General features: G+C 34.6%; 9 protein-coding genes and 2 long non-coding RNA genes across 17 annotated transcripts; 6 read left to right on the top strand and 5 right to left on the bottom strand.

Moving 5' to 3' along the window:
* Positions 1 to 4,018: 4,018 nt before the first annotated feature.
* Positions 4,019 to 11,336, top strand: LOC132032664 (uncharacterized). Of its 2 annotated transcripts, XR_009408572.1 has the most exons (3): positions 4,019 to 4,783; positions 10,749 to 10,946; positions 11,083 to 11,336. It is a non-coding gene; the product is annotated as an uncharacterized LOC132032664 (long non-coding RNA). The 2 variants fall into 2 exon arrangements; XR_009408571.1 differs by lacking the exon at positions 11,083 to 11,336 and having other exon boundaries at positions 10,749 to 11,061.
* Positions 11,337 to 15,129: 3,793 nt separating this feature from the next.
* LOC132032662 (small ribosomal subunit protein uS4y) lies at positions 15,130 to 18,335 on the top strand. The gene is made up of 3 exons (XM_059422327.1): positions 15,130 to 15,267; positions 16,578 to 16,959; positions 18,023 to 18,335. The coding sequence occupies exons 1-3, from the start codon at positions 15,240 to 15,242 to the stop codon at positions 18,204 to 18,206; spliced, it is 594 nt and encodes a 197-aa protein (XP_059278310.1). The 5' UTR covers positions 15,130 to 15,239; the 3' UTR covers positions 18,207 to 18,335.
* A 3,633-nt stretch (positions 18,336 to 21,968) lies between these two features.
* LOC132032661 (small ribosomal subunit protein uS4y) lies at positions 21,969 to 25,592 on the top strand. Its single transcript, XM_059422326.1, has 3 exons — positions 21,969 to 22,104; positions 23,979 to 24,360; positions 25,242 to 25,592. Exons 1-3 carry the CDS (start codon positions 22,077 to 22,079, stop codon positions 25,423 to 25,425), a joined length of 594 nt encoding a protein of 197 aa, XP_059278309.1. The 5' UTR covers positions 21,969 to 22,076; the 3' UTR covers positions 25,426 to 25,592.
* Positions 25,593 to 26,712: 1,120 nt separating this feature from the next.
* On the top strand, positions 26,713 to 31,268 carry LOC132032660 (small ribosomal subunit protein uS4y-like). Its single transcript, XM_059422325.1, has 3 exons — positions 26,713 to 26,863; positions 28,719 to 29,100; positions 30,799 to 31,268. The coding sequence occupies exons 1-3, from the start codon at positions 26,836 to 26,838 to the stop codon at positions 30,980 to 30,982; spliced, it is 594 nt and encodes a 197-aa protein (XP_059278308.1). The 5' UTR covers positions 26,713 to 26,835; the 3' UTR covers positions 30,983 to 31,268.
* A 2,011-nt stretch (positions 31,269 to 33,279) lies between these two features.
* On the top strand, positions 33,280 to 40,828 carry LOC132032659 (peptidyl-prolyl cis-trans isomerase CYP23). Its single transcript, XM_059422324.1, has 8 exons — positions 33,280 to 33,458; positions 36,743 to 36,856; positions 36,936 to 37,084; positions 37,901 to 37,973; positions 38,075 to 38,164; positions 39,182 to 39,221; positions 40,367 to 40,449; positions 40,533 to 40,828. The coding sequence occupies exons 1-8, from the start codon at positions 33,342 to 33,344 to the stop codon at positions 40,551 to 40,553; spliced, it is 687 nt and encodes a 228-aa protein (XP_059278307.1). The 5' UTR covers positions 33,280 to 33,341; the 3' UTR covers positions 40,554 to 40,828.
* Positions 40,829 to 44,538: 3,710 nt separating this feature from the next.
* Positions 44,539 to 47,757, bottom strand: LOC132035149 (homeobox-leucine zipper protein ATHB-13-like). The gene is made up of 3 exons (XM_059425444.1): positions 47,497 to 47,757; positions 46,639 to 47,030; positions 44,539 to 45,003 (listed from the first exon to the last, which is right to left on the bottom strand). Exons 1-3 carry the CDS (start codon positions 47,582 to 47,584, stop codon positions 44,737 to 44,739), a joined length of 747 nt encoding a protein of 248 aa, XP_059281427.1. The 5' UTR covers positions 47,585 to 47,757; the 3' UTR covers positions 44,539 to 44,736.
* Positions 47,758 to 61,000: 13,243 nt separating this feature from the next.
* Positions 61,001 to 61,805, top strand: LOC132035266 (uncharacterized). The gene is made up of 2 exons (XM_059425539.1): positions 61,001 to 61,222; positions 61,617 to 61,805. The coding sequence occupies exons 1-2, from the start codon at positions 61,007 to 61,009 to the stop codon at positions 61,776 to 61,778; spliced, it is 378 nt and encodes a 125-aa protein (XP_059281522.1). The 5' UTR covers positions 61,001 to 61,006; the 3' UTR covers positions 61,779 to 61,805.
* A 3,769-nt stretch (positions 61,806 to 65,574) lies between these two features.
* LOC132032658 (uncharacterized) lies at positions 65,575 to 69,205 on the bottom strand. 6 transcript variants are annotated; one of them, XR_009408569.1, is made up of 4 exons: positions 69,156 to 69,205; positions 67,327 to 67,904; positions 66,464 to 66,744; positions 65,575 to 65,868 (listed from the first exon to the last, which is right to left on the bottom strand). XR_009408569.1 is itself a non-coding variant. In XM_059422323.1 (3 exons), exons 1-2 carry the CDS (start codon positions 69,188 to 69,190, stop codon positions 67,337 to 67,339), a joined length of 603 nt encoding a protein of 200 aa, XP_059278306.1. In that variant the 5' UTR covers positions 69,191 to 69,205; the 3' UTR covers positions 65,579 to 65,868; positions 67,327 to 67,336. The 6 variants fall into 6 exon arrangements, 2 of the variants coding, with proteins under 2 accessions (XP_059278306.1, XP_059278305.1); XR_009408567.1 differs by having other exon boundaries at positions 65,577 to 65,868; positions 66,464 to 66,705; XR_009408568.1 differs by having other exon boundaries at positions 65,578 to 65,829; positions 66,464 to 66,705.
* A 2,605-nt stretch (positions 69,206 to 71,810) lies between these two features.
* LOC132032657 (UDP-galactose/UDP-glucose transporter 3) lies at positions 71,811 to 79,921 on the bottom strand. Its single transcript, XM_059422320.1, has 7 exons — positions 79,681 to 79,921; positions 77,932 to 78,029; positions 77,686 to 77,816; positions 77,457 to 77,487; positions 76,413 to 76,516; positions 74,669 to 74,790; positions 71,811 to 72,413 (listed from the first exon to the last, which is right to left on the bottom strand). Exons 1-7 carry the CDS (start codon positions 79,782 to 79,784, stop codon positions 72,005 to 72,007), a joined length of 999 nt encoding a protein of 332 aa, XP_059278303.1. The 5' UTR covers positions 79,785 to 79,921; the 3' UTR covers positions 71,811 to 72,004.
* A 19,763-nt stretch (positions 79,922 to 99,684) lies between these two features.
* On the bottom strand, positions 99,685 to 101,547 carry LOC132035147 (berberine bridge enzyme-like 18). The gene has a single exon (XM_059425443.1). It carries the CDS (start codon positions 101,430 to 101,432, stop codon positions 99,810 to 99,812), a length of 1,623 nt encoding a protein of 540 aa, XP_059281426.1. The 5' UTR covers positions 101,433 to 101,547; the 3' UTR covers positions 99,685 to 99,809.
* A 7,530-nt stretch (positions 101,548 to 109,077) lies between these two features.
* LOC132035146 (uncharacterized) lies at positions 109,078 to 110,326 on the bottom strand. Its single transcript, XR_009409183.1, has 2 exons — positions 109,634 to 110,326; positions 109,078 to 109,261 (listed from the first exon to the last, which is right to left on the bottom strand). It is a non-coding gene; the product is annotated as an uncharacterized LOC132035146 (long non-coding RNA).
* Positions 110,327 to 123,013: the final 12,687 nt, after the last annotated feature.

Raw genomic sequence — 123,013 nt, 5'->3', positions numbered from 1 at the left:
GTGGCTATTTTCCACTGAATGTCGGTGGAAAAACTTAAATATTAGTATTTTTACACGGAAAAATTATAAAGTTTTCTAGCATTTCAATGGGAACCTGTTTTCCACCATGCGTTTTCCCAGTAAACTGGTTCGGTGGGAATGAGGTATGGCACAAATTTCTCACTGAATGGCGGTGAAAAAAACCTTCTATTTCTAATAGTGAGAAAACTAAACCAAAAAAGTAATAGGAAACATATATAATCCTTAGTATGCATGTGTTACTCACTTAGGCCAAGATTTTATGCCTAATTCAGAGAGTTGGGCTTCTTCTGGATAATGATTTCTAGATTTGATGATGAACAAGACTTTGAGTTAACGTCCATATGAAGGATAAAAAAGAAGCGAAGATAGAAGGAAGGAAAAAATTATGAAGAGTAATTAGAGTGACACTTCAATGTATTAAAATGCTAAAGTTATTTCTGAGGTAAAGGAATAGTCTTTTACTAGGAAGGGAGAGAGAGAGAGAATATGATATCATACGAGATGCTTATGAGGAATAACTAAAAGAGAGCCGATGATACCAATGAGGCTTGTTCTTTCATAGACAAATTGGTTTTATAGGGTTGATTTCTGGTATGGCCATTAATATTTATATAACAAATATTAGTAGTTGAGTTATCGAATGAGAAATCAACTCCGATTTTATCTAAATTCTTGTAAAATAAGGTCTTTTTTTACCCATCACTCCTCCCCCAAAAAGAAAAGAAAAAATCCTTTGACTTATTATAATTTACTTCTTCTTATTATTATTATTGTCATCATTGTTGTCCTGTTAAAAAACATTTAATGTTATAATTATTATTTGTTGTGACTAATATTTTTCGATTTTGAATTTTAAATTGGGTAGTGCTTGTGGAAGTACAATTTGTAGTAGTCCTTTTTCTTTTCTTTTTTTGATTTCCACCCGGTTGAACCGATATCCTTATTAAGGATCGACTAAATTTAGATTCGAGCAGAAAAATCCAACAGTGGGGTAATTTCTACATGCATAATGCAATCATATTTCATCTTATATCGTGTATGATATACCATTTGTTTGGATATAAAAAAGAAAATGTCGTCCTTGTTCGAAAAGTAAATATCAAATCTTAAACTATTATGTATTTCATTCTGACTAAAGAAACATTTTTAAAGAACCTTGTCAAAATCAGATACTACTATCTTTTTTCTCTTCTAATTTTGGTGCATGAACTTGAAACATCAAAAAGAGAATGAAATAACTAGAAAGCCTCATTTTAATCTTTATACATTGTAGGGATCATTTATGGAGACGACACTCCCTATAGAATCTTTCCATTCCCAAGGGCTCAATCCACACATAAAAGTGGGTACCAAACCCTCTGTATACCCGTCTCATTTATTTTATTTTACGACTTCAAATAAACGTTCAATAAGTTCAAGTTTTGAACCTTTTGAACCTTACAAATATAATTTCTTTCTCATGCGATTGAAAACCTAAACCTAAAAAGCAACCACCAGTCATGACCATGGTGGCCGGCAGCCGCGACTTCTTTGGGGGCTTGGTCAGACGATAAACATTGCTTTCAATTCTGATTTCCCTACTTTGAATAACAAATTGTCAATTTCTGTGCAAGGAAATGTAGATACCAATCCAAAACCTGTGTTAATGCGAGATCTTATGCAAACAACTACCAAAGTGGATACTATTGAGATTTGTCATGCCCCGAACCATGGCCTGGGCGAAACACGGCACTCGGTGCTATACTGCATGTGACCGAGCGAACCACATGGCTTGCTGAATCATCATGAGAAATGCATACTGTGAAGCGAAATATAGCATGAACGTGATGAGCTTTTATAAAACATGAGATGTCATAATAATTTAATGAAATACTTGTTTAAATCATAAATGCGGAAATAACATGAGTTGAGCCAAAGATGGCTAAACACCTTACATGTCTAACATAACTAAACTGACTAGTCTATGAAACCTCTAATCGTGAATCTTGGACCGGAAAACGTACTGCCGGACAAGGCCAAAGATACCTTTAAATGCATGACTAGTAAAATAAAGATAACCGACTAAACCCGAATGAGATGGGGCTCACCAATGAGTGATACGAGCAAATCCTGCGGCGGATGCGGCGTCCGTAAATACGTACGCATCGTGAAATGCGCCCCGGGGCGATAAAAGGGGACGTCATCACATTGAATGTCGGGTATGTAAAGCAACTGAATGAAATAACATGGGACATGAAATAACATGATAAGAACTGAAACTGAAAACCTAGACATGAACATGAGCATGAGTACATATATATATAACATAAGTAAAACATGACAAGTAGGGAGAGCATTTCATAAACCGACCATGTGATATCACCACGTGGGTACGTGGAGTCTGGTACCTCGCCGGACCAGCAGAGCCCCCATACCTTGCCGGGGTATGAGGTGGTAACGTGTTCGATGGATCCATTCGGTGTAAAATTAAGGTATCGTCCTATTTGGGCGGAGCGATCCTTTGTCCTACGGTGGCTACGTAGTTTCGGGCTATCCGAGCTACCTTATTCGTGCAACTCCCAAAAACATGAACATAATATAGTTGGCTAAGAAGCCCATGATTTTCGTGAATTAACTTGTACTTGTCTTGTAATCATGATTTCACGAAATAACTTGTAAACATGGTTTCATGAAATAACGTGTAAGCATGGTTTCATGAAATAACTTGTAAGCATGGTTTCATGAAATAACTTGTAAATATGGTTTCATGAAATAACTTGTATTTAGCATGTGTGTATCTTGTATCATAGCATGACAGTAATTATATAATATAGTTGCATGAAAACTTGTAGACATGTAGGATATTCATGAAATAATCATTTTTTATTTAAAAACATGCATGCAAGAACCCATAGAATACAAGATATGGGTTTTCATGGATTACGAACGGATTCTCAATAATCATAAAGAAATATTAAGAACTCAATGATGGAATTATAACAATTCATACATAATATAATCATGGACATGGACCTAGGGTTATCATGAGCATGGTATAGAAACCCTAGTTTTAGTAGAGAATCATAATTTATGGATTATGAGGCGTGGGGAAGAAACAATGATGTTCCCACACGTAGATAGTAACTCTACATACCTTAGTCGCTCCAAAACTTGAATTAAAGACTTGAGCTTTGAAGAGGGTTTCCAAAATCTTGAATTCTTGAACCTTGAGATGGATTTTCTTGAAAACCCTAGTTTAGGAATGATGATTTCTTGTTTAGATCATTAGAGTATATGTTAGAATTGAGTTAGAATAATTAGAGTAGGCTTACTTTGGTGTTCTTGATGATGGGAGAGGGTAGGAGGTCGTTCTAGGGCTTGAAGGAATGAAAAATAATGATTTGAACTGATATGGACGAATATATACTGTTCTGAAAAATTGCAGTTTACGTCCAGCACAAGATGGCGTCGTATTTTGAAATATGGCCGTATTTTGAAATACGGTCCGTATTCCGAAAGGACCGCACCGCGTCTCTTCAAGAAATGATCATAACTCTTTGCACAGATGTCCGTTTGATCCCTACAATATACCGTTGGAAAGGTATTTCAAAGCTCTACAACTTTCATCAAGGAAGTTTTCCCAAATTCCAAATACGTTTTGAAATACGGGCCATATTGTGAAATACAGTCCGTATTTAACAACGTAACATCCAAATGTCAAATTCCAGAATGCTCAGAAATCCTTGATACCAGTTTACGTTTTGAAATATAGGCCGTATACTGAAATACGGTCCATATTTAACAACGTAACGTCCAAATGCCAAATTCCAGAATGTTCAGAAATCCTTGGTAACGGTTTACGACCCGTAAATTGAAATACGGTCACTGTTCATGGGCGTAAACCTCCATCTTACAACTGAAGAGGAAATTTCAAATTCTCACATTCTTTATCGGGTTTTCTAAGTCTGGGATCATGGTCAAAGCTTAGGTTAAAGGTACGGGGTGTTACAAAATTAAACCTCCACTTTCATTAATGAGGTGCCAAGAATACAATGGACTGAAAATGAAGTTTCTAGGATGAACATAATTGAGAACCTACAATATGCTATTATAGGAAAATTCTCATATGGATGGCCAGAGATTGAGGAACTTCGGAAGATAATACCATCTCAATGTGGTATGAAAGGAGAATGTCAAGTCTGCGTTTTTAGACATAGGCATGTGCTAATTCGACTATCTCTAATGGAGGACTATGTGAATTAACTTCAAAGGGTTCATATTAGCTAAACTCTAAGGATGTATTATCAAATGAGACCTTCGATCTATGATCCCAATTTCAAATTGGAGTAGGAGACCACTAAAGTCATGGCTTGGATCTCATTCTCGGATTTACTGCCTACATATTATGTGAAGGAATCATTGTTTCCACTAGCTGTTGCAATTGGAAAAACATTACATCTTGATCATGCAACAATAAACAAGACACGCCCTAGTTGTTTTAGGGTAAAGGTTTTGGTAGATCTTAATTCAGATTTACTTTAAAAAAAAAAAAAAAAAATTAAAGGCCACTAGGCATTTATTACCCAGGGTTGTTTTATTCATTTATTCAAAACAGAAAATAAAAGGTCTGTACGTCCAAAACAAAACAAAATGCAAATAGCTAACTAAAATTAGAAAGTGAAGACCAGGTAAGTCAGTGGTTGGGTTGGCCTTGTGTCGATGTTGTCGCCGGTGGAGCTTCTGTCCCTTCGATTGCTTCCATCTTTCTCTTGCTGAAACTCAGGTTTGTTGCTGGTTCTCCTCCTTGATTTCAATTTTTTATGCTTCCATTTTTCTCTTGTTTTGTCTTTGTGTTGGAGCTGATCTGAGTTGTTGTTGTTGCTCCGATTGTATTTTTGATATGGTTCCTTGTCCCTGATGTTGTGTACTTTCATGGTTTGCCTGTGTTGTATGTGAGAATTTTGTGTTTATTCCCATTTTTCCCTTTGTGTGTTGTTCCACTCTCGTCTTCGATCTGCATCTGTTTGTGTCTATTTTGAAATTTTCTGCTGATGCTTGCCATGGTTTCTTGATTCCTAACCTCGTAGATGATGTGTCCCTTTCCTGAAGTGCTTGAATTTCCATTTTCACAGTGCACTTACTGTTAATGTCTTGTCCAATTGCTTGAACATGTCCAATTGTATACACTACAAAAATAAAACCTGCACATGAAGCAAACGTGTTAATGTAAAAAATCATCTCCATTCTCTCCTTCCACAGAATTTGAGAACTTTGATGTCTAGTGAATCTCCATCTCCTTTTTCCTGTTCTCGCCCCGCTTTTCTCTTTTTTGCCATAAGATCACCTTTTACAGTTTCTGATTCTCAAATATGGTGGACCACTTTTATCACTGTTGATAAGCTTCCTTCCCCATGACTCCATTTCTTGGAAGTTATGAGCAGTATAATCTCCTTTGTCCAAAGCCATATTTGCAAGAAAATCAGCCAATTTATTCCCTTCCCTTAAGATGTGATTAACCAGTACTATCCTCCCTTCCATAATCCCCCAGATTTCCTCTACTATGTTGTTGATTAGCCAAGCGCACTGCCACCTTCTCTCCATAACATTCTTCAACAGCATAGAGTTAGTTTCTACAATCATTTGATGGATATTCTGTCTTTCCATGTATCTCAATGCTTGCAATATAGCTACAGCTTCTGCTTGTGTGTTTGTGTAATTGCCATTCTTCATCGCTTGAGATTGAGCAAAAATCAAATCTCCTGCTGCATTCCTAAGACAGTAGCTCCAAGAACTTTTTCCAGGATTTCTCCTAGTTGTACCATCAGTATTGCATTTTAACCAACCTGTATCAGGGGGTCTCCAGCATACTTGAGTAATCTTCAACTTAGAAGAATAAGAATGTAGTGCTCTTACCAAATCAAACCAGTTATATGGGGCATATCTGAAATTCTTCCTTCTAACTTGCATAAATAGAATTATATTATGCATGATGTGATACTTCACCTTGTTAACTGACACTTTACCTCCATGTAGAATAGTGTTTCTTCTTTTCCATAACTCTCATACTATAACTGATGGTACCACCTGATAAATATTACTAATGTGAATACTGACTGATGTTTCCCACCATGCTGATATCACCTGACTAAGTTGAAGCCCTGTAATGTTAATACCTGCTGGTCCACTGAAACACTTCTAGACAATTTGTGCAACAGTAGAGTTAAGGAAAACATGTGCAACAGTTTCTTCTTGTGGAGTTTGACAACAACTACATCTTGAAGCAAAATGAAAACCCCATTTCTTAAGAGTATCATCTAGAGGCAATTTGGCTTTCCATAATCTCCAAATAAAGAAACTAATCTTAATTGGAAGACCTTTAATCCACATATACTCATAGATTTTGCTTGGCTCCCTTCTCTGTCTCATTACCTGATAAGCTGAGCTAACTGAGAAATCACCCCTAGGTTCTAATTTCCAGAACGCCTTATCAAGAAACTCCCCACCTGTAGGTGGTTTAATAGCTTGCAAAATGTGGTTGGCCACCTCTTCAGGTACTAGACCCCTTATTTGTTCCTCCTTCCACCTCCCTTCTGCCTGAACTTCTTTAAGTTGAACTATGGTGAGATCACAATGAAAATTTGTTGGTATTCTATGATACAAAGCTCCCTTGCCAGTCCAATTATCAAACTAAAAATAGGAGTCTCCTTGCTTAAGTTGCCACCATATTTCACCTTCTATGTTATCTCGGCACTGCAATATCTTCTTCCATACATAAGTTCCCCTATCCACTGTGCTACAAGTGCATTATTCCTTTTTAAGTACTTATTGCTTATATAGGTCCTCCACAAAGATTATTTTGTTCTAAAATTCCACCATAGTTTAGCAAACAAGGCCTTGGACATGTCCTGCAAACATCTAAATCCCATTCCTCCCTCCTCTTTAGGGTGACATAATGTGGTCCAAGATGACCAATGTTTACTAGAGTTCCCTATTGAGTTACTCCAAAAGAACTTAGCCAACAATCTATGAATCTGTGCAAATATTCCTGATGGAGGATCACATGCTGAAAGCAAATGAATTGGCATACTCTGAAGGACATGACTGATGAGAGTAGTTCTTCCACCTATCGATAATAATTTGCCAATCCATGAATTCAACCTATTCTGAATTTTATCAGTGATCTCCTTGAAATGTGCCACTCTTCTTCTTCCATAGTAAATAGGTACCCCTAAGTATGTGAATGGAAACTCTTTTTTGGGAATATTTGTAATATCAGCCACACTGTTAGTCAAGGTCTGAGAGACAGAGTGGTGTAGATATACAACACTCTTCTCTTTGTTGATTTTTTGACCACTAATTTGTTCATATTCTGCCAAAGTATCCATCACAAGCTTCAAAGTTTGTGGCTGTGCAGATGTGAAAATGATTGTATCATCTACATATGCCAAATGATTGATATAGGGACTCCACTTAGGCATACCATATCCCACATATCCTTCCTTGTAGTGTAAAGCATTTAGTGCCCTGGTCATGCATTCTGCAGCTATGATAAATAAAGTAGGTGATAGTGGATCACCCTGCTTTACTCCTCTTGATGATTTAAAGAACCCATGAGCCTGACCATTTATCAATACTGAGTACCAATTATTAGAGATGATTCTATAAACCATATCTATTAACCTTTCTCCAAAACCCAATTTTTGAAGTACCTTTGTCAAGAAAAGCCAGGATACCCTATCATACGCCTTTGCCATATCCAATTTTATAAATGTGTTGGCTGGCTTGGCCCTTATCTTTATATCATGAACAATTTCTTGCACCAATAATATGTTCTCCACTATACTTCTGCCCTTCACAAAACCTGTCTGCTGAGGTGAAATTATCTGGGGTAATAGCTTTACAATTCTATCATGAATAATTCTAGAGAATACCTTACTGATGAAATTGCTCAGGCTAATTGGCCTCAAATCTGAACAAGTAACCACCTCCTTGTTCTTTGGTAGTAACACTAGATTAGTGCATGTGATATACCTTGGCAGTTCATGGCCACAAAAGAAAGCTTGTACCATTTTGATGACATCCTTTGCAATAATATCCCAGGCAGCTTGATAGAATTTTCCAGTGTACCCATCAGGACCCCCTACACTATTAGCATTCAACCCAAATACTGCATTCTTGACTTCATTCTCCTCAGGAAATTCATTAATCTCTATGTTCTGTTCATCTGAGATTAGTATAGGAACCTTTTCTAGTATGTCAAACTTTGTAGTTTCAGCTTCTATAGTAAACTGATTCTGAAAGAACTGAATTGCTTCCTCCACTATCTCCTCTTCCCTTTCTAGCCAAACACCATTCTGGTTTTGAATTCTAGTTAGTTGCAATTTCTTTCTCTTACCTTGAATATGTGCATGAAAGAACTTGGTATTTCTGTCACCATCAAAGAACCATTGCATACCAGATTTCTGTTTCTAGAATTGTTCTTCCACAGCATAGAATTTGATCAGTTCAGCCTGTACTTTCTGCAATCTTTCCCTATTAGCTCCTATTAGATTCTCTTCAAATTCTTGTTCATGAATTTTAACCACTTCTTCCAAAGTGTCTATCTGTCTGAAAATATCACCATAAGTATCTCTACTCCATTGAGACAATACTTTGCTTAAATTTTTCAGTTTACTATGGAAAATGAAAAAGGGATCTACTTCATGATGTCTTGTCTAGTTAGCTTTAACAATCTCCTTAAAAGTAGGATGCTCAATCCAGAAGTTCAAAAATCTGAAAGTCTTCCTTATGATCCTACTGTCTTCCTTGCAAGTAAGTAGTAATGGAGAGTGATCGGATCCCTGTTTGATAAGATGTTCCACTTCTAGATTAGGATATAGGTCTTGTAACTCCTGATTAGATAAACACCTATCCAATCTCTTGAAAATGCATTGTTCATCTGATCTGCCATTCCACCACGTATACATACTGCCCTCGAATCCCACATTTGTAAGCTGACATATATTTATACAATGGTTGAAATCTTCCACTTCTACAAATGGTACATCTAGACCGCCATATTTTTCTATTTCATCCACTATCACATTAAAATCACCTCCCACAAGCCATGGTGAATTGATGGTGTTTGAAATATGAAATAAATCATTCCATAGAGTCACTCTAGTTGCTCTATCTGTCTTTGGCATATATCATGGTAATGATCAGCTCCTGTCCACCATCTAGGTTTGTCAACTTCAATGATAATAATTGGTCTGTATCCATCTGAGGTTCCACCTGATATCCTTCTTCCATAAAAACCCAGATTTTACCGTTGCTATTAGACCAAGATGTTGACATGCCCACCCATAGTTTGTACATTTCAATATATCTTTGATGTTGAAAAGGTTCCATCAAAGCAATAAAATTGAATTTTTTCTGTCTGTTTAACATCACAACTCTTTCAAAAGCTTGTTGTGTATTAGCAGATCTAATATTCCATATCAATGCACTATTTATTGGGAAATTTTAGATTTAGAAGCTGTTTTCCTTGTCTGTACACCCTCAGTAATTGTTGGTGGTACACTTTTCTCCCTGACTGGCTTTCTGATATTCTCTTTTTTTTATTTTGCTAAGTGTCTTGGTGAGATGCCTGCTTTGTTCATGGCCTTGTGCATGCTCTGTACTACATCTTGATCCTCCATCTCCTGATCATCCCCTATATCAATCTCTTTGTTACTAGCCCTCTCTGCCTGTTGTTGATATCCTGGTTCAAAGTTCTTGGCTATTAACTGATTGTTCTTCTCCTGTGTAGCACCCTCTATGGTCATGTCTGCCATCTTATTATTATTGCCCTTGTCCTTCATATTTTCATCTACCATTTCCATTGCATTTGGGTTCTGAATTGTTGTATCTCCATGTTTCTCCAGTTCTTCTTCTTTATTTCCAGTAGATGATGATTGATTGTCATTTGTGGACTCCTTGTATTCCTCTCCCACAGTATCTCCAGTTGTTATGTCAGTGACTTCATCAAGAGGCTTATCAGGCTCCTTATTGAGGTCCATATCATGTACCATTTTCTCCTTCTCATGTAGTTCCTCTGCAGTATTTGGTGCATCTGGCTTGTTCACTTCTTGTTCAGTTTCCTTGGCTTCTTGATCATATTTATCTTCTTTTTGTTGAGATTGACTGGTAGTAATTCCTTTGTTCTTTCCCTTTTCCTTATTGTCTTTTTCTTGCTCTTCCTTGTCTTGTTGTTGTGTGGCGTTATTGTTACTTTGTCTTTGCCTCATTATCATTGTTTTGAACTGAATTTGTTATACCGTTGCCTTCCTCTTTATTTGCCTTGCTAGTTGCCTTTGCAATCCCCTTCATTTTGATTCTTGTCATTCTCGGTCTCATTTTGTGTTTTACCAAAAGCATATTCAACCCATGGTTTTGCGGTTTCTGATTTCTTATCCATCTTCTCATGCACTATCTCCACTGATTGCTCTTCCTCTATAGTTTTTTCAGTACCTCAAAAGCATTGCCCTTGTTCTCTTCCTGCATTTTTCTTTTTTCTTTCTGCATATTTGCTACATTATTGTTGTCTGTAGCTTTTTGCATCTCATCTACATTGTTGTTTCTTTTCTTCTTATTTGTCACAACATTCCATCTTGTGTTATTGCCATTGTAGTTCCCATTGCCATTCAATCCTTTACCTTTTGCTGCAGTTGTTTTGGTAACCAGTTGCTGATCTTCCTCCATCACTTGCTTCTGTTTGGTTATTGCAGGCACAAATATCTCTTCTGGCTTTGGATCCTCCTTCTTGGGCCGGTACTCTGGATGAACAACCCAACAATTATGTATGTCATGTCCCTGTAGTTTGCATTGGGTACAATATTTAGGCAGATACTCGTATTGTATTTTTTGCCATTTAGCCTTTGTTTCTCCAGTATCCTCGTCTACACAACTAATATGTATTCTTTTTGGTAATTCTTTCAACATATCAACTTCCACCTTCACACGTGCACAACTAGGCCTAGTTTGATTAATTGTTGCTTTGTCAATTACCGAAGGCCTGCCTACTGCTTGAGCCATTGAAAACATTGATTCTTTATCAAATAGGTTTGTGGGTAAACCAGGGAATGAAATCCATGCCACTGCAATTGTTGTTTCCTCGTCCGGGTTAAACCATGAATCTCATATTAAGCTCCTCAAAGGATAGATCCTTCCCCTATATTGTATTTCCCACGCAGTTGATGTAAGTCTTTGCATAATCTTCAAGTAAAGAGAGGCGTAGTAGTATGTGTCTCTCCTCTAGAAAACCAATGTCGCATCGACCTTTAATCTCCAATTAATTGGAAGGATCTTCTTCAATACTTGCAAATCTAGTCGACCATAAGAGAATTTCGCAATCACCGCATATTTTAAATCAATGTTTTAAAAGGCGAGGGCGTAAGGCGGGGCGTTTTACGTCTGCCTCAGTGAGGTGTAAGCCCCGAGGCACGGGGCGTAAGCCCCATGGGGTTTTAATTTTTAGTATTTTATAAAATGATATAATTCTAATAAATACTTTTAAATAGGTGAAATAGCGTAAAAAATTGAAGAAAACTATAAATAAGTGATATATATATATATATATATATATATCTCCACCCTCACAAAAAAACTAATTAGAATAGTCTATTATACGCTACTTACAAGTACAAGTGATTGCTCGTTACTTTTTTGAGATAGTAGAAGACAAGATAAATAATTGGAAAAGAATATATATTAGGCATTCTAGCAATAAAAAAAGGTCTTGACTTTTAAATTTAATGCTTCAGTTCCTTTTTAAAACATTTGAGTAATTACATGTTGACTTTTGAGAATTTGCGCATTATATTAAGGACTTATTTAACAAATTTCGTTTTAGTTTGAAGAAGTTTTCTGGGCTTACGCCCAACACGCACCAACAAAAAAAACTCGCCCCAAACGTCCGGGCGTACGCCCCGAACGTCCGGGCGTACGCCCCGAATTGTTGGGCATACGCCTTTGGGGACTTTCGCCCCGACCCATCGCCCCGGGGCATTTTTGATACGCCCCGCCCCAGGGCTCGCCCCGAAAACGCCTTTTAAAACACTGTTTTAAATTTTGACGTCGTGCCAATTCTTCAAACTCCTTTTTTGTCCACGACATAGTTGGTTCCCCATGTAAATATGTAATAGGTTTAAGATCCAAGACTTTTGTTTCCTCGGCTGGTTGTAAAGCTGTCGCATAATTAAGTTTAGGAATATTATTGGGTAGGGTAGTTGGGGGCAAACCAGCCACCGGTGGTGGCTGGTTGCCGGGCGCTGTGGCCATGAATCGTTCAAAAGTTTTAGGGTTTTTATATTTTTGGTAAGAAAGAAGAGAGCGTTTTTTATTTTCACTTTGGTTATGACTTCAGATTTACTAAAAAATGTTCAAATGGACATTATCAATGAAGAGACTAGGGTGGAGAGAACTGTAATGGTAGACATAGATACGATCATCTTCCCAAGTATTGTTTTGAACTTGAGTGCAGAGTTCTCAATCCATAGTTGACTTTAGTAGTCTCCTCCACTAAAGTTATAATGAACTTGAGTGCAGAGTTCTGAATCTAGAGTTGAGACCTGCAAAAGAGGAAAATACAAGTGGAATTGAGAAGGACAAAAAGAAAAAAAACACAAGTGGAAGTACAAGGAGTAGAGAACATAAAAAAACTAGCATCTGATTCACAAACGACAAACAAAAAGGATACTAATAACCATAAGCAACCTATGAAAATTCTGACAAGTGGTAAAGTGGTTGGAGTTATGCAGAAACGGAATCCCAAAAAGGATAAGAAGATGGATGAGGAAGTCGACAACCCAATAAAGGTGACAGATGGGCATGAAGTTAAAAATGATGTAGCCAGTCAGATACATACAAAAACAAATTTGAGGCTTTAATAAGTGAAGGGGAAGATGATATCAAGGAGGATCATGCTGGCAATATCAAGGAATGAACTGTAAGCAGTAACAATATCAGCAACAAGGTAGATGGAGAGGTGAAGACTAATAATGATGGAAAACAGGATCTGGATAGAAAAGAGGAGAGACTGGGTGCAAAACCATGTGAGGAGGCTAGCTTTGGCCAGGTTCTTACCAAAAAAGAAATTAATGCAATCCCCGAGCAATAATTGAGGAAATAAGGGGGAAATCAATTGATGAAACAAAAACAAAATGGGTGATAGGGTAGACGAAGTTGAAGGCACAGACTCTGAAGGTAATTATGAAGGATATTCCTATCAAGAAGTACAATCTAAATCCTTACTACACCAAGAAGAAATGGAGAATAACAACACTTATGAGAATGGAGAAGAAGGGATACACAGGGAAGAGGGAACAGAGATCTATGTGAATCATGATGCAAGTTCTTGTGCTTCTTTTTCCAATGCAGAAAAGAAAAAGGCAAATAATATAGAAGATCAAGAAGTCAACAACACGGGGGAAGACAAGCCTAAAAAGAACCACCAGAAATTTCTGGGGAATCACAATCATAAAGTGATTCTGAAAGGTTACAAGCAGATGAGGATACAAGTAAGGGTGCTTAAAATATACCTCCACTAAGGTTACTTAGTGGTTGCGTAAAAAAAAGTTTGTTGTGACAAATTATTCGTGAATACTAAAGAGGTATAAGCTATAAAGATAGAAAAGAAGAATGATATTGATGAAGTTGAAGCCATGCACAAAAATAATATTAGATGAGTTGCAACCACCGACTACAATTCAAAACCAACAAGAAAAGAAAATAAGTTATTTTCTACTAATATTTAGTTGCCGATTTTTTTTTCCCCACCAAAAGTGGTAAAATATTTCTTTCATTTTTGGGAAAAAGTTATATTTTAAATATTTCAACTCTTTATTTTACATCACTGCACCAATTAACAATTACACATTATTTTTAATTTTTAATAAATACATATTTCCAATTTGCTAAAATATTATAATTAATCTTTCACTGTTTTTTTTTTTTTTTTGAAAAATAATTCTCATTCATAACCAAAAGCCGATTTTTTTCTTTTCTAATATATACTTTACATAATATAGGTCATGCTTTCGAATAAAATTTATCAAAAAAAGTTTTAAGAATCTAAGATTGGGGAGCGGGGTTGAATTGTAAATTAGACGAGCTTTTATATAAAAACAAAATAAAATGAATTGAGATGAAGTTCCGTAAAAAATTACTTTGCTTGTATCTATTTATAGATTTCGATCGTAAAATATTACATGGTACATTAACCTTCAAAATATACAATTATGTTAATTGTATACCGCGAAGGTATACATCAATAAAAATAGGTGAAACACATCGTTGTATACGATTGAGATATACAACAACTGAATTGTATACTTTTCTAACCTACGTACATGCTGAATACTTATATATATTTTGTAAAATTACAAAGTGTAATATAATTTTAAAGTTAGTTTTTGGAACAATTATTTAAGATGGCACAAAACATTTTAGTTAATTTCTCAAAGTTTTATTCTGTCATTCGGGTCACTATACAACAGCAACATATCTATTATTCCTTAAATGAGGTTTTGGAGGGTCAAGTATAGACAATCTTACCCTTACCTTGTGAAAGTGGAGAATTTGTTTCTGAAAGAAGCTCGGCTCAAATAAAGGAGTTTAAAACAAGTTTGAAAAGGAAATATCATAACAAAGAACAAAACAGTATCAGTAACAAAAAAACAGATGCTAATAAAAAACAGAAATAGACGAATAAATAAGTAATAGGAGAATGATAATAAAGCAAAGGAGACAACATGCAATAGAAAAATCGGGAAACAATACGGGATAATTTCAATAATATACAATCCAACATAAAATATTACATTCACATAACCGTATTTTTAATTTACATCCACATAGCTAATTTTTTTTTTTACAGCGACGTTTACACACACGATATATAACATTATACACTTACCATATACAATGTATAAATCTTGTATAAAAGTGTATAATAATGTATAAAATGACCATTTCATGCAATATTCGAAATATGGGCTATTTCGGGTAAATATTTTCTCCAAACAGACACAGTGTTATTTTCCCAAACAAGATATGACAGATAGATACTGGGCCTAGCGTTAAACCCAAGTCATTTTGTCAATATTGTAGCCCATTAGGGTTTTGGCTAATATAAAGGACTACTAGTTGCAAACCCTAGTTTCTGATCCCCTCTTCCTTCAGCAGATCGCCGACGACAGCGCCGCCGGTGACCGGTAAACATGGTGCACGTCAACTTTTATCGTAACTGTAAGTCTTCAATGTCCTTTTTTTTTTTTTCCTTTACCTATTTATTGGGATAATAGCATTTTTGGTCCCTAAATTAAAGTTATATTCTGATTTTAGTCCTTGTGATATCTGATGAAGCATGTTTAAAAATTATTACACATCAGATTTGTGTTCTTTCTCTTCATCCGCTTTGCGTGTTATTTATTTATTTAATGTCTAATGTCTGAATAATTACATAAATAGACACCTTAACTTGCCTCAACTGGCAACTAAACTAAACACTCCAGCATTGAGAATGCACGTCTAGACACCTCAACTTGTCCGCACTGTGTCTCGTGTACGCCTGATGCTGACGTGACACATAAATTATTAGAGGTGTCTAGATGATCATTTTGTAAAGTTGAAGTGTTCAACGGACACAGTGGGGAGGTGTTCAGGTGTCTAGACGATCATTTTGTAGGTTGGAGTATTCAACTGAAATTAGAGGCTAAAATTTATGTGTCTTATCTATGTATTATGCCTATGTTTTTGGCCTGTTAATTTCTCGCTGTTTCTTTTAGAGTATTTGATAGGAATCTAAGCAACTTGTAGTGTCTACTTTGATGGTTATAGTCTAGGTGTGGTTAATAAGTTACTTTAAAGCTACTTAGATCAGCGTTGATATAAATTCAATCAGTTAAAAGTTACCACTAGGTGGTAAGAAGAGATTTATATGATCTAAAAGATTTAGGACTAATCATTGATTATTGAAACAAAACATGCCCAAAATTGATCAGAAAGATATATATAAGTACCTGACCCCAGCTCGTTTTGGCATTGATGTCTGTTTTTGTATGATTGTCTTCTTAGTAATACAGATGCATAAATTTAGAAGGGTTGATTTTATTGCTTTATGTCTTTTTATTAGAATCTCATTTCGTCATGGTCACAGCTAGGGCTGGCAAAATGGTTAAAAAAACAAGTAACCATCCAATCCGACCCATTAAATATGGGTTGTATAACTGACCATTTAAAAATAGATCAGATATGTATAATATCCATATTATCAACTAAAAATGGATGTCCAGATGGATCTGTTGGTTAACCCATTTTTATCCATGTTAAATATGGGCGGATATGATATTTACCTCTTTTTGTTTAACCTGTTTTCGACCCACCCATATCTGATCCTACCTGCCTGTTTGCCACTCCTAAACACACGTAAAAATTAGTGACTTGCATTGATTCCTTCTAATGATTGTCAATTATGAACCATTGTTTCTGTAGGTGACTTTTTCTTAAATCGTTTTAGCAGATACTAATTTTTATATTTTTGGGGGTGTGTACTTCAGACGGGAAGACCTTTAAGAAGCCTCGACGTCCCTATGAGAAGGAGCGATTGGACGCAGAGTTGAAGCTTGTAGGAGAATATGGATTGAGGTGCAAAAGGGAGCTTTGGCGAGTTCAGTATGCTTTGAGCCGTATCAGAAATGCTGCTAGAATGCTTCTGACCTTGGATGAGAAAGACCCACGTCGTATTTTTGAAGGTGAGGCACTTTTGAGAAGGATGAACAGATATGGATTATTGGATGAGAGCCAGAACAAGCTCGATTATGTCTTGGCTCTTACTGTGGAGAACTTTCTTGAGCGTCGTCTCCAAACCCTTGTCTTCAAGACTGGCATGGCCAAGTCAATCCACCATGCTAGAGTGCTAATTAGGCAAAGGCATATCAGGTAAAATTTATTTCTAGTTTTAGTGGCGAAGTTCAAGAAAATATAGCTTAGTCTACTTTTTAAAGCAGTACTTCTGAAGTGAATTCCTTTTTAGAATTGTTGATTAGAATGCAATAGTATGTGTGATGGGTGAACTGTTCTAGCCTTTGATCAGACATTTTGAGGGGATGTTCGGATCATCCTCTCATTTTGATATTCCTTCTAAGAAATCATTTATGAGTCTTGGTTTTCCGCTAAAGAACTTTAATATAAATATGATGTTCAGGGAGTTTTTTTATATATAGATGTGCTTTTCTCGTAGGTCCTTATTGAGGTTTTTACTTTTTCTTTAGAGAAGTCCCAAAGACTCATCTAGATGCCTAACTACGGAATGAGAATTTTTAGTCTGAAGCTGCTGAACCTCATTTGATAAAGATTGTTTCTTTTAACTGAGAGGTTGTTTTTATTTTGGAAGCATTATGCGATGCAATTAATCTATGATCTCCATTGGTTTAATTGAAAGAAATCAATATTCTCACAGTGAATTGGTGAGAAACAATAATCAGAATAATAGTATGTCAACAAGGATATGCTAAAATGATTTTTGCTTCATAAACAAGGAGTCTGATTGAAGTATAATATTTTGAGAATCTAGACTGCTTCTTGAGAATCTCATGTTTTATCTGCTCACTGCAATTCATGTTGATGCATCTGAAGGTGGTTTTAGTTTCCAAGTCTTGTTAGAAGCTAAATTTGTAGTTATAAAACTCCCACCGGTAGATTTATTTTCCTTTTAACTAGATGAAGCAGCAATTTGATGTGTCATCTATTACATTATTTGTTAACGCGCTGAAAGTTGATCCCATGAAGCTTGGATAATCATATGTTTTTTACCGTGTATGCAGCTGATTCCGTCTTATCACTAACCTCCCTGAAGGATTCCTTCAGATATTTGGTTCTTCATTTACTTCTGTGAACATCAATTCGACGTTCTAACACTCTGCACTCGACTTTCCACTTAGGTTTCCTTTCCTCAGTTCTCTTTTACTTAGGATTTCCACTTACTAATGTCGTTGCATTGCAGGGTCGGAAGACAGGTGGTGAATGTTCCATCCTTTATGGTGAGAGTCGACTCACAGAAGCACATTGACTTCTCTCTCACTAGTCCTTTCGGTGGTGGTCGCCCTGGAAGAGTGAAGCGAAGGAACCAGAAAGCTGCTGCAAAGAAGGCATCCGGTGGCGATGGAGATGAGGAAGATGAAGAATGATCACCTAGTTACATATGTGGAGCTTTGATGCCCATATAGTATTGTCTCTTATCTGCAATTTTAAGTGAATTTTGCACTCTAGGCTTTGGACTAAATTTACTTTGAAGCAATTGACCTGGTTTTTTAGAGGAATATGTCTGGATATGAATTTGATCTAAATCCAAACTTCAAGACTTAAATTTCAGAATTTCTTGATCAAACTTCAACACATCGACTTAAAGTTTATTTCATAATTGACTTGGAGAGTATGCAAGTAACTTTGTCCAATTGAATACAGTATTGGAGCGCATATTTCGTCCCATCATTTTAATGTACCTATAAATTGAAACAATTTTCAACTACAAAACTATTGTCACTGAGTATTTCATGATTATACCTCTCTATAATGAGTCAACAAAAGGAAATTTAACCACCAAAACATATGCTATTTCTAAGTCATGTAAAAAAAAAAGGGTTCATTTTAAAGAACTGATGAAAGATGGACTAAGGAAATATCAGAATTCAGCTCTATAATAAAATTAGTTTAAGTGATTTTGATCGTTTGTTTCAGCTGGCTATAACATTCCAATTACTACAGTTAATATTCAACCGCTCTATGACTGAAATATTAAGGAAAAGCGAATTGAGGAAGTTACATCTCTAATCACCTTAATGCATAAATCTTTAATGATGTTCCTAATATACAAGATCAAATAAATACTCTGCATTTTTTGTTTTGTTAAGAAATTTGGTGTAAATTTTGGCGAGCAAGATTGAGTTATAAATCAAAAGAATAGTCGGAAGGGAGAAATGTAGCAGATTTTTTTTTTTTTTTTTGATGACATGGGAACCCGTTGCATTCGCTTGGTCTTGCACAAGGCGCACAAACGAAACCTGTGCGATAGGCCGCAAACCACACGGGAGAGTGACCCGCACTGCAGCGGTGCGACACACAGTCGTTACCTTATTCCACATTTGCACATCAAGTATGTTTAATCCTCCTTATGCTCTTGCTTTGCATAGGTTGTCCCAAGTTAGAGCCTTTTTTGAAAGTTCACTCTGCATTTGTTATTTTTGTTGTAACATTTGTGGTAAATTTTGGGGAGCATGCTGAATTAAAGGAGTAGTTGGAAGGGAGTAATATAGCGAATAACACCCACTTATCACTTTTCGTATATATCTTTAAAAAAATAGCTACTATCCTAGAGCTTTAAATTTCACAAGTAAAACTCCAGAATAATTTGTATACTTTGAAATTTCAAGACAGTAACTATTTTTCAATTATAGAGGCTGAAAAATCATTGTTTGTGAATTTTTCCAGAAAATAAGATGAGTGGCCAAAGAAAGAAATTGCACGGTTTGCGCTTCAAATAGGCTAATTTGTAATTTTTATTCTTTAAAATCAAACTTATGCCTAATAGGGTATGAGTTCTTTAAGGGAGTAGGACATAATTTGTAGGATATTATGATACAAAATATAAATTTATGCACCCTGAAAAAGTTGTTTGTTTTGAGGGGGCCAATTTGCAGGATTGTCCTTCGCTGGGGGTAGTCTTTAATTTTTATCCCTCAAAATGGTGGTCTTTAAATTTTGTCCTTTAGGCAGAAATTGCATGCACAGATTAGCAAAATTCTATCTGAGGCAGAATAAATTTTGTCTTGTGAAATTTTTTACTGAGCTGGGGTTCAAACTCATAACCTCGAGGTATTAGGCGAAGGGCAAAACTTAAAGACTATCAATTTGAAGGCCAAAAATTAAAGGCCACCCCAAATGAAGAATAATCCGCGCAAAAAAAGGGTTTTGAGGGCATACAAAAGTGCAAATGACCCAATCACTTTGGGTCAAGTGTATTGGGCTTAATGTTGAATCCAGTTTAGTTTTGAGACATTTTTTTGCGCGGATTGCCCTTCTTTTGGGGTAGTCTTTAAATTTTACCCCTCATATTTGTGGTCTTTAAATTATACCTCATATTCTTGGTCTTTAATTTTTGCCTTCGCGTTGCAACTACGAGCGTTCACGCGAAATCATGAGGTTCGAGTTCGAACCCCGCTTAAGTATAAAAAAAAAAAAAAAATTGCAAGCAAGGTCCGGCAGATACTCATGCCTTATGGGCGTACTTGGCATAAGTATGCTTGTCCGGTATACCTTTGGTAATTCCTTAACAAGTTTATTGGGGGCATACTTTTAATGGGCAAACTTTTATGCGGGACCGGCAGATAAACTTATGAAGGAATTACCAAAGTTATGTCGGACCGCATACTTATGCCAAGTCTGCCATAAGGCATAAGTATCGGTCCGGCATAAGTTTGGTAATTCCTTCACAAGTTTATGCGGGTCCAGATACTTTTAATGGGCAAACTTTTATCTGGGACCAGCATAAACTTGTGAAGGAATTACTAAAGTTATGCCAGATCCGGCATATTTATGCCAAGTCTGCCCATAAGGCACAAGTATGCCGGGTCCGATATAACTTTGGTAATTCCTTCACAAGTATATGTCGGTGGGGGCATAGCGAAATTTAAACTCTGCCTTGCGATTTTTTTTTTAAATTTTGATTGTTTGGGGGTTCGAACCTGGAACCCATGGGTTTTAGCCAAAAGGCAAAATTTAAAGATTTCTAGGGCCGGGCATAAACACCGAAAACTGAAAAATCGGACCGAACCGAATTAATTCGGTTTTTCGATTTCAGTTTTTTTGATTTTTCGGTTCGATTTCGATTTTTTTATAACAAATTCGGTGTTTCGGTTCGGTGTTTGGTTCCGGGTCAACGGTTCTTCGGTATTTCGGTTTAACCGAAGTTTTTTTTTTTTTTTTTTTGAAGATTTACTACATGAATTCAATTTTTTTTGGGGAAAAAAACATAAGTAAACAATAATATTATAATATTTACATACTCTTAGCAACTAAATGTTATTAAACATTACATGGCAGGTTAAGTGTTTTATAGTAAATCAAATTGCTATATATAAGGAAACCCTTGTACGTGAATAACTCCAATACCTATTTGTTGTTCATAGTATAACTGCTTTTATACAATTTCATACTTCCTCCTTATTCTGCAAGATTTTTTTTCAGCATTTTTTTCTTACCTTTTCTACTTCCTCCTTATTCTCAACTTCTTTCATTGTTCCATAAAAAATAAAATCTCAGTTTTCATTTAACACTACAGGATATTGAACACAAGTATAATAATAATTTGAGTGTTGATTTTTATTATATATAGTATAATAAAAATCTTATACATAAAATAATATTCATATAATTTATTTCACCTATTATAATAAATTAGATATAACTCACATAATTTGATTATACACTATATAAAATTTCATATACCTCGTATGATTTTATTGTACGTTGAATAATACATTATATTTTGTATATAGAAGATATTATCTTGTATGCGTGGATGATCACTATGGTTGGATTCTAAAGTCATCAAACCTTCAAACATTTAGTCTAGCGTAAACTCTGTAACTCGAAGCAATCAAGAAGGAAAAATGGAAATAAATGGAGAGATGTGTAATTGCTAAAAAAAAATCGAATTAGAAAAATCGAAACCGAATCGAATCGAACAGAACTTCAAAAAATCGAACCGAACCGAACTAATTCGGTGCGGTATTCGGTGTCCACTTTCAAAAGATTGAAACTGAAAAATCGAACCGAACTTTAAAAAAATTGAACTGAAAAACCGAACGCCCACCCCAAAAGATTTCAAATATGAGGGGCAAAACTAAAAGATTTCCAAAAGAAGGGCAATTCTGCGAATCCCATTCAGGCCCATTAGGGTTTTGTCTGAACAAGAAGAATATAACGAAATTTTATACACTTCAAAAACCCCTCGTTTTTCAGCAGATCGCCGCCGACTACGGTGCCAGTGACCGGTAACTATGGTGCATGTCAACTTTTACCGCAACTGTAAGTCTTCAATTTTCTACAAATTATTTCTCTTTTTTTTTTGTTCTTATGCAATGTGTAGGCTAAATAGCTCTACGTATGTACTTACGCGAATTGCATCTCTTATAGATTCTTCATTTTTCTAAGAATTTGTTTTATTAAATACACATTAAAATTTTCCTTGAGTTTTCACTACTAAAAAAAATAGGACTAACGGATTAGCGATAGATTATCAAAATATTATGTTAGCTAGGAGTGATTTAGCGACAGATTAGCGATAAAATTTGTAGTTAATTCCAGTTTTTTTTTTTTTTTTTTTTAGATACACGGAGTAGCAATGCATCTATTATTCTTGTGTGATACTGTTTGAACTTAAAATTAACATTTAATTTTGAAAAAAAAAAATTGACAAATTTATGCATTTAGGTCCCTCAATAATTACTAAATTTCAATTTTAGTCCTTGTGATATCTGACTAAGCATATTTAGCCTTTAGTTAATTGAAATGTGCATTTTGATCCCTTTTCTAGTAAATGTATCACAATTTTATCATAATTATTGACCATTCCACCACTTAATTATCCGTGTTTCATGTTAAGCTTGTATTATTACTCCATATTTGACGGTAATATGGCTCTAGAAAAAGTTTGAATGTAATATATTTCCTACATAAAGGGACCAAAAAAGACACACTTAAAGTAATTGAAGGTTAAATGTGCTTTTTCAGATATTACGAGACCAGAAGTGCTATTGCCCCTAAGTTTATTAAGCATAGAGGGGTTTAAGTAGGCAACTTAGAAACAGATATTATGCAGAATATAATTCCAAATCTTAAAATATCTCAACTAAACTTATCTTACTAAATTTAAATGTAAACAAAGACTCATCCTACAACTAAACTACACTAATTATTCTAGTAAAATCAGCAGTAAGAAAGCAAAAAGTCAGCAGTTTCTTAATCTGTTACTTTTAACCTGTTGCATATTTCTGCAACTCAAGGAGAGAAAGGTTTTTGTTCTTGTTTAGGAACAACTGTTTGACTTTGTCACACGAGGTGACTGTTTTGGCTAGGTAACATAATGGAAACGTGTCGGACAGCAAATCTGGAATGACTATTCGACCACGTCGCTGGCCTTGAGGAGTGGTGATTCGAATTTGTTGGAATAATGTAGAGTGTCTTTGATTTGTGCTGATAAATTCAACTTGCTAATCTTAAGAAGATGAGGGTTTGGTAATTGTCAAATTCAGCTCAGTTCTGTTGGCGATCAGATGCACTGCATTGTATACATATTTTGACGGTTGTGATGATATTCTATTTCTTGGTTTGTCTTGATATATAATTGAAAAGGTTGAATTTTATTGTGGTTCTATTACTCAATGACATTTTATTAGACCACCAATTCTTAATGATTAGCTGGTAACCAGTTACGTGCATCATCACTTTTTGATAATCTACTAGTCTTTGATGATAAATATGATAGTTGTAAGAGATTCATTTTGATACACATGATATTAAATAGTTGGGTACAGTACCGTATTTCTTAGGGGTCTCTTTAGTCCTTTTAGAGATTTATATGCCAATGTTGTTTCTACTATGAGATCTGGAGATCCTCTAGTGACGGAGAATCCCTAATTGGCCTCAAAAGATAAAATTTTGAGTGTTGGACTAAAACAGTTCAAACGGAGCAAACGAGTATAGAGGATTCCAGCAGCTGAACCCAGATAAATTGGGATTAAAGTGTTGCTGTAGCAGCATTTGTTAGACTAGTCTCTGGAGATATGAACTGTTGTCTCTATCTTATATTTTGCTAATATATCATGATCTAGCTTTGTATATACAAAAATATAGTGCCATTAGCCTTCATTCATATTCTTAACCTTTGATGTGTAACCCAGATGGGAAGACCTTTAAGAAGCCTCGACGCCCATATGAGAAGGAGCGATTGGATGCGGAGTTAAAGCTTGTTGGAGAATATGGATTGAGATGCAAGAGGGAACTTTGGAGAGTTCAGTATGCCTTGAGCCGTATCAGAAATGCTGCAAGAATGCTTTTGACATTAGATGAGAAGGACCCACGTCGTATTTTTGAAGGTGAAGCACTCTTGAGAAGGATGAACAGATACGGATTATTGGATGAGAGCCAGAACAAGCTTGATTATGTCTTGGCTCTTACCGTGGAGAACTTTCTTGAGCGTCGTCTCCAAACCCTTGTCTTCAAGACTGGCATGGCCAAGTCAATCCACCATGCTAGAGTGCTGATTAGGCAAAGGCATATCAGGTAAAATTTATTTCTAGTTTTAGTGGCGAAGTTCAAGAAAATAGAGCTTAGTCTACTTTTTAAAGCAGTACTTCTGAAGGGAATACCTTTTTAGAATTGTTGATTAGAATGCAATAGTATGTGTGATGGGTGAACTGTTCTAGCCTTTGATCAGACATTTTGAGGGGATGTTCGGATCATCCTCTCATTTTGATATTCCTTCTAAGAAATCATTTATGAGTCCTGGTTTTCCGCTAAAGAACTTTAACATAAAGATCAGGGATTTTTTTAAATATAGATGTGCTTTCCTCGAAGGTCCTTGTTGAGGTCTTGTACCTTTTCTTTGGAGAACTCCTTTGACCTAATGGTTTCAGAACATGTCCTTAAGGCTAACCAAGATGCCTTAACTGTGGAATGAAAATTCTCAGTCTGAAGCTGCTAAACGTCAGTTCATAAAGATTGTCTCTTTTAACTAAGGTTGTTTATTTTGGAAGCATTATGCAATCAGTACTCTGTTTTCTTGAGAAGCTCTTGTTTATTTGCTCACTGTAATTTATGTTGATGAATCTCAAAGTGGTTTGAGTTTCTAGGGCTTCTTAGAAGCTAAATTTGCAGTTATTAAACTTCCAACGGTAGATTTTTTTTTTCTTTTTAACTAGATGACACAATGATTTGATGTGTTATCTATTGCATTTCTTGTTATTGCACTGCTAGATTGAAATCCCGTTATTTACTCTTTCCTCTTCCACATTTTGCAAAGTATTCTCGATGAATTATTGGTTCTTTATTTATTTCTGTGAACATCAGTTCCTTTTTAACATGCCTCGCTCGACTGCCCACTTTAGGTTTACTCAGTTTTCATTCACTTTGGGTTTTTCGGTACTAATGTTGTTGCATTGCAGGGTCGGAAGACAGGTGGTGAATGTTCCATCCTTTATGGTGAGAGTCGACTCACAGAAGCACATTGACTTCTCTCTCACTAGTCCTTTCGGTGGTGGTCGCCCTGGAAGAGTGAAGCGAAGGAACCAGAAAGCTGCTGCAAAGAAGGCATCTGGTGGGGATGGAGATGAGGAAGACGAAGAATGATCACCTATTTTCATGTGTTAACGCCTATATAGGACTCTCTTGTATTGCAAATTTTAAGTGAATTTCTTAGTGTGAATTTTGCACTTTAGGCTTTGGACTAAATTCACTTTAAGTTGACCTGGTTATTAAGGGGGAACTATTTCTGGTTATGAATATGATCTAAATTCTGAACTTTTTACCTATTTTACTAGGCCATTTAATTGGCTGTTTACTCGTTTCCAAATTTTCGGAAGATAAACTTGGTTCATGTTTCCATATCTCTAGTTTGGAATTCGCCTCAGCTTTTTTTCCATGGCCATTTTCTCTTCGAGAACATTCATCCCCTCCTTTTTATCTCTAACATTGAGGTGTTCATGCAAAATATGAGCTAGACAAGCGGTACATTAAACACCAACCTAATGAAAAAAAATCTGACAACTACGAATCATGAATTTTTTCTTGTGAAGTCTGGATAATTGAAAGGCTGAAAAGTGGTTATTTTCTGAAAAAATATAAGACGAGTGGCTAAATCTCTAATCACATGTACAGAAAATGATGCGTGGTGTCCTTGTGTAATGTAAGTGTTCACAATTAAATTTTTGTTCCTCGGTTAACAATTTCTTTTTGAAAAATAACCTTAATTTGAAAATTTTTTTGCTTGGAAGAACTTTTGTTGCCATTATGCATAAGTTCTAACTTTGGCCTATAAGGGCATAACTTATTGTTCAATTGATCAGGTTCACTATCTTAAAATATTATGAACTTCTGTCTTATAAGCAAAACTAATTTATGTCCACAACTTATGCTTGTTGAACAACAAAAACTATGCCTAGGTATTTTTTTTCTTAAAAAATGTTAATCGGCTAAAAAATCAAAACCACCCCCTATGGAGGTCGTTTGCGAACTTAACCCCTATACATTTTTTTGCACGGATTTCCCTTCAAAGGCGTTGGTCTTTAATTTTTGTCCTTCGCTTAAAAAAGTGGTTGAAATTACTGAGGTTCTGCGTTCGAACACCCGCTTAGTCAAAAAAAATAAAAAATTACAAGGCAGGCTTGGCTTCGCGAAAGTCTGGCTTAAGGCAATTTTTTTTCTTTTTTTCACTCTCTTTGGAATGACAAGACCTAATTTTGCCCCAGTAGACCTAATTTTGCAACGAAACTCTGTCTTGCAATTATTTTTGACTGAGCTAGAGTTTGAACCCAGAACCTCGAGATATTTTAATCGAACACAAAAATTAAAGCATTTGATGACCAAAAATTAAAGACCATCCCCGAATACATCAAAAATTGGGCTTAGTGTTGAACCCATTTCAATTTTGAGACCCATTCAAGGCCCATTAGGGTTTATAACGAAATTTGTACACTGCCTACTTTCAAAACTCTGATTTTTCACTTTCTCCATTTCTGTGACCCAAAATTAAAAAAAAAAATGGTGCATGTCAATTTTTACCGCAACTGTAAGTATTCAATTTTTTACGGATTATTTTTCTTTCTTTGTTATTATGTAATGTGTATGCTAAATGTCTCTTCTAAGAATTTGTTTGATTTAATACACACTAAAATTTTGTAAATTTTCAAAAATATACAGCTTTTAAAAATTATTACCCCACGTAGCCCAATATACAATATTATACCTGGGGAGAAAGCATTATACATAAAAGGTGTTTATACACAAAAAAATGGGCTAAGCTGGGTAATAAACTCAAAATATGGGCTATGTGGCGTAAATTTTTTCTCCCAGTAGACATAGAGCATAATTTTCCGTTTCCTTGAATTTTGGTTTTTGAATAGCAGAGAGCCTGATCCAAATGCCGAGTGTCACTGCATTCAGTATTTTCGTGCGATAAATGTTTGAACATAAAATAAACATTTAATTTTTGAAAATGTTGATAAATTATTGCGTATAATTCGAGCTGAATAGCAGCAACAACAACAACAACATATTTCGGGTGTAATCCCACAAGTGAGTTCTGGGGAGGGTATAGTGTACACAGACCTTACCCCTACCTTGGCTGGTAGAGAGGTCGTTTCCGAAAGACCCTCGGCTCAATAGAAAGCATATTAAAGCGGTATGGAATAGAAACAACGGAAGTGAAGAAGCCACGACAAAATACTAAAGATAGCATGACAGAGCATTCTTAAAAAGAATAGTAACTACAACAAAATAATACTATTATGGAATTACAAGGAACAATAGATAATAACAGAAATTGAAGAGCTAATGTGGATAGCGATGACTTTAATTTTTTTGACAACTTTAGGAACAATTTGACTTTGTCAGACAACTTTAGGAACAATTTGACTTTGTCACATGAGTTGGCAGGTTTGCCTAGGTAACATAATGGAAATGTATCTGACGTCAAATCTAGAATAACGATTCGACCCTTTCATATCATTGGCCTTGAGGAGTGGTGAGAAAATTGTTGGAAGAATGTAGACAGTTTCTTTGATAAGTGCTGATAAATTCAGACTCGTTAAAATTAATTAGATTTAAAAGGTTCGTCGTTATATATAATTGGAAAGGTTGTATTTATATTATGATTCTATCACTCAGTGATATTGTATTGGACCTCCATTTCTTAATGATTTTAACTGATAATCCATTACGTGCATCATCACAATTTGATGATCTACACGTCTTTGAAGATAAGTATAGTAGGAGAGAAATATTCATATTCATACAGGTGATACTGACTAGTTGTGATTAAGGCTCAATCCTGTTGGTGCTCTTACGTTACAATAATTTTTAGGAGTTCCTTTTGTTTGTCTAGGGATTTGTGTGTCTATGTTGTTATAACTATGAGATCTTGAAATCCTCTGGTATTGAAAGCCCCTAATTAGTTTTAAAAGACAAATTTTTGAGTCACACACAACAACAACAACAACAATGTACCCAGTGTAGTCCCACAAGTGGGGTCTAGGGAGGTTAGGATGTATGCAAACCTTACCCTACCTTTATGGGGTAGAGAGGTTGTTCCCGATAGACCCTCGGCTCGAAAGAAAAGACAAATTTTTGAGTGTTCGAATAAAACAGTTCAAAAGAGAGCAGAGAGCAAACTGATATAGAGGATTCAAGCAGTAGAAGCCAAATAGTTTGGGGGAGGTGTTGTAATAGCAACATTTGTTATACTAATATATGGAGATATAAACCATTGCCGCAGTTACCATTTTTTTAAAAAAAAAAAAAAAAAGATATAAACTATTGCCTCTGTATTCTATTTTGCTAATACATCTAGATCTAGCTTTGTATATAAAATATATATTGCTGTTAACCTTTAAACATATTTTCTTAACCTTTGATGTGTAACTCAGATGGAAAGACCTTTAAGAAGCCTCGACGCCCATATGAGAAGGAGCGTTTGGATGCAGAGTTAAAGCTTGTTGGAGAATATGGACTGAGGTGCAAGAGGGAGCTCTGGAGAGTTCAGTATGCTTTGAGCCGTATCAGAAATGCTGCAAGAATGCTTCTAACCTTGGATGAGAAAGACTCACGTCGTATCTTTGAAGGTGAAGCACTCTTGAGAAGGATGAACAGATATGGACTATTGGATGAGAGCCAGAACAAGCTTGATTATGTCTTAGCTCTCACTGTGGAGAACTTTCTTGAGCGTCGTCTCCAAACCCTTGTCTTCAAGACTGGCATGGCCAAGTCAATCCACCATGCTAGAGTGCTAATTAGGCAAAGGCATATCAGGTAAAATTTATTTCTAGTTTTAGTGGCGAGGTTCAAATAAATATGCTTTGTTTGCTTTTTTTGTTTTCTGGTTTTTTCCTTCGACTGAATGTATGGTAGCAAGACTTCTGAAGTGAATATCTTTTAGAATTATATATTATGTTGCAATAATATGTTTGATAGGCGAACCTTTTCTATCTAGCAATTGTTGTAGCCTTTGCACACATCTTGGGGAGTTCTAATCAGCTTTTCATTTTGATATTCCTTCTAAAAGATTTATTTTTGAGGCTTTCTTTTCGACCATGCTAGAGTCTCATTAGACAAAGGCATATCAGGTAATAACATATTATAGTTTTAGTGACACAGTTATAATAATTAATCTCAGACTATTTTTTCTCTTTGGTACTTTCTTTGAATTTAAATTTATGGTAGCAGGAATTATTAAGTGCAAAGAAGAATTTGCTACAATGATAAAACAATATGTGGCGTTGTGTTATTAGGCGAAGAATATACTTTTTTATGGGAAATATTCTAGGTTTGAGTCATTGATTTGACTTTCTTTTTGTTAAAGAGCTTTAACATAAATATCATGTTTGAGGTAACATAATAATACTTATTTTTATAGAGATTGAAATTGCTAAAATGACCTACGATATAGAGGGGAATCATTGAACGTTAGTGAAAATATAGTCAAATAATCCAATCATGAATCCTCATGCTCATTGATGATTGATGTGCCTTTTGAGGAAAAAAGAATAGTCATATTTGGGTTCTCCGTCTTTTTTAAAGGTCTTCCCACGTTCTTTGCTTTCCTTTTCAAGTCAAAAAAAAAAAAAAAAAAAAAAAAAAAAAAAAAAAAAAAAACGCCATCTTATTCCAAGATATGCTTCTATACTGAAAAGTTTCGGAGCATCTCTGAAGACCCACTAAGATGCCACAACCATGAAACAGTAATTCCTAGTATGATGCTGCTGAACAGGTCAGTATGCTTTTTGTGAAGATTGTTTGTTGGTCTGCTAATGCAGACAGGTTAAACTTGCTTTCATTTTGGAAGTATTGTCCAATTCAATAATCTGTAGTTTCCATCTTTTGCAAATTGTTATGGAAATAAGCCATGTAGTTGTAGTGAAGTCATGAGAACTTGCATAACTGAAGTACACTGCAGTGTGCATATGGATGACTTGTCCGTTTATTTTATAATTTATTTCTGCTTTTATAAACAACGAGCAGATGTATAGCATTTTCAGTAAAGCTAGATTGTCATTTGAAGAAGCTTCATGTTCCTCGAAGTTAAATTTGTAGAATTGTTTTATTTAACTTCCACTTCCAACTTCTTTTTTTTTTGAGGAAATGAAATAAAGCACAGGTAGAGGTAAGGTCTACATACATCCTACCCTCCCCATACCCCACTTGTGGGATTACACTGGGTATGTTGTTGTTGAAATGAAAGAAAGAATTGTGTGTCATTTATTGCCATTGTTTGACTAGTGGTAACAGATTAAAAGTCATGAGACGGTGGGTTCCTTTCAATAGCTTGTACTCTGTATGTTATACAGAGTAGTAGTCTATGAATTATTTGTTTAGTACTTCTGTGAACATAAACACTTCGGCTTGGCCCGCCCATTTTGGGCTTTCTTCGGTCTCTCACTTTGGGCTATTTATCACTTTAACGGCATGTGGAATATGCTTCCCTCATCTATTGATGTTGTTGTCATGCAGAGTTGGAAGGCAGGTGGTGAACGTCCCTTCTTTTATGGTGAGAGTGGACTCCCAGAAGCACATTGACTTCTCTCTCACCAGTCCTTTCGGGGGCGGTCGTCCTGGAAGAGTGAAGCGAAAGAACCAAAAAGCTGCTGCAAAGAAGGCATCTGGTGGTGATGGAGACGAGGAAGATGAAGACTGAGCTCTTACGTTTATTTACATTTGGATGTTATACTTTTGCCTATGTTGTACCCTTTTGTTTTTTGTTTCTTTAACTTTATGTACCTTTCATATGTTAGAAATGTCTTCAACAAGAGGTTGGGAAGATTTTGAGTTTGGATTTCACACTTTTAATCACTTCATAGGCTCTTGTCTAAATTTATTATTGAATCAGCCGACCATGTATTTAGAGAAGTTTTTATTGGAGGGAATAGTATATTCTTATCTTCTATCTTCTTCATTAGATAATGGATTGGTCTTTGCCTGAATCAGTTTCCAGTGGAAATTTTCCACAACAGTTCGCATGAGTTTATTACTTTCTAGCTATAGCAGATGTATATTTTACAGTATTTTTGGTAGTTAATGCTTTCACTTAATACATTGTTGTCAATGAAGTTGTACGTATATAGTTGGACTCACCAAAATAATAGCAAAATTGAGGTGCATCTTGGACTTTCCTGCGAGTGTTGCTCATATTGATGTGAAAAAATAATACCATGGGAGTTATTAATGCCCCAGTATTTCACTTGAGCATTGCATTTGTGGCGCTTACATCCTTTTTATTTCTCAAAAGTACCTATATGAGCAATCTTAGTGAGCTTCCACCTTTATCCATGGAGTCAGGTGGCTAAATATGACAATCAAGATTTGAAGGAGGAGGTGATGGTGGTGGGATGAAGGGGGAGGTGGTGATGGAAGAAAAGGTGGGGTAAGGGGTAAAAGGGGGTGGAACAGTAAGGTGGCATGCTATGTGACGTACATCTCAGCGAAATATCAACCGCTTGAATTGGTGTTTGCCATGTTGGAGGGTCTTATCGGAGAAGTGATATTTTTGCATCAATTTTGTAACGTAGGAGGTAATAATAGTGGACCAAAAGTATAACGGAGGGCATAGATTATCTTTTTCGCATAGTAGAGGGTATTCTTGATCCTTTTCCCCATATTCGGTTACATAATAATGTATTTCACATCAATTTCTGTTAGAAAAAGGGATAATTTTGAACTTAAATTTAATGTTAAGGACAATTATAGTAGGCGTTTGGACATGCGATTTTATCTCATGAGATGAAATTATGAGATGAAATCAGCGTTTGGACATGTGATTTCATCTCTGATTTCATCTCATGATATGAAATCCCAAATCATCCAAAAAGGCATGATTTGGGATTTAAAATAAAAAAATATAAATGTAAAATTTGACCCATACGTTTATATTTTGTAAAAAAAAGACCCATAAGTTGATAGATATATTTACCAATCATGTTTACCAACCATAAGTTGGTAGATATATTGTTCGTACCATGTGGGAGGATTATATTAAAGAGTAGTTACATTACTATTTATGTTAAATTTTCCTTTTTATTTAACTAAAGTTTGATCAATTGATGTTGTATTTTTCAGAAAGGCCTTCTAGTAGCGTATTAATTTTATTATGAACTATGATTTACTAATTTGGTAAGATTGTATAAGAATTGAGAATTTTTTATTAGGATTTTCACAACTTATGGATTTTTATGTTTTTTTAAAAAAACTGCAACTTAAGAAATCCAAATTACATGTTCAAACATGATTTCATCTCATGAGATGAAATCATGTCCAAACGGCTCCATAGTCCAATAGGTGGGAGATGGTAAATTTTAAGTCATTTTCAATAGGGAAGAGACTTTTTTGATCCCTTTCCGTACTAGAAAATGCCTAGATGAAATTTCTGCATTCTATATCTAAATGAAAAAATAAAAGTGTAAAAGTATATTTTTCTTCTTTAACATCCAATTAACCCATATCCCTAAAATTAGCTAGAAGGCCACAATCCATAGTCAGCCATTTAAACTAAGTCATGTTCTAATTAAGATTTTAATTTTTAATAAAGTGTTTCAGTTAGACACTTCGGATTCAAATTTTAATTTTTTTTTACGTCTGTTTTCATTCCTCTATTAATAGTTAAATTAATCATATAATACGTCATTTCTTTTAATCATATGAATTCACCTCAATAAGCCGTAAAACCCTGACATTTTCTACTCGAGACATTAATGCACATAATTAAAGGAGATCACATATTTTATATGGTTAACTTAACTACCTTAAAAACAAATGAAAACACACGCAAATTTCTTTCCAAAATTTAAACAGAAAATTTCTAATTGGAATAATTTACTAAGTTGAGATATTTAATTGGAATAAAATTTAGTTACATGAAATATTATGACAAAATTTAATGTGAAAACATACCATAACCAGCCCCATGACCCGGAGTTGACTATTGACAAGGTGGATGGATCTCCATTTCCACATTAACTAACAGAGAACACTGTAAAATTCTCTCCAAATTCAAAGAAACAATGTATAGAAACAAAAGGGTTTCGATCTTTATTGCCTACGTAGCCCTTTTCAGCTTGCTTTCAAAGGGTATATATGCATTTGAACCAGAATTCGGGTCGACCCGTGTTGTCTTTCAGGTTGATCTTCATTTACATTACATCTTTTATGAACATATATTTACTGAATCGCTGTATTTCACTTATTTTTCTTCATTAAAATCTATGATTTCATGTGCATTTTGTAATTATTCTATAAAGATCACAACTTGGTACTCACTCAATTTCAATTTGTTTGTCTGGTTTTGACTAGGCCTGTGCACAAATCGGTTCAACCCCGAATTTCCGAACCGATTCGAAACAATTCGGATAATTCAATTGTAAAATATTACGGTTTAACGGTTCGGATACGATTGGCTTCAATTATCAACTGAATTTATACGCCACTAATGACTAATATGACTATGACTAATACTCTAATAGCCTAACTATATATATGCTTATTACTTAATAGTGAAGTAATATTTATTTAATTTCAGAAGTGGTGCAAATGAATGTCTGCATGCACACCTTGCACTGGATATTCATGGCCTTCTTGTTGGCCTCAAGCTGACTTCCCTTTTGGTCTTTCATCTTTTCAGCGTTCTTCTCACGAGCCATCTTTGCCTTTTGGCCATTGCCTCCACCCATGGCTTTGTTTGTTCTTTGATCTTAGCCTGTACAAATTAGAGTTTTTTTTTTTTTTGGTTTTTTTGAGGATGCAAACTGAGTTATTATGCTTGTCTGCTTGCAAGTTGCAAGATGCTGGATTATTAATTTGGTATATGTAATAATGTGGTGTTGGCGGATTTGTATGCTTGCACAAGTTGTCAAGCTCTTGTTTTGATATTTATATGCTATTATGCTTGCAAGTTTATGGTTTTTTCTAGGTTAATGTCTTGGTTATAAGGCTGCAAATTTAGGATTTCATTATTTTTGGTTATGTTTACTCTAAAACTGAAATGAAAATAGTTACTTGTTTAAATTTCGAACAAACCGAACAAATCGATTTGTGTAACCGAACCGAAATAATAAAAAACGAATCGAATTGTACCTAGAATGGATCGAGTTTGGTTGAGAATCTTAGAAAGTCGAAATTCGAAATTTCAACTTGATGATGGCCAAAACCGAACCGAACCGATTCGTGCACGATGTGCCTAGTTTTGACTTTGCACGGAGCTTAAGAAAGTAAAATAAGATTTTTGACTCCCATGGTCTTAAAATGAAAATATGTGCAATGTACCGAAATGCCCTTTAGTCTTATGGTCTTAAACATGCCACCATGTGGAACATTGAATTTTTTTTTGCAATTACTTTGTAAAGATCACAATTTGGAATTTTCTTTTGTTGAACATAACATGTACTCCCTCCGTCCCAATTTAAGTGTCTTACTTTTCTTTTTTGTTATATCTGAGTGTCACTTTCTATATTTAGTTTAGTTTAAGACCCCAAGATTCAAAAGTCTCCCTTTAATTCTTAACTTTCGTGCACGGTCAAACTAAGGCACTAAAATTGGGACGGAGAGACTATTATTGTAAATCAGTAACTTTTGTATTGTATAATGAGAAGTAGAAGGAAAATGGTACACTTCGTGATTAGAGGGATAGTAAGTTTAGGGGGTTGGATTCGGGTTGACCGCGTAGTCTTTCTGGTTAATCTTCATTCACATTGCAGCTTTTATGAATGTATCTGTACTGTAGCACTGTAATTCACTTTTCTTTTTTTGTTAAATCTATGGTTTCAAGTGCATTTTTGTAATTACTCCTTCCGTCCCAATTTAAATGTCTTAGTTTGACTAGGCACAGAGTTTAAGTAATAAAGAGATAGTTTTAAATTCTGTGGTACTAAATTAAAGATGTGTATACTGTACTAAAATATCATTTGAATGTTGTGGTTATAAACTTGCTACGTAGGATGTTTGAATTGTTGATTTACTAAATATAGAAAGAGTCACTCTTTATGGGACAAACCAAAGAGGAAAGTAAGACAATTAAATTGGGTCAGAGAGTGTTCTGCAAAGATCAGAACTTGGTATCTTCTTTTGTTATACATAGCATGTATTATTGTAAATTGGTAAATTTTTTATTGTTTAGTGAGAAGTAGAAGGAAAATGGAAAACTTTTCTTGATTAGAGGGATAGTAAGTTTAGCGGGTTGGATTCGGGTCGACCTGCTTAGTCTTTCAGGCTGATCTTCATTTACATTGCAGCTTTTTTGAATGTATATGTACTGAATCAGTGTAAATTCACATTCCTTTTCCTGTTAAAATTTATGGTTTCAAGTGCATTTTTGTAATTATTCCTTAAAGATCAGAACTTGATATCTTCTTTTGTTATTTATGGTTAATTCATAACTTTTGTATTGAAGGAAAATGGAAAACTTTTCTTGATTAGAGGGATGTTATGTTTAGTGGATTGGATTCGGTCGACCTGTGTAGTCTTTCTGGTTGATCTTCATTCACATTACAGCTTTTATGAACATATATGTACTAAATGACTGTATTTCACTATTTTTTTTTTCCCTGTTAAAATCTATCGTTTCAAGGGCATGTTGTAATTATTCTGTAAGGATCAACTTTTGTATTGTATAATGAAGGAAAATGGAAAACTTATTTTGATTAGAGGGATATTAAGTTTAGTGACTTGGATATTGTGTCTGCCAAGAATGTTAACTTTCATGTTTGACACATTATTAACCGTTAGAAGTTCAAACCGTTTAGTTAATTCAACTAGTATATTCGGTTGAAATCAGAGGCAAATTCATGATTTTTAGTTAGTGGCCGGAGTACCACTGCATCGATTACTAATTTGTGGCAGTGAGTATGAACGTAGTATAGAAATATGTTCTTAAAGATGTATATCTTTTTATGAAGACTAGTAAAAAATGTATCTGGTTCAAGCCAAGTGCTGTGCAAAAACACTATGCGCTGGTTAAATTGTTGTATTAATTTAGTATAAAACTTCGGCTAAAAGTTTGTGATACTTGGCATGCAATGATTCATATATATGTATAAAAACAGAACCTGGAATCTTCATTTGTTATCTGTGGCAAGTATATTTGTACATTAGTAACTTTTGCTTTAAATATAAGAATTTGAAGGAAAGTGCGGCTCTTTTTTTTTTTTGTTAGACGCATATTCAGTTTAGTTGGTCAGATACTGTGATTGCCAGGAATATATATTGTTATTAGCTATCAGAATTCTCGCTGTTACGTGATTCTGCTATAATATTTGCATTGAAATGTGGTTTTAGTTTGTTTTAAAATAAATGAAAAAAGTTGCCTGGTGTGTCAACTATTAAGCTTCTTACCTCTCAAACCACCAACAAGAATGAGAACTTCGTCTTGATCCATCTGAATGAACTTTGACTGATTTTAGCTATATGGCAGACAAATTATGGAGATATTGAATTTGGTTTCTACCCTAGTGTTGCGCCAAAGACAGTTGAGCACATCTTCAAACTAGTGCGCTTGGGAGGCTACAATACCAATCACATCTTTCGGGTAATTAACTGCTAGTAATTAAAACGGTGTGCTTTGTCAAGCATGGATATAATGATGAGAATCTTAAAGACATCTGCAGGTAGATAAGGGTTTTGTTGCTCAAGTGGCTGATGTTGCTAGTGGGAGGAGTGCACCTATGAATGAAGAACAAAAGGCGGAAGCTGGAAAAACAGTTGTTGGTGAATTTAGTGAAGTGAAACATGTGAGAGGAATCCTTTCAATGGGAAGGTAATATTAGTTGATTTTCTTGGTTATACATAGCCAGATTTATAGTAAGTTACAACCAGTGCAGTTATTCCTTTGAGACACTGTTCCTATATATTGCAACTTCATGCTTATAATAGATCTCCCCAGACCTCACTTTGTGGGGATTTCACTGGCTATGTTGTTGTATGCACATAATAGATGGTCATCTGGAGCAAATCACATGATATAATCTACTACTCCCTTCGTTTCTATTTATGTCCTGATTCGGAGTATGGGGTCAAACTAACTAATTTTCGGTGTGAATCCGGACATAGAATTTTTAATTTTTTCTGAATTAAAATTTACATATTTAGAAAATATTTAAAAGGTACTACAAGTCACAATAATTAACAATTCAAAATGTTTAAAAATATTTGAAAAAATCGTGGTCAAAGAAAATAGCATTCGACTCTCCAAATAGTAATTAGGAGTCTAGGACACATAAAGTGAATTGAAATAGGGGAAGTATCTTTTATGACAGTGCTTGTTAAGAAGCTGTACATATTACTTCTAACATAAGGGTATATTTGGAGAAGTCCAAGTAGGAATTGACTAGTATATTGGATTTCGTCTTTTTGCACAGATGGTCATGGGCTTATACTAAAGATTTACCGAGGTGTATACGGATATCGTCTGGGATATGTAAATTAAGATCAAAGTCTATGGATATTACATGCAATTAAGAATCTTTCTATTCTGTAGCAATATACCTTCAATGAACTTTCTTATTTTACTGGTATTTCATTGTGCACAAATAATGATTTTAGCTGAACCTTTCTCAGCTCTGCTTTGCCATAGGTATGAAGATCCCGATAGTGGTGGCTCATCATTTTCAATGCTCCTTGGAGATGCACCCCACCTCGATGGTAAGGTATGTTGCTCAAAATCCTAGCTATCACAGTGAATAGAGAAGGATTTTCTCTTTGTTATTGACAATGTTACATTGTTTTTCATTTTTGTCAAATAATTCAGTATGCAATATTTGGCAAAGTTACGAAAGGAGATGAAACACTGAGAAAACTTGAGCAATTACCTACTAGACGTGAAGGGATCTTTGTAATGGTATTATTTCTATTTCAATTACTTTCTCTTCATTGTTTTCATTTGAAACAGGTTTAAACTTATCCACTTTGCTTGAAAGAAGTATCTTAAGCAAGGTATCTTGAGTTCTTGACCATACTAAAAGCTATAGTTTTATGAACTTAGTCCTTTTGAAGCCTACTTTGTAATGCTTTCTGTGTCATTTGATAAACAACACTTAAAGCACATCATATTTTTACGAATGTATTCTTGGGAGAGTGTTGTTTTATGAGATGGAACATATGCATTTGTTTGTCGGTTGATCATGCAACAATAGGACGTAGGAGTTTTGGGATTACACTGGGTTTTGTTGATTACAGTTACCAGTTTTTCCAAGGAAAAAAAAAAATCCTCATGTATTATGTCATGATTGGCCATATGTGTAGTACACTGAAAATTTGGGCCTTTAAGTTTTCCAAAATTTGGTCGCCAACTTTCAGTAGGCATATACTGTGATCATCACGTCTGAAATCATTTCCTAAGAGATCCTTTACCTTGATGCAGAAGCATCATCATTATTATGTACTGTATTTTTCTTCTTCTTATTATTTTTTTTCGCATCATTTTAGGATCTCTTTCTATTTCTGTCATTAACTCAGCTGCTGGAAAATATACACACTAGGGGTGGGGGTTTCAAGTGCTATCTCTATAACCTATCTCAAACATTGAAGACGCAATTGACACATTAAATGCTAAGGAACAATCCAAATTTAACGCTTATGGACCAAATTAGTGGTCTGCCTTCTCCATTTATGGTTTGTCAACTTATCATGCTGACAAATTGATTAGTTTCTGTCTCTAGTTTATGAAAGCACGCAAAAGACTGCAACTAAGCTTTTGGAAAATTCTGCGCCATAAGCGATACTCTTTCTGTATGCTCATTCATTTTCTTTCTTTTTTTTGCATTGTTTTTATGAGATATTATTTAACCTTTTGGCAGTTTCTTCCAGATAAAAGCCTTTGTCATTTTACTGATTAGTCCTTGTTCTTATTATTCAGCCAACTGAACGCATCACAATTCATTCAACATATTATTATGGTAAGACGATATTATAACTTTTCACCTTTGTTTTTAATTCTTTTAATATCAACATTACTTGACATGTAACTTGCGCTTGCTGAAACCACAATACCTACTTAGCCATGGTAATTGCACCTCATGCATTTAAAAATTTTACCTGTCAAAAGCTTGAGCATGTATGCATGAATTTTGTAGTAGACATAAAATCACATAGAGAAAAATTGTCTCGAATAATCACATAGAGAAAAATGTTCACCTCACAAGACATGCTACGCCAAGCAGAAGTGGAGCCAAAACTTTTAGTTTTTGGGTTCTGAGCCACATTTCTTTTTTCTTACTGGTTTTTGAATAGATTATTTGTACATATTACATGAAATTCTTAACACAACTACATAGTTTAGGCCAAAGCTATTGGGTTCTGCCGAACCTGTAGCTCACTGTGTCCCTGCCACTGATGCCAAGAACACAGAACTTGCCTATCTAGGCAACGGACTGACTCACTCTTTCTCTGGTCAAAAGTGGAGTTAGCTCACAAAGTCCAAGTGCTAATGTCCTTGGATTTAGACTACTCGTTAGGGATAGGAACCCTTACTTTACACTACTTGAAAGAATGCTTAGAACCCTCCTTGATGGACCTTTATCAGCTTTATGGCATTTGCCATTTGACGTTTGCCACATCTGGCAAATGGGAAAAGGCATGGCTGATTCTGGAGACCCTAACCGTAGATAACAGGACTTCATCTGGTCCTAAAAGCATAATTTTGAGACTGGAGTATAAGACTGGTGAATTCAATGAGTGAACTAATTGATCTTTAACTTTTTCTAGGGGAAACTTTCAGTTATATTCGCCTGAAACCACTGCTATTCTTGGCAGAAGTAGGCAAATTTACCAATGAGATCTCCGTCATTTGTTTGCTACCCAAAATGGTATAACAAAAAATTCAAAATTATAAAGGTACTACATGAAAACAATGAAGGAAGTATCTTTTATGGAGAATCGGGTACGGTGACTTTTCGACAATGTCTTGTTTACATCCTCTCTTGTCTGTGGTTTTAGTCATAATGAATATTGCTCAGTAGAAAAGTCATGCTTTCTTATTAGGTTCTTACCTTCATTGTATCTCTTCCATATTATGTCTGAATTTTCTTCCGTTTTGCTTTAGACACCAACATGAAAACTTGTGAAGAAGAGAGGTCGCTGCTAAAAAGAAGACTTTCTGCAGCTGCTGTTGAAATAGAAAGACAGGTACTAACGATATAAATTAAACTATATTACACAGAGAAACCTTGATGTTTTATTGAACCAACCAAAACAATTCGTTTCTGCAGAGGATGAAATGCTTTCCTTGAATCAAGTGGGAAAATATAAGAGTTCCTGTGACGCTCTTATGTAAGCTATATAGGCTCTCTGCCTCTTTATACTGGGCGAGCGTGTCACATAAAGGTGGACAAAGAGATTATTATTACATGTGGATTGTGCGCCAAAACTCATGAAATTAGAACAGTCCATTTGTTAGGAATGTGTCTTATTGACCATATATAGTCATTCGATGGAATTGACTTCTAGTAGCCCTTTTTGTTTGAGGTTTCATTCTTAGTGAAAGACAGCCCCCATTAATTTGACATCTCCTCTATAGCTTACATGTCAAATATCTTCTTTGATTTTGTTAAAGTACCTACCTAGTCAAACACTATTACATAAAATGTGGTGGAAGTAGAATAAATTAGCCTCCCAATCTTCACTATAGTAAGGTACCAAATGCATTTTGTCGCCTTCATAAATCACTTATGGTCTTAAGCAGGCTCCACGTGAATGGTTTGCTGAAAGAGTTTGGTTTCAAGCAACCGGTCATGGAGAATACGTTGTGTTTACTATTAGTATATGTTGATGATATTGTGTTAGAAGGAAATACAGCAGAAGCTTGTGACGGTTTCAAAAGATTCCTCGACTATTGCTTTCGCACTAAAGTAATTTTTAATAAGCGGTTATTATTTTTCTTGTATTACGGTATTATTTTCCAGCAAAAGGTGTTCGAATGAACATCTTGCACCCTAGCTTACCTCTGCATGTGCATTGTGGATTAATTCAGGACTTTAAGAAACATTGTATGCAACTAGCTAAAAGATCATATTGAATTATTAGATTGACATTGGAAGTATCAGAATCTTAGCCTTGTGGATACGTAGCATATAATAAGGCAGCATGTGGTGGCCAATAACATGCAATTAGGGTATGAATTATCTTTTAGATTCTCAAATTGCTGCCTTCTTTAGTACTCGCTCCGTTCCAATTTAAGTGTCTTACTTTCCTTTTTAGTCTGTCCCAAAAAGAGTGTTAATTTTTGGCAAGTTTAGGACCACAAGCTTTAAAGGAGAAACACATCTTTAATTCAAGACCACATCATTCAAAAGTATTCTTTTGTTTCTTAAATTCCGTGTTGCTCAAACTAAGACACTTAAATTGTGACGGAGGGAGTATATAACCTAAACCTTTTCTTCTAAATTAATGATTACAGTACACTGTATATACAAGACTAATCAATGGGGCAAGCTTTAATCATAGACATTTAACTCCTGAAATTTTGAAAGCCTTAAACTACTGGCCCCTTTGGACTAATAATTTCCTACTTTCTTTGGGGACCTTGCTGACATAGAAAATTATGGAGGTCTGATAAGAAATTGGGAAAGAAATGACATTGAAGGAAATAAAAGAAAATTTTCAGGATTGTCCGGAAAAAGAGTCACAAAAGAAGTAACCTTGTCTCCCTATTAGATTCTCCTTGTAACGTGTGACATCAATGACAGAGGGTGGGCCAACAGGCGACGAGGGCAGTCAGAAAGAAGAATTGACACGCTTTTAGACAGTTAAACTGCTGAAAAAAGTGCATGTGACATCTACGGGCGACGAGGACAGTCAGAAAGAAGGATTGACACGCTTTTAGACAATTAAACTGCCGAAGAAGTCCACGTGACATCTTAAACAAATCCACATCGGAATGGGCCGATAAATGAAAGTTAAGAGCACTAAATGAAAGTTAAGAGCACTAATAAATGCATAACACAAGCTCATAAAGGGGCAATTCGCACGATTGCCCCTATTTTTGAGTGGGCTTTAATTTTTGTCCATCAAATTGGACATCTTTAGTTTTTGCCGTTTGCGTAATTCTTTGCAATTTTTACTATCTAGTGGTTAAGCATTATAGATTTTCGTTTTTTAAAAATGTTTCACATTTATATTATACACGGTGAGAAATACTCAATTAGTGAACAAATCCAAAGAGTAATAAACATTAGTGTAAATATTCAGGATATTAATAAGAAGCACTCAATTGGCAACAAGCGTGTTGGATTATATTAGTATAGGAAGTTTCAGAATAATCCTAACCTTATTGTGGATATATGGAGGTATTATTACATCAAGGAAACATCTGCTGGCCACTAACATGGGATTATTGCACACTAATTATCTTCTAATGCTTCATTATTAATTTAATGCTCTTTTCCGTAAGAGCAAAAGCAGCACGTTCTTTCATTTCATTTATGTGACATTATTTGATTGAGTACATACATAGTTTAAGGAATTTTTTTTTTTTTTTTTTAAAGTTGAATTTATAATCTTGAATATGTTATACTAATATTTTTAAGACTAAAAGTATACTTATCTTTTATGATAAAATATTGGTGTGGTTCCTCTACGCCTAGGATACCAGAATATCGAATCATGAACGAAGAAAGACATGAGAGAAAAGCATATTGGCTAGTGATTACTAGGCCCCAATTCTTGACTGGAGGAGATACCAAAGATGTGTGCCCTTCCATCCCTTGGATAGATAGAGAGGGAGGGTAGGACTTTTGGTTTTTTCATGTAGTCAAAGAATTCAAAACGATTTTTCGTGTTGTCAAAGATATGAACAATGAGAATAGATGACAATTGCCTGATCGAATTGATCATAGGATAAATTTAAAGTTAAATTATTTTCATCTGAAGTATATATATTATTTTCATCTAAAGTATATATCTATACCTTAAATAAAATATTATTAAGGACGATGTCATCGATGACACCCCTCAAGTTACACAAGAATTTTTGTGATAATGTATCAAGTTATTACCGTAGGATTGACAAAAAATCTTCAACTCCTTTCTTTCTAACTGGTTGGTTTTTTCTGCTAACTACATAAATTATTCTTTATTATTTTGTTCCTAATTTTATTAGAAGAACTTGTTAAATTCTGAAGAATATATTCATATCAAATCAAATATCTTTAAGGAGTGTATTATCAACAACACACCTCAAGCTACGATGATTATGTTTCTAATAGTTTTACTACACGTGCAAACTGAATAGAGCAAGGCTTCTTCGTTTTTCTTCTTTCCTTGTTGCTTATGGGAACCTTTTAGTTGCGACTTTGTGAGCAAAAGTTTGGTAACGTTTCATTCACGATAATGACCATCTCCCACCCCTTGTTTTCTTCTACTGTCCAGCTCTTTTCCTCTTCGATTCCCTCTTCTTGAAATGTGTGCTCCATAAGTACTCTCACCACCGATAGGGATCTAGGTTAGGCGGCCAATCTCCTCAAGAAAGTGATGTGCATAGACCAGTTGAGTAGGAATGTAGTTCCGTGGACCGCTTGTCGGGCCTGATAGGTGGTGATAATACACCCTTCTCAAAGGAACAGTACGTGCAACTCTCGCGTCATACTGGCTCCATCCCGGAAGCAGGACCTTCCCTTTCTTTTAATCAACGGTTCCTCAAACCTTTATTTGTTTCATTCCGAACCTGGTCTCCATCTTCGAACTTCTCGTTTGGTAATATCCCAAGTCTCGCAGTTTCTGTTTTCTAAGTCACGCCTTAACCTCGTTAGAAAGCAGAGTTGGCTAGCTGCCGGCATATCTTTTACGTCACTAGCCACATAATCTATAGCGTCTTTCACTGCATCGCATTTGCCGGGACTGAGTCCCCTTTCTTGAGCGATCTCCTTCGCTCATTGGCAGAACTTCTTGATGCGTGCGTCTAGTTTGATTGGGGTGACACTCCGATTCTTTATACTCTTAGGAGGCGCGAAGCTCCTGTTCCCTTCTCCTTTTTTACTCTTCCGAGGATAGTTTAGGGGGAGTCGGTTCTGCCTCCGGCTGAGGAGGACAATTTCAATTTCAAAGATTTTCATATGCTATCAATGAATTTTAATACGTGATAGTAGATTAGTTATCATTTTTATTAGATTGTCAATTACTAATATTCAAGATTTATCAGTCAGTATCTAATAGGTGACTTGATTATATATTTGTACTCAAAATTTAAACTCATAAATTATTAATTCCTCCACAAAAGATCTGGAAAGGCTTCCATAAATATTCAAATCGGCACGCACTTTTTACTTTATACAACATTAGAACAGCAAAAATAGTAATTCTTTTTATCTTAAAAGGAAGAAAATCGCCATACGATTAAATCCTTAATTCATCTCTGACGAATTTTAACCAAATGCATCAAATTATAAATCCTTTTTTAATATTATTTTTTTCAAAAATTTAATTGAAATGTGGTTGCTGTTCAAGCCATGGCCAGAATCCAGCTGATTGGTCATCAATTCCAGAGAACATGTTGGATAAAGTTTCTTCTTTGACAGTTTGGTCCATTAATTTCATATTATTGCATTGTAGCATTTGTTGCCTTGAGATATCTAGCTTGATAATTTCAGAGCTGTTTTCACTTCTAGTACTGCATATTGAACCTTCTGTTTCCTTGTTCAAGTTGATAGATTCTGTTGTCCCCTCTCCATTTTTCAGTATCATTACCTGCAGCCATTCATTTCATTTAATTATTTTAATTTCCAGCAGAAATGGACCTAGCAATAATATTATATTAACATAGGTTTAAAAAAAAAAAAAAGGTTGATGATGAAGCATCACTATTGTCGCCTGACAGTCAATGAAGTGAAAGGAAAATTACTGGAGGCCGCTAGAAACGTATTCAGTATTTGAAGTTTATGAATTTATACAATGACCTCCAATTAATCCTACAACAATAATTGGGTTCACACTCAAATATTTTATAGATAAATTTAATGGATTATAGAGTTCAGGAAAAAATACAAGATTCACGTAAACACATAACCCTCTAGATCCACCCTTGGAGACTGCTAGGTACTAATCAAGGGCGAAGCTATAATTTTGCTTACGTGTGATTACTTCGACAAAATTCAATAGCTTTGACCCCGATTCTATGTTGTGTTAAAAATCTACTTAAAATTCTCGCTCTGTCTTCAAAAGTGTGCCAACTGACCCAAACACCTTTATAAAAGAAAAAAAGCTTCATGATAATGTTAATTGTGATTAGAAGCAGGAATTATGAGGACGTGTCCCCTCTTTTTCAGAGTTTATTGATCCATTTTTCAAGTCATAATGAGCAGTGGATCAACTAAAGAGAACATGGGCAAAAGATTCTTTTTGGCTCTGAAAATCATGCAAATCATGGTTTGAAATCCACTAGCAAAGAGAAAAGGTTCAAAATTTCACCAATATAGCCAATAGATGCTGACTTGCTGATTACTCCGTCCGATCACTTTTACTTGTCCACTATTCCCTTTATAGATTTTCATTTTTACTTGTCAATTTTTACATATCAAGGTAAGATAAATTTTTTTTTCTGTTTTACCCTTAGTATTTATTACTCATTTCAAATCATTTTCCCAATTCCAATACAATTATACACCATTTAATAGGGATATTGTGATAAAATATCTATCTTAATCATTGTTTCTTAAACAGCGTAAAAAGTCAAAACGTGACAAATAAAAGTGAAAGGAGGGAGTATAACAAACAGATACAGAAAAGACATATCATTATTATTCTAAGTTTTAACAAAGCACCCTTTCAAACTCTTTCACCTTTTATCCATAAAGTCCCAAGAAAACAAGTTGTTTTTCATTAAAGTGGAACATTTTTATATTAGAATAATTAGAAAGTCCAGTAATAATACTCTCTTAGTTTCAATTATGTGGTTAAATACTTTTCTTTTTAGTTTGTTCCAAAAGAATGTTATAATTTCATATTCAGAAATAAATTAACTTTAAACTTTTTATTTTACTTTACTCAAATAATTTGTAATCATAAAAATGTTATTACTTGTTTTAAACCACAAATTTCAAAAATACTTTATGTTTGCTTTTAAACTCTATATCCAATCAATAATCACAACATAAATTGGGAAGATGGAATAGCTCTTCTTTTCATTTTATATGATGGTGTTAGAATGCACAGCGAATTTCAAGAAAGAAAGAAATACACTTAAAATTGGTGATCTTAAATGTCACGACTATATGAACATGCCATCGAGAATAATTCGAAAAGCTAAAAGTTAAAGAATTTGCAAATATAATTAAAAAAAGAAAAAGAAAAAAGAGTGTCATATAAAATAGGACAACGTCATACCTCTGCATGAAGCTTGTGGTTTTGAGCTAAGAGAACATCATTTTCTGCCTTGATAGCTTCAAACTCCCTCTTGAGAACATCATAGTCCTTTTCCAATTGCTTTGTTTTCCATCTTGCCCTCCGATTTTGGAACCAAATGGCAACTTGCCTTGGTTGTAGTCCTAGTGCTCTTGCTAGTTGAATTTTCCTCTCAGCCTCAAGTTTGTTCCCTAACTCAAAGTTCTTCTCAAGTGTCTTCACTTGTTCCATGTTAAGCCTTCTAATCTTCTTTTCCCCTAATAATGTCTCATTATGTGTCCCATCATTAGACAAAACATCTTCCCCTCCATGATTTTCCTCACATTTATTAGAAAAAATTGACATGGATCTTTTCCGTAGAAATGAAGCAACACCTGCTCGTATCAAAATTATCAAGTCACTCAAAAGATATATACATGTAAGTCTTCTTAAACTATGCGATTTATTAACCGGAAAAGATTTATGTTCTATACACTAATAATATAATTTTCTTATATCCTATCAGGTCATTTAAGCGGCGTCGTAGCAGATTACTCTTCTAATTTTCAAGTTATTAAATGTCAAACTTGCTATGAAAAAATTACTACCTATTTTTCTAAGTGAACTTAACCCGATGATATAAAAAAGTCATACACTAACAATTTGCAGAACTTAAACTCATCTTGAAAATAAGACGGATTACCTACTACAATAGATAAAAATGATGTAAGAATTTCTTCAGCTGGGAATGTATATATAACTTAAACTCAAACAAATTAAGACTCCATTCTTTAAAAAGAGTCAAGAAAATGAAAGCCTGGATAAAGAAGTTTAAGATAGGTAAAAAGATGATGATGATACCATGGAATTCTTGATGGTCATCTTCATGAGGAGTATGTAGCATGAAATTGGTTGGGAAAAATGCCATTTCAGTATTGCAAAAAGTCATGATCTTAGAATATTTTTGTCACCACACCAAGTTACTCGTGACTTTGAAACATGCCTGAGAGAAGAAAATTACAGAAATTAATTAAAAGAGATAGAGCGATCAACACTTCTATTCAAGAAAATGCAGAAAATATTAGAAACATAGTGATGTAGTATTAATCTTTAGAGAGAAAAAATGGGAGAAAGGATGCACCCTATTATATATCTTATCGGCTTCATGAGGGAGACAGGTGTCATCTGACACCATTTCATCTAAAAATTTACTAAATTTAAAATAAATTATTTTCTATTATAAATATGTATTTATTCAGAGTTTTAAAAAGGTTAATGTAAATTTTAAATCTTATGATCTAAAATTAAAGATGTGTATAATGTATTAAAATATCATGTGCCAAACATCCACATGTAAGATGTCGAAATTATAGGGTTACAACATATGAAAAGTGCTTTATGATACCCATTTAAAAATGTGACACATAAATTGAAATAGAGGAAATAATAAATTAACCCCGCTTGAAAATAATGCAAATAAACAACAATTTGAAACAGAGAAGTAACACCACTTGTAAGTTGTAACCTCCGGACAAATCCGATAGAATCTCAGGTACAAATTGAGCTGTATTAACAGATCCTGTTCAATTTAAATGGGCACTGTATTAAAAAAGTCTTTTGAAACTTGTGATTTAAAATAAATCACCACGTTTACATGATTATAAATCATCTTATTAAGGGTAAAATGAAAATTTTAAATTAAGGTAAAATGGAAAGTTTAAAATTAAGGTTGATTTATGCAAATGACTCTTTTTTTAGAAGTCATGCAATATAGTTCTTGAGAAATTACCTTTTCGGACAACGTTAGACTCGGATCTAATATTTGCTCAAATTTACGGTCAAAATTTTAGACTGACGTCTAACGTTGTCTCATAAGATTTTCAGTTTACTTGAAAAGGGATCTTTAGACCGTAGTCTAAAAAATTCATAAATAATAAGAAAAACAAAAAAAGAGATTATTTAATCAAATAATTGTCCCAAAAAGGGATAATCAGTGAAAATTTGACAAAATTAAGTTATTTTAGAAAAAGGAAAGGCCAAACCCATCGATAGACACCTGTGGTCATTCGGTTCTTTCACTTGAACACCTCAACTAAATTTTGTTTCATTTATACACCTGAGGAAGGGCCCGATTGTGTTATTTAGACATTTTTTTCTAACTTGGCAACTTGCATGATTTGCACACCAAACTGGTGCGTGAAGAGCCCAAAAAACAATTTTTTATTTTTATTTTTTCTCAGTTCTTTTTATTTCCTTCTTCTTCTTTATTTTTTTTTCTCTTTCTTCTCTATTTAACAAACCTTCCACCATTGCTATCTTGTTCATTGGAAAAAATCAAGACCGCCACCACCCTCTCTCCCCCTAAGCGTTTACAGGACAAGAAAGATGATTTTTCTTTGAATAAATCTATTTAATAAATAAAAGAAAAAAAAATTCCCAAAAAGATTTTTTTTTTTTTTAAAAAAACTTGCCCTTAATGGAGTCTTTAGAAAGCTTGAAGGTTTAAAATGGGTTAATTGATTTGATGAAACTTTTGAGAAATTAATGTTGGATTGTTTTACGGGTCTTCGTTGGGAATCTTTAGCTGAAGTTATAACAAATTTGAAGGAGTTTCTCATGAAAATTTGAATTAAAATCGTGGTTGTTACAAAAACAACATAAAGATGGTGAAGAACACCAAGAACAACTATTCATTTCAGAATTTTCAATGTGTTCTTTTTTTCTTTTTCTTTTTGTTAATAATGTGTCTTTTTCCGATTGGATGTAAATCAAGTTTTTTTCTTTTTCTTTTTTAGAGTATTACTTTTAATTTGTTATTAAATATTTTAAAATAGTTTTTTTAATTAAAAAAGAAACATGTCCTCATTTTATTCGTCATTTGCCATGTCAGCAGCGAGTGTATTGCACACACTTTGTAAATTTAGCTGATTCAGGGAAAAATGTCTAAATGGCACAGTCGGACGATACTTCAGATGTCTAAATGAAATGAAGTTTAGTTAAGGTGTTCAAGTGAAAGAATCGGACGATCAACGTATATGTATGTTGCTATGTTGTTGTCAAAATGAAGTTGCTTGAGGAAAAAGAATGAGTTGGCTATGTCATGTATCCTTTGGTCATTTTCAATTTCCAAGGACGTACTTTATTTTTTATTTTTTGGTTGGGGGTGTCAAGGGTGCGGGGTTGGGGGGGGGGATCTAGGGGGTGGGTCCTTGAGAGGGGTTGGGTTGCCACTTAGCTCCCCAACAAGTATCATGCATTAGAACTAAGGACTTTCCCATCCATATATTGTCCTTTCTTCTCACCATCAGAGACCAGAAGCATCAAGCTAGTTCTATCAAGTTGTACTTGAAATGAATGAGTGTTAGAGAGTTCAGATTTAACTTTTTATTTTTTATTTTTTTATTTTTTATAATGAATAGATATTTTAATTTTTAATGTGTATACATGTTTCGAGTCAAATCAATAAGTTTAATCAACTCAGAAAAACTCATTTAAATCCGTCTCATGAGACTTGGTGGCAGAGCTATAAAAAATGGAGGGGATTCAATTCAATCTCATCGTCCAAAAATTAGACTGGCAAGGATAAATACATTTTTTTTGTATATATATGGTTGAATGTTGAAGTGTATTATCATCACACCTAAAAGCTTAAGCTATTAGAGAGGTGCACTTTTATTTATTTAATTATATTTTTAATATGCTCTCCTCATGTGCGGGATTGATTCTTTTTGTGACTCAAGCACATGGAGATATTTTTGGATAAAGGGTGGACATCTGCCTGCATTGATATCATGTGGAAACGTGTGACCATCTCATCTAAAAATTTAAACTGCTATAAAGATGATACATTTTTATTTATTTAATTATATTCAACATTGAATTAGGTGAAGCTTTTGAATATAACGCTCTTGCATTTTTTTTTCTTTTTGGTTAGAATTCTGGCTCCTCCACTTTGGAGGTGATATATATATATATATATATATATATATATATATATATATATATATATATATATATATATATATATATTTTTATTTTTTTTATTTTTTTATAGGTGATATCATAGAGCAACAATAGAAGCAGTAGAGATTCCGCCCTTGCGTTAATTTCAGATAACCCTACCAAAGCTGGTCTTTCTTGTATTAATCACAACCCCCCCCCCCCCCCCCACCCTCCCACAATCACCACAACACCCCACGTATTTATCTCTACCGACTATCACCACACCACTTCTCTTTATTGCCAAATTCACTACTAAACAAATAGGATTTTTCCGACCTCAAAAATTGACCTCATGAGGTCGGTAAAGGCGTCATATTTATTTTTTAATTTTTTTTATAAATAAACCGACCTCATGAGGTCGGTAATATTAAACAAAAATTCGTAAAAATAATTACCGACCTCTTAAATTCATACAATTATATATTCATATAAATTACCGACCTCATGAGGTCGATAATGTTAAATAAATAAAAAAATATTTTGAAATATCCGACCTCATGAGGTCGAAAACTTTAAAAATAAAATGAAAAATAAGTTAATAAACCGACCTCGTGAGGTCGGTAATGTTTTTATAAATATATATATATATATATATATATATATATATATTATTATTATTATTATTATTATTATTATTATACCGACCTCATGAGTTCGGTACTTTAAAAAAATTAATATCCGACTTAAGTCGGTAAAATTTCCAACCCACTATTTTTCAACCTACGCTTGAGGTCGGTTTTTGCCGATACCGACCTCATGCGGTCAGAAATATCCATTTTTTGAGGTCGGGAAATTCTGTTTTTTTAGTAGTGAAAACCCCTCCAAACATTTCTAAATGCTTCATCTTGAGTCATGTCCTTTTCTTCCCTATGTTTCCTCTTCCTCTTCCCTTTCACATGATCAATATTTGATATGTAGTTACATTAAAATAAAATTAAAAATTAAAAAAGTAAAAGACCGTGTTAAGGTTGTTAAAATGTGTATGAACAAAGTCTCTCATGAAAATTCGAAAAGAAATGAAGTTGTTTATAAGGTGTTGAATACTCTTAATGGTGCAAGACCTTTTGAAAAAAAATCTTGCGAGCCTGGCTAAAAGCGGATAATATCACACCATGTTAAGATCACATCTTTCAGTTGTTTTAGCTCATTAACTGGTATCAGAGCCAATGATTCAGCTTAAGAGTATGGAGATGATGAAGTGATGGCGAGTGAGGATCGACCTAGTGGTTTTGCCTGTCTACGAGCCATTTGCTACCTTTAATAGTATATAACTTTGGAGACGCAAACACACAAAAAAAAAAAAAAAAAGAGAGAGAGAGAGAGAGAGAGTTAATGGACTGGATTGGCCATAAATACTCGATTGGTATCGGTGACACACAATTAATTTCCAAATTAGTGCATGGATGATGATGAGTCATGTGGAACTTAATTGAAGAGGGAGATTGTTGTGTACGTGCGAATAAAGTCCCACATGGAAAGTAGAGAAGAAAAAAGCTACTTATATGGTGTTGGATACTCTTAATGGTGTTAGGTTTTTGTGCAGAAAAAATCATGTGAGTCTGGGCCAAAAAGAACAATATCACATCATGTTAAGAGTATCTTTGAGTTGTTTTAGCCCAATAAATATTTTATATTTTTTAGATACATTTCTTGGAGGAACTTACATCTTTTCTTAGTTCAGCCTCTTCAAAATCAAAAGAGCATTTATAATTTGAAGTTTATGAATTTCTGAAGTTTATTATATGTATATCTTTGGTGGATTTCTCAATACATACACAGTTTTCGGATTAAAACTATTGAATTCTACCGAACTCGTGTACTTTCCCCTGTTCAGAATGATTACATGCATATGATCAAACCTATTTGAGCAGCATCCCGATGCAAGAATGAAATTCAGAGCAAGTAACAATAAATGGCATGTACATGAACTCTAGCTACGCTATTTATGATGATGAATATCTGAAAATATCTTTCACGGGGAAGAAGGTACATAGAATAATTGTCATGACCAAAAAAAGAGCATATAATAAGCAATGCACGTTCCATATATTTTGTGTAAGATTCAAAAGGACAAGCCCACGCATGAGATTACCCAATTGTGTAAGCAACATTGTAAATTATTCAAAGAACTTACAACACTAAAATGGTTAATTGATGTGTACTCTACTATTACTGCCATTAAAATTATGTGTGGAAGTTGCAAGTCTCCATCACCACCGCTAACATATTAATTTGCCTAATTTATTTGACAATTTAAAATCCAATTTTGCCTTCTTTGAAATTTTTCTTCCCTTTCCATTTCCATTATATCCGTAATTCCTTCTTCTTTGTTTTTATTTTTATTTTTTATTTTTATTACACTGAGGAGGAAAAAGAGAAAGAGGATGTTACACCACTGCTGAGGTTTTGAACCTCCTACCTCATTTGTGAATAACACCTCTTACTTTCTTTTTTTCTCAAAAAAAAAAAAAAAAAAAAAAAAACTTTTTATATCGAGGGAGGGGGGAGAGCCGGAGAGGGAGAGAAAAGGAAATGCCATGGTAATTATGGGGATTGAACCCTCCATAGCTCACACTACAAAAAGTTACAGAAATTAGCTATCAAATTTATCGCTAATCTGTCGTTAAATAACACATAGCTAACATGTTTTTTTGATAGTTCGTCTCTAATCCGTCATTAAATAGGATTAGTGACATATTTGTTGTTTAGTAATAGAAGTTATCTGTTACTAGTTCATATTTCTTTTATGAGATCACCAAGCTGTGATTCTGCAAATCTCACCCCTGCACCCCCACTTTTTTTTTTTTTTCTTTCTTTCTTTTATTGGTTTGGTCGTTGGTGTTTAATTTTTTTCCTTGGTGGTGGGGATATGAATTTTCTAGCCACATCTTTGAGTTTGAATTGGGATTAGAGTTGTCGATTTAATTTTATCTTATACTACTCTATTTAAGTGAAAGATTCAAATACCATCAAAGCTATCCTCTCTTCTTCCTTTTCTCCATTGACCCCATACCCAAAAGAGGGGCAAAAAGAGAATCTAGCTAGCTAATAATACCCTACAAGAAATGTAAGAGATACAGGACCTAAGGACCCATTGGAAAATGAACAATATTCCAATCCAGCAAGGAGGGTCTCTTTGCCACAAGCATTTGTTACCAGAAATTCCTTGGTGACTTTAATGATTCAGCCATAATTAATTCGGCTATGATTTTCATGTCTCAAATAGTACTAGCAACATTTTGTATACACAATTATTTATTATTATCACACCATTGATGTGACAGCTTAGTCGTAATTTCTGGAGATGAGTCGATCTGTCGATGAATTTTCGACTATTAGTTGGAAGTCACAATATCATCTCCAATATCATATGCTGATGTGAATTTCAAGATTTTGAAATTTATGAATTTCTACAATAATTTTTTTTTTTTTAAAAATGTTAATATATTATAGTAACTAGATTCATAATAAATTTTTTTATATAAATATATAATAAATTTTTTAATATATATATAAAGTCCGGTCAAAATCTATTAAATTCTCGTGAACTTATACACTAAGTCCGCCTCTAATCAAATGACTTCACTAATTGGAAGGTGGAGGCTGGAATGCAAAATCATCCATGCATGTTCTTAGCTTCTGCTCTGCTTTGCACATTATTTAAGAAAAAAATATGATTGTTTGTGTAAGAAGCTCGCCCGACTATCACATCTCATTAGACGCATCCCCGTCTGGTAATCCTTCACAGAAAAACCAAAAGGATCAAATTCAACAGAAACTGAGTTATCTATGGTGAATTTTCGAACTGAGACTAGGTTCTTGATAAGATGAGGAGCATGAAAAACATTTTTTAAGGCTAAAGGTGGGTTGGGGGGAGCTAAGTTGGTATGACCATAACCACGAATTGGAATTGAATGACCATTTCCGACAATTATACCACGATTATTGCTCAAATTAAAATAAGACGAGAGGTTACCTTGCGCAGATGTCAAGTAACGAGAAGTGGCTACGTATCCATGTACCAATTTGCATCCTATGAGCCGAGCCTGTGTGTGCACGTCGCTCGATGTCGGTTGGAGCTGGTCGAACGTCGGTAGTAAGCTTGGTGGACATGGCCCAAGTATGCCGGCCACCTTTCTCGTTGAGTGTTGGTCGCTGCCGCGGGAGTAGCCGGATACGGACAGCGAGGCACAGCCACGCACAGGCCACCGCCATTGCCGTGCATTCCCATCCAAGGCTACCGCCACCGGTTGACGCTGGTCGCGTGCTTCGGCCCACCGTCGCGTCCACCATTGAAACCACCATTGTTTCGATTGTCTGTCGCTCCTATTGCCACCACCGCCACCGTTCTTTCCACCATTGTCGCCGCGCGGTTTTGATGCCTTTTACCACCGTTATCCCGACGGTTTCGGGGTGGTTATTTCCGCAAGCAGGATTATCATCGTAATCCCGAGCAATCATGGCATTAGCATCCCGTGGCAAGTCGTTCGGTGAAGCTCGTTTTCGAGAAAGCAGCACGGAACGCTGATCGAGAGGTTATAAGAGGATTGCTTTGACGACGAGCGTACCCACCCCCTTACAGGCGCCGCAAGTGGGCCACCATTCGGCGGACGAGGCGGTTGTGGAGACCGGAGCACCGACGTTCTTGAGTCGATCGGATAGAATCTCGAGTCGTTGACAATACGCGGAAGCATTAGGAAGTCCTCCATATTAGTGTGAGAAAATTCATGCTCAAGAGTGACGGCCGAGAATTTTTGTTATCTTGGAATATGTCACGCAGCCTTATTCCAAGCTTCCACGGTCGCGGAGTCTGTTCAAGGATAGTATGCAACAGTCAAGAGAGATGGTAGCATAAATCCATGAAGAACCGTGGCATCAAGAGTCAACCATAACTCTTTTTTCAAAGATCGATTTTGCACCTTTTCTTTCCCGACTTCGGTGGAATGATACGCGAGGACTCGCGGGACTTGGCGTGGATTTTGAAGAGTTCCACCCATGTCCCATATCGGACGTTTTCCATCTCAAAGAGTAACCGAGATGTGATTTTTGATGTTGGAGAGACCAAAGTCAATGGAAGAAGGATTTCGTGAGTCGGATAGGAGGAACCGGCCATGCGGTGGTCGATTCAGGAGAAAGATGATGATGTTGACGCAGAGATGAAGGAAGAGAGAGGAGCAGAATCGTGCCCTACTCTGATACCATGTAAGAAGGTAATAATCTGCTTGCATTAATCTTTGTCAACATACTCTGATACCATGTAAGAAGGTAATAATCTGCTTGCATTAATCTTTGTCAACATGTGTATATATACAAAGATCCTAGGCTATAATGAAGGTAACTAAATATACACCTAACCATAATGGTAACTAAATATTCTTCTAATATATTTACATCAATAAAGATGGTAACTAAATATTTACATAATATTCTAACAGTTTGTTTGTTTGTAATTTTCAATTGCGTAGAAACTGAATTTACTGGAGATCAAGTGGCTAAATCTTCTTCTCCACTGCTCCAGATGCCCTCATGGCTTCTGCAATGTTCAGCTTAAAGACTGATCACATGTGCCCAAATTTCAGACATACGCCAGACTTCAGAAATTTTGGGTCAAACTTGAGAAATTTTTGAAAAGCTTAATGCATATGCGGCCTCCTAAACTTGCCTCTTTTTTTCATTTGGAACCTCAACTAATTATTGTTTCTATTGAACCCTTGAACCCGTCCTCAAGTGTGCCTATCAAACACAATCCGACTTACATAGTATTCCATCTTCAGTGTAGCAACATGCTAATATATATTCTAATTTAATTATGCCATCTTTTAGTTAAGATTAACAGCAATTGAGAGGAAAAAAAAGTGTAGCTCTTAATTAAGCTGGCATTGGAAGAGCACAACCAGCAGAAACCGATACATCCATGACCTAAAGAATAGCTTACCACATATCTAAAATATTACTCCACCTTCATTTATCCAATTTAATTTTTGCTTCTAATAAAAATCTGATTTAGGGGGTTTAATAGACACACTTGATGACGAGTTCAGAGGTTCAATAGAAACAACACTTAGTTGAGGTGTCAAAATGAAAAAAAGGGACAAGTTTAGGGGGCCGCATATGCATTAAGCCGTTTTGAAATTACAAGACTTCGGACATATGCCAAACTTTAGATATTTTGTTAGAAGTTACTTTTTGGCAAGCCTAACTTTAGACCCGTATGTCTGGAGTTTTGGAATTTCAAATGCAGATTTTAAGCAATACGCCAAACTTTAGATATTTTGTTAGAAGTTACACTTTGGCAATCCTAACTTCTGATCCGTATGTATGAAATCCTGTAATTTCAGATGCGGATTTTTTTCTTCAATCCTATAAGTCTGAAGTTAATTCTGAAGCGGTTAAACTTACAATTTTTTTTTAACATCGGCAATGGCTTAAATAGAGGTGCTCAAGTTGGCTATCTGTGCACTTGCCCCATAGTTCTGATATATCTTTTCAGTTTCGGCCCATATTATTGAAGTCACGGAAGTTGCTTAGCTTAGGTGGCCCATATTAGTTACACTGGCTCATTGAAACTCGGTCGTTGGTCCAAATACAACTTGACAGATCCAGGATTCTTAGCCTCCTTTTGTTTTCTTCAAAACAATCACATACTTTTTGGATGTAAACTTCAAAAAAAGTTGTTAAAAGACAAAAAAAATTTCAATTCTTTTGTTAACTAATGTGAAATATCAAATCTAAACTATAAGTAGGGGGAACAAAGTTCGAAAGTTAAGGCAAAAAGAATGTCCATTAATCTAAATATATATTACTACTACATAGGGGTGTGCATGTTAACGGTTAAACCAATAACCCGAACCAATTATTGGGTTATTGGGCTAATGGTTCGGGTTAATGGATTACGGCTTGGCAGACCGGGTGGTGTTTTTGGGTTATTGGCTTATTGGGTCGGGTCGCGGGTTGACCATTTTTGTTAACGGGTTACCCGATAACCCGATAAGAATTTAATTAATTACACTTCTACCCTTTGATATATATAAAGTCACTTACACTACAATTAGGGTTACTTCATTTTCATTTCATAAAACAGCCGCTCTGCTTCTCTTTAAGTCTCAAGCCTCTCTTACCCATTCACATGATTCTCAAGCCCCTCCTTTTCTTGCCTCTTCTTTGACAACCTATTTTACATCCGATTTCAGCCTCCACTGTTGGCAAAAACAAATGGTGTCTGATGCTCTTGCAGAGTATCTTAGGAAGTTGTTCAATCAATTCCTGCTGGTTTAGGCTCTCTGCCCTGAATCTTAAACACATGTAAGCCAATATTTGGTCTTTTTAATCTTAGAGGCAAACGATTTCGACAAACGAAATTCGATGCTGCTTGGATGCTATCCCTCTGCAACATACCATAAAAAATCACTTACATCTCGATTTCTTTTTATTTCACATGCACTGTGCGCTTATTTAGTGACGATTCACACTTTCACAGAGGCGGATCTAAAACTTGAAAACACTGGATGCGTAGTCTAATATGTACATAATTCTAAAGTACTTGATCCACCTCGAATGATGAAACATATGTATACACTAACAATCCAAAGAAAAGCTGGAGAGCTTACGAATTCCATGGTACGACAAGTTCTCGGACGACTAAATCGTCATGTTACCAATTATATAAGCAATGAGGCCAAGATTGGAAGAGCATGTAGAGAATGATGAAGACCATTTCCAAAGTGTTCGACATGAAGGTCGCCATAGCCAACAGTTGTCATGGTGGTCATGGACCAATATTGAGCCGCAATGTACCTAATCAAAAGACTTGTCTCCTTGTAATTTGGATTCATAGCTCCTAACCAAGTATCTCCTGTCGAAAAGGTTGGTGGTTTTGCCTTTGTGCCGCCTGCTGCCCACACGATGCAACATTGTTTTGAGTATGATAGAGCCATAACAAATCATTAAATTTCTTGTAGTAGTAAATGCAACTTAAGATTATTCTTGGATCTTGGTACAAGAATGGTTCCCGTGCATGATTTTGCTTGTACAAAGTGGTCAAGCCATTTTTTTGTTGTGTGAAATTAACGTTAAACCGATAACATACAATAACCGATTAATCGATAACCCATTAACCGATATTTTAACGGTTCTTTAACGGTTTAACATGTTTACAAACCGATAACCAATAAGTTAAACCGATAATTTTGAAACCCGAACCGAACCGACCGATATGCAGCCCTACTACTACATATAAAGCGATAGTTGAGCTCCTTGAGAAGTCTGTTTCATCGTCATGCTTAGCTGACATTTCACGCTCATAAGTTGTGCTTTTTGCTTGTATATCAAGCGAGTTGTTTAATAAGAAAAATGACGGTGGAATATATATAAATAAAAAGTAATTGTATTTTTCCTCCATATATTCGGACCTATTATCTATTTGTCCCAACACAAGCTGTAAAATGTGTATTACCAGCCACAACCAAAGTGCTATCCTTTCATTTTTTTTCCCTCTTTTATTCTCCTTATCCAACTTCTACGTTAGTACTATCTTGAAGTATCTGCCTCCAAGCAATAGAACTAAGACCAAATGAACAATTTTTTTTCAGTTAAATCAGTCAAGAAACTCTTTTCTCCAATAATGGAAATTAACTAGTGCGTATAAAATGAAAACAATATACTAGGTTGTTGTGGGTAAGTTTGGCGTATAAAAGGATGTCATGTCCAATCTAATAAGGTAAAATGTCAAATTCACGTATCATATATTCAATACAAACCAAATCAAGTTAGCATTCAGAAGAAAAAAAAGATTTATTGTACTCACAATGGAACGAGGTGGCATAAGAAGATGCTTTCCCTTTTGTGGTTTTACATTAAAGAAAATAGATGTCACAAATTGATCATCGGAGAAGAGGGACTATAATGTTACTCCCCAGTCCCCAGGGGCACAATAAGTGATTTTCTAGCCTTTCCAGTTTGAGCCAAAATAAATACTAATATTTTACAGTTTAAAAAAAAAAGTTTGTTTTTTCCAGATTACTCTTGTCTAATAAACAAACCAAACAAATTTGTAAAAATTCTTTCAATAAGTCTTCTCCTATGATAGTATCTTTTCTTGGCGGAACTAAAAGACAAAAATCGTTAGCTCTCGTTGGCCGTCTATGCCCCCTTGCAGCGGTCAGTCAATACTTTCAATAAGGGAGTTCAGAATATAGAAGAAATAAACACATGAAGAAGTCAACGAAATTTAACATCTAGATAAAAGAAAATTTTAAAATCTTCTATATAACGTAATTTTCCGTCGAGCAGGTTCGGATAAACCCCGTCCATTCACTTCGCTCCGCCTGTACCCTTGCATGTATGCCACTTGTCATCATGTTTGGTGCTCCGGTGTCTGCTCAACAAAGATATACGTCGGCTTCCTAATTATAAACCGAATACAGTTGAATCCTATGCTTCTAGCCCCCTCTAGACGGGTTATAATGATTTAGGTGTAACTAACATAGTGTAGAAAATTAAAGTAATTAAAAACAAGTGTTTATACCAACAATATATATAATTCAGTGATTTAGATAAATTACACCTTCCTTCTGTTTCAATCTCTGTGTCTAAGTTATTAATTATTATTTAAAGAAACAAGGATTCGTTCTTTAGTGACAATTTTGTCGAATACTTTTTGAATATTTTGAATTGTGACAATATATTCTGATTTATAATATCTTTTATGTTGTCTGAGAATATATAAATTGAATCTTAAAAAATTGAAGATTCTATATTTGAATTTACACCGAACATTAATTAATTTGATCCTTGTATTTCGAATCAAGCCACATAAATTAAAACAGAAGAGGTACTGTAGAATAATGGTAGTCTCTATGTTCCACTTTATATGATACTCTTTATTTTTAAGTCATTCAAAAAAGAATGATATCTTTCTACCTTTGGTCATAATTTAATTATAAAGTAACCATTTTACATTACTAAATGATTATAATCATAAAAATTTCTCTGATTTGTGTCGAATTACAAAATTTCAAAATATCTTTCTACTCTTACACTTTGTATTCGCGGTAACACCTCACATAAATTGAGACGGTGAAGTAATTCATCATTATATTATCAGTGGACAAAATTTATAATTGGATAGTTACACGATAACAAAATATAACTTTGACATACTTTGTAAGTAGGCAAACATTTTATAATCTGAAAAAGTATGCACTCTGCATGAGTCCAAAAGTAAAGTCGGTTTGAGACTGGAATCCAGAGTCCATATCTACATGAGGATAACGCACTTCTTCCTCTATAAATAAGCAAATTCTCCTGCCAATCCTACAAATTAAGAAAAACTACAAGGGAGAAAATTTTGATAGTGTAATAAAAGGTTGAGATGGGTTGGTTGATAAGAGAGAGAAGAGGGTTAAGTTGGAGAGACCAAACAATAGAATCAGCATCAACACCTCCCATTCCATTGATAGCTTTCTTTGGGCTGGTAATTTTGTTGATGTATTTGGCGAGCTACTCAGAGTCTAAGGCACATGAGCAACGTTCCAAGAATAGTATGAGGCTGCTACTTTTCTTGTTGCCTATGCTGGTTGTTCTCATGGTATGTTAGCATTTGTCCTGAATTTCTTATGTTATTTGATTCCTCTCATAATTATGTTTTACTTAAAAAACGTTTATTTGGTGAAAACGGACTCTACCATATCTATCTTTTTTATCTTTCTCTTGAAAGAAGTTTTGGACTTCTACAAATAGAAAGATTCTTTTTTCTCTGGCAAGAAAATAATAGCATCCACAATGTAATCATTAATGAGTCTCGTTTACGCCCTGGAAGACTATTCTCTCAATAGTTTTTCATATTTTTATATTAGTTTTTTTATATGCAGACTAATTGACCAAATCATATCGAAGTAGTATGCGTCTTTATTACATTTCTCTTTTGTATTTAATTTACCGTCGTTCAAGATTTGCAATTGATTATTTTCCGATCCCAATAGGTATACGCCATGCTTGTTAATAACAGGTGGTTTTCTCCGGACCCCACTGGGGGTCCGAGGCCGGTGTTGTACGAGTCCATGCGCCAAGAAGGAAGCCCTCCCTGGGGTCCCGCCTTGCTGGTGGTGTTGCTTCTGCTGATAGTTCACTATCAAAATTCATAACAGTCTAGCTTGTTTCGTCCAATTTAACTAACTATATATGTACTATTATAACTATCTCTGGTCGAGGATTTAGACGTAGATTTGAGTGGTTTGATTCTAAAAGGTACATGTAAATACATCTATAACACACTGTTTGGATCGTTGTTGCATATTGCTTTATAACGTATTGTTGTATCGTGTATTGTATTGTACTGTTTTTATAAATACAACGTCTGGGTAGATTGTATCGCTTTCCGTTGTTGCGCAATGTGTCACATAAGCAATTTGAAGGACAAAATTATAAGAAAAGTAGGGTACACATCTCAATTTATGTGGCATTTTTCGGATTTTGAGATTCAAACATGTCTTTCTTTGGCCGTAATTTTTCAAATATCATTAACATAGTTTGAATTCTCAATTATTGCAACTTATAGTACTTTTTATGTAGTTTTCAAATATGTAAATTTTATTTAAAAATTATGTAGTTTCCAAATATGTAAATTTTATTTTAAAAAACTTAAAAATTTCATGTCCGGATTCTCTGTCAAAATTAAACTTAAACTGTTTAGCTCTTGAAATTCGAACTGTGCCATATAAATTGAGATAGAAGAAATATTATATTAAACTAACAACACAATACAATACAATAGGTAATACTCTTAAGATTGGATCTTAGAACAGTACCTGGTTCCATAATTAAATGAGGATGAGGAGTACATCCACTCTAAATAGCACAGATGGCATCATTAGGCGAAGGTTTTAGCTTGTACAGGAAGAGTAGTGTAATCAAGCGTGCTCAGTGCGTAAGCTTTGTGCTTTTGAAGTTGCAACCCTTTTTGTGTGTAATATATCGTCTCATACAGTTTTAAGTTGAATTAAAAGTTTTTTCCTTTTTGGCCACCGCCTGTTATTTATTATTACTATTTATTAAGATGTTGAGGTAAGGCAAGCTCCAGAAAAGTCTGGGTTGGCTAGGTTGGCTCCTAGCTTCATCTCGACCGGCATCTTGCTCTCGAAGAAATTCATATGTTAATCAATTATGGATGTTTGTCCATTGAATTTTGTAACCTATAATTTCTCTAATTCTATCCTTAAATAAGGGGGAAATTAACATCATTATCTCCCATCTGGTATACATTTTTCCTCCAGTTCCAGTACATAGGTAGAATCTTACACTTGTCCACTTTCAGATTTAACAGTCGAGATCTATAAACCCCTTAATAACCATAGTTAGATTAAAAGTTGCTTTCTTTCTCTGAAAAGGGATCGAATTCATTACCAAATTTAATGATACTAATTTTGTTTCTTAAATTTATAGAGAGATTTCTTTTTCATACCAAAATTAAAGATTGATTTTCAAAACTTATTTTGCTGACTATAGTTAAAACACTAGTAAAATAAATTTAATCTAGTCCTTTAAAAACTAAATAGGACAAGTGACACTAATCTAAATCGTACTTGAAGAAACAGAGAGATTAGTGTAATGGAGAGGAGCCCATATTTGTTGTAAGGTCAATATATGTCAATGGTCATGATTGAAGGTGTTACTAAAGTTTAATCATATCAGCATATTTACAGCCCAACTAGTTGAGACTTTAGGTTCAATTACATAAACACATTGACGTCACATCAAGTATTTTTCTGGAGTCCTTTTAGTGTTGTTAGAATTTCTATGTAAGCACAAAATGTTGGACAATTTCAAATTACTAAGTATTAGAATAAAACAGGTGGAAAAAAGTAAATGGACATTAGGAATTCACATAGCCGACTCCAACAAGTTAGGGATTGAAGTTTGTTGTCTTGTTATTCCTTAAGCTTCATAAGAAGGACAACCTTTTATGACTCTATTGCTCATTTTGAGCATAAAGCGGTTTATTCATCATACCCTTGTGAATCGGATATAGGTTTAGTCCGACACAAATATTCCCTTAACTACTGTCCAACTATAATTTCTCGAGATGTTGCACTTCACACACTAAAATGAATATTTTCATCTTTCCAAGTTCTATTGGTTTACAACCACTTCAAAGGAATACGCCAATCCATATAAAAGAGCTATTCAACAATGCTTGAGCTCACAAAACAAGGCCCTCCTTCAGTTCCATATTCCCCTTTGTGGAGAACCATATTTCTTCTAGCTCCAAAGTGATCGTAAAAAAATTGTGTAGGGAGGTTCACGTTTTACTATCACTGAAGTTTTTATCAGTAAGAAAACTTTGACATCCCTGCTGAATCAGTGTCATCGACAACATTGATTCTGCCAAAAGTAATAGAACAATTTCGGAGTTCAAGGCTTGTTGTCTCTCGATGATTCTCAAAAACATCGCAAAAGTGTCTAATAGCTTAAAAAGGACATGAAGTAGTAGATTTTACTGCTTAATGCAAGAGCTAAACTATGACAACATAGCATCCGTATAACTCAGATCAACAAAAGGAAGCACACGTATATATCAAGCCACTTTGCATTTTGCAACGAGTAGAAGTTTCCAAATCACGACACTCACCACGACACTCACCCTTTGTTACATGTAGGAGTGTGTATAATTCTCATATACACATGTATCTTTGCTATTTTTTGGTGTATTTAAAAGATTAAGCACAATTGCACAAGTACATATTAAGGATAGTAACAAAGAAAGATCCATTACATACTACTAACAATTACCGAAACAAATCAACTAAATTGACAATCAACTAAAAGAAACAGTTCCCAACTCAATATACAAATCAACTAGGCATATATACTAAAACCATTGTCACTTGCAAAATGTAAACTTTACAACGTTTTTCAAAACAGAGAACAATGATATGAAAATCCACAAAGTAAAAAATTAACCGATGACAACAAAATACCCGGTGTAATGCGGGGTATGGGGAGGGTAGGATGTACAGACCTTACCCCTACCTTTGCGGGGCAGAGAGGCTGATTCCGATAGACCCTAGCTAAAAAACTAACCGATATTTTCTCAAAAGCCTTTAGGCCCATCAGTAGAAGTCTCCTTCAAACCCCCAGATGATTCTTTATTAGCCATAGAAAGACAGTACTTAGCAATCTCTCTAAATTTAGGAACACTTCTCAAATCCACAACAGTCCCATCCTTCAATAATCACATCACCTCATTCACCAATAAACCTTGGCACAACCTGAACATCTTTAATCACTTTATACGAAAAATCGCTCCTATGTTTAATCAAGTCACTTTGCATTATGCGATGAGTAAAAGTTTCCAAATCATCGGCCATGACCCTGATCCTTTGATACATGGATTTGTTTCGAGCAATTTTCCTATGAATAATACGAGTGTGCATAATTCTCATATACACATGAGCTTTTTGCTATTATTTGTGTATTTAAAAGATTAAGCACAATTGCTCAAAGTACACATTAAGGATAGTAACAAAGAAAGATCTATTAACATAGGAATTACCAAAACAAATTGATGAAATTGATAGACATGAACCCAAAAAAAAAAAAAAAACAGTTTCCAACTCAATGTACAAATCAATCAGGCATATATACTAGAACCATTTATCAAAGTTGAATACATTAATTGCAAATTTAACACTTTACATATCTTTTTCAAAACAGAGAACAACGTCTGAAAATCAACAAAGTAAAAACTAACCATAAAGGGCAGCCCGATGCACTAAGCTCCCGCTATGTGCGGGGTCCAGGAAAGGGCCAGACCACAAGGGTCTATTGTACGTAGCCTTACCCTGCATCTCTACAAGAGGCTGTTTTCACGGCCCGAACACGTGACCTCCTGATCACATGGCAACAACTTTAGCAGTTACGCCAAGGCTCCTTCAAAGTAAAAAACTAACGATATTTTCTCAAAATCCTTTAGGCCCATCAGTAGGAGTCTCCTTCAAACCCCCAGATGATTCTTTATCAGCCATAGAAAGACAATACTTAGCAATCTCTCTAAATTTAGGAACACTTCTCAAATCCACCACAGTTCCATCTTTCAAAGTGATGATCACATCACCCCATTCACCAATGAATCTTGGCACAACCTGAACATCTTTGATCACTTTGTACGAGAAATAGCTCCAGTCATGACCCGCTAACCTGGAGATTACAGTAACCCTCAAATCGGTAAACCTGTACCTCAAGGAGCTAGGAAGGTATGGACGTCAAGGATTAGAGTAGAAGGTTAGTACGTAGTCGAGTGTTGTCGAACTTTATGTGGGAGAGGTAGGGGCTAACCTCCTATCCTCTTCTCCTGATTAGTAGTATTATTTAGTCATCGCATAGTTTCTTATTCTTCAATGTATCTATCTATTGCCTCATTTGCTTTGTATCTTGCTATTTTGCTGTCATATTTTTCTTGCAACTCTGCTTCAAAAACTTTTCTTTTGAGCTGAGGTTCTATCGGAAGCAACCTCTCTACTCTACAAAGGTAGGGATAAGGTCTGCGTGCATCCTATCTCCCCAGACCCCACTTATGGGATTACACGGGGTATGTTGCTGTTGTATATTTAGACAATTGCACAAAGTACACACTAATAGTAACAAAGAAAGATCTATTAACATAGGAATAACCAAAACAAATTGATAAACAAGCAACTAAAAGAAACAGTTCCCAACTCAATATACAAATCAATTGCCCATATACTAAAACCATTGTCACAGTTGAATACATTAATTGCAAATTGAAAACTTTACATAACAATATATGGAAATAAACAAAGTAAAAACTAACCATATTTTTCTCAAAAGCCTTTAGGCCCATCAGTAGTAGTCTCCTTCAAAACCACAGATGACTCTTTATCAGATATAGAAAGGCAGTACTTAGCAATCTCTCTAAATTTACTCCTCAAATCCACCACTGTCCCATCCTTCAAAGTGATAACCACATCACCCCATTCACCAATAAATCTTGGCACAACCTGAACATCTTTGATCACTTTGTACGAGAAATCACTCCAGTCTTGACCCACTAACCTGGAGATTACAGTAACCCTCAAATTGATAAACCTGTAACTCAAGTAGATAGGAAGGTATGGAGGTCGAGAATTAGAGTAGAAGGTTAGTACGTAGCCGAGTGTTGTCGCACTTTATGTGGGAGAGGTAGGGGGCTAACCTTCTATCCTCTTCTCCTTATTAGTAGTATTATTTAGTCATCGCATAGTTTCTTATTCTTCAATGTATCTATCTATTGCCTCATTTGCTTTGTATCTTGCTATTTTGTTGTCATATTTTTCTTGCAACTCTGCTTCGAAAACTTTTCTTTGAGCTGAGGTTCTATCGGAAACAACCTCTCTACCCTAGAAAGGTAGGGATAAGGTCTGCGTGCATCCTATATCCCCAAACCCCACTTATGAGATTACACGGGGTATGTTGTTGTAAGATTTAGACAATTGCACAAAGTAAACACTAATAGTAACAAAGAAAGATCTATTTGCATAAACAAACTGATAAACGAACAACTAAAAGAAACAGTTCCCAACTCAATATACAAATCAATTGCCCATATACTAAAACCATTGTCACAGTTGAATACATTAATTGCAAATTAAAAACTTTACATAACGATAAATGGAAATAAACAAAGTAAAAACTAACCATATTTTTCTCAAAAGCCTTTAGGCCCATCAGTAGTAGTCTCCTTCAAACCCCCAGATGATTCTTTATCAGCCATAGAAAGACAGTACTTAGCAATCTCTCTAAATTTAGGAACACTTCTCAAATCCACCACAGTCCCATCTTTCAAAGTGATGATCACATCACCCCATTCACCAATGAATCTTGGCACAACCTGAACATCTTTGATCACTTTATACGAGAAATCGCTCCGGTCTTGACCTGTTAAGCCGGAAATAACAGTAACTCTCAAGTTAGTAAACCTGTACCTCAAGTAAAAAGCTCTAAAGACTGCAGCTAGTGTTAATGGGAGCCAAAGAAGAGTGAAACCAAGAATAAGGTTAGCTGCAAGGTCACCATAGTGAGCTCCACCATCAAAAAAGATGGATTCTTGATTGGGTTTGGATGATGTAGTGGTGGTTGATGATGAAGTAACTGGGTTGGAGGACACGTGGAGCTTGGTGATTGGCCTGTTGTTGGATTTTGGAGTGGTATAGAGGAAGGGTATTCTTGTAATTGTGTGGAGGGTAGTGGTGGTTGGAGAGAGGAGTGGGGTGGTGGTGGTGGTTGTGGCCATGGCCATGGTTTTATCTGTTTTGAGTGGTTGGTTTTGGTAGTTAAGAAGAGGTGTGATTTTTTAGTTTTGAGTTCCCATTGGATCATAAGGAGTGAGTCTACCTGGCAACTTTCTAGCCACTACTACTAAAGATGGAAATTGAAGAATTCTTTTTTATTTCATTAATTTGTTGCGCAAGGTTCTTTATTAGGCGTTTGGCCACGAAAATCAAATATTTTTCACTTTATTTGGAATTTTAAAGTTAGAGTTGTGTTTGGTTATAGTTTTTCGAAAAGAATATTTTGTTCTTTGAATGTATGGAATTGAAAAAGTGAAAACAAGGTTTTAAGTGTTTTTGAAATTTTTATAGCCTAATATTGATTTTCCAATAAAATGAAAAAATATTCCGGAAAAAAGTAAAAAAATTTCATGGCCAAACCTGCTTTTAGGTGCCATTTGGCCATAAATATAAAAAAAAAAATCACTTTTTTTTTGGAATTTTGGAGTTGGAGTTGTGTTTGACCATAATTTTTTAAATTGTAGTTTTTGGTGAAATGTAATTGTAAAAAAGTGAAAAAAGTGATTTTTTTTTTTTAAAAATAAGTTTTTTGAGTTTTTGGTATTCCGGAATACAACTTCAAATTATATTCGGAATTTTTATGGCCAAACGCTGATTCCGGAAAAAAGTGAAATTTTTTTTTGGAAAAAAGTGAATAAATTTTATGGCCAAACGGCACCTTAGTATTTGATGGGTAAATAATTATCTATTCTTAGTTAGTGATTTTACAATTGGAGATCTCACAATTCGAGTTCTGAGTATAAAGTTATTTTTGATAGGAACTTTTTTCTTCAAGAACATTTCGTTGCAAATTCAAATTAGTCCAGAATGGATATTGAATACCGAATGAGGAATAAAAAAAAGTTAGTATCCCTCTAATCTACAATAAGTAATTTTAAGATTGGCACACCTTAAAAAAGTCATTTACTCCGTCATTACGTTAATGAAGGAGGTTATATGACTAAGGGTCATCTGTTTGCACTTAACAATGTTTGGATTTTAATCATTCATGTTAGTTTATTTTTTAAGTATGAATTTTAATCATTCAAATCTCAATCTTAAAAGGAAGTGAAACCCAAAAGAAGGTTAGTTGTTGGAGACACGTGAAGCTTGGTGATTGTCCTGTCGTTAGATTTTGGGGTGGTGAAGAGCAAGAGTATTCTGGTAATTGTGTGGAGCGAAGTGGTGGTCGGAGAGAGGAGTGGGGTGGTGGTGGTAGTGGCCATGGCCATGGTTTTATCCGTTTGGATGAACGGTTGGTTTGGGTAGTTAAGAAGAGATTTTAGTGATCTTTAGTTTTGAGTTTCCTTTGGGTCAAAAGGAGGGGATCTACTTGGCAATTTTCTAGCCACTACTGCTGAGATGGAAAGTTAAAGAGGGGTAAAGGTGCAAATATGCCCTAAACTTTTCGATTTAGAGCAGATAAAAATTTAAAGAGGGGTAAAAGTGCAAATATGCCCTAAACTTTTCAATTTAGAGCAAATATATCTCCGTTAAAATAGTGGTGTATATATATACCCTTGCCATTACAAAATAATGTAAATATACCGCTGCTCTTACACAAATAGGGCAAATATACCCTTTTCGCTAACTGAATTTAAAAAAAAAAATTATTTAGCTTATTTTTTAATTAAAAATAATGCCACGTGACTTTTTAAAAAAAGCTACTCATTTTTTTTGAGTAGATATATTGTTCTAACGCCACATGGTAATTTTTTTTTTTGGTGGGTCGGGTCTGGTTCGTTTAAAAAAATATCTCCGTGGCTTTAAAAAAAAAAAAAGTCTACCCATTTTTTAAACGAATTAGACCCTACTCACCAGAAAAAAATTATCATGTGGCTTTAGAAAAATATGTCTACTCAAAAAAAATGGGTAGACTTTTTTTTTAAAGCCATGTGGTGTTTTTTTTAATTAAAAAATAAACTAAATGATTTTTAAAAAAAAATCCGTCAGCAAAAAGGGTATATTTGCACCAATATTTATACCACTTTTATAATAGGGGATATATATGCTCTAAATCGCAAAGCTGAGAAGTATATTTGCACCTTTTCCCTTTAAAGAATTCTTTTTATTTCTTTGACCTTAGATAGCATATTGTGTCCCGATTAGGCTAGAGGGCTAGCACGCAGTAGATTGTTGTCTCGCATATCTTTCTTATTAGTAGTCGTAGCATTGTTCCTGTAGTTTCTTGTTATTCGATTTTTGTTACTATTTGCTGCTTCTTATACTTCGATTGGTGTATTATTCTATTGTAGTTACTGTTCAGTATGTTGTGTCATGCTTTATGTATTATTTTGCCATAGCTTGGTCTTTTCTGCGACTTTCTCTTTCGAACTGCTTTGAAATTTTTTTTCCTCTAGCCGGGGGTCTATCGGAAACCGCCTCTCTACCTTCTAGGTAGAAATTCTGCAGACACTCTACCCTCTCCAAACCCCCATTTTGTGGGATTATACTAGGTATGCTGTTTTTATTTCTTTGATTTCTCACGTGACAAAAGTGATATGATCAATTAAATTACTCCATTCGTCTTTAATTTATGTGGCACATTTTGACTTGACGTAAAATTTAAGAACGGAAAACTTTTGAAATTTATTGTCTAAAATAAACCTTAAATATTTGCATGACAAAATCATTTCATTAAAAGTAAAAGAGGAATTTTGAGGTTAAAGTTGTTTCTAATTATAGAACAGTGATATTCGTCTTGGAAAAAACTAAAAAGAAAAGGGTGCCATATAAATTGAGACAGATGGAGTATTTTTTGTGATTTATACAGGTAGGAGTTAATGTACTTTTTTTTGTGCGGATTGCCCTTCATTTGGGTGGGTCTTTAATTTTTGCCCTTCAAATTGGTGATCTTTTAAGTTTTTCCCTCCGCCTATACCCCGAAGTTGTGGATTCGAACCCCAGCTCAGAAAAAAAATTGCAACTTAATAAATCTATCCATGCAAATTCTGCCTTAATGGCAAAATTTGAGCCTCAAGGGCAAAAGTTAAAGACCACTAATTGAGGAGCAAAAATTAAAGACCACTCGCAGCGAAGGACAATCCTGCAAATTGCCCGTTAATGTAGTCGTTAAACATTGTACATGTTCGGTGCATGTCCTAGACATACAGTTCCCAGACCTAATCTAAAGAATGGTCCAACGCTTAACACAAATTAACTTCGCAGGATGATCCCCCAGTCTACGGCTTAACTTGCTCCCAACCGAGTCATAATTTACGACCCCAGAGCTCTACAGAACACAGGCCACACCCTCGTATCTGAGTCTCATATGGGTCATGCCACGACCCTCTCCAAGTCCCTTTGACTAAGTTTAAGGGAAAGAACGCACATTCATTAACCTCCACAATAGCCTCTGCGAAGATTAGGGAGAGAGTTGAAACAGTTTACGGGACTAAATGAAGATCTACAAGTCACCCCTGGACTCTAAGCATCCAGGCCACTATAAATACTAGACGAGGGATAAGCTCAAGGGCAATTTGATCACACTCAACATCACTCACAGACATTCAATACTTAGTATTACTTTCTCATTTTCTTGTACACGCAAAAAAAATCATTGCATCTTTCCTTTCGATAGCTCCCACAGGAGAATATAGTTTGCATTCCCCTTTTACATACTTGTAAGCCGTGTATGGCTTAGGCCTGCTCTCTCCGGAGAATGTACACCACCCTGCGCAATTCTTCGACACAAGTATATTGCTTAATAGCCAAAACATGAGAAGCTTTAAAGTTCTAGAACTGGAATATATTTGAATGCCATAAGAACTTAAGAACTCAATCAGCAACAAAATAGATTTCACATGTAGCAGCATGCAGCTTCTGAGCAATATGTAGCCCTGACTCATAACTGTAAGAAACAGTAATATAGAAATGTAATAATTTCTCAAAAAATTCTCAACACCTTGCTTTATATATGTGTAATTCGTTTGAATTACATTGGCCTATAATGGAAGTGTGGCCACTTCCAATACACCGGAACTGTAAAAGGTAAGAAAAAGGTTAAACTACTGAACCGTCTACATCACTTGCAAAATTATAATATGTTAAGTGGACTTCTTCTTCTTTGAAATCCTCTGCAACTTCCTCCACTTCAAGTAAATCTGGTATGACAATCCTGAGAAGACCATGATGACACTCGTCCATTGCTTTGTCGACAATGGATTGCCACTTAACACAGATGACACGACTATGCTTACAAACTTGCGCGTCGTGGTGATGGTTGTGTTAGTCAGAGAACCAAATCGGCTAATGGTTAGAAAAATGAAGTTCTGTCCCACAGCACCACATAGACAGTACATAAGAATGTCCCACGCTGCCTCTGGATGCTGCTTGCAGAATTGAACCGCCTCAAACCCGCTGGCATTTGGCCAGCCAAACATGAAGATCATATTGTAAATGGTACCCCATAAATTCATTCCTAACATAATATCCCAAGCCGATGTCTTAGGGTACCTGGCAAAATAGAATGATTTTGTTAGTAACTACAAATAAATGGCATCTGGTACGTCCCTTCGCAAATTAAACAAGAAAAATGTATGCTACAAAAGAATGAACTGTCAAGCGTTAAACAAAGAGTTCTTTCAACAAGCACAATATTTTGGTTAAATCCCACATAAGATAGCAGTACTAATGCAATTTCTTCTATTCTTGATCAAGTTTCATCAAACAATCAACACTCCGAACTGTAATTTCCTAGGATATCCGCATGAACACAGAATATATTTATTTCAACTGGCATGATTGAGGATCCTATGAAAAGAAAATGGAATTGAAAGTTCCTTGCCTAAGACTTCGAGTTGACAGAGAGGAATGATAGAACTCTTGGCCTTACAATTTCTTTTTCTGGCTACGGATTTATGGAACCTCACTTGCTAGTTTGAAGTTGAAAAATAGATTTCATGCAAATTGCACAGATCGGACAGGTCTTTTACTTGACGGCCAATGCCCCTCCATGAAATAGATTTGCACACCATAGGCAAGTTCAGCTTCATTGGGAGCTTGGCTTGAGGTGGTTAAGTTGGTCCTAGTTTTATTGCTCAACTAGGAAAATGTATTCTTTCAAGATATGAAATAATTTCACTACCAGCCCAATAAAGGATAGCAGACCAGTTATACCTGAAGGATACTTCAGCTTCCTAAAACTCCATAGGAGTTTTCATAATTCACAACCTAGACGTGTCTCTTTTGACATTGAGCCACTTGATGGACAGTCGATGCCCAATCAGAAATTTAGCTTATGGGGTAACTCAAAAATCTTCAATAAATTTGAACTTCTCTTCTTTTTAAGTTCAAATAAGAAAAGTATTATGAATATACAGGTGCACAGAACACAAAAATGTTTGTGCTCATGGAGTGCTGTGACCTAAAATGTCAGTCTCATGAAATCTCCCCTCTTTGCCTTCCATTATACATCAGAAATTGAATTGTAAACTTTGTGACCATGCATCATTGGTTGTCCATGGAGTCCATTGTTAAGAAGTGTATCCACGACTTCTTGTACTAATTTCTCCTGACACATTACTAGTTCTCCTAGCGTAGATCTACATGTTATTAACAGATTAGTAAGGATCATCGTGTACACCACCCACCCCAAACCTCTTCTCTCCCAAAACAAACCCTTTAATGCTACATCCTTCCTGAACCCTAAAAGACCAGTAGGCTGGTGATGAGCACCATGAAAACACTAAAAGTCCCCAAGTAGGTGGAGAGGGTGAGAATACTTAAGCACCATGAAAACCATCCTACACGCAATTTCGCATGTCTAACATTGCTGGGTCGCTTAATAGAGTACTCATAAGAGCAAACCTTTATGACCTAAACACAGGAGAAGAGAAGCTAATGAGAATATTACTATTCACTGTCAAATATAAAAATTGCTACTTTAAATAACACACACCATTATATATTTGGTAAAACTTGTATGTCCCAAATTGGACTGTGCTTTGCTTTCTTTGACCTATAAGTACTTTATAGCCCAGCTTGAGATGTGTATAAATTGCGTAGTTGAGAAAATTCTGTAAGTTACTTTGGAGTATAGAGGACAAAAGCTCATTTCTTAATTTACATGCTTCTCAATGAGAGCAGTCAATTCGAGGCAAAGGCAAAATACAAATGAATTGTGGTTGACCTAGAATGCATGCCAAGCATTGGTAAAATATTCATGAAGTGAGAAACTACGATTTGCACTGATCAGAGTGTGATAAGGGGACAAACCGGATAAAGGAGCCATTCGATCCAAACTAAAACGGCTTGTTAAATAACTTAGTAAGATATTCATGAAGTGAGAAACATGGATTTCACTGTTCAGAGTGCGATTAAGTTGTGTATCACCCACCACTAAAATAGATACATCAATAAGAGCACAGATTCTCTAAAATTATCGTCTTGGACCCTTGGGCCTTGGCAAATAATAGAATTGGACCATGCTTACAAATCGCTTTTTGAGCTGAAATTTTCATCGGTTATCCGTTTTCAGAATAAGCGTTAATAAAATCTCAAGCACGGATCCATCTGGGAAGGCTGGCTTAAAAGAGTTGAAAGACGAAATTAAGGGCGAAGAAGTTGAATTCTCGGCAAAAGGAGGGTGTAGAAGTTAGATACTGGATAAATAAGTCCATAGCATGTGCAGTCAAGATCAAGATTCCAAATTCCATGGATATCATCCACCAAAACATAGACATAAATAAGACCACAAATGACTAAATTACCTTGCTTTAATTGAATCCTGAGTAGCATTGGTGAAACCATCAAAGGTGAGGTTCAGGAAGCACAGCCCATATCCAACTGGAGCATTGGGGTGCGCCAACTTACTTATAGTTTTTGAGCTAGTCTGAAGACAAACCGAGCATAACAGAATAGGTAAACTGTGGTGCTCAAAAACATGTTCTGTTTGCTCATACTATCACAAGAAGCAAATTTGAAAAACTATTGGGATAGAAAGGAGACGACGGGCACCTTTCTCTTCCGTCTTCTTTTTTAAAACGGAAAAGGGTTAAATATACCCCTGTACTATCAGAAAAGGGTTAAATATACCCCTCGTTATAGTTTGGATCCAAATATACCCTTTTCATTATACTTCGGGTCCAAATATACCTCTCTGTTATACTTTGGGTCCAAATATACCCCTCCTCCGTTAAAATTATCCATGGTGGACATGAGATCTGATGTGGCATTGACAACTCGGTAAGGTGGACACCACATGGCATGCCACCTCATCACCCCAACCCATTTTCCCCTCTCTTCCCCTTCTTCTTCCACCACTAACGTCTCCTCCCCCTCCACAACCTTATTCGTCGTGTTAAAGAGGCATAAGGTGATGCATTTTCTGATAACTGATACCTTATTAGGTGAATGTATGAATCTCAATACCAAGCTTATTCTTCTGTTTAAAGGGCAGCCCGGTGCACTAAGCTCCCGCTATGCGCGGGGTCCGGGAAAGGGCTAGACCACAAGGGTCTATTGTACGCAGCCTTACCTTGCATTTCTGCAAGAGGCTGTTTCCACGGCTCGAACCCGTGACCTCCTGGTCACATGGCAGCAACTTTACCAAGTTACGCCAAGGCTCCCCTTCCTTATTCTTCTGTTTGAATTTTAAATTTTATGGTTGATTCTTTTATACTCTTTTTTACAGCGAAAATACCCACCAAGATTTATCAAGTGAGTCTTTATTTTCTTAATTTTTACTTTTCTTGTAATGGTGAGAACTAGAACTATAATTCAGATTTTATGTCTAGGAAACAAATGGAGACAGGTGCCAATATAGGTACTGGAACTCGATATGTTTCTAGTGGTGGTGTCCACGGATGGAACCTTATGCGCAAATTGACGAGTAGGGGAGCAAATGTCCTTGCATAAACACTACTTTGGCCAGGTGTATCAGACTTAGCTGGATCCTTCCCGTATGCTTTAACTTGGAAGTAGAGGAAAATCAGTAGTTGTATGAATTATAATGTAATGTATTTAGGAAATGTACTTTGCGTAAGGGGGTGCTTAGAGTAGCATTACTTCTTAATGTCTAGGACTCTGGCGTGGAGATTTTAAATATAATACTATGATGAATTTGGAGATAATTATAATGGATTTGGAGGGGAGGAGACGGTAGTGGTGGAAGAAGAAGGGGAAGAGAGGGGTAAATGGGTTGGGGTGGTGAGGTGGCATGCCATGTGGTGTCCACCTCACCGAGTTATCAGTGCCACGTCAGATCTCATGTCCACCATGGACAATTTTAACGGAGGAGGGGTATATTTGGACCCAAAGTATAATAAAGGGGTATATTTGGACCCAAAGTATAACTAGAGGGGTATATTTGAACCCAAAGTATAACGAGGGGTATATTTAACCCTTTTTTGATAGTAGAGGGGTATATTTGACCCTTTTCCGTTTTTAAAATTAAAAAGACAGAAGAGAGAGAGATGCCCATTGAATTTCAATCGTCGTAAGATAAAATGTTACCTTTAGAAGTGCAAACATTGATACTCCACCAGCAACAAGCAGTGTGCACACATACTCTGGAACTGTATATCTTATGCCATAAACTATTGCGCCCATGAGCATTACTGCAGAAAAAGCATCGTAACTGTATATGTCAGTTAAAAACAGCTTTATGGATATAAATATGTTTTGTCAATAACTTACTTATACTTCAACGTTTCCACCATAAAAACATCTAGTAAAGGAAGCAAGAAGTTCTGGTTCCAGCAGCATAACAAACTAGATAACATTTCCAGTTGTTTTACTCATCATTTATATAAGCACGACTGTATCCTATAGATAAGCCCCATAACAATCACTAATAGTCCACCTACACATGATGTCCTCGGGGAGGCATCAACAGAAACGACAGCGAGATATTTCCCTAAAGCTTTTATTAATCTCCTATTTTCCTATAGCTTTCCGTTAATCTTCTTTTAGTCCAACAACTCTTTTTTATTAGAGATAGAGACCTTTTGCAGTGAATGTTCTCCTATCTATAAAAATGAAAATTTTAGTTCCAACTCCATAGAGATGCTATGTCACCATACGAACTTGGAAAACCTTGAAGCTGAATCCTAGCGAGGACTAAATAATGACTGGAAACTCGCCATATTTACAGGCTATCTTTTCAATGGTCGTGGTCTTAACCATACATATGAGGATGGTATTTTCATGATGACGAAAATGTCTGCTAGTGCATATATATTCCTTTTCTTTCTCTCTTATTCCCAAAAAAAATGCTTATCAGCATGAAAATAACATTTTCTCTTTGAAAGCCAAATCAAGCATCTCTCAAACTCTCACATATCTATCCTTTTGATATTCAATACAACAAAAATTATTGTCCCTTATAGCTTTCCATTGATCTCTTTTTCCTTATCGCTTTCCATATCTCCTTACTAGCCAACAAACATTTTTTTGATCGATAATTTGACAACAAAACTAAAACCAAAACAAGAAAGGAAAAAGAAAGGAAAGACATTTGTTACGACTTCAAAGGGAATCTTGTTAATGGTACAATACCTGGAATCATTTTTGATGATTTTGCCAGCACCTGCTAAGGCAGTTAACCTCATTAGTATTTGAAGTAGATACGCAATCATTAAGAATCAAATATGTTGTAGACTCCTATGAGTATGATTAAAGCCAGTAAAGCATTTCGTCTTGCCCTAAATCTTGTTTCAGAAAATTCTAGGACTACGGTTTACATTTCACAAGAAGAAGAAAAAAAATCCAGGGCAATCCGACATGCCTGTGCAGGATAACTAATATACTTTAGCGCTTCAATCCCCATTGCTGGTCCAATAGTATTTGTAATGCCAGCACTCCAGTAACTCCACCAGGGAGCACCACCGCTGTTTCCATTTGACCAAATTTTTATCACTGCACAAAAAGCATACTGAATTGTTAACTAATCATCTAGCCAGTGCTAATGCTAGCCTATATACAATGACCAAGAAACAGGTGAACATCCAATACCAGAATGCTGTAAACTTACTTATAAATGACCATATAAGACATACTACATTTTGTGCCAGGTTTAGGAAAGCCAAGTGTTCAAACCTCTCCTTGTTCGGACCAAACCGCTTTGTTGACCTAAAACCAAACCAAAGAACAAACAAATTAACTTAACGTTTATAAAACAGTACATAACTCAATCAATCAATCAACAAGACCTCAATACCAAAGCAGCTAGGAGGGGCTACATGAATCCTCTATATATAGTATGCTCTATTCAGGTCCATTTGTAAATATTTTCATTGTAAACTAAGGGAGAAAAATGAAAAATTGTCTCAAGCTCACGAGTTCCAAATACATTCTGACAAAAGCTACACAAAAACTCAAACAACTGACCTTTATGGCATAGTAAAAGCAATGTCTTTGGATTGAAAGGAACTTAAGTATCTTTGAGAAGAAAACCAGAGATTGGTCAAGCATTGCAAGATAAATTGCATTTGTACGTAGTGTTAGAGCTTCTCCTAGAATTAGAAATGTAGTACATAGTCGTATGTTCTAGTTATGTAGCTCCTGTGCTAGTAAGTTTCTGTGTTCTCCTCTCGGATAACTGGTTGAGATTGGTCTAGCTATGGTCTTGTAAAGATACTTTGGTGACTAATATGAAGGGGAGGCTTGAAGCAATGGTATTGTTGCCGTGTGAACTATAGGTCACGGGTTCGAGCCGTGGAAGCAGCCACTAATGCTTGCATTAGGGTAAGCTGTCTACATCACACTCTTTGGGTTTCGGCTCTTCCCCTGACCTTGCTTACGCAGGATGCATTGTGCACGGGCTACCCTTACTTTGGTGACTAATACAAAATATTTAGTTACCAAAAGAAAAGCAATGTCTTGTCATTATTCTACACAGTAAGCTTCTGCCGTAATTTCCTTCTTCATTGATCATCAAGATTACTACTCCCTCCATCCCAAAGTATGTGACACTATTTCCTTTTTAGTCCATTTCAAAAAGAACAACATCTTTTACGTATTTAGTAATGACTTGATTTGAAAATTTTCATTTTACCCTTAATGAAATAATTCATAGCCTACAAAAACTTCTAAGGCTTATTTTAGACCACAAGTTTCAAAAGTGTTTCTTTTCTCCTCAATTCCGTACTCAGTCAAACACATTCACATAAATTGGGACGGATGGAGTAACATTTAACATATCACATTCCATCAATTCCATACCTAACTTTTTATTATTGAATCGTAAGACCACCTCATCAAAAAGTTTAAATCGTAGAAAGTACACACTGGTAAAATTACTTTTTTTTCCCAAACCAAACTGGTAACATTTCTTTTTTTCTTAACTAATGGCCATAAAACTTGAAACAATACTTGTTCTATACCATACTCCCTCCGTCCCAATTTAAGTGTCTTGCTTTTCTTTTTGGTCTGTCCCAAAAAGAGTGTCTCCTTCTAAATTATTAGTAAGTTTTTCAATTCCAAAATTCTATATGATAAGTTTAAGATCACAAAATTTAAAAGACTACACACATCTTTCAGATTCAAAAGTCTTTCATTTGTTTCTTAAACCTCGTGCCCGGTCAAACTAAGACACTTTTTTTTTTTAATCAGGAATTTAATATTGTATGAAATGCAGTCAAACTAAGACACTTAAATTGATACGGAGAAAGTACTAAATTGTGTGATCAATTTGTCTAACAACCTTAAACACACATTTACTTAGTTATAGCAATGAACATAACAAAAAGTAATAGAAGCTTCTAGAAAGCGATAAGCTTACAAAGTCTCTTGTAGAACGCCTTGATAAATATAAGCTGACCAAATGCCGCCCACACAAAACGCGAGCACCATAACACGGTGGAGCCCACCGCCGTGAGACTCCATCTGGCTTAATGTCCGCCTGCCACGTGTCAATTCTCCGGTGAATCTCCGATGATCACACACCTGCGGTTGTACTGAAATGAGATTGTTTTTTTTTAATTTTGGGAAATTTTAATTTACAGAATGTGTACGATCTGAAGTAATTATGTTATCCAGGTGGCGAGTATCTATTGGATCAGATAAGTGTTAGGTGACATGTCATTGGCAGAATAAATGCAACAGTTTTTTTATTTTAAAAAATGCTCCGTCGATCCACTTTTACCTGTCCCTGTCACGTTTCGCTTCCTGAGAGTTAATTTGACTAATTTTTGAAGCTAAATTAAATTATATTAATTCAATATTTTAAAACTAAAATTTAGATGTTCGAAAACTATACGAAAAATACTACTCCTCTGTTTTGATTTTATGTGAACCTATTTTTTTTTATCCGCATCAAAATAAATGACCTCTTTTCTAATTTGGAAACAAATTCACTTTATGAAATGATTTATATACACAAATATTAAGAAACATTTTTTTGAGCCTTAAATATCAAAGTCTTATATCTTTTCTTAAATATCGTGCTTAGTCAAATAAGTTCACATAAATTGAAACGAATATGATAAAGAAAAACTACATCTTAAAATGTATTCAAAATTTATGCAGTTTGGGGGAGCATTTATTTTGTTGGTGTTCAGTACCAATTGGGTGAGATAAGTATTAGTTTACATGTGATTGATAGAGTAAACCAGACATTTTTTAATTTCAAAATATTTATTTATTCAGTTTTTAGGGATTCTCACATGATGTTAAGTATTCATATTAACACCGACTAAATTAGTGTTCACGTCGAAATTTTTTACGTTGAGAATAAAACGTTTCCTATGATATCCAGTATTATTAAGATAGACTAAATTAAAATTCACGCCAAAAATTCTTACATTGAGAATAAAACGTTCCCTACAGTGTTTAGTATTTATATTAGGACTGATTAAATTAGAATTCACGCCGATTTTTTTTGCATTGAGAATAAAGCATTTCCTACGATGTTCAGTATTCATATTAGGACCGGTTACATTAAAATTGCCGAAATTTTTTACATTGAGACTAAAGCGTTCTTTATGGTGTTCAGTATTCATATTAGGACCAAGTAAATTATAATTCAAGCTGAAATATTTTACATTGAGAATAAAATGGTCAGAGGCGAATCCAGGATTTTAACTTTAGGCGTTCAAGATTTAAAATTTTAGGACAGGCCTCAAGGTACCATACAATAATAACCGAACCAAACAAAGAACATTGATATTCAAAAAATTTAAAAGTAACAATCCACCTTACACTCAAAACCATAGAAATACTTTTCAAACTCCCTCACCCCGCTATACCCAAAAATTTACATTTCAATAGTGTAGACATTGAAACAGCTAAGTACTAGATACAAGCAAATTGTCACGACCCGACCAGAGGGCCATGACGGGTACCCGGAGCTGCCCACCGAGCACCATTCGTCATACCATTAACCTGCCCAGTTGGTAGACATATAGTCCCCATGGTGATGCTTATCATTACCTGATCATAAACTATTCTTTAAAACACGTACATTTACATATATGTGCATAAGCCCTCACGGCAACAAAAGAATAATATAAAAAATACACATTGAGGGTCGCATGACATCTACTACCCACACACGAGTATCTACGAGCCTCTAACTGAAATATTGAAGTCATGAAGACGGGACATGACCCCGCCATATCCCAGTATGTACACAAGAGAATATATCAGATACTGCTCCTCTGGAATATGGAAGTCCTCCTGTGCAAGCTGATCTGGCTCCTATGAAGCTGGGTCGTACGAGCAATGTACCGAGTATGTAAGACATGCATCATAACATAATAAAGAAACAAGAGAATAAAAGATAAAGAGACAACCTGGGACAACTTGCCTCTTAAGGCGGAGTCATGCATGCAAGCTTATAAAATAAATAGCATCATATCATATATTATATATTGCTGCGGAACGTGCAGCCCGATCCATATATCATCACATATCAATATATTGCCGCGGAACGAACAACCCGATCCATTTTCCCATATATCCCGTGTCCGGGACGATATCATAATATACCAGCTGATCAGGTGGCTATGCGTCTATAGCGCCTCACCTTTCCCCATGTCCCCTATGTACATATACTTATCATATACATATATAATATAAGTAGCATTCATGAGAGCCCAAATAAAAGCTACAACTTTATCGGAGTGACGTAAGGTCGTGAACCTCCGATCAACTTTAAGTTTAAATCGTGCTATGCTCTCTCGCATGGAGGAACTATACCATGAGGTGAGACCACAATGAAGAATAGCATCAATGGAATCATAAACGTAGAAATATCGACTTCATGAACACATCATTATCGTCGTCACTGTCATGGAACATGTCTCATAAGAAACTCTCGAAGATCTTTAACTTCCATTCTTAGGGATATAAGAAGGTTATGGGGTAAATAAAAAAGAATTATAAAACACGAGTCATGCCTTTGAAAGAAGGGGACAAGCCTTATATACCTTTATATCTCCCTAACGATAGTGACTTCGTGCACTCGCTCCGAATTCACAATTCTACATACAAAAGGGTTCGTACGAAGATTAGATTGTTGGAAGTATACCTAAGCTTAAACTAAAGAGACTAAGGCTAACGAAAATTGGGCAGCATTTCCTTTGTTTCAACAACTTTTCCTCATTTAATAAAACAGCTCCCAAACATCATGACGACACCCATAATATCATTATACGTAAACTCCTTCGAATTAGACATTATTCAACTTCCAAATTCACTTTCAAGATCCTCCATAACCATAACTATAATACATCATCATGTTTATCATCCATATAATATTTCCACAATATCGTTAGCGCCATTCATAACAAGATTATACTCATATTACACCATGAATCATGACTCAAGCTATCTTTCAACTCAACATACCATTATTTGCATACTTAAGCTCATATTTCATACTTGTTTCTAATTCAAGTTCTTCAACTACTCAACACCCTCACTAGCATGAAATAATCATAAAGCTCACCTTTGATTATGTAGAGATGGTCTCTTGAATGAAAATACTCCTCTTGAGAAAAAAACTCAACTCCAACACCAAGAGATTCTTAATTTCTATCAACCCTTAATTCTTAATCATAAAGCTTACCCGAAATCGTGATCGTTTAAACAATTAACATAACAAAGTTTGTGGTTTTATAGCAAATACACCTAGTATGCGTATCTCCTTATTTCAAGTCTCAAAATAAGCCTTGTATCTATGAATTTTTCTCACTCAACTTTTCCATCTTTCTGAATTTTCTCTTCCCATTTTCAAATATCCGACATCTGCATGTTGGATTAAAGAAGGGAATTAAGGAGAAGAAATTTCCAGATCTGATTATTTCAATGGGAAGCTGCAGATATCTTAAATATGATTTTGTTTTTCTCTACTTCATTCAAGTGATTCTTTGAAGTGAACGATCGGACATATACTGCAAATCTCATTGGCGTTCCTTCATGTTTCTTTATGTGATCTCTTTCATTCAAAGTTTTCTCAACTTCAAAGAAAGAAGAAGAATAGACCATCGTTCTTCCCAAAAAGACAACCATTAGCAAAACAGATGTCATTAATCATATATAAATGAAATCCTTGTGTCGGTGAATCTTTGCTTCTAATTGGGCAAGTCAATAAAAGTGGATCTTTCTAACCAGGCCGACAAACTCCACCACAAATATAAGTGTAATACAGTGACATAAAAGCGATTTTTGATGGTGGTTGGGGTGCACTCTGGTGATGATACAAGTGTACCGCATAAAATACAAGTGTTATACAGTGAAAATACAATGACATACAAGTGTATGTTTGTATGTATCTAAAGTGTATGTAGTATGCATGTAAGTTGTATGTGTGGTGTTTTTGAGGTGATAACTGCAAAATGTATTGAAGTGTATGTAAGTTGATTTTATATCCACGCGATTTTAGTAGGCAGAGATATTGTATGTGCACGGATACACTTATTATGCATGCGGATACATTGTATTTCATTTGTGTGTGGATACAGTGTACGTATCCTCTGCATTTTGAAACAAACTGTTGCTGCGTTTCATAAATACATAAATTATCACTATGTTTCGAAATTAGGGTCGAAACTATCACTATATATGAAATTTTCTCTTTTAATTTATCCACATAGAAAGGGAAAAAGATCCAAAATTCAATTCACGAAGCTCGAATTCCAGCAAACTTTCACACATAGATTATGAAAGTTTAAACTCCATAAATTGTTCCAAGAGTTTGAATTGATAAAGATTTGATTTCATGCATCAATCGTACGTCCATGATGTTTGAAACTCCAACAAGTATATCTAACAAGTCCACATGAGGCTTACACTACAATAAAGAGTTATTATTGAGATGGGTATTCCCGAGCCATTTTTTCACAATAAAAATATCTATGAGCTAATAGGTTAATGAAAAATATGTTTTTACCAAATTACAAACGCGAGGGGCAGATTTGACTCTTTCCCCATCATAATATAAACCCAAAAAATTTAATAGATTTAGAGTGGAGATGATATAATTTGATCCCTTCAAAGAAAATAACTTAGCCTTTACTCGTCATTTTTATAAGTTTAATATAATGCATCCCTTTTTCTAAATGTATTATTCCAATTTTTGTTCTGAGTAGATGTTTCAATAGTTGCTATAAAAAACTATGCCTCAAATCAATCGAATCAGTGGAAAACGAACAGAGGTTGGTGGAAAAAAAATAGGAAAATGACGAAGAAAAACCGTGTATATTTAATATCCTCCGTTAAATAATGACCTTTTAAATGAACCTAATGTCACGGTTTAGGTGGTCTAGAAACAACTTCCAAATAATATGTCCATAGTTAATACTTTCCTTTTTATTGTTTTCGGTATTCGTTTTGGAGTTCGACTAATTCGAATTTCACTTGTGAGAGTAAAGTGCTTGCTATCAAAGTCAACTTCAATTCTAGACTCGAGCTCGAGACATCTAATTAAGGATAGAATAGTATTTACCCAATGGTGAATCCAGTATAATATGTTTGTTCACGGGAACTCAGTAGCTTTAATTTTGTCTAGATCTTATATATGTTTTAAGAAATCTACTAAATGTATATAAATGCTTGATTGACCCCGATTACTATTACAATTTAACTCAAGATTATTCTAAGAACCCATAAACTTCAAATTCCGAATCGTCTCTAAACCACTCCACCCCAACCTTGGGTAGTCCATAATTGTCACTTCTTTGCATTTTCTGCTTACTGGCGTAAGAGAATTTCATTGGAGAAGGACTTTAACTTTAAAAAGGGCAAAAACAGAAATAAAAAATGATTTGCAGGTAGAATCAAGAAGAAAGCATGGGACTGAAATAAATGGTTAATAGATATAGTAATCTATATATAATATAAAACTAGACATAAACAAAGTGATGTGACACCTCTCTATGATCAACAATTGCAAACAAAAGCCTCATAAATAAAGATGCCTTTGTAATCAACCTACAACTTATCAGTAAAACCCAAGTAACCCTCTAATTCAGCCCACGTAGTGGTAGTACTTACCAACGTTAGACACTATGTTCGCAATAAAACCTATCAGTTTTTTCCCCAAGTGCTTCACGTTTTTTCCTTTTCATACTTCACTTTTTCCCTATATAGACTGGAAGTGAATCTTATACATGCTGTGTAACTTTCTTACTTTAACTTGCTTTCTATTGGATTTTAAGAATTTCGTACTTTTTTCTTTTAGAATTAGAAACTTATAAGGTGATACACGAATTTGGAGATTAATTGTAATATTCTATTCATTTGATTCAGTTGGTTAAAAGTTAGTTAGCCAATGCCATGTCAGCTATCCAGTTAGTTGAGGGATATTCTGAATTAGATACTACGGTTGAAAGTTAGGTTAAGTGGTTATGAGTTGCTTGTTACATATAACTATAAGTGGTTGTAGATTGATTGTATTCATTCACTTTCATATTACTTGATTCAAGAACTCTACATTTCTCATCTTTTCCATAATTAAATTGAGCCATACACTCGAATTCTTATTAATTCCTATTCTAGCTATAGAAATTCTCAAATTATTTGTGATTACGGATTTCATCTATCATTGGTATCGAGCTTTGTGATTTTCGGCTAAAAATGCGAAGGAACTAGGTCAAATGGATGAAAACACAGATGAAAACACCATGAAAGGTGTTGATGTTCGAGAAATGATGCAAAGATAATTGTAGACATTGGGAACTCTTCTTGGAGAAGTGGCGAACTTGAAAAATTAGATCAGCGTTAAATTGAAATTGAAGGAACATCTTGAAGGCAATGGAGGTGATGTTTCTTTAGTGGATATGGAAGCAGGAACTTCAAGAGAGAGACAATCCACTGATGAGGATCCAAGGACAAGAATCCAGTGCACCACAATCGTCAAGATGAAGTAGAGAAGAACAACAATTCAAATTATCGGAACTCAACATGATGGAATATCTAGATATTCAAAACTAGATTTTCCAAAATTCTCGGTGATGATTTGAGATCATGGTTATTCAAAGTGGAGCAATTTTTCAACTTTGATAACATTGCCATGGACAAGAGTGGGATTAGCAGCGAATACATTTTTCGAGAGAGAAGCAATACAATAGCATCAGTCATTCATGAGGTATAGGCAATATACTTACCCTTCTAGTTGGAATGAGTATATCATGGCATTAGTTGAAAGATTTGGGGCTGATTATGATGACCCAATGGAGGAAATTAAAAAGATAAAAAGCTGGTTCGTGAAAGATTATCAAGCCATCATGTTTGAAAGGGTGAATTTGTCTCAAGAAAATACAAGTAGTTGCTTTCTTGGAGGACTTGCAGATGAATTGCATTTAGCCGTAAAATTGACTAATCCTACTACACTATCACAATTGCATAGAACTGCTAGGATGCAAGAGGATATTCACCAATATCATAACAAGCTTCTAGTTAAGTTGGTTATAAGAGGAATAGTGGTCAAAGGTTTCAAAATAAGCCATTATTACCAACTCCTGGCTTTGAGAATCAGTCAAGCAGTAAGGGGATTACCAGAAGAAGGTTGAGTTTTGAGGAGATGAATGGAAAAAGTGCACAAGATATGTGTTACTTATGCACAGAAAAATATGTACCAGGACATAAGTGCAAGAACCTTAAGCAATTGTATTTGTTAGAAGTGAAGGAAATGAGATAATTGAATAACCTTCACATGAGGAAGGGGTTAATAGAAGAGATAGGAATGGAACTAGCTGAAGTAAACCAACCTATGGAGCAAATGGAAATATCTATACATGCTCTAAATGGTTCATTGGGTTTAGAACACTAAGGGTTACTAGTTATCATTCTAAGAAACCATTGCATATCTTAGTTGATATTGGTAGTTCCTATAACTTTATTGACCCTGATATAGTGAAGCAATTAGGGTGTTCAACTAGAACAACCATGCCACAGTTGGTATCTGCAGCAAATGGAAATGACATGAAAGTGGATAAGGTGTGTGAAATCACTTGGTTACTTCAAGGGGCTGAGTTCACTGCTGAATTTCTGATACTACCATTGGGTTCTTGTGGGGTTGTATTGGGTGTTCAATGGTTGTTGACACTAGGGGACATTAAAATGAACTTCAACAAACTTACTATAGAGTTTATGTACAAAGGAAAAAGACATATGTTAAGAGGAGCAGGCAAAAAAATTATAACTTCAGGAACAGGGAAAGATTGACAAATATTTAGGTAATGGATCACAACTTTGTATAATTCAAGTAGTTCCTACTATGTGTTATGAGTTACATGGTCATGCCTTAGAAACCATACAAGATTCTAAGGAAGAATCGGCTTAACTGAATTGTTAAAAGAGTTCAAGTGTTTGTTTGATGAACCTACTCAGTTACCACCATCTAGGGGTGTTTTTTACCACAGAATACTACTACCTTCTAGTACTGAACCTATTAACAAGAGACCCTATAGATATCCTTCTGTTAAAAAGGATATAATTGAAGGCTTGGTAAAACAAATGCTTGATCAAGGTATAGTACAACCTAGTTGCAGTCCATTTGCATCTCCTGTTGTCTTAGTGGGAAAAAAAGATGGTACTTGGAGACTATGTGTAGATTAAAAGGACTTGAACAAGAGTACTGTGAAAAACAAATTTCCTATCCCTATTGTGGAGGATTTATTGGATAAATTAGGTAGTTCCAAGATCTTTTCAAAGATTGATCTCAGATCTGGTTATCACCAGTTGAGAATGGCAGTTGATGATATACCAAAGACTGCATTTTGAACATATTCTGGTCATTAAGAATATTTGATCATGCCATTTGGGTTGTCAAATGCCCCTGCCACATTTCAAGGGTTGATGAACACAGTATTTCAAGCTTTTCTCAAGAAAAATGTTTTAGTCTTCTTTGATGACATTTTGATTTACAGTCATAACCTTGAGGATCACTTATTGCACTTAAGATCTATTTTTGTAGAAACACCAGTTTTTTTGCCAAACAAATCAAGTGTTTCTCTGGTGTTCAAAAGATAGAGTATTTGGGTCATTTTATTTCTAAGGAAGGGGTTTTCACAGATCCTCAGAAAATCTCAGCTGTCAAGAATTGGCCTATACTTACCACTCTTAAACAACTGAGAGGGTTTCTTGGCCTTGCTAGTTATTACAGGAGGTTTGTGCAAGGATTTGGATTGATTAGTATACCTTTGACTGATCTTTTAAAGAAGGATAGTTTCAAATGGTCTTCTGAGGCTACTAAAGCATTTGAGGAATTGAAACTAGCACTTATTCAAGTTCCTGTGTTGGCTTTACCTGATATGAACAAGATTTTTATTGTGGAAACCGATGCTAGTGGTTATGGCATTGAGGCTGCTATTTCTGTATATGATAGGGAGTTGCTAGCTATTGTGCATGCTTTTACTAAATGGTCTCAGTACTTACTGGGTGAAAAATTCATCATAAGAACTGATCAAAGAGCTTTGAAGTTCTTAATGGAGCAGAAGATCCACACTAACTCTCAACTCATGTGGTTAACCAAACTCATGCCATTTGACTATACTATTGAGTATAAGAAGGGGTCTGATAATAAAGCAGATGATTGTCTCTCTAGGGTGACTGCAATCTGAGATATTAGCCTTGGAAGTTTCTACTACTAGTTCTGAGTTGTTACAAGCTATAGCTCAAAGATGGGAAACTGATCCTGAAATGAAAGTCATATTGGTGCACTTAAGGCTAATAGAATATTGGCATACTTCTCCAAATGGTGGTCATTCAGGAGTAGAAGCCACTTTAAGAAGGTTATTGACATTATTCTACTGGAAGAGCATGAGAGAGGATGTCAAAAAGTTTGTGAAATGTTGTGATACTTGAACAAGTCTGATTTATCTGCATACCCTGGCTTACTGCAACCCTTCCTAATTCCTGAGGTGGTATGGTCCCAAATAAGCATGGATTTCATTGATGGTCTTCCTAAGTCTAATGGTCATGAAGTTATCTTTGGTGGTTGTAGACAGACTGAGCAAGTATGCTCACATTTATACCTCTGAGACACCGATATACTACATGGTCGAGGTTGCTAAAGATTGATAAGGTGATTAAGTCGCATGGTTTTCCCGACAAACAAGTGATGGAATCTTTTTTTCGAGTACTTTACGGAGGAGTTATTCTCAATTTAAGGGGGCCAACTTAACATTTCTCCAGCATATCATCCTCAATCTGATGGCCAGACTTCCTTTTTCAATAGAATCTTTTGCATTCACAAGTTCCGTCGTTCCCATCACTTCTTACTTAATGGTTAGAGGTTGTGAATAGGTGTTTAGAAACATATCTCAGGTGTTTTTGTGCTGAAGATGCTACAAATTGGTTTGAGTGGTTACCACTGGTTGAATACTGGTACAACACCTCTTACCACAGTTCTATCAAGACTACTCCATATGAAGCACTATATGGTAGGACACCCCTTTTACAATTACCATATCTTCCTGGTGAATCTGCTGCTACTGAGGTGGACAATACACTTTTGAGTAGAGAACTCACGTTACAATTGCTTAAACATCATTTGCTGAGAGCACAACTCAGAATGAAACAACAAGCTGATTCTCATAGGTCTGAGAGACATTTTGAAGTTGGTGATTGGGTATACTTTAAAACTCAAACTTACTGGCAGTCAACTGTACCCAATCAACTATTTCACAAGCTTTCTGCTAAGTATTATGGCCCATTTCAAATTGCTAAAAGAGTAGGGCTTGTTGCCTACACCTTACTCTTTCCTACTGCTGTGAAAATTCATCCTACAGTCCATGTATCTTTGCTAAAAAAGTGTCATCAAGTTCCTGAGCAAGCTTCCTACCCTCCTGTCATTGATGTTGCTGGTCCATACTGTCCTAATCCTAAAAGTATTTTACAAAGAAGAATGATCAAGAGGGATAACAAGGTTGTTGCTCAGCTCCTAGTCAAATGGGAAGGACTTTCTGCAGATTGTGCCACTTGGGAATTTGCAACTACTTTGAAGATCAGATTTCCTCATTTTGATCCTTGAGGTCAAGGATCTTTTGCAGCAGGGGAGTACTGATACACGAATTTAGGGATTAATTGTAATATTCTAGTCATTTGATTTAGTTGGTTAAAAGTTAGTTAGCTAATGCCATGTAAGCTATCCAGTTAGTTAGGAATTAGTTGAGGGATATTCTGAATTAGTCAGTGGCAGGAAAGTTAGTTAGAAGTGGTTATGAGTTGCTTGTTCAGATTTAGCTATAAGTGGCTGTAGATCCCACTATTGTATTCATTCACTTTCATATTACTTGATTCTTAATACAAGAATTCTACTTTCTCTATCATTTCTATCTTTTCCATTAAATTGATCTATACACTCGAATTCTTCCATTGAATTCCTCTTCTAGCTATAGAATTACTGAACTCAGTCTTGGATTTCTGTGATTCTGCTATCATAAGGATGGTAAATATTGCACTTGGTGATTAATGAAAAGTTTAGTTACCAAAAGAAAAAGTTATAAGGATGATTTGATCTCAGGGTTAGAATTTGTAGAATGTGGGATGCCATTAATCCCAAGAAAAAAGACGATTTGATAAGTCTGGTTCTGGATATGATTTTTAGTGGCGAAAAGGTACATTAATGCACGACTTATATATTTTTTATATATGGATTATTTTTATAACTTTTAATTTCAAAACATTTACTGTGATGTGAAATTGGCAACTGGCAAAAAATTTCAGTTTTTCCTCTATATTTAAGTCTCTTTTCCTAAATTGTTGCTTATATGCCCTTTTCCGAGATGGACATCTTATATTGTCTTCTCGCTTACTTCGCAAATGGTGTGTATGGGGCTGGAAGAAGAGATGATGACTCAGCATTCTCCTCCCGATTTTTTCATTGTGAGCTTCGAAAGCTCATATTTGTTTGGTTTCTAAACTTTGTTGGCAGATGTGTTCTTCAACCCAGAAATCCAGTGTTTTTTCCTTCTTAGAGGAGATAATTGCAGTTATCCGAAGCTGCACTTCACTTTGTTCTAAGAGTAAAACCCATTAATTTAGAAGATAAAAGATAACGAGTTTTGTCAAATCAGGCATTGGCCCTAACTCACACCCCAAAAATTAGCTCAAATGGAGGAGTATTACCCAAGCCTTACCCATGTGGTATTCTCTTCACCCCCCCCCCCCCCCTCACACCCAGATCCGGACATTCTTTTTTTTATCGGGGGTCCACTGTCCGGTCTGGCACGTGCACATTTGTGGACCGGGGCATTTTTACCCCCCATCAGTTCGGGACTGATCAATTGGTGGGAGGGCATTTTCGAGGGCCCACATCGGATTGGGCCTAGGGCCTGGCTCTGATACCATGTCAAATTAGGCATTGGGCCTAACTCACACCCTAAAAACTCAAAGGGAGGAGGATTGCCCAAGCCTTATAAGGAACCTAGACGACACCGATGTGGTATATTATCTTCAAGCCTATCTAGATCGTATTATTTTTGGTTATATAAGTATCAACGTGGTTGTTGCTATTTGGACGATATAAATTGTGCTAGTGTCCTCAAACTGGGAATACCATCACTATATAGAGTTATTCACATTTACAATTAAGTTGTATTCAATCCTTTTTTTCATCGGATGTCCCCGGATGGATACTTGGTTTCCATTTTCACATGATTTTTTCGTTATGTGATGAAGGAAAAAGCTTCTTCTTTAGGAGCCTATTTGGATGAACTTAAAAAAAGCAGCTTATAAGCAAAAAAAAAAAAAAAAAAAATAAGTTGGGGTAGCCCAACCTATTTTTTTTTGTTTATAAGCTAAGCCAAACAGGCCCAATTATTTTTTTGGGCTTATTTTAAGCACATAATGGCTTTAAGTTGGCCAGTCAAACACTCAAAAAACCGTAAAACAGCTTATAAGCAACTTATAAGCCAATCCAAACGGGCTCTAGATCTCTTATAAATTTGATGCACTGTTTCGGTAGAATCTTTAAATTTTATTTTATTTTTTTATTTTTCATTTTTCTTTTTAATTTGTTAAAAATGACATTTCCTGGGTATGTTGTTGTTGTTGCTGCTATACTATATTGACTCTTTTCACCAACTTCTTATTGTGATCCTTGCTGTGAAATTCTTACTTTAAATAAGATTCTTGTGCTTTAATTGAAATATACTTGAATAAACTATTGAAAAGTTGATGAAAATACTGCTTAATTTTTGATGAAGAGAAATATATATCATATAGAAATATGATCATGAACACATGGTGCAAAATAGCTCTATATGCTAATTAGGAACTGAAATGTACATTCCTCATTCTTGCTTTAATTTTTCCTAATTTTGGCGGTTTATCAGGTTTGTTCTGGCGGTGCTTCGGATTATGTGATTAATAAAATAATTGCAGAAGGTCTACGTTGTTCCCAGGGGTGGAGCCAATAAGGGCAAGGGGTTCATCCGAACCCTCTTTGGTGAAAAATTACACTATATATATGTATAAGGTTAATATTAATTTTTATGTATATATATATTAGATGTTAAACCTCCTTGACTTTTTCCCGTGTTTACTTCTTTATATTTTTTAACCCCCTTAATAAAAATTAAAACCGCCACTGGTTGTTCCAACTGTGAGCAGGCGCAGATTTAGGTGGGCTTGAGGGGAAACCCTCGATAAAAAATTACACTGTATATATAGGGTAGATTTTTTGTATTTATGTAGATATATAAGTTTTGAATACTCTAAACAAATGCAAAAGGTTAGCTCAAGTGATCCAGGGTGTTCAAAATTCACTCTAGCATCCAAGGTTCAATTCTCAAGAAAACATTATTTTTTATACGGAAAAGGCTCAAATATGTCATCGAACTATCGGAAACGACTCATTTATGTCACTCGTCAATAGTTTGGCTCATTTATGCCATCGAACTATCGGAAATGGTTCATTTATGCCACTTATCAATAGTTTGGCTCATTTATGCCATCGCCCATTGCCAAAATGACTCATCCATGTCATTTTTCATGAACGCCGGTTTTATAATACCAGATATGACACGTGGCGTCTAATTAGAGGTCTACGTCGTTTAATTAAACCAGCCTAATTTTAAATTCAAATTAATATAAAATCCGATCCATACACTCCACCCTCCCACAATCACAAACCTCTAATTAGACGTCACGTGTCATATATGGTATTATAAAATCGCCGTTAATGTAAAATGACACGGATGAGTCATTTTGGTAACGGGCGATGACATAAATGAGCCAAACTATTGATGAGTGGCATAAATGAGCCATTTCCGATAATTCAATGGCATAAATGAGCCAAACTATTGACGAGTGGTATGAATGAGCCATTTTTAATAGTTCAATGGCATATTTGAGCCTTTTCCGTTTTTTATATTTAGCTTTTGTTATTTTTTTCGAACCCTCTGAGTGAAATTCCTGAATCCGCCATGTGAGTACAATCTTCGTTTTCTCTAGATTCAATGGGCACTTGATAACTACTATATTTTACCCTACAGTTATTTCTTTCCTTTGCGCACAACTTCACTAGATGACAAGGTGACTTGGTATCTATCTTTGGCCAAGGAATGGACTTATTTTTTTTTCCCTTTTGTTTTCATTCTCTTCATTTAAATAATGTGAAAAGGCCTAAAAGTCTTTGGAAATTCTGGTACTTTTCCCCCTTCCCTTTAGTTTAGTTAATCTGTATTAATTGGTGTATTGCGTTAAAATGTGAAAGGTCAGGACGTTTACGATAACTGAACATTATGTCGAACAGTTACATGACCATATAAATATAAGAGAACCACTTGGAATCATGTCAATAGTTTGTGAAGAACAACCCTTGAAAGATATACACTGGACGGTTGCCGCTAGCGCTGAATGAAGCTGCCGGAGAAGTTGAAAAATTTGTGTGGTGGTTTCAGGGTCATCAAGGTGGGAGAAACCAAGGAGTACTTTCAGATGAAGAAATATAATAGGATAAATGAAGGGAAGTATGGAAGTGAGATTATATAATGGCGTGGTCTTTGGTGTAGCGATGTTGGTGACACTAAACGATTAAATCTTCTTGTAACTTATTTTTACATTTGATATCACAGTTATAATGCAAGTGGAAAAGTATTCAAAACACACTTGAAATTAACAAATGCCAATCCAAAAAGAGAGACAATGAGGGGAACTACCTAAGCATTGGGCTTTTTCTTTCAGTTGATCAGGCAGAAGGAGTTGCGCCTTTGTTCTTTAGAGAAGAAGAGGACTCTATTTGGCTGAAAGGAATTTCGAGTTTATCATGCCATTGCTATACATTAAAATTTAAGGCGTGCCAAGTTAGTTGTGTAGATTCTCTAATGGTGTACTATTGTTAACGGTTTCAGACTTAGATTATGAAAGTTTGAACTCCATAAATTATTTCAAGAGTTTAAATTGATAAAGGTTTAACTCCATGCATGAATTATACGCCCATGAGGTTTGAAACTCCAATAAATATATTTAAACCAAGTCCCTATGTGGCTTACACCACAATAAAAAAGTTATTAGTGACATTGGGCATTCAAGAGCCGTTTCTTCACAGAAAATGGATTTATGAGCTAGTAGGTTAAGAAGAATGCATTTTGACCAAATTACAAACGTGAGGGGCATATTTGAATCTTTTTTCATCATAATATAAGCCAGAAAAAATTAATAGATTTAGGGAGTAGATGATACAATTTGATCCCCTCAAAGAAGATAGCTTAACCTTTACTCGTCGTTTTTTTTATAAGCTTAATGCATCACTTTGTCTAAATGAATTATATTTCAATTTTTGTTCCGAGTAAATGTTTCAATAGTTTCTATCAAGATCAATGCCTCAAATCAATCAAATCAGTGGAAAACTAGTAAAGTTTGGTGGGAAAAATAGGTAGACGTATCTAATTAAGATTTAAAATCAGTGAGTAATAATATATGAAGTATGACACATTTCATAGTATTACTTTGTGACTATCAGTTTAAATTTAATATATTATATATTCTCAACAACTCAACTATATTGTCTAGTGGGAGTTGATTGCTTAGAGAGCACTTAAATTGGAATAAAGTCATCTATCTTTTTTGTGTCTTTCAAAAGTTACTATATTTTATTGAATTAGCTTCATTGATTATCTTCACCGAATTTTGTATTTTCCAATTGAAGGCATCATCAGTGTTGATATCATAGATGAATTAAGACGTCTATTTAATTAATTTTAATGAACAGAGAATTGCTCTAGGCATCGGTACTACAACGTACAAATACAGCTTGAGGGCTGATGTTGCAACCTAGAGAAAGAATTTCAAATCAATGAAAATGAGGTAAGTAAATCATGTAAGTTATTGTGTTATGTATACTTACTAAGATAAGACGAGAAACTGATTAAAAACGAAAGGTGTAAATATTAAAAGAGAGTTTAAGTTTAATTTTATGCAGCAACAATATAAGAAATACAAAAAAGGGTCAAAATTGCCCTTAACTTATTAGAAATGGTTAAAAAATGTCATCCTTCCACCTATTGGATCAAATTTGTCATCCTTCAACCTATTAAGACAAAAAATACCTTTAACGTTAAACTTAAGTCTAAAATTCTTCTAAACAAAAACTGATGTGGAGCATATGAATTTTTTAATTAAATATGTGACATTTTTAATTATTGGTCCACATGTAATTAGACTCAAATCCAACCTATTAACTGCAACCCATTTTTAAAAGACCCAACACTTCTTTTTCATCCAACGTAGAACCTTTTTTCGGTTTATTTAATGATGCATCGTTCCTGTGCGGGATGCATTAGTGAAAAAAAATTACAAGGGACAATGAATTGGATTTGGGTCTGAAAGTGTAACAAAAAGCTCTCCAAAAGTCTTCCCTAAAACAATAAGCCCATAGTATGTAGCTATTGAAAGTTAAAAGTCTTGGCTAACATTTTCTTGGCGATCTCATAAGTAGGGGTGTACAAAGCAAACCGACAAACCGCACCAAACCGATAAATCGAGTCAAACCGAAAGAAAAACTCGACTAGTGGTTTGGTTTGACTTGATTTAATGTTGAAAAAAAAAAACCCGACCATAATTGGTTTGGTTTGGTTTTAGCTAAAAAAGTCAAGCGAACCAAACCAACCTGACATTACGTGTATTCCATCTTTAAAATATTTTATACATAAAAATATTTATTTGTAATGTAATTTGTAAATAATTCTTAAATTTTTTCATAGTTTTTTTGTCTTTTATCATATTATTTTAAGCTTGAATTTAGAATTTTGAATGCCAATAAGTTTTATATCTCATGGATGTTAGTAACTCAAATAAGTCCAAATCAAAACCAACTCAACACTAATGCTAACAAAAGAAATTCAATTCTAACACTAGGAATGACAATAATGTTGAATATCTATTCTTTAGTTTTGCATAATTGGTTTATAGCGTAAAAATACATAACTTAATTTTTTTCTTTGTCATGTAAGTAATACTTATTAGCCGTACTTATTTTAGCATAACTTAGTATTTAGATTAAAGTCATTTTCTTTATGGCTTATTAATTAGCAATACTTATTTTAACCGATTTTATTATCTTTTTTGTTGAATATTTTAATACGATGTCATCACCTATCTCACATTTTATGTTATTTTCTTAAGAAACACCTTAGTTATATAGTTGTATCTTACTAGGACTAAAAAAATATTTGAAGTAAAAGTTATATGTTTTGTATGAAGACTTTTTCGGGAAAAAACCCGAACAACCCGAGAAAACCGAATAACCCGAGAAAACCCGAAGTTGAAAAACCCGAATTTTATTGGTTTGATTTGGTTTATAAATTTAAAAACCCGACGCAATTGGTTTGGTTTGGTGTTTGAAAAATCCAAACCAACCCGGTCCATGTACACCCTTATTCATAAGATTGAAAGCTATAGATTTCATAAGTTCTTGAGATACAAAACTAATATGGTAAATGCTTAATGCTATAAATAGGGGTGTACATAGACCGGGTTGATTCGGGGTTTTTCAAATACCAAACCAAACCAATTGTGTCGGGTTTTTAAATTCTACAAATCAAACCAAACTAATAAAAGTCGGATTTTTTAACTCCGGGTTTTTCGGTTTCCTTAGATTTTTCGGGGTTTTCCGGTAAAGTCTTCATACACAACAGATAACTTGTGCTTCAAATATTTCTTTAGTACTAGTAAGATACAACTACGTAATTAATGCGTTTGTTAAGAAAATAACACAAAATGTGAGATGAATGATGACACTGTACGAAAATATTCAACAAAAAAGATAATTCAATCGCTAAGCCCTAATGAAAATGATCAAAATCTAAAGGTACTAAGTTATGCTAAAATAAGTATTGCTAATAAGTATTAATTACATGACTAAATATTAAAGAAAAACTAAATTAAATTATTTATTTTCACTTTCTAAACCAAAGCAAAACTAGGAAAAGATATTCAATATTATTGTTACTCCTAGGGTTAGAATTCAATTTATTTTGTTAGCATTAGTATTGATTTAGGCTTTATTTGAGTCACTAATATCTATGGGCTATAAAATTTATTGGACCATTCAAAATTCTAAGACCAAGCTTGAAATAATATGTGAAAAGATAAAAACTATGAAAAAATTTAAGGGATATTTACAAATTACATTACAAATAAATATTTTTATGTATTAAATATTTCTAAAAATTGTGTACATGTAATGTCGGGTTGTTTTGGTTAGGTTTGACTTTTTTAAGTTAAAACCAAACCAATTATGATCGAATTTTTTTGCCAATATCAAATCACTAGTCGGATTTTTTTTCTCGGTTTGACTTGGATTGTTGGTTTGGTGCGGTTTGTCGGTTTTCTTTGTACACTCCTGGCTATAAAATGTCATATCACGAACTTTTCTAATGTAGTTATCAAAATTTCATATCTTGGATGAAGAGGAAGAAGTGTCGGGTCTTTTAGAAATGGGCTTGAGCTAATGATTTGAATTGTGTCTAATTATATGTGGACCAATAAAAATAATGCCACATATTAATTAAAAAATTCATACATTCCACATCAGTTTTTGTTAAAAGAAGGGATAATTTTAGACTTAAATTTAATGGTAAGGGCATTTTTTTATCTTAACAGGTGGAAGGAAGGGCAAATTTGATCTAATAGGTGGAAGAAGGACATTTTTGAACCATTTCTTAAGGATATTTTTAACCCTTTTCCGTAAGAAATATTTATACAATCACGTAAGGTAAAATATAATAGCGAGTCCTTCTATTTCATAAGCACCAAGTGAACACTTACAATAAGGATAAAATACATAGACAGACACTGAAACTTAGCTCCAACTGTTAGTAAGCGTTTGGACATGTGATTTCATGTCATGGTTTCAAGTTATGAGATGAAATCAGTGTTTGGACATGCAATTTCATCTTATGATTTCATCACATGAGATGAAATCCCAAATGATCCAAAAAGGCATGATTTAGGATTTCAAATCATAATTTTAAAATATTTAAATGTAAAACTTGACCTATAAGTTTATATTTTGTAAAAAAATACATATTTTTAATAATTACTCCCACCAACCTCATTAACTTCTACCAACCTTTATTTATGTGGGAGGATTATATTTAACAATTACTCCCACCGACTAAAGTTTGTTCAATTGATGTTTTATTTTTTAGACAGGTCTTTTAGTAACATATTTAATTTTGTTATAAATTAAGGCTTGCTCATTTGGTAAGATTGTATAAGAATTGAAAAAGTTTTGATAGTTTTCACAACTTATGGGTTTTTTATGTTTATAAAAAATAAAAAAATACAACTTAAGAAATTCAAATTGCATGTCCAAATATGATTTCATCTCATGATTTCAAATTATGTCCAAACATCTCCTAATTAGTTTGACTCTAAAACTTACCCAATGACCAAGTAGACACTTCAACTTGACACATGTGTGTCTCGTGGATCCCCCGACTGGCAGGTTTAGAACGTGAGTTACAATCGCAAATGACATGGAAAAGTGACAAATCAAAAATTGCCACGTGTATTTTTAAATATATAAAAAAAAAAGTACATATGATAGGGAATAAAAAACGTTAGAAAATCCCCTTCGCCCCCAGCACTCCAGTAACTCCACCAGGGAGCACCAGCACCACCGCTGTTTCCATTAGCCCAAATCAACTTGACGTATATAAATCACTACACAACTAGACCTGAATATATTTAAATAGTACAAACGTCTAGTGTTTGCTTTTACAAACATGGAATCGTATCATTTAAGTGGCCTAGTTACTTACATTATGTCTGACGATCATTAGACATAATCAAGGAATGGTGAATTTGAAAACCCAATCCTTCAAACCTTTGTTATGGAGTCGGATAAATTTTACGCCCTTTGGTTGAATCATAAGTTAGGGATATTTTCATTTATTTCATAAATACTAATACATACTTCTCTGGTAACTAGTTGTAATAAATATCTAGGCAAAATATTTAGAAAACATTTGTTGTAGGCTTGAATATTATCGCGCTAAGCTTCTCTCTAGATAAAGGAGGAATACTTTGTTCATTCCTGAAGAAATTTGCTGGATCAACTTTGGTCTTTACTTGTACCAATCTTTTGAAGTTGTTCTTGAAGTATTTCATTCCCCAAATGCTTGCTTGTGCATAGTTTGTAATCCCTTTGTTGTTCACTCCCAAATCAAGATCCCTATAGTTGATATATGCCGCTCTTGGAGACTTAGAAACATACCTAGACATGTATCGGTAAAGTTTCTGAGTCCAAGCTATATATCTCTGAGAACTTGCCAATTCTTCCCAAATCACCTGATAGTGGATCATGAATATGTTCCCAGCTCTATGGGGGAAGGGAGTTTCGGATTCTGAGTAATCGTTAAACTTTCCTCCCCAAGGGCTGAATTGCAGTTGAACCGTAGTTTCTTCCTCTTGAATTAGTTTCCATATACTTTTTAGACCATTCATGGAGATAACCTGCTGGACATAATCTGACTTTGATTTACTATAAGATAATGGATCAGTATTGGCAGTCCTGTTTAGTAAAACATCAGGTGACTCACTTCCTGGGAAATGAGCAAAGAAGAGAATAGATTCTATCCAACTCATCTCAACACAATCTTCTTTTGACACCCCTAATTCAGGGAAAATCTTTCTCATTTCGTGAAGGAGTTCTTTGATTTGTCCGACAAACATCGCTGTAAAGGAGACTTGAAAAAAGCTCTTCCCATATGTTGTTATGAAGATTCTAATGAGAAGATTGTTATCAACCTTGTGAGCAATATGTTGCCATTTGTAGATTAGTTGAGTTGCATTTTGTTCTAGAGATAGTGTTACATTGAAAGCAGTCACCTTGTCAGGAACATCAAGTAGCTTCACCTTCCACGAGACAATGATACCAAAGCTAGTTCCTCCACCTCCTCGAATAGCCCAAAATAGGTCTTCTCCCATGGAATTTCGATCTAAAATTCTTCCTTTTACATCAATTATTTTAGCATCAATGATGTAATCAGCAGCTATGCCATACTTTCGAGACATCATGCTATAGCCTCCGCCACTAAAGTGTCCTCCAACACCAACTGTAGGGCAGGACCCCGCGACAAAAGACAGAGTCCTACTTTTCGTTGCAATGCTATGGTAAAGTTCTCCTAGGTTCGCACCAGCTTGGATCCAAGCAGTCTTGTTTATTGTGTCAATGGAGATTTTTCTTAGGTTTCGAAGATCAACGATGACAAAAGGAGTGTCAGAAACGAACGAAAGGCCTTCATAGTCGTGTCCACCACTGCGTATTCTGATCTGTAAGGCATGTATCTTTGAGCAATGTACAACTATTTGGATCTGAGATTCATCAAAAGGAGTGAAAATGACGAATGGTTTGACATCTAACGATATCCTTGGATTTCCTTCGTAGGATTTCAAAATGGTAGAATATGATGAGTTCTCCAGGGTGTAAATGAATTGGGATATTGAGCTTGAGTTCTTTATTTGATGAGAAAGGCATTCAAGAAAATCATCACGACTACTTTTTACTGAAGCAATACATGAAGAAAAAAGGAATAGTGAAAGAAGGAGAAGGAATGCTAATGTGTTAGAAATCTCCATCTTGATGCTAAATGGTTTTGCATATAATCCCCAAATTAACTTGCTGCAGCAAGAACAATTGTTTGTTTTGTTTGAACAGTCAAACCAAATTCTCAATAATTGATGGACTGTATATTACGACTTTTCATCTGAACATTTTACTTAGTTGTTAAGTTCCTTGTTTTTTAAAGGCCTCCATGTGACAGCCGTGAATATAATAATGTGTTTGAATCCGCTACTTTTGTAGGATGAAAAAAAAAAAGTTGAACCAAACTAACACAAAAAAAAAAAACATAAGTAGGTTTCACGCACTAATTTAGTGCGTAAAAGGACCAAACTAAAATAAGAGTTTGGCCTTTCACGCACGAAATTTGTGTGTGAATGAGCCCAACAGAATGTTTCAATATTGGTGCAAACAATTCATTGATTTGATTTTTTTTTCCCCTTCCATATTCTGACTTTAGTGGCCAATAGGGCCCTCATTGGGACAGCATAATTTGACAAAATTTTGGGCCCTATATCATGTGGAAATATAAAGATAAAGTGAACATGCAAAATTCTAACTTGCCCCCTAGTACCTTATTCTCAGAGTCCGGAATTAAAATGCCCCAAAAAAAATTATTTTGAACCAAAATATCCAACAAAAAAATATGTTACAAAACTACCTTTAGCGTAGTAATTTATTGCGCTAAAGCAGTTCACGAAGACGGAGCCGTTAATCGCTTTAAATGCTAAAGATTTTACCGCATTATAGAATTTGTTAAAAAAAAAAAAAATTCTATAACGCAGTAAAATACTGCGTTATAGAAACAGTACGAAAAAAAAAAAATTGGCCAACTTTATTTTTTGAAACACTTAGTGTTTTTTTTCCATACTTTGACCAATGATTAGTCGTGTGTCAAGATTAAAAACGTCAATATTTTATATAGAACCCGATATTTTTTCTGCGTACAATAATGTAGGATCATACATCAAGGATACGTAAATGTTCGGATCGTCATTTTAGGGGTTGAAACGTGTCCGAAGTAAGTTTTATTTGTAAACTTTAGGTTTAAGTGTTCTATATACATAGACGTCCATTTTTGTTTGAAGTCTTGTTGTCATTAGCTTAAGGTTTTTTATTTTTAGGGTTTAGATTTATTGAAAATAAAGCCGTTGCCAAAAGGTTTTTAATGACCGCTTTAGCGCAAGATTTTCTTTCGCACTAAAGAATATTTTTTTTTTTGTATAGCGCAGTAAAATAGCGAGCACTAAAAAAAAAAAAAAAATTGGCAATTTTTTTTTTGCAACACTTAGTGTGTTTTTTCATACTTTGACCAACGATTAGTCGTGTGTCAAGACTCCAAAACGTCAATATTTTATATAGAATCTGATATTTTTTTCTACGTACAATAATGTAGGCTCAATACATCAAGGATACGTAAACGTTCGGATCGTCATTTTAGGGGTTGAAAAGGTACCCGAAGTAAATTTTTTTATTAGGGTATTTTGGTTCAAAATGATTTTTTTGAGGGCATTTTGGTTCCGAACTCTAAGAATAAGGTACTATGGTGCAAGTTAGAATTTTGCATGTTCACTTTATCTTTATATTTCCACATGATATAGGGCCCAAAATTTTGTCAAATTATGCTGTCCCGGCCCTATTGGCCACTAAAGTCAGAATATGGAAGGGCTCATTCACGTGCAAATTTCTGTTGTTTGGGAAAGCATTGCAAGAAAAATTGCATTTGTATGTAGTGTCAGACCTACTCCTAGAATTAGAAATGTAGCATACAGTTGTCTTATGTTCTAGTTATGTAGCTTATATGTTAGTAAGTTTCTGAGTTCTGTTCTTGGATATCTGGCTGAGATTGGTCTAGCTATGGTTTTGTAAAGATACTTTGGTGACTAATACAAAATATTAGTTACTAAAAGAAAAACAATGTCTCGTCATTATTCAACACAGTAAGCTTCTGCCGTAATTTCCTTCTTCACCGATTATCAATATTACTACACCCTCACTCTCAATTTATGCGACACTCTTTTCTTTTTAGTCGATCTAAAAAACATTACATCTTTTTTATATTTCACGATAATTTGATTTTAAACTTCTCATTTTACCTTTAATTATAATGAAATGAATTATAGCTACAAAACATTTTAAGGCTTATTTTAGACCACAAATTTTTGAAATCTTCCGTTTTATCCTCAATTCCGTACTCAGTCAAACACGTTCACATAAAATGGGATAGAGGGAGTATCATTTAGCATATCCCGTTACGTCAATTCCATATCTAACTTAAGACTACCTCATCGCAGTGCACGCTGGAAAAAATTTCTTTCTGGTAATATTTCTTTTTTTCTCAGCTAATGGCCATTAAATTTGAAATAATACTTATTCTATACGGTATTAAATTGTGTGACCACTTTATCTAACAACCGTAAACACATTTTTATTTAGTAATAGTAATGTATATAACCAAAAGTCGATTACAACTCGTTTGATACTGATTCATAATTGTTGTTGATGAACAAAACAAAAGTAATAGAAGCTTCTAGAAATCGGAAGGAGAAAGAGCAAGAACAGTGAAAAGCTTATAGAGTCTCTTGGAGAATGCCTTGATAAATATATGCACACCAAATGCCGGAGACACAAAAGGCAAGGACCATAACACAGCGGATCATGCCGCCGTGATACTTCATTGTGCTTAATGTCGTCGGTGGTACCGCCTTGATCCTCCTTGCCACGTGTATTCCCGGCGACTCTCGGATGATCACGCACCGACGATAGGGATGCGACGGGACACTTTGAGCCCGTTTGGATTGGCTTAATTTAAGTTCTTTTTAGCCATTTTGTAGCGTTTGGATAAAGTAAAAAAAATGCTTTTAAGTACTTATTTTTAAATGAAAATATCTAAAATAAGCCAAAAGCTATAATTCCTAACTTAAAATTTATGCTTAAAAGCCACTTAAAATAAGCCCATCCAAATGGGTTGTTTGTGTTTGCAGCGAAATGATTGATTTTTTTTTTTTTTTTTTTGGGGGGGAAATTATGTATAACGGAATGTGGGATCTGAAGTACGTATGTCCTCCAGGTGGCAAATAGCTATTGGGTGAGATAAGTGTTAAGTGACATGTGATTGGCAGAGTAAACACAGTCACTTTCTTATTTTAAAATATATATTTCGTTTTCAATGTGGGATTCCCACGAAGTCCGCATTCATGTGGCCGGTGATTAAATTCGAATTCACGTTGGAAAATTTCAAATTAAACATAAACAGTTCTCTAATAAAAGTGAATTGTACCTGGAAGAATATTTTTATTGGGAAAACTACGTATATATACATGTTAAGGAGAAATATTTACGAAACGTAACGATAGTTTTCCTTATTTACAAAACATAACGATATATTACAAAACATGACGGATTTTCATATATTTTTCATTTTTTTATTTTTTTTCCAGAAAATATATATATTTTTTATAAAAAAAATATTATTTTTTTTAAAAATATTTTTATTTTTTAAAAAAATAATTTTTATATATATTTTTTAAATATTAATATTTTTTTTTTTTGCTCAATGGCTTAAAAAATTACCTCATATTTCTATGTATGAAAGTTGTATGAAATGTGTATGTGTGAGCAAAATTTTTAATATAATTTTCATATACAAAATTTTGAGCGAAAACTTTAAGCCTTGAATATTGTATGAAAATTGTTACAATGTTGTTGTAGTTGTATTAATTTTCCGTAAACCTAATATGAAATTTATATACAAACAAATGTGAATGAAATTCTAAGTCTTGAGGAAGATATACACATTTCATACCATTCTCATGCATAAAATTTTAAGCATAATGTTTAAGCCTTGATCAAGATATACACATTTCATACGTTCTTCATACATAAAATTTGAGCGAACTTTTTAAGCCTTGAGCAAGATATACACATTTCATACACAAAAATTTGAGCGATTATTTTAAGTCTTGAATGTTGTATCAAAGTTATATACAATGTTGTTGTAGTTGTATTAATTTTACGTAAATCTAACATGAACTTTATACATGAAAATGTGAGCGAAATTTTAAGACATGAGCAAGATACAAATTTCATATTGTTTTCATACACACAATTTTGAGCGGATTTTTTAAGCCTCTGAACGAGATATACACATTTCGTACATTTTTCATACACTAAATTTTGAGCAAACTTTTTAAGTCTGGAGCGAGATATACACATTTCATACAACTTTCATACATAAGTTTTTGAGCAAAAAAAAAAAATATTAATTTTTTAAAAAAATAAAAATAAATTTTAAAAAAATAAAAAAATATTTTTTAAAAAAATGATTTTTAAAAAATAAAAAATAATTTAATTTTTTTTTTTTAAAATATAAAGCATGTTTTGTATAGGATTTGTAATGTTATGTTTTGTAAATATAAAACTATCGTCACGTTTCGTAAATATTTCTCCTTAAGATGTATATATATGTTAAAGACCCATATTTATTTTGCTTTTACTTTGCTGAAAGTACACAAGTCCATTAAATCAAATTCTTAAAATTATTATAGTATAGTTTGTTGTATGCTAAAACGAATGTCTTAATTTGTATAATTAGTCCATTACTGTAAATAATTATTTTGTTTTATTGAGTCAAAAAGCCTAATTAAGTGATTGATCAGTTAGTTAATCTGAATTTAGTCTGATTTTTCAGAAAGTGATTGATTTTATGAGAAATCTATTGCCATTGATTTTAATCGGGTTATTTTATAAATGTTTGGTCACAATTGAAATTCAAAGTGTTACATTCTAAACAAAAAATTAACCTATTTTTTTGGGGTGAAACAACGCGCGCCCCCTCAAACCAAAATAATTATCCGTCCATACCCCCATTACTTTCGTACGCCCAAAAAAATCAAAATTATTTACCAAAGATGGCCCCAAATTATGTGATATCAACATGATATCAACATAGTATAAAAACATACTGAGATGACATCATGGAAGACTGCTTCAGTCCGTCTCTTAGTGTACATAATACCATCATGGTATATAAATATACTGAGATGATATTATGGATGATCATGTTCATTTATTCAAAAAGACACTTTTTTAAAAAAAAAACCTCTATGATACCATTATCTTTTATACATATATTATGATGGTATCATGGAGTTGCTTCAATCATTCTATAAGGCACTCCTCAGGACCATGGGTACCATCGTGGTATATAAATATACCGAGATGGTATCACGAGGACTAAGAGGAGGACTATTAGTCCTCCATGATACCATCACGACAAATAAATATACGCAATGATATCATGGAGGAAGGATTTTAGGCGAAGAGGTAGGTCGGGTAAATAGTTTTAGGCGAGGGGGTACGGCGGGTAATTAGTTTAGGAGGGGCATGGGGCGGCCCGGCCCACCAAACTACTTAAAAACGTAAAATCACTCAAGACTTCTCACTTCGTCGACTTCACCCAACTATTTTGAACCCTAGCTGCACAAGAGAACCTCCTTTCTCCACGTTTGTTCCAGCCAGAAATGGCAAAGTATCGAGCCTATTTGCTTTTACAGATCTTGTTTGAACATATCAGGCAAGGGCATTAATTGATCTTGTCTTCTCCGGCGAATTGTTACCACGCAATGTAGAACACTTACTCATCTCTCCTTTTTTATTTCTTTTTCTGAACCACGGACAGGGTCTTAGTGACTCTTGTCTTATTGTAGATTTGAAAAATTCTCGAGAAGAGTTCAACGAATTTCAATTGTTCAAACATTTGTAATTTCTTCCTAACACTGATAATAAAAAATTAAAAAAACAAAAAAAAACTCTATTGTTACTCCGAAAAACTTTTTTTGTTGGTCAAATATTTTAAATCTTTTTAAAAAAGAATTTGACAAAAAAATATTTTTAGCCTCAAGAACTTGGCTAATAGATTATTAGTCCTATAAAAATAGCTTAAACTAAATACTTGTCACATAAATTATCCTATATTGGTTTAGTATCCTTCTCACTCGTATTCTGGCTTCTTCTCTTTCTTTTGCATTCTTTTATCGAGATTTTCTATTGTATAAAAACACCATGATCTTGACATGTCTTTTTTTTTTTTTTTTTTTTCATTTACCAAAATATATATTTACAAAGCAGGTCTCACTCAAAATTGGGCAACTTTGGACAAATGGCCCCAAAGCTGCATCCTCTATTCTCCATTCTACTCTACTCCTACTCATCTGCTAAGGATAGAAATTAAGTTCCACAAGTTTGCTAGTTAATCTTTGCTTCAAGCTTCCCCTTTGCACCACTTCTTGTATGATCTGCCTGACCATTGGATTCGATGGTCGACTCTTAGCTTGGAAAATTCGTATGTTCCTCTCTGTCCATAGGTGTGTATATGCAAGCAGCTACAGTCATTCTGTATACTATATTGATATTTAATTCAAATCTAAGGATAATATGGAATTTTAAAGCATCACTGCTACGTGTCTATAGGACCTAAAGGGTACTATCATATGTCTCAATATATAAGCAGTGGAATTGACATTAACTTAAATGTTCCCCGTTAAAACTTGGAACTTCAAATAGAAAAAATCCAAGCAGCATATCGTTTACGGAACACGTATAATTTTCTTATCGGGTCCCGTGTGACTAAAACAAATTAAAAAAAAAAAAAAATCCAACTGAAAGAAAAACTTGATTACTTAGAGAACTCTCACCTTAATCTCTTATATTGACCTTCAGGATCGTACAAGGGTTGATTACCTATAGAACTCTCACCTTAATCTTCCAACTTTACTACAACAACAACATACCCAGTGTAATCTTTCAACTTAACAGCAAAAACAAATATTGCAGAAAGAATATAATGTTGCACAAAGTTGTAAGCTTAACTTTAGAAATAAATAATAAAGAATACAACAAAAAGTTTCCAGCTTAACTGGAGAAGGAAATCACCTTATTGAGGAAACAAGATGTGAAAAAACTCCTGGTTTATCTTCATTCTTTTATGGCTGTCTCAAACTTCATTAATGTTCAATAGAGAGTTACCTTGTCAAACCTCCCCTTTAATGAAGATATTTCAACATGTAGCACTATTTTAACTTGATATGTATGAAGAAGTAACATGCAGAACACAATGGATATAAATACATCTTCAAAGGTTCATGCTGCACACATCAAGACCCCTTCATTCTGAGACATTTCTTTAAAAAACATCAGTTGCTTTAAGAAACTTCTCAATTGCTAAAGCTTTTGCTCATACACTTGAAAGTTCAGGGTAATACACTTGTTATATTTGCGTTGGAAATTTCAGGAATTGTGAACTGTAATGTAGTAGGCCATTTTAAAAAAAAAAAATGGATGCCATAACATCAGTAAGATTGTACTTATTCTAGTTCCTTAATCAGACACTCATTTAAGTAAAAATATTTTAGACAATAGTTATCTACAGACTACCATCTATTGGAGAAAAAAAGTTCAGTCCAGCAAGTAAGGAACTTGATTCTCTTTTATTTTTCTCCCTCTCACACGAGGTTTTACAACTATATTCGTTCTTTTTCATTTTTCTCCTGTTCACACAATGTTTAATACATAGTTAAAAACACTTTAGATGTTGTGAGATGAAGTCCCAACTCAATGTTCAAAGGAGAAAAAAAATTAGAATAGTAAAATCACAACCATGAATAGACTCACTTAATTAATAGGTTATTACATTCTCATCTAGCTCTTATAATCCTAGTACATTATTCTTCAATTTTCCAATAGTAATATAGATTTACCGGTATATTTCCCATAATAACAGACTTAAAATACAAAATTCCCATGACAATAAACATATTTCAAACTTCAAAAGAAAGGGATTGGGCTCCTCTCCATTTCCCTTCTCTCCATTTTCCCCAAGTTCTACTTTGGATTAGAGACACATGGCATGAATTAGAATTAATGGCTAAGATTTAATTGACTAAAACAAGGCTCTAACCATGATTTACATAATTAATAACTTATCCATAAAAATATTAGAATATTATCTCTCTCTTCCTATTTTACTTTTCCTACCCAGTATATTTATGGATAAGTTATTAATTATATAAATCATGATTAGATCTTTGTTTTAGTCAATTAAATTTTAGCCATTAATTCTAACCCATGCCATGTGTCTCTAATCTATGGTAGAGCTTGGGGAAAATCGAGAGAAGGGAAATGGAGAGGAGCTCAATCCAAAAGAAAGTTACTCCAATACAAAACATAATAACCCTAGTTTTTTGTCATGCTTTGTTAGTAATGAAACAATCACCAGCACATAACCATCACTTAATTGTAGACTAAAATCTCTTGGGCATTCTATAAATGTTCAGCTCCTTCCCTCGATACTCGCATTGTCGATTATAGATCCTTTTGCAAGTGTAGAAGGTTGACAAACTACCATCTGAAAGAAAGCAAATATGAGAAAAAGATTCAAAAAGTTAGTAGGCATAACCATCTAAATCCACTTCAGAGGCTCAAGACAAAAATGCTTGAGAAAACGCCCACTTATCCAAGTTCAAAACAGAGATGAGTGAGAGTAGACAGCCACATATATTATAGTAATGAAAATCCAGGTAGTAGCAATAATTTTAACATGTCCTAAAGTACATATTTCATTCATTGACCCTAATTATGTTAAGACTCATAACAAACTATACTAAAATTCAAAATCTAGGACCCACATAACTGTGATATTCACAAGCATTATTATCACATATAAAAATCAAAAAGGAAGAGGAGAGGACCTTGTTGAGCAAAAATCACCAAAATACACTGATTGACTAAGGACCTCGATAAATCAGCAAACCCAAATTATGATGAAACATCTCTTAATCTACAAAGACTTCAAACTGGAGTTTCTGAAGAGTTGTTTTGAGATGAATTTGACAATTTATGAGCGATTTTCTAGGATGATAGGGTCTGGGCTGAAAGAGCTTGAAAAATGAGATATGGTAAGAGTTCTGGCTTTGCCTGATGAAATCAGTAATTAGTACTGATCGAAGATATGCCTTCACTTTGAGAGCATTTCTGGGAGTTCTTTGATGTGAATTGAAAATGTTGCAATAGAAAAAAGTTTCATAAAACCGTAACATTACACATATCTATTGTAACGGCAGAAAAAGCCGTTGCCTATGTACCTCTACAGTAACGGTTGTTTTGCTGATGCAACGGTTTGTTTGAAAAAGTGTCTCAACAGGTTAACAATCTTTGTACAATAGTTGTAACTGTTGCGAAAATCATTGCCGTAGGTCCAATCTCTGGTAATGTATATATTATTAGTTGTTTCCTTGTGATCAAGAGAAAGAGGGATGTCCTTCCACCACGGCTAAGATCGATGCGAGCCACCGCAATTGACTATGATGATGGTTTCTTGTGCAAGAATTTCCACAATCCCGGTTGAGCCTGTCAAACCCAAGGTGTCCAACAAGCAACCACATTGATAGCCTACACTTTCACAGTCGGAGCATGACCACTGATACAACCTTAGGAGAGCCACACCCCAAAAGCTAGCTACTGAGGTAGGAGAGCCTAAGGCTCTATAAGGCCCACGTCAACTTCCCATTTAACCTATGTAAGTGAGACTCAATTCTCATTAATTGCAATAATATCATAACAAACCACCACGATCCGCATCAGTCATCCTCGATGACAGAGCGCCAGACATTATTAGCCCAGGATGAATATTGCCATATTTGCTTCACCATTGGCACAACGGCCACGAAGAGAGGTGGCTGGCTCTGATACAATTTTACAACCTTAAAAGAATCACACCCCAAAAGCTAGCTATTGAAGTGAAAGATCCCAAAGCTACATAAGCCTCACATCAGCTTCCCATCCATGCTCAGACTGTGAAAGTGTAGGCTACTAATGTGGTTACCCGCTGGATACCTTGGGTTTGACAGGATCAACCGGGGTGGTGGCGATTCTTACACAAGAAACCATCATCATAGTCAATTGCGATGACTCACACCGATCTTAGTCGTGGTGGAAGGGACATCCCTCTTTCTCTTGATCACAAGGTAATAAACTAATAATATGCCACACGGGACACGATAAGAAAATGATTATGATTCGTAAATGATATGTTGTTTGGATTTCTAAATTTTAACTATAGGGGAATATTTATATTAATGACAATTTCACTACTTATATATTGGACATATGATAGTACCTTTTAGTTCACTACTTGAAGAAAAATGATTTGTCCTCGTAAAAGTTATTTGTTTGCAGCCCACTAAACCAGATGGACGGCCCAGATAGAGGCGTGTAGAGGCCGAAGTATCTTTTCACATGGACCACATGTTCACAAGGATTCTTTCCATATTTAAGGCAATAATAACATGATTTTCACGGCCCAAAATGTGGAGCTACTGGACTCAAATCATACTCTTTAAGTTTCTAATCGAAGAGCAAGATGTTGAGAACACTCCGTTCAAATTTCAATTTAATTTGACAATAAATGAAGCGAGTGTCACAAAGAGGAGCTAGATGGTCGGAGGTATTTTCAGCAGAGAATCTGCTCTCTCTCTCTCTCTCTATATATATATATATATATATATATATATATATATATATTTGCTAACCTCCGACATGAAGGTTGTAGGTTAGCACTCTACCCACTTTTTACTTCACCTAAATACCATTACTATTCTATACTACTCCATTAAATTTAAAGTCCTTTCCGTCATTTTGTAAAAACTCAATCAAGTTCACTCTCCTTATCCAAACCTCCAGCCATCAATTAGATTCTCACTCCGGTGATAATTTTGATCATCAATCCAGAGAATTAGCAACCACATAAATTATTCTACCGTCTTTATTTCCAATTGCACATGTTTGTGATTATTTCAAAAAATACAGTGGTAAACAATAAATGCTGAAAAATGTAGAGCAAAAAGTCCGGAGTTGAAGTCCGATAGTCGTGGTTCTAATGGAGTTTTGTGAAACATCGTGGTATTGCACATGTTTAGCAGTACAGATCTAAAGATAAAATTAGACCCAGAATAAAGAGGGAAGGGTGGGCTTCACCGGAAAACATTGAAGAAAAAGCTTCGAAAGAAATTGACAAAAGATTTCGGAGATAATAAATTGAGAGGGACTGAAAAAAGAGGGAAAATAGAGGGCAATGAGAAAAACCATGGCTAAATTCTTAACTCCACTATTGCAGTAATCAAAGTTGGAAGGAGAGAAAAAGATACCCAAATCAAACCTACAAATCATAGAGAAAACCATGGCTGCCTGGTGGTTCCTATCCTGCCAGCTTCAATGGCTGCTTTGGGCAGGAGAGGAAATGAATTGGGTTTTGATGAAATGATAAAAATGTCCTTAATTTTAATACTAAGGTAAAGAATAGTAAGGGTATTTAAGTGAAATAAAAAGTGGGTAGGGTGCTAACCTATAACCTTTCACGTTGTAGGTTAGCAAAACCCATATATAAGTTATTTTTTTCTCTTGCACCCCAATATCATACCTAAAAAGTTTATTTAATGAAGTTTGTAGGTTAGCAAAACCCATATATAAGTTTTTTTTTTTCTCTTGCACCCCCAATATCATACCTAAAAGGTCTATTTAATGTATGTGTCAAAAGTAAAAGTGGATGGTGCAAAGTGAGTTGTTAGTTGGAAAAATTACGTGATAAGCAAACTAAGCCTCTCCGTTTACCCGAAATAGTGATAGTTTTAAAGAAACTTAGAATACATAGCGAGAGTTTGAGGTTTGTAGGAAATACACTCAATGCGCGTATGATCTCTTTGTTTCAAGCCTTAAAATAAGCCATTATCTATCTGTTTTTCTCACTCACCTTTTCCATCTCTCTAAATTTTCTCTTCCCATTTTCGATTCTTCGACATCTGTTTGTTGGATTAAAGAAGTAGTAATTTGTTGAAGAAAAAAGGGAATTAAGGAGAAGAAATTTTTATTTCTCAATGTTTCGATTGGAAGCTGCAGATATCTTGAATTATGATATATTTTTCTCTACTTCGTTCAAGTGATTGCTGATGTAAACAGACATATTCTGCAAATCCCATTGATGTTCCTTTGATGGATCTTTGTGTGATCTCTTTAATTCAAAGCTTTCTCAATTTCAGAGAAAGAAGAAGAAGAATAGACCATCGACGTTCTTCCCAAAAAGACAACCAGTATTAGAACAAATGTCTTTAACCATATATAAATGAAATCCTTTGTGTCGGTGAAGCTGCGCTTCTAATTGGGCAAGTCAATAAAAGTGCATCTTTGTAAGTGTCATACAATAAAATATAGTGACATACAAAATATTTTTGGTGGTGGTTGGGCTGAGTGATGATACAAGTGTATCTCATAAACTAGAAGTGACATACAAGTATATGTATGTATGTGAAGTGTCTTTTGTATGCATGTAAAGCTGTATGTGGCGTTCTTAGGGTGATGATTGCGAAGTGTATTGAAGTGTATGTAAGCTGATCTTGTATCCGCACGATTTCAATTAGGCGGAGATCTTGTATATGCGCAGATACAGTGTATTTCATTTGAAATTCTCTCTCTTTATGTAACACCCCGAATTTCCTGGATTCATTATATGCATTACAATTGATTATATTTTTTAGAAATATTCTTTTTATCATTCTTGAATTTAAAGTTTGACATTTACTATGTAAACCTTTTTTTTTTAAGGAAATTGTTAATATAATACATGCATATTAGTTAACACATTAGCTTAGACAATTTGGATCCAATTATGTAATTTGAGTGACAATGGGGTTTATTCTCTATAGAGTTTAAAAATAAGGAGGTGTTATGTGCAACTTCAAGAAAAAGTAGCCTTTATATTCTAGCCATTAGATCCTTGAGATTTATTTTTCTAACCTTAGATGAAATTTGCCCCTTTTTCTAGAAGCTACTCCATCTTCTTTACAATAGATCAAACCCTAGCTCACTTTTCTCATGAGAAATCAAATGTCTTTTTTTGTTGGATACTTCCTATTTTCCATTTAAACAAAGAATCTAACCTTTGTTTTGAAAGATCCACAAAGTCATTTCTCTCACTTGTGGTGAGAATTGAAATCCCATTTTTGTTACACACTAGTTAGTATTTTGATCATAACTATTATCTATAAGTTGGAATTAGGTGATTCAAAAGGCTGTGGAAAAATAAGAAAATTACCCACAACTTTCGTGTTTTACAAAAATTCTAATTCCTCTGTTTACTATGTCAAAAATGGGGTGCAATGCAGCACATAGCTGCTGTCCATATTTTTTTCTACTTAAAAACTAGCAATAGAAGTACAAGAGGCACTTGTAAAAGCTAAGGAAGGCGACATAATTGCTTGATCGTTGCTTTGAGGACTTATAACTTCTTGATGTTTGTTTGAGCTTTAGAAGCACTAAAGCTCCAAGGTTTGCACCTAAACTTAAACTTTTCTTTCAATTTATTTTGTTTGAGATATTGTGAGAAGCTTGAATTTTGGTGAAATAGTATCTACTTTAAATTATTGTCATATTGATTTTGTTACTACTTTAATAGTTTACTTGCTTTGTTGGTTGAGAAAGAATATCTTGAGACATTTCAATATGATAATGTTATCATTGAGGGTATAATTTTGTAATTGAGTTATGAGTATATTAAAATCACTAGTTATGTGAGATATAAAAGCAGATATTTTAACTAAAGAAATATAATTTGTGTTAGTACAAGTGTACAACAACAACAACAACCATATACCCATTGTAGTCCCACAAGTGGGTAGTTATATAAAAGCAAAATTTTCATTCCACTCCTTTAATATTTTAACTTCCATTTTGATGAAATTATAACTTATGTATCCTAATTTTCTGAAGTTATTTAGTTCTAAATAAATAATCTATACATAGTTAATGAACTTTTAAGACAAATACATAATTTAACTTGTGCTGCAGATGGAGCTGCTCCTCTCTTAATTAGGGATTAGGGGTTCGAACATAGATATGGAAAAAAATCTTTGGAGGAAGCGCTCCCCCGAATAGGCGCGATGCGTGCGAATTATCGGATTAATTGGGCTCAAATGCTGATATCGAGCACCAATCAGAAAATCAAAGAACGTGAAAAATGAGGTAGGAGGTTTGATAGCTTTTGAAAAGTAGACTTTAAAAACAAAAACAAAAAAATTGACATAAATAAATAAGATTAGGACCTAAAAGTAATTAATTAAAAAGTTTTAAAAAATTTGAAAATTATTGTAAGGACTACAAAAGTCCCCAGGCTCGATAGCTTTTGAAAAGTAGACTTTAAAAACAAAAAAACAAAAAAATTGACTTAAATAAATAAAATTAGGACATAAAAGTAATTAATGAATTTTTTTAAAAAAATTTGGGAAATTATTGTGAGGACTACAAAAGTCCTCACATTCCCTCTTATATATAATAGTAATATTGGTGTTATGTGAAGTATTTTTGTAAGACGACTTAATTCGCCCGCATATACGGATTGCTTGAGCATTATTGCATTCTTGTCAGGACATTGTCCTTCTTGTGATAGTGACCTTGTCACTTAAAATGACATACCTCATGGTATCGTTCGGATCTTGCCCATCTTGACTTTGGATTTATATTTCATCTTGACGATGGACTTTTGTCCATTTTCGAGTATGAGTCGAAAGCCACTTTCAACATGGCTCTTGATGCTCTTGATTATTGGGTGACGACCCTTCTTGATTTCGGATCTTGCCCATCTTGACTTTGGATTTACATTTCGTCTTGATGATGGACTTTTGTCCATTTTCGAATATGAGTGGAAAGTCACTTTCAACATGGCTCATGATTCTCTTGATTATTGGGTGACGATCCTTCTTGATTTAGGCTTCGGTCCTTCTTGTTATTTGATTATGCTTGATGTGATGGCATGACGTATGTGTTGGGCGAAATTAACTAACTAAATGACTTTCTCGAATTAGCTTGGGAAGCTTTCTTGACACTAGAGATATGAATATTGTTATTTGGAACTACTTCTTGAGTTGATATTTGATTCTCTTGAATATCGTACATAGCTTAGTTTGATAAGTCTATTCCTTGAATTTAATTCTTGTACTCATTTTTGATACGTAGCTCACTATTAAATTAACTAATTGAATGATGTTTCATGAATTAGCTTCGAAAGCTTTCTTGACACTTGGTATTTGAAATATTAGTATCTTGAACTATCTTATGATTTGGTGGTTCTCTTGAAATGTCGTACATTGATTAAGTACTTGATGATAAATCAGATAAGCTTATGTCTTGAATTTACTTCTTGCACTCATATTTGATACATAGCTCACTATTTAATTAACTAATTGGTGGACCTTTTTGAATTAGCTTTGGAAAGCTTCTTGACATTTGAGATTTTGAATATTGATATATTGAACTATTTTATTATTTGATATTTGATTCTCTTGAAACAATTGTGCCTTCATTAAGTACTTGATCATGATTTTGATATGCTCATTTCTAGAATTTATTTTTGTACTCATTACATAGCATACTTTAAATGTTAGTTAAGTTTATGTATCACTAAGCTTTATGCTTAGCGATAGTTTGTTACTATCGTAGGTGATGTACCAGAGAGACTTGAGGATGGCCATTTGAAGTAGACTCATTGGAATTCTAGATGAGGATCACATTTGCATAAGCATGTTTATTTTGTGCACTTTTGGGGGAATTGTACATGATCCATGTGATGCACTTAGATATACACTTTTGAATGAAATTTGGGTCGTGATGCTAATACTTTGTAACTTGATTTTGATGAATGATTTGACTATTTTGGAGTGTCCAAGCCCAGGTCTTGTAATGGTTTAAATTTAATGCTCGCATTGAATTTGGAGAACTTAACTAATTTGTTTTTGAGATTGAGAGTTGAATTTCGTGCTTGGTATGAGCCTTGGAGGTTGTAGCATGAAAAAAAAATTCCTTTACTAAGTGTTTAATGAATTCCAAAGTATTGAAGGAAGGCAAAGTAGGTGCTTTCCATTTTTGTTATAATTGAATATTTACATTTTAAAAGAAGGAGGGGGGGGGGGGGGTTATGAGATTCTACTATGTTGAGATGTTGTATTTTGAATCTTATTAATATGGGCCTATTTCCGCTACAACATGATAAAGTCATTGTTTTAAATTTGTTTCTTCTAAATTTTGTGTTACATTCGAATTACATATGTATTTATAATTTTGTTCAACTCATAAACATGTTGTCAAATAAATTTTATTCTTAAATTTAGTTATTAGTTTATTTTCCAAAAATAGTTTCCGGATTAATATTTAAATTAGTTAGTGTGGATTAATTTCGTTAAGTAGCGTCCTCCCTAGGTGGTTGCTACACTTTATATATCCACATAGGAAGGGAAAAAGACTCAAAATCAAACGGTTTCATTCTTGGAGCTTGAATTCCAACAACCTTTCACACTTGGATTATGAAATTTGAACTCCAAGAATTGTTTCAAGAGTTTGAATTGATAAAGGTTTGACTCCATGCATAAATAGTACTTTCATAACTTTTGAAATTCCAACAAATATATTTAAACCAAGTCCTATGTGGCTTACATTATAGTAAAAAGTTATCAGTGATATAATTAGATCCCTTCAAAGAAGATAACTTAGCTTTTACTCGTCGTTTTTATAAGTTTAATGCATCACTTGTCTACATGAATTATTCCAATTTTTGTTCCGAGTAAATGTTTCAATAGTTACTAATCAAAGATCAATGCCTCAAATCAATCAAATCATTGGAAAACTTGCAGAGTTTGGTGGGAAAAAATAGGAAGATAAAGAAGAGAAACCGTGTATATTAAATTTTCTATATCAGATAATGACCTTCTAAATGAACCTAATGTAACGGTTTAGGTGGTCCAACAAAAAATGCCAAAGAATGTGTCCCTAGTCATGCTTTCTTTTTTATTGTTTTCGGTACCCATTTTGGAGTTCGATTAATTCGACTTCGTGAAGAGAAATTTTACTTGGGAGAGTAAAGCGCTCATTACCTATAGCTAATTATTGTGTAATGCATTTCATTTAAGACATGAAATTGGCTAAGCCTATAGCTAGGGTTGTGAGACCAAGAGAACTGTCAATTGGTTTTATATTGTAAGGTCTTTTTGCCACATTATTTTGGCCATAATAGCTCAAATAGGGTAAATTTATATGACTATTTAGGTCAAATTTAATAATTTATGCTTACTTAATGTCATTTCTATCTTTTCTTCTCAAAGTTTATCTTAATTTAAAATTGTATAATAGAGGTTATGATGGTTTTTACATAAGCGTGGCCAAATTTGGGTCAAATTGATGTGGCAATTTAGCAACTCTCTTTATATTAATACTTTGAATGAATAGAAAAATTATTCACTCTTCATGCTTTAATTACGTTTTGTGGTTACAAACATTATGCCTTATTACTCTAATTTTCTTGAAAAGGAAAGCTTGAGTTTAGGAAAAGAGCGACTAGGACATGTTCACGCACTTCTAAACATCATAATACAAGTCAACTGCCTTATTTTTAACGTAAAAGATTGTTATTGGAGAAATGATTTCAGCTATTAAAAAGGTCAAGAGCATAATAATTATAAAATGAGTAGGAAGTATTACTCCCAAGTCCCATCGCTAGTGGCAGAGCCAAGATTTTAATAAAAAAAATTCAAAAATATAAAGAAGCAGACAAATGAAGAAGTCAATGTAGTTCAACGTCTACTATATATACATAAAAAATAATGTTCACCGTGTATATGCAATGTAATTTTTTGCCCAAGGGGGTTCCGAACCCCCTTGGCCCTTACTGGCTCCGCCCTGCTCACCCCCCAATTTATATGGCACCTTTCAGATTTCGAGATTTAAATATATCTTTCTTTGACCTATTATTTTGTGACAATTAGTTTAAATTAAAACTATCCACATCATTTAACCATTCCCTTTATTTTAACCCGATCCACATTTTGTGCAGTTTGGTTATCTTCTTTATTCCCTCTGTTTTCTTTTTCAAACTACACTTTTTTTATTTTTTGAATTTCAATTAAAAAGTCTGGCTAGCGAAAATTATGCAGATTAAAATTAAGCAAGGAGTATATCCTTCTCTCTTTTTACAGACCTAAGATAACCACAAAAACGCTATAAGGTTCTTTCAATTTCTTTTCTTAAATTTTGGACAAATAGCAAAGTTCTAATTCACTACCATATAAATTTCAAATCCATTCATCTGAAAAAGAAAAAAAGAAAAAAAAGGCACTGTGTTCCTCGAAGAAAAAAAGAAGAGGGGAGAACAAAAAACAAAAATGGACAACACGTGGCAAATTTAGTATTTGAAAATCAGATGTGTGGGCCATTAGAGGTTAATGGAACGAAGGGACAAAATATGTCACGGCGATGGCTGTGAAAATGAGCCAACTAATAACAAGTGCATGAATAAGTCATTTCTGATAATTCGATAGCATACTTAAGCTTTTTCCGTCAAACTAAGACAAATAAACTGAAACATCTGTATATGGTTTCTACCCTGACTGTGTCTGCCTTATCTGCTCTAGAGGTGGCATTATTAATTAGAAGAAAGCATGGGGCCAAAGTAAGTTGTTTGCAATTATTTGTCACTAGTGATCTGGCTCGCGCTTCGCGCGGTTGCAAAAGACTTCACTTTACGTACTTAAGTTACTATTATTTTCTTATTCTTGAACGTTGAAGTAATAAGAAAAACTGCAACAAATAAAAATATCTTCAATTTACTTAAATAGATAATTTAAAATACAAGTTCATAATTTCAACTCAGAGGTATTTCATAAACCTTATATTTCAAAAACCAAGCCAAAAATGTAATCTTATGAAAATATGAATAGCATAATAGCATCACACCAATTTTTCTTTTATGTTTGAATATTTTTCACAAAATAAAGTTCAAATATATTTTCTATAATATTCATCATTTAGAAATATTATACTTCACTAAATATTTGATTTTAGGTGAAATTACTTTATTATTATATCTTTCTTTTTTTAAATGTGTATTTCGATATTTTTTTATACATGATTTTATTGTTTAGTTTATATTTTATATATACCTTCAGTTAATATAATCTTCTTCAAAGATTTTCTTGGTTAACGATAAAAGAAGGGGAAAAAAAAAGCAAAATGAAGAAAAACAAAATAAGGCAAGTAATTTCTACTACTCCTACTTGTAAATCGCCCAAATTGAGGAGATGCACAAGCACAAATCTTGGCCATAGAAGGACGTAAATGATGGAATCAAGCTGGAGAGATTCTGGAAATCTTTTCTCTCTCTCTTTTCTTATTTTTCCTCTCTTTCCTTATAACTTTTTCTTTTTCCATTTTCAATCCCACTCATCACCTTCCTCATAACTTTTGTAAATTGCCATTTACAGTTAATTTTACTTCTTTTCTTAATTCTTAATTTCGTTATTTCTGGTTTTCGCATACATCGGTCAAATTCTCATTTCACTCCAAATAAAATCCCCACAATTCTTCCTCTTCCTTTTATATTCAATTTACCATCCCAATATTTTCATAATCTACCTATAAATTCATCACATATACTATAGCGTATAGGAGTATAAAAAAAAAACAGAAGAAGAAGAGGAGGAGAATATAAATCCCATTAACTCATTTGTTAACCTCTCTACTACCCTATCAAACTCGTCTCCAATTGTCTAGTCAGGCCTCATCCTCATATTCATCAAATAATGTTGACACCAGGGGTGGATCTACATGTTGTCAAGGGTGTTCGGCACGAAATTACAGTGTATATATAGGGTAAATTTTTTATGTTTATGTGCATATATTAACTTTTGAATACCCTGAATACAGTGGATTGCGAAGGCGGGCTTCCTGAAAACAAAGCCGAATTCTCTGCATAGAGTTCTTGTCGTATCTTCTTGCTACTCCTTCAAAGGACATACCCTCAAGAAAAATAGGTGAGACAGAAATCTAAAGTCATAACGATATTGATTTTAAAGTGGAGGATGTGTGCATGAATAAAATGCTACTGAATACTATAATATTTATAGGTTTGACACAAGCTATTTATACACTTATATTACGATATCAATGATCGAAGTAATGAGATTTAAGGCAAGGAACGTGGGTATAATAAAAATGAAAAATAAGTGCGTGATTACTCATCAAGAGTGGAGAAAAGCTGTTACAAAGGAACGTGCATATGTTAGTAACTACACGAAATAAATTAATATGGCTGTTACGGTAGGAAGGTGCATATATTACTAACTTATACAAAATAAATTAATATGGCTTACAGATCTTAATGAAACTCAGTAATTAGGTGAATATTGTTAATTTTTTAATTAGAAAATAAGGGGAAAATAGGGGAAAAAGTCAAAAAAAGATAAATATGACTGCTGGCCATAGAGAGGTGTCACATCACCTTGTTTATGCATAGCTTTATATTATATATAGATTGTAAACTTGTGTAGGCTAGCTTCTGTCATTCTGGACCTAACTTTTGTCAACTAATTTTTTTTCGAAGTCACATTCCTTTCTATATTTTTATTTTTAATAAAAGATAAAGTATTAAATCAAGTACATCGCTGTAAAATTGTTAGCCAGAGTGAATGGAATCTTCTACTGTGCATGTTTGCCTTTGAGTCACTTAGTTGCCTTGAAGATTTGTCGTTTCGTGCACGGTATAAGGTGAGATATTTCATTATTAATTTTGGGATTAATTTTGTATCATATTTGGTAAAAGGTATAAATTAATCCCAAGATAAATTTATACTTTCTACCAAACAGAGTATAAAATGAAGTCCAAACTTAATGGTGGGATATCTCACCTCACCTTATAATTCCGGGATAATTCAGTTCGCGTACCAAACGACCCTACATATGACGGTTGCATCAAATTATATTAAGTGATTATAATTTATAAGAAGTTAAAGTAAAAATATTTATGATGAATTATAACTGAGTGATCAAAATTTACCCAAAACTTATCCGTTTTATTTATTTGGTATAAATATGTAACGACCCGTTTGGTCGTTTAGCACTTTTATGCCTAACATCTCTAAAACACCCTTTTTGTGGTCTAATTTTGGTATCTATAGCTTATGTATAACCGGTAATTCGGTTATTTAATTGACAAGAATTTTAGACCCCGTATTTTATACGTTGAGTGATTCACAAAAGAATCAACGTGAGATAGAAACCTCGGATTTACTTAATATAAAAATATTATTGGAGATTAAGAATTACTTAAGTGTGGTGTTAAGTAAAAATTGGTGACAATAATAAGCCAACAAGAGCCTCAACATCCAAGGTAAAAAGGATGACTCAAGTCATCTAAAATAAGGCAAATGGAAGACATACAAGTGTGAAATTAAATGTTGATTCATCCACTACATTGTCAACATATTGTGGACAATTAAATTTGGAAGAAAACTTACATGATACATTCGGCTAGGGCTGAAAATTTTGGAGGAGAAAAAAGTTGAATCATACAATTGAATATTTGAGCATCCACTACTTTATGAAAGTATACATTGTTTTAGGAGGACATAACATGGTGGAGGGATCATTTCACATTTAATATTGCTCATCCATCTTGGCATGATTACAATAGACAAGGGGTGGTGCATGAATCATTCAACACACATAAGATTGT

This window comes from Lycium ferocissimum, chromosome 10 (genome assembly GCF_029784015.1).
Source record: "Lycium ferocissimum isolate CSIRO_LF1 chromosome 10, AGI_CSIRO_Lferr_CH_V1, whole genome shotgun sequence".
NCBI classification, from domain to species: domain Eukaryota; kingdom Viridiplantae; phylum Streptophyta; class Magnoliopsida; order Solanales; family Solanaceae; genus Lycium; species Lycium ferocissimum.
Note: the sequence above shows the minus strand (reverse complement) of the source record. Positions and strands in the feature narration are given on the sequence as shown.

Excerpts from the sequence above, each read along its gene's own strand:
- LOC132032662 (XM_059422327.1), top strand. The coding sequence starts at position 15,240 with ATGGTGCACGTCAACTTTTATCGTAACT. Across the intron at positions 15,268-16,577 it reads CGTCAACTTTTATCGTAACT|ACGGGAAGACCTTTAAGAAG; the intron begins GTAAGTCTTCAA and ends TGTGTACTTCAG. Across the intron at positions 16,960-18,022 it reads ATTAGGCAAAGGCATATCAG|GGTCGGAAGACAGGTGGTGA; the intron begins GTAAAATTTATT and ends GTTGCATTGCAG.
- LOC132032661 (XM_059422326.1), top strand. The coding sequence starts at position 22,077 with ATGGTGCATGTCAACTTTTACCGCAACT. Across the intron at positions 22,105-23,978 it reads TGTCAACTTTTACCGCAACT|ATGGGAAGACCTTTAAGAAG; the intron begins GTAAGTCTTCAA and ends TGTGTAACCCAG. Across the intron at positions 24,361-25,241 it reads ATTAGGCAAAGGCATATCAG|GGTCGGAAGACAGGTGGTGA; the intron begins GTAAAATTTATT and ends GTTGCATTGCAG.
- LOC132032660 (XM_059422325.1), top strand. The coding sequence starts at position 26,836 with ATGGTGCATGTCAATTTTTACCGCAACT. Across the intron at positions 26,864-28,718 it reads TGTCAATTTTTACCGCAACT|ATGGAAAGACCTTTAAGAAG; the intron begins GTAAGTATTCAA and ends TGTGTAACTCAG. Across the intron at positions 29,101-30,798 it reads ATTAGGCAAAGGCATATCAG|AGTTGGAAGGCAGGTGGTGA; the intron begins GTAAAATTTATT and ends GTTGTCATGCAG.
- LOC132032659 (XM_059422324.1), top strand. The coding sequence starts at position 33,342 with ATGTATAGAAACAAAAGGGTTTCGATCTTTATTGCCTACGTAGCCCTT. Across the intron at positions 36,857-36,935 it reads ATACCAATCACATCTTTCGG|GTAGATAAGGGTTTTGTTGC; the intron begins GTAATTAACTGC and ends AGACATCTGCAG. Across the intron at positions 37,085-37,900 it reads GGAATCCTTTCAATGGGAAG|GTATGAAGATCCCGATAGTG; the intron begins GTAATATTAGTT and ends GCTTTGCCATAG.
- LOC132035149 (XM_059425444.1), bottom strand. The coding sequence starts at position 47,584 with ATGACTTTTTGCAATACTGAAATGGCATTTTTCCCAACCAATTTCATG. Across the intron at positions 47,031-47,496 it reads TGACCATCAAGAATTCCATG|GTGTTGCTTCATTTCTACGG; the intron begins GTATCATCATCA and ends TGATACGAGCAG. Across the intron at positions 45,004-46,638 it reads ACCACAAGCTTCATGCAGAG|GTAATGATACTGAAAAATGG; the intron begins GTATGACGTTGT and ends GAATGGCTGCAG.
- LOC132035266 (XM_059425539.1), top strand. The coding sequence starts at position 61,007 with ATGGGTTGGTTGATAAGAGAGAGAAGAGGGTTAAGTTGGAGAGACCAA. Across the intron at positions 61,223-61,616 it reads CTATGCTGGTTGTTCTCATG|GTATACGCCATGCTTGTTAA; the intron begins GTATGTTAGCAT and ends CGATCCCAATAG.
- LOC132032658 (XM_059422323.1), bottom strand. The coding sequence starts at position 69,190 with ATGGCCATGGCCACTACCACCACCACCCCACTCCT. Across the intron at positions 67,905-69,155 it reads ACCACCACCACCCCACTCCT|CACCACCCCACTCCTCTCTC; the intron begins CTCTCCGACCAC and ends CACAACCACCAC.
- LOC132032657 (XM_059422320.1), bottom strand. The coding sequence starts at position 79,784 with ATGGAGTCTCACGGCGGTGGGCTCCACCGTGTTATGGTGCTCGCGTTT. Across the intron at positions 76,517-77,456 it reads ATCATCAAAAATGATTCCAG|TAATGCTCATGGGCGCAATA; the intron begins GTATTGTACCAT and ends CTTTTTCTGCAG. Across the intron at positions 72,414-74,668 it reads CAGGATTCAATTAAAGCAAG|GTACCCTAAGACATCGGCTT; the intron begins GTAATTTAGTCA and ends CTATTTTGCCAG.
- LOC132035147 (XM_059425443.1), bottom strand. The coding sequence starts at position 101,432 with ATGGAGATTTCTAACACATTAGCATTCCTTCTCCTTCTTTCACTATTC.